Source organism: Chelonoidis abingdonii, chromosome 18, assembly GCF_003597395.2.
Source record: "Chelonoidis abingdonii isolate Lonesome George chromosome 18, CheloAbing_2.0, whole genome shotgun sequence".
Classification (NCBI taxonomy): domain Eukaryota; kingdom Metazoa; phylum Chordata; order Testudines; family Testudinidae; genus Chelonoidis; species Chelonoidis abingdonii.
In genome coordinates, this window is record NC_133786.1 from 14,497,187 (window position 1) to 14,626,381 (window position 129,195).

Sequence of the window (129,195 nt, forward strand, 5' to 3'; positions counted from 1 at the left end):
CTTCATAATATAGTATATGACTGTGAAAACTCCGGTATAGTTCAATATTGTATCATCATTCTGGAGGGTCTCTGACAAAAGAGAACTTGTAGATTTGGGAAACTGAATCACAATAATTACCCCCTTTTTACCCATAGGCAGTTTCCAGGCATTCTACGCATTGGAGACAAGAATTCAAAGGACATTAAATGTTTCTTTAAAAACACACACACACACACACAAATAAATAAGATTAAAAGAAGCCCCTGTGTTTTCACAACATCTAGGATCATAACAAGAAAAACAGAACTCCAGGCAAATGAAATAACATCTCATTAAAACAGATAACTAACAAAAATCAGAGTTTGTTTCAAAGTGCATGTTTCTCCTTGGAAAGTATCTCCCGGACAGGGTGATCCCAGGGATTTTTCTCTATAGTGTGGACTGTCTTGTTTGCTGATATTCTCAGCATTTCAGAGAGTCATTGTCTCTGCTGTACTGCTGGTTTTTTGGGTTTCTTTCAAATGCTGTTATCTGCAAAGTTTCCTAGGAGTAGGCAAGCAGCTATTTAGCAGATGAGGAATACTGAGAGAGAGGCTTTGAATTTTCCTGGTGCCAGGCAGTATCCTGGCACACAGTCTAACATAGTCATTTCTTGTTATTTAGTTTTGCTCTTCTCTAGTCTAATAAATAATAATGCAGGGAGCAACGGGGATAATATATTCGTAGGAGGCTGCTGAATTTTCAAACTGTTTCTTACCAATACGTTCTGGAAATGAGCTGCACAGGCAGAGCAGAGACTAACAGAACTGAGAGCAGATGATATACTCTTTACAGCTGGAGGCTTGCAGAGTGAAATCACTGGGTGGGAAACTTTTATTAGTGAATCTTACAACCATTTTTTTTTTTCTAGTAAGGTTTAAGCAGCTGGCCGACAACATTGGTTGATCCTTTTTGGTCCGCAGGTGTGTTGCTAACCTCCTGTGTTTTTCCTGGCTTGCTTTGACTTCCGGGGTTTAAGGATGGTGTAGTTTGCATATGACGTATGCCGCTCGGACAGGAAAGGGACATAGAAAGCACGCAGCAGCTTTGAAGACCTGAAACCAAAAGGGAAAACAGACTGGTTTTAAAGTGATCATTTAGATGACTTGTTTTGAAGTGCCACAAAAGAACAGCTGATGCCTAGCACAAGGCCTGGGACTAGGGCCTCGTGTCAGTAAGGTAGGGGAACAGAAATGACACAGACACACCAGGCTCCATTCTGCCTTTTCTTCATCAGTCAAACCAAAGCTGTTTTGTATCAGGATTACCGGCTTTAGAGCAAATCAGCCCTACTAGTTCAGAACTCTTTCTCCACTGTATTGGCAGTGATTATGAAAAGACCGTTACTCCTAGATGTTATGGGACAAAAGGCAGATAGTTCAACCATGAGGAGGTTGCATAGGGCAGTTATTCCAAAACTCCCCGCCCTGGAAGAGCAGCAAGGGAGATGCTAAGAGGCAATAAGTTAGCTCCTCCACACTTGGCTTTTCCATTTTCCTAATGTCTACTCATTTTAGGAAGCATGCTGTTCCCCACCCTCTCTCCCAAAAGAATCCCTACAACAGAGACGGAAAGAACCCCATTTTGGCTCTAGGGTTTCAGCATATCACTCTTCTGCTGCAGCGCCTCAAATCAGAGACGCTAAACCATCATGTGTCCTGCCAGGTGACTTGCTGCAGGCTGTCCATCTTCAGAGGGATGTTTACCCCGATCCTTTTAGGTTGGGAACTAGCTTAGCAGCAGCACTTTGCTACAACTGGACCAATAGAGCATTTGTGTGAGACAGGCTTGATGGGGCTATCAAATTAGTATCCTTTTGTTTGGCTGCGAATTGTTGTAGCACTGCTAAGTTGGTACATTTTAAGTGCATGTATTCTTCCGCTGAGCAGATAACTTAACTTAAATCCTTGTTTAAATAAGGAGTGCAAAAATAAGATAATTTCCTTCATCATCAGCACTGAAAATTCCACTGAAAAGCCATGCAATCTTTAGCAATTTCTAGAAATTGGTGCTGGGGCAAGGGTGTTTCATTCTAAATACCAAAGCTAATTTTAAGACTTATCTCTTTCAGATTACATTGCTGGGAAACCATCAGCCTTGAAAGATGTATCACTAATGCCATCAATGCAAATGCCTGCCAAGTAGCAAAAGGCTGGATAAGCAGCAGTAATGGTCAAATCTATGATTTATAACATGCTGAGAGGCCAGGGACAGTACATAGATCCAGCATGTGTTTCTGGACACTCCTGAGATGCTCTATAATTTGAGTAGCTTGCTGATAACACAGCAGAGATTGTGGAATCAAATGGAACTTACTAGTGCTGCCTGTGCAGTATTCAATTCACTCTACTTAAGGAAAAGGCGGCTGGTGGGTTTGCTTTTGTTTAGAAGCAGCATGAAACATATTTCTAAATCAGAGATGCAGCTGAAAAACAATGACAGGAACTGCCATTGTGAACATAGGCTCCACGTGGACTCCAAAGGCACTTGGAAAATTCAGTGCGTCACACTACTTGGGATCTAATGGAGACCACCAAACTCGTGATCTCTTGCAACTTGGAATACAGGCTTCCCACAAGGAAAGGCATCATTTATTATTTGTATTAAATAAATAAATAACAGGCCCCCATCAAGATCAGGCCTCATTTTGCTTGATACTGTACAAACACTGAGTAAGAGACAGTCCCTGCCTGAAAAGTTTACAATCTAAATAGATGAAGGGTAGGGGAAAGGGAAGTGTCATTATCTCCAGATGGGAAACTGAGGCACTAAGCGATCTGCCCAAACTCTCAGAGGCAGAGCAGCAGATTCAACCCAGTTTTGCCTTAACGAAAGGGCCACACATCCTCAACACCCACCATTCCTCTTGTCTGTTTTTAGCCAAGCACAAAGACTGCCCTTTGGGATGTAAAATGACATTTAGTTCATTTCAGAAGGGTGAGAACCAAAAGTTCCATTCATTTTCTGCAATAACATTTAGGGTCTTTGCAAATTATAAAGCACCCTGCATGTTCCCAAAATAAAAGAACCATTGGAAATCCTTGTTTCTCATGAGATCCTGAGCTGCTGGAATGGGAATGTGTTCCAAGCACAATCGCTTAGTAGCAAATAAACTAGAAGGAAGATGGTAATTTTCACATGTTTTGAACAAGGAGCATTCTTTCCAGCTGTCATTTCTCTGTGCTTGGAAATTGAAGACACCTCCCTCCCTCCCACCCACCCCCCTTTAAACAAGAATGGCTGGAGGCAAAGGCAACTTCCTCACAAAGCAATTCTTGCATTTCCTTCTCTGCATCTTGGAGCTAACTAATGAACACCGTGTCCTTGCTGCGCTTTGCACTAGCATCTCCCCACCGCGGCTGGCAGCCTTCCGCCACCCGAGCCAACAGTAACACAAGGTTTGGCAGGCACAAGCACTGAGATCCCACTATCCTGAAGCTCGGAGCGCACTGTTGAACGGCTTTAGTTTCACTTCATTTCACTCAAGAAAAAAGCAATTTCAAGCTGTTTTGGATGCTTGTTAAAAAACAGGAGCATGAAAAATGAGAGTGAGGAAATTGGCCCGCTGAGCTAGGAAATAGCAGAGACCAGCGCAATCCCCCAAGCTCTGGGCTTGGTCACGGTAGGGGAGAGCAGCGTGTCTTAAAGTGAGGTTGTTTCTTTAATTTCCCATATAAAGCTGGGCTTGGGGATAGAAAGGCAGGGGACACCCCTGACTGCACTTCTTTGCACACAGTCTGCAGCACAGGAACAGCCTTAATTCACGCAGTCCCCTCCATACTCATGTCGTGTTGACAGCAGCTCAACATTAGAGTCTCTTCCTCTGACTCAGAGCCACGTCGATACAATGGGAGCCCATTTTGCCCAACAGCTGGTGACAGAGAGTCTGATTTTTGAAGCAGCAACACTCAATAGCTGAAATCCCCAAGTTAGCACCAGCATAAAATCATAAAAATGTAGGGTGGGAAGGGACCCCAAGAGGTCGCCAAGTCCAGCCTCCTGCGCTGGGACAGGACAAGTAAACCTAGACCAAATTTCACAAATGTTTTGTCCAACCTGTTCTTAGTAACCTCCAATGAGGAGGATTCAACAACCACCCCTGGAAGCCTATTCCAGAGCTTAACTGCACTTAGAGTTAGAAAGATTTTCCTAATATCTAACCTAAATCTCCCTTGCCCATTACTTCTCATCCTACCTTCAATGGCCATGGAGAACAATTCATCACCATCCCCTTTTTACAACAGCCCTTTAACATAGCTGAAAACTTAACAGCCTTAACCCCCCCTGCCACACACACACACCTTCTTTTCTCAACACTCAACAAGCCCACTTTGTTTAACCTTTCCTCATAGGTCAGGTTCTCTAAACCTTTTAACATTTCCGTTGCTCTCCTCTGGATTCTCTCCAATTTGTCCACATCTTTCCTCAACGGTGGCACTCACAACTGGACCCAACACTCCAGCTGAGGCCTCACCAGGGCCAAGTAGAGTGGGGATAATTACCTCTCATGTTTTATCTATGGCACTCCTGTTAATATGCTTTAGAATGTTCTCTGCAAATTTTATAAATGTACTCTCTACTCCATTATCCAAGACACTAGTGAAAATATTTAATAGGACTGGAGCCAGGACTGACCCCTGTAGATATGCCCTCTCAGTGTGCAGCGAATCATGCTTTGAGGACTGTCTTTCAACAAGTTGTGCACCAACCTTACGGTCATTTCATCTGGACCACATTTCCCTAGTTTGCATATGAGCATGTTATGTGAAATTGTGTCAAAAGCCTCACTAAAAGCAAGATCTATCCTGTTTACTGCTTCCCAGCATCTACAAGGCCAGTAAACCTGTCAAAGAAGAACAGGAGTACTTGTGGCACCTTAGGGACTAAACAATTTGAGCATAAGCTTTCGTGGGCTACAGCCCACTTCATCGGATGCATGTAGTGGAAAATACAGTAGGAAGATGTATATATACACAGAGAACATGAAACAACAGGTGTTACCATACACACTGCGAGAGTGATCAGTTAAGGTGAGTTATTATCAGTGGGAGAGAAAAAGAACCTTTTGTAGTAGAAATGAAAATGGCCCATTTCCAGCAATTGACAAGGAGATATAAGGAACTGTGGGGGTGGGGATAGGGGGAATAAGCATGGGGAAATAATTACACAAAGTAAAACTATTTCCTGATGCTTATTCCCCTGCCCCCCCTACAGTTCCTTACATCTCCTTGTCAATTGCTGGAAATGGGCCATTTTCATTATCACTACAAACAGTTTTTCTCTCCCGCTGATAATAGCTCATCTTAACTGATCACTCTCGTAGTGTGTATGGTAACACCCACTGTTTCATGTTCTCTGTGTGTATATACACATCTTCCATAATTTGTTCCAGTATCTTTCCAGGTATTGAAGTTAGGCTGACCAGTCTATAATTCCCTGAGTACTCTTTGTTCCCCTTTTTAAAGACAGGGACTTTATTTTCTCTTCACCTGTCCTCTGTGACCTTACCCATCCTCCACGAGTTCTCAAAAGATAACTGCTAACTGTTCCAAGATTCCTTCAGCTAGTTCCTTAAGTACCCTAGGGTGCACTTCATCAGGCCCTGCCAATTTTAATATATCTCATTTATCTAAACATTCTTTAACCTGTTTTTTCTCTGTTTTCCCTATTCTGTATGTCTCAGAGTCACACAGAAAGACCACTAGCATGTCCTTCATTCCTATCCCCTACAGCTGTTGACAAGAACTATTCTTCCTTCTACCCCTGCCATCATGTACCTGTCTACATTACAGAGATGTCAAACTCATGGCCCAGGGACCAAATACAACCCACAAAATGTGTTTAAATGACCCTCATGACAGAATATTCAGAAACTACACAATCCAGGGTTTTCATTTAAAAACAAAAGTACACTGCTTGGCCTCAAAAAGGGTGGAGAAAACCTTCCAAATGGGACCTAAGGGTAAACCACTGCAGTGCTGTCTTTCTGAGTCTGCTGACAGAAACACCAGCTTAGAGAGATGTGAACTTCCACACGTATTCAATTTCCTTGGGATCTCAGTGCCTAGAGCATTTCAAATGTGAGCAATAACTAGGAATTGTTGCAGGGAAGGAGATGAAGATGACAGAGAAGGAAGACAGAGAAAAACAGAGGATGGGAGAGGAAGAGAAACCATGGGCAGAAAGTCAAGCAGCTCTTTCCACAGGGTAATGCTGGATGCAACAAAAAAGTGCCAATCATAAAAAATGGTCAATTTAGTTCTAGAATAAAGGCCACATTCTACTCTTGATTTCCATGCAAAGCTCTGATTGTGTGTGTGGGGGGGGGGAATCTATGTCCCCATGACACTCTGTTCCTCAGGGGGACACCCAGCACCCCCCATGTTCGTCCTTGTAAAATGATTATGTGGTATCCAACGCAAAGTCTGTCATGTTCGGAAGGCTCATGATGCACTGAAAGCATTGTTGTTACAGTGATGTTATGGTAATATTATGGGTTATAATTTCATCAATATAGTTATGAGGCTGAAAATGTATCCTCATGGCTTAAAATAACCCCAGGCAAAAACTCTGCAAGAGGAGAGAGGCAGTTCACACCTCATCAGGGCAGATATGAGACAAACCCAGCCAAGCCTCACAGGAACAAAGGACGGTGGCATCGGCTGCAACAAAAGGATCTGTTCAAGTGAGTCACTTCCCTTCGTTTGGTCAGTATGGGACTGCGCTGAGGTAATGCTCACCTGACTCTGAAGGGGCGGGGAGAAGGGACAAAGCCAAGAGGAGAAAAAGGACATGATAAAAGGAAGAGAGTTTGCCATGGTTGCTCTCTCTCTTCCACTTACATCTACAGATGCCACACCAAGTGACTGGAGCGCTGATCAAAGGGGAGAGCCTGGCTGAAGGGCAACCAGCCAGCCTGTGGTGAGACGCATCTACGTTTGTAAGGTCACTGAAAGTGTTAAGATCAGCTTAAAATGCACTTTGATTTTATTTCATGTCACCAAATCTGACTTCTTGTGCTTTGACTTATAATCACTTAAAATCTATCTTTATAGTTAATAAATCTGTTTGTTTATTCTACCTGAAGCAGTGCGTTTGGTTTGAAGCATGTCAGAGACTCCCCTTGGAAGAACATGCCTGGTACATATCCATTTAATTGTTAAATTGACGAACTCATATAAGCTTGCAGCATCCAGCGGGCATAACTGGACACTGCAAGATGGAGCCTCCTAGGGTTATATCTGGGACTGGGGATATTGGCTAGTGTCATTCGGTTGCACAATCCAAGGAGCAACTTACATGCCAGAGGCTGTGCGTGAACAGCCCAAGAGTGGGGGTTCTCACAGCAGAGCTGGGTCCCAGAGTCAAGGATTGGAGTGACCTAGCAGATCACCAGTCCAGAAAACACCAGAGGGGAATGTCACACACCCAGCCCCCAACTGCATGGACCATAACTGAATGTGAAATTCAACCCTCTCTGCAAAGTGAATTAGACATCAGGCCTCTAGGATCTTTAGATCTAGGTGGTGTTTGTGCCCACCAGAAACGTGGGGGTTCTAACACATTTGCTAATGGAGACTGCTGGCTCTGCAGGGCCGTTGCAGGATCTTATGAACAGAATTAAGAAAGTGGAAAGGAGAGAATTCACACTGACTCCAGTAATCCAGCCAACAACTAAATGAAAAACCCTAGAAAAAAGAACAGCTTTGACACCAAGAAAGCATAGTTTGGCTCTTAAGAGGCTTTCTCCAACCAGGCCTGTCTCTTCAGACCACTTACTTTTGCACGGCAGGTGGCGGCACCAATGTATCTGGCCCTCAATTACAAGCTGAGCTTTCATGTTCACTAAGCCACAACCAGTTTCTAGCTGAAGGGCACTTTGTACATTACAACACTGAAGCACAAAGCTGCTCTGTGCTAAATACCCACACACACGAAGGCAAGTCTCAGAGGCTTTGTCTACTACAAAGAAAGCAGGAGTTGTAATTCACTGCTGCTGCAGTTCCATTAGAAACTTAATTTAGATAGGATTCAAGCTTCTTTACCATCTGTCGCTGAACCCAAAGCTTCTAAGACAACAGGTGACAAATGAAGGGTGAGGGGAAATGGATGCAACTGAATCTATACCATTTTCATATATATTTGCTTCTCTTTATTTGTCCACCTGGAGTTTGTGGGTGTGGCCTTGATCAGCACAGAGCTCCTATTCAGCAGGCCACTAGCTAGATAAACCCATGAATTGTTACTCTACAGTACAGGATAAAGGGTCTAATCCGATGCTCACGGAAGTCAACGAAAAGCTTCCACTGACTTCAGTGGCCATTGGATGTGGGCCCAAAGTGTGAATGGCTACGTGTGCGCTCCCCTCCCTCCTTCAGAGATTTGTCTTGTTTTGAGGGAGGAGATTAACTACTTTAGGAAAGAAAAGGCTTTTTTGCTAACACATCTGGCAGCCTGAATTTCTCAGCTCAACTGAAGGTCAAATTCCTGCCAAAGATGGAGTTTCTGAAGTTAGCCCTAGTAGGAAGAAGGGACAGGAGGCAGAGAGGGAGAAAGGAAGCAAAGTTGGAACTCTGCCACAGATACAGGGGTTGGGATATTCTGGAGATCCCTGCACACAGGGAGTCCAGGAGCAGATGCATAGTCATGACCGAAGCTGTCTGTGCCTTACTGCAAACTTATTAACATTTGCATTTCTTTGAGGTGTAGAAAATTCCACATTGACTTTGAACTCAAAAAATGAAATAACTTTTTTTTAAAAACCCAAAATACTTGATACTGAGAAAAGCAGCATTAAATGGTATAGGGGAGTCTCTTACCTATCAAACAAGGGATCTAATATTTTAATATCATATTTTAGTACAAGGTGACTGGATCACTCATCTTGCATTCAGACTAATTTACAATGGAAAACATAAGAGCAAGAGCAGGAGTGCCTGGGGCTAGCAAATGGCTCAGCCTAAAGAGCCAGAAAATATATGCTCCCCAATTGGGAGCTTTATTATATTTCCCCTTTTCTATGCCAGAAAGGCAGCACTCAGCCAATACAGAATTAAATGGACCTGGACAAAGCAGCTGCCTGAGTAGCGTAATTAGTTGGTGGCTCCGAGTGCTCTCTAATTCAATTAGCAACACCATTTATCAGAGGGAGCTGAGATTTACATTTGCACTTGCTGACGTCAATGTGAGAATCGCAGGGAGTCCCAGAAGCCTGCAGTTCAGCAGGCATGAATTGAGCTGCTGGGGTCATTTATTTTCAAAGAATAAGAGCCGGAGTTGGAAGGGTTTTTAATGTGCCTCGCTCCATGGCCCTGTGCTGCAAACCTGTAATCTGAGCTGACTGCTGCTTCCCTCACAACTCAGCTCAAGATGATACCTTTTTCTTTTTTTTTTAAAGCTGCATTTTAATCATGCCTTTTACACTGACTTCATGTTTAGCAAGGGCTGCTTCAGCATTGTTTGTGTGGAAGCAGATGCCGGATTTGATACACGCCTCATTGCACCGGGCTGAGGGCAGGGAAAATGCTCAGAAATGAGCCGTTTGGGTTTATAAAGGAGGCTCCTGAAACACCTTCCCTGACCCCATGCACAGGCATCTGTGCATATATGCACACATGGGCTTTTCTGCACAGACTTTCTTGTGCTGCACTCAGTTGTGCAAGATGTTACACATGGAGAGTTTGCAAGTGAAACGTAGGCAGCTCCTCTCTGGAAACAGCCCATAACTATCAATAGTCCTGCTTGAGGTTATCATTTTATAGCAAGATGTTTTTAAACCCATCCCAACAGGAGAACACCACCCTTTAGTGACCTGCTAGACAACATGACGCTAAGCACGGCACACACACATAGCTCATGTCACCAAAACAGATTCATCAGCCAGCTGCCTGTGCTGTTCCTACTCCGGGGAGCCTGTGCCTTCCAACAGTTCCAAGTGCCTTCAGGGCAGAGTGCCAGGAGGGAGGTTGCAATAGATTCTATTTAAGTTTTCTGCAGGGGCATTCACCTAATCTGCTGGAGCTCGTATAACCCGCACATCACTGCTCCTCCTGTGTGGCGACGTTCCCAGTCCTGATAACTACCCTCTCAACTGCAGCAGGGACAGCACGAGTTGGATTTGTCACTTCAAACAAATAAACAAAAAAAATCTGTGCCTTCAGGAGCAATTGCCACAGCTTCTCACCACCAGGGAGGATGCTGGCACCCAAGATAGCAGACCTGTGTGATTTCTTGCATCACTTCCATCAGCACTAATTCACAGGACTGGTTAGAAAACATGCACTGCATCCCTGGAATAGTCCTTTGTTGCACTGCTCTGGTGCCTACAGCGACATTCACAGCTGGCACAGAGAATGAGCGAGATGAGACACTCATTTCACTGGCCAGATCTGCTCCCCAGGAGGCTTGGTGTTCAGCAAGACTAGGCAAATTATGTCCAAGACCAGTGGGGGTGACCAAAGAAAAGACCTACTTAAACAGCAGGCAACGTAGCCACGGAGTCGCAGGGAGCAGGACCCACCAGGAGCGCCCTCTTTGCAAAGCGGCAAGTGTAAAGTGGATGCTCCAGTCTCCACTCTAGGCAGTGGAATGTAGAGGCCACACCTGGAATGGACTCCATCTCTTGGAGACATTCAACCCTCAACAAATAGATCTGCAGCCTATGTTAGCAATTAGCTCACCAGCCACCTGTAAGAACCCAGCTCCAGTCCTGAAATGAACAAGTATCCAATTGGAGAGCCAAGACCAAAAGCATGGTGCTTCCTAGCCACTCCAGTGATATTATAATGTTTGGCTCACACTATAGGCATTCAGTACTTCTATCTAAGGCACATGTCTGGTCCTCCTCACTGCAGTGTCTCAGCATATCACAGTCGGCAACATATTTATCCTCACCACACCCCTGTGACACAGGGCAGTGCTATTCTCTCCATTGTACTAATGGGAAACTGAAGCACGGGGCTAAGTGACTTGCCCCAAGTAACAAAAGAAGCTCTGACAGAGTAGGGATTTGAAACCAGCTCTCGCAAGCTCCAGCCAATGCTTAGCCACCTGGACCATTCTTCCTCTCTGACTGGCTTATGACTCGGAGGTTAAGATGTAAAAAGTTTACAAGCCAGCAGGACAAAACCAAGAGCTTTAGAAAAGGCATTTGCAAAGCCTTTTCCTGCCAGCACACTAGGATCTGGCCAGTGCAGCAGGGCCCTGATTTTGGCTGGGGCTACTAGGTGCTCAAGTGATACAAGTAAATAACGGGAATGGAGCAGATTTAGAGCTAATAAGCCTTATTCAACTCTCTGTGCTACAATCACTTGAGTCAGCTTTGCAGAATCCATACTTCAGTCTAACATTTCCCTGGTTAGGCAGGCCCTGGTTCTGGGCACAGTTTAGTCTGGTTCCATCAGATTAAGACTTTGCAGTTTTGCTCTAGGGTCTGGATCAGGAGTCTCTATGGTGCTCAGAACAGTGTGTGAAGTACTTCAAAACTCCTGGGAAAAGTATGCAATCAATAATGAACACCATGCTCGCTGTGGGGAGGGGTGCTGGAACTCCTGGCAACTCCGCTCACACCCTGCTGAACGAGACCCCCTCTGCTGCCCATTCCCTCCTTTATATGCACCACACACTCCAGTCACACAGACTCTGACACTCTAAAGTCCACTTAATTGGTGGGAGGACTGCCTGGCACAGCGCATCATGAACCATGTGAGCCATCAAGGTGCACAGCAGGCATGCAAATCGGACCTGCTGCTATGGCAACCTGGCCTTCTGCACACACAAAGGCACCGCACCTCCTTTCTGCTCAAGCTGTGAGACGCTGATAGGGAACAGCGCAGAGAATTTCAATGCAGCAGAAGCAAGAGAAGGGAGGCTGTCCAGAGACACACATGAAGCCAAGACTCCCACTGGCTGATTATTTCTGATCCCCTGTCAGTATGTGCTGCACGAATCCCTGGCACCACTGCAGTCCCCTCTCAGGTGAAAAGAGCTCAATAAAAAGCAGTGGGGTCCTTTCTTATGGAGTGAAGGATGCCATAGACAATCTGGCCTTTGTCCTAAATGCTCAGTAACTTCTCAACCAGAGAGCGCAGGGTCCAGGGTGAAGCAGGTGTCAAAGTGCCAAAGAAAAAAGAGACACTGTTGTTTTACCTGCCTCAAGAAGGGTCTGTCTATTCTTTATTATTCTGCAGTTTTATCTGATTGATTGCTAAAGAGACCGTGACACCATGGTTACCGTGCTCCACAGCTTTCATGAGTCTCCCCCTTTGTCTGGCTATGTCAAAAGAAGTCTCTGTCTGCTGCTGCAATGCTGCTGTTCCTGTACTATGCCACCTCTCCCAATGGAAACAGCATAGCATGGCCTCTCACTGCAAGCTGGACAAAAGCATCATTTGCCAATCAACAGCGACTGATGTTACAACTGTCCAAGTGAGCCTACTAGGGCAAGGTGAACTCTGTCATCTCCTCTTGTTTAAAACCCTGAACAGCTGACTGATGTGATACCTAGCTTCTGGGCTGCCATGCCGTACATCTGTTTGCTACTTGTTCCCTGGTGTCACATGGTGGCTGGCTCTCAGGATTAAAATAGGCCCAGATCCCCTATGCCAAAGCAGGTGCTCCCAGCCAAACCAGCTAAGGTGGTGAGGCTGCACCTGGGCTATACAGGGTACAGGGAAGTCCAATGAGGTCGGCACTAGAAGTGGCACTGCAGAGTGAAGCTGCAGGAAGAGAGGGTCTCCGGCAATGGTCCCAGAGGAAGGGACAGTACCTCAGGGAAGAGGGACTATGCCTAACCTAAGGTCGAGTGGAAGATTTTTTTTTTTTGTTACCTTGTTAATTTAATTTAAAAAAACTAGATCCATTGGGAAAAGCGCTTTATTGCAGCTTACCATCACCGAACTGCGTTAGTTTGGAAAACTTTAGCTGATCATTTGTCTTGTGCACCAAACCTGCCCTTAGTAGAGAACCATGGGCCAGCATGTGAAAATAAGGAGGCATTGGAGTCTGTGTTGCTGCTTTTGAATGAATCTTTCCAGCAAATCCCTCTTCCCATCGCATAACAGCTGCCTTACAGTACCTTTATAAATAAGCATTCAAGAATCATTTAGAACAGGGAGCTACTGCCCCACAGGGATAGCACGTTCACTTTCAACCTAATATAACCAAACACTTCCCACCCCAGAGTAGCCTGGAGGATGCTGATTTCACTCTCATTTCTTCTCCTCCCAACAGCTTTCTAACAGTTCTTGTTCAAATAAAAAAGAAAAATACATTTCAGCCAAAGGTGCACGCTGAGCTTTCATTTTTAAAATGATTTTAAACCATTGAGGTATTTCACCCTATAAAGCAATATTGGCCACGAGCACCAAAGCTGTATTAATACCACGCAGACATCCCCATGTAAATGCCTGTCCCCGTGCGTGGAAAGATACCTTGAAATGATCTTCTTGGGAAAGGTAAATCTTACCATTGCATTTCTCCTACCAGTACATGAATCGCTTCTTTCATAAGCAGAAATTCAAACAGAATTAGCTCAGGCACCTTTCTGCCCCTGTTCTTCCTTCCCAAACTTGTGAAAACACTTACCTGGAAGTATCCAGGAATGGTTTGTAGGCAATGCTGACCCATTCTTCTTTGTTGGCGGAGTATCTCGGCTCCCTTGACGTTTCAATCGCTCTATCTAAATCCACCAGGTAATGGCATTTGGAAATGTCAATCTGCAGGGAGAAAGGAAGTCTTGTTTTTTTATGTAGTGAGGTGCATTCTTCACTTCCTATCCTAAACCAGTGTGTACACATTCTCATGCACTGTTGAACCACTATCATGTTTCACCCCAGAGCTGGCTGCATTTCAGTGGTGGGGTAAATGCTTTTTCAAACACAGTTAGAAAACTTGGTGAAGTGTTTTGGATCTATTGAAATGAAAGGTTCTATAGCAGGGGTTGGCAGCCTTTCAGAAGTGGTGTGCTGAGTCTTGATTTATTCACTCTAATTTAAGGTTTCACGTGCCAGTAATATATTTTAATGTTTTTAGAAGGTCTCTTTTTGTAAGTCTTTAATATATAACTTAACTATTGTTGTATGTAAAGTAAATAAGGTTTTTTAAATGTTTAAGAAACTTCATTTAAAAACAAATTAAAATGCAGAGCCCTCCAGACCAGTGGCCAGGACCCAGGTAGTGTGAGTACCATTGAAAATCAGCTGTGTGCCGCCTTCGGGACGTGTGCCATAGGTTGCCTACTCCTGTTCTACAGAAATGTAAGATATTACTACTACTAGGCAACGAATACATACCCTGTGTGAGCAATTCAAGGAGGATGACCTCCCTCAGCTCACTTAGTACCATAACGCAGAGTGAAGCAAGCATTCAGCAACACAGCTCAAACAAGTGCACGGAGCAATCAGAAATACAGCTCACATGAGCGCACGGGGAGAGAAGTGTTTTTCAGGAGACCACAGAAACAATCAATGTGTGAAGAACTTACAAAGTCTTGATTCAACACCCAATGAAAATCCTTCCAATGGCTTCAATGGGCTTTGGATCAGTTTGCATGTGAGCACAACACCCACCACAGTGCCACATGTACGACAACTCATCTTCATCCAGAAAACATCACGTGTGGCTGCTCTCAAGAAACAAGATTCTCACCCTCAAACCCACTCTCAACCAGTGCACGCACACAAAAAACGAGCCAGAAGGGAACAAGGACTTCAACACAAAGGCAAGGTGTTAGGAAAGCCTTGCTGTCTCTGGGCACACATAGTGCTTGCCCTAGGTCAAGCGATGTGATTATTCAGGGTCTAAAACCCCACCTCAAACATACATCGCCTTTTCAGATTAGTAGTGGAGTCATAATGACACAAGGAAACGCGAGGGGAAAGGCAATGGGAGAGAGTGAGAAACTACAGGCAGCAACAGCTGTAGCCAAACTAAACACAGCCTGTTCTTGGGCTGACAGGAGAGGATTCCATCACAAAGTATCTGAACAAAGCCTCTTCCTTAACTGCTCTGGGGGCTGTTAAACACCACACCTCGCCATTCACTGGAGCCAGCTCCAAAGCCAGTGGAGCTGTGTAAATGTTAAAATAGGCAGGGACTGAACTCTGCACTGAGACTGCAAGGACCAGCCCTTTAGGCCTCTCCCCTCTGGCAAGGTCAGCATGACTAGTGAGCGAGGGAACTGGAAACACTCCATTGTGGGTGGCTAAGCAGGTGTTGCTGAACTGGCAAAGGTGAGTTACCTCAGAAATTACTGTGGACTCCATAGGCCGTGATGGGGCAAACCAGGCTGGTTCAGAAGGAGACAGAATGAGGCTCTTGGCAGCTCCACTGTTTGCAGAAAGGCCCAGGGAAGCTGAAGTGGTCATGGAACCGTCAAGGGAGACAGACATCTAGTGACTAAGGCTCAGAGACTCTGGGGACCCCGGTTCATTTCCTAGCTCAGTTATAGACTCCCCATGTGACCCTACACAAGTCACTGCCTCTCTCTATGCCTCCATTTCCCCTCTGTAAAATGGGGACAGCACCTCACTACCTCACACAAGGATACCATCTATTCGTGGCTGTGAGGTGCTCAGATCCTACCATGGCTAGCAGTTAGAGGAGGCTGAGGTTCATCAGCAGGTAATTGCCCGAGCAAGCCAGAGTCTGATCCCCATCTTTGGCAGATCAGGAGGATCTTTCACTGAGGCAGCTCTTCCAAAGCTATTTCACCATCATCGCACACTCCACCTCCCAGCTGTGACAGTCAGTGGGGATAGTCGCTGTGTCTCCTCGGGGTAATATAGTCCTCAAACAAGGTGAAACGCAACTGAGCAGCCACTCTTCCCTGCTTGCCTACAAACAGGGAGAGAGCCTCAAATCCATCTGTGCAAATGGGATGCTCCTCCTGCAGAAGGAAGTGCGTTGTGGGCTGGAATCGCAACCCAACTCCTCACTGCTTAGTGATTTAAAGGTGTATTGCCCCCTTCCGCAATGTATAAGAAATGGAATTCTAGAGTTCAAATGCTCGCACAACACTAACTCAGCTGTATTGCACAGTCAATATAATTCATTAATCACAAAAATTACTATGTTATTGTTCATTGTTTATCCTGCAATATGCAGGATGTGCTATGTAGCTTGGCTAGCACAGTGGGAGCAACCTCAACTCTGGGAATCTCCTAACTTCTGATTTCTCAACTTTAATATTTGTGCATTTTCTGGGCTCGATTTTGGGAGTTATTTGATATTCAGTTACACTCACTGTTCTAACTTGACACCAGCTCTCAGATTCTTGGGGTTTCCAGTCTCACTAATTCTCATGATTTTACCATGAGAATTGCTGTATTTGGTACAATATTCAAGTTCCAGATGCTGGAGTCAGATGATTGTGAGAATATCAGCCTTCATTTAAAAAAAAAATATTCTAGGTCTCACGGTTACGAAGAGAAGCTTGGAAATGACCTAGTGTACTCTAAAGGCTCAAAATGTGTCAAGTAAATAAAAAGAATCCAATATCTACTGTTTTTTGAAATCACATTTTTAAGAGAGAGACTCATGGGTTTTTTATGCTTCCGCTTGCTGTGGCTCTTTACTAGCACAAAATGTCAGGCTGACATTTCCATTTCATGCTCTCTCATCTGGCCTCCCGTAAGTATGTATGTTGCAGTTACTATCATATTTGCAACATATCTGATTTTATGCAAAAAGACCACGGCTGCCCAATCCATCCCACATGTACACAGTAATCCGTCAACTGTTTCAAACAGCCAGACATCGGTGCTAATCTACTGGTACATTTGGCTGGAGCTTAAGTGGATTCACAGGCAATAAGAAGTATCTCTGGCAAGATGCTCACAGCCTGGCATGACTGTGCTACAACCTGATGGGGTCAATGTATTATTAATAGCACCCTGCCTCGCTGCTGATCCTCTTCACCACATTGCTTGGAGTGGACATCACACTGCACTTCCAGGATCACATGGACACAGTAGTGTTGCATTCATGCCTTTATCAGCAGTCAATGATGCAAGCAGCTGCTTTGCCCTTACAGAAAAGTTTGGCAACACTCAGATGACTTATGAACTTGTATACAAGGAAGCAACACAACAAAACTGAATTACATTTGTGACCTCCCAGTAAATGAACTGCAAGCAGTGTCCTCAGGGGGCCTTGGTTATATAAAGATCCCCTTCCTGCTGGGAAGATCACTCTGATACAGACAGGTTGTGCTGTTCATTACGCCACTGAGTCTTTTCCATGCTGCTATTCCCTCTTGCGGCATCTCCTACGGGCACACTCTAGAGGCTGCAGGCAGAGAAAGGTTGGCTAACGCAAAGGTGAGCTATCAGCTATGAAAGTTCTTTAGCATTATTACAAACTTTATTTAATAAATAACCCTATCTCACAAGATATGTTCTATAGGAGGTAGTTCAAAGATTAGTTACGCTGTGTAAAAAACTAAGCAAAGGGACAGGGAGCAGTCAAGCATTTCGTGCGAGGGACCACTAATAAGGACCGATGGGTTCCATTTCCAACTCTGAGAGAGAAGCTGATCTAGGCTAGAATTTTCAGAAGTGCCAAAAGGATCAAAAACTTAAGTCACATTCTCAAAAGTGACTTAGGAGCCTGAATGTCACTGAAAGGTAATGAGACTCAAGTTTGCAATTGCTCAAGTCACTTTTGAAAATGGAACTTAGGCAAAATTCTGCTCCTAGTATTGAATACAGAGCACTGAAAATCAGGACTCCTGGGTTCTGTTCCTGGTTCTGTGACCTCTGGCATGTCATCCAACCTCCCTGTTTTCCCCTCTGTCAAATGGAGTTAGCAATACCCAACTATCTCTTGGAAGCGTTGTCACACTGTATTACTTAAAATGTATCACGTGCTTTGAGATTCTTGATAAAAGATGCTATAGACATAAAATCAATAGTAGTATTCTGCAATAGTTTGGCTGCTTTGATTGGAAAGGAGGCAGCAGGGGGCTTAAATATAGTTTATATCTAAATATGTAAATTACTAGAGACTTCCTCAAACTGAGCAGAAGCAGAAGCAGAATGTTGTTCTGCTCAATAAAAAATTTGCAGTGCATAGTACCCTTCTCACTAACAGCTGGGCATTTTTACTGTGGTGAAGCATGAGGGGAAGGGGAAAAAGACAAGAAAGGTACTCAGGTAAAAATCTGAACTTTCAAACAATGACAGTAACAGCTCCATTGTGATTTACTACCTTCATCCACGCACCTGATGGGATAAAAATATTAAAAGGCTGCTATGTCGCTCCATTTAATCTGGGCACGATTAGATCAGCACAGAACAATGAAATTGATGAGCAATTGAAAATGGCAGCTGATTCCTCCTGAACGCCTCGCTGATGTCTGAGCCTGTGCGCAAAATCCCACAGCTAGATGAACAGGAGAATAAAGCAGTCCCTCTTGCTCCCTGTCCCCACCACGAAAAATAAGGGCACCTACCACTGAAATGTGAAGAATGCACTATGGAGTACAAAGTGACTTCTTGGGGCATTTTGTGCTGGGTCAAAGTCCTACCGTGTTTATCTTTCTGTACAATTCGATAAAGACCTTTACAAAACACAGTATCCAAGCCACAACCGTTCTGATTTATTATCCAGTGCAGAAAGGCGCCAGGCACCTATTACTGGCAACTGAGGGAAAACACTGCCCAATTGGTGGCATAAGATCCAGCTTCCTGTTTAACTCCCAGCAGCTCTGCCTAGATTCTACCCTGTAACCTCATGTCTGTCCCACGGAACATGAAGAGGACTCCATGGCAGGATTCCCTCAGCATAGATACCCGTGGGATGATGTCCCCTTGGGGATCCAGAGACAGTGATCTGGGAGGGGCTTATTGCAGCAACCTGCCTGAGACACCACGGTGGGGTGGCCTGGAAGGGACAGATCAAGGAGTCAATCAGCAGAAGAAGGCATTTTTCTGAAGAAGGATGAGTCTATTTGAAAGAGTTGGGGAAGGAAAGAATGAGTTGGAGAAGAATATCCCTGAGAGACTCAGGAAGATAAATGTTTAAAGGACGTTCCTTGCTGAGCAGGGGCCTTAATAGGAGTCAGGGGGCAATAGCAGCAAAATTCTGGTAGATCTGGGCCCCTTTCAATCTCAGTTCCTGCCACCGTATAGATGGAGATCTGTATGTGGTACTAAAGGTGTTGCTGAGTGACATCTCTTTAGCAACAATTTCTCTTCCAATTAAAAGCAGCTGAACACAATCTGAACTATCACTGCTCAATAACCAACCAAACTAACAGAGTGCAGGAGTCTTGTCAGCTCAGGGAAACACAAAAAGGACGAAACTGAAATAAAAATCATCAGCTGTTCTAGGAAAGGAGCAAATACCACCAGTCACTATGGGACTTTGTCTTATTAAGGAGGTTAAGTGATGAATAGGGAAGTGTAAACAGATTTTTCATTAATCAAATCAAAGGCAAAAGGTGCTAGGCTGTGTTTTCAACAGCAGTTCCCCATAAATTAACCTTCCTGAATCAACTTCATTAGAGGCACCAGAGAACAGGTATACATTGCTTTGGAAGGCTGGGTTTCTTTTTCAGTTTTAGTCCCCGAACCTCTCTCTTTTTGGGCTTTCTGCAGTGTGCTGCATCACAAGTCTCTCTTGCAAACTTTCTTCAACGTTTTAGAGTCACTTTTCTGGAGAAACAATGGGGTCTGCAGTAAATTTATGCTGAAAACAATTTAATTAAGGGGAGACCAGATGGCTCAGTGGCATCACTCTTGCACACTAACAAATCACACTGCAAGAAACTCAGCTAAGAAGAATATTGAATCAACTTCTTGCATTGTCAGAGGGGAGAATTTTAGGCCCATAGAGATTTTTGCTTGTTAGATATTTTGTTTTTAAAGCTATACAGAGTCCCTTTGAGAGAAACAAATTGCCGCATAAAACAATCCGAAAACATCAAGATATAACATTTCCTTCTCTTCCTGGATGCTCCCTCAATAGGACTGATGCTTCTAGTTCAAAAGATTTCTCAGACACACACAACATATTTCCCCGCTACAATCTTGAGTGGCTTTTACTTTATTCTGATAGATTAAGCGAAAGCTAAGGGTAAAATTCACCTGTGGGCAGAGGGACAGCACAAGGCCTATGCACCCTATTTTGAGGGCTTAAATGGAATTTAAGTGGTGCACAGGCATTAAACAGGCCCTTTCCACAGAGAAGAATTTCACTCTCAGTGAAAAGAACGCAAGCAATTTTAACCATACGACCTTGCCCATTCCCCTGAGTCTTTTTTAACCTGGTGCAGCTGCTCTGTAAAGTGACACAAAAGAACTAGGTTTGACCATTTCCTGCTAAACAGGTGGAAGACACCAGACTTTTGTAATCATGCTCCAACTGCACAGTCCTCACTGGCTAACGGATGGAACAGAGCGAACGATGGTCTGACCACACAGCACAATACAAGAGCTCTCTTGCTCTACCATAGGCAGAGCTGAGTTAAAATGCGTCCTCCAGAACCCAGAGACACCCTATCCAAACAGCTCAAGTCAACAACTCTAACATGAGGCGAGCTTAGCCTTTGGGTCCTTGATCCTTTTCTAAAGATGGCCAGGCACTCAGTGGGGAAAGCAAAAACAAAATATAAAGAAGTCTTCTCCAAGGTCAGGAACTTCAAACAAAAGTTCAACTTTTAGGCCCTGTCTATGGTACCTGCCAACGCCTCCTTGTAAAAGCTGGTATCAATCAGCTTCACCTTAACACAGTTTCAGAAAGAAATGCATTTAGGATCCGACAGGACAACTTGCATGAGTAAGTGCTACACAACAAGACTAAAGAAAGGAGAATCAGATCCTTAATGCCTGGGTATTTCGAAAAACAAGATGGTTAAATCTCTCTTCTCCCAGTCACCTTAACAGAAACCTATGACATGCCTTGTGATTTCCAAGCAATTCAGCAACAGGAACTTCCACTGGAGAATGAATAATCTAATCACTCTAACTGCACGAAATTCTTTCTTGTCCATAGCTTGGATAAGCTCTTCATGAGACATGCGCTCTGTCCTATAATTTATCAATAGGCTCATAACTCTTAGATTTACTTGCCATGCACAATTCTGGCTGTTCTTTCCAATGCTTGCTTGCTGACTGTCTTGAGAATCTGGGCATGCCACAGCTACTGGCAGCTCATTTAGTTCTCCAGACATCCCAGTTCTCCTGGTATTATTAGCAGTTCAGAATCAAAGGTTAGTTTTAAAACTCCACTTAAAATTTACATCAAGTAGCTAATTTCTTTATTTCTCAAAGTGGCTGCATTGAATTAACATATCCCAATCCTTCTTCCTTGCATCAGAAATAACAAAATTGTAGGGTGACATTAAGAGACAACCACGAAACAAAAATGTGTTTTGTTTCATTAGTCACAGGCTGTGCACCAGCCAGCTGTATGTGCTAAAAATATGCCAGAGTTTAAGATTTTGTAAATTAAATGCATTGCAGTAGACAGCTCCTCTCAGGTGGGAATCCTCCTCCTTCCCATTTCCAGTAACCATGTAATAAATCTTAAAATAACAGAGCCTGAATCCTGCAGATTGATTCTTGCTTTGTTACCTAAACAATTTCCTCTAATGTTGTCGTATCAGATTCAACCTTACTCTCGAGATCCCATCTGCAGACTCTACCATGCTGCTATAGTGAGCCAAGATCTTCTGCTGCTGTAAATGAGCATGTGTGCATTGACTTAAACGGACGTATGTGGTTTATATCCGGTCTGCTAGTCTGAGTGCTTCCCACAGAGTCACAGACCGCACAGCAGGCGCTCTTCAAAGTGCTGAGAATGGCAGACGAAAGGCATCATCTGCTTCTTGGCAGTTCATCTTATTCACCCCTTTTGACAAGAGGAATGATGGTTAGAGCAGTCACCTGGGACCCAGGTTCAATTCTTGACTCTGTCACAAACTTTGAACAAGTCATTTAGCCTCTCTGTGCCTTAGTTCCTGGTTTCTAAAATAAGGCAAGTAGCATTTCCCTACCTCACAGAGGCGTTGTGAGGATAAATACATTAACAATCACAAGGCACTCAGATACTTCAGTAATGAGGGACGGATAGGAGGGATAGATGGATGGGCAAATATTCATAACGCAATACTCTAGGCATTCCCACTCATAATGGTCAGGTGACACAGAACTGTATTTATCTACACTCAGAATTCTTCTGATCTCAGAAAAGAATAAAAAACATATTTAACTTGGCACTCCTTTCTAGACAACATTTCAACTAAAAGGAGATAAAAAGGTCATCTGAGCAGCCTCCCAACTGCACCAATATATATGGTCACTACAGCCAGCTGCTTGCAAACACACAAACTAAAATCTCCAGCCCAAAGCAAAACATAACTGCAAATAAAACATGCAGATTATCATTCAGATACTATGAAACCCTACGACAGAGACAGCTAGTACCTGTATCTATGTCACTTAAACACTCTAAGCTGTGCCTCCAAAGAAGCCATGAAGGGAAAAAAATGGGGAAAAGGCTGGGTCCTCAGAAAATTGCTTCTGTACTTTGACTTAACCTGCTAAAGAATTCTACAACAAGCCAGCTGGCAAGTGGTATTTTTGGTTAAGTACATGAGACAACCTGGAAAAGGAACAAATACACCATACTGATGCAGGTTATCTTAACAAATTCCTTTTAAAATCAGCAGTGACAGGATCCCAATTGTTTCAGGTGACGCTCTGGACTAAACTCCTATTTCTTTTGTTACAAACCTCTTGGACGATTTTATTTACTTAGTTTTAACAGAAAGGTCCCAAAGTGCAAAGGAAAATGTCACCTAATCACTGCTCAATGACCAATACATTTCATTGGTGCGGGTGGGGAGGGGGAAGAAGAATTTGAAAGTACTGGATTAATCTGAACTGTTATCTGGGATCAGAGAGCGTAACGGTTCAATAGAAATTGTAACTACTGGGAATTTTCTGTTTGTTTTTTAAATAATCACTTCAAATGAAAACAAAATAGAGATGATTTACACGTAGAATTCAGAGATCTAAACAAACAGATTTTGTTTTGGGACACAGCCATGCAAACACGTTTTTGTTGTGGGTTTACACAGCCCCGGCACAATGGAGTCCTGGCCCATGATTAGGATTCCTGGGCGACTACAGCACTACTACTGCTACTAACAATGCTGGAAGAAAAAGACAACGTTTGTAGCCCTTACATATCTGGATGGCTCTTCCCTGTTTCGGTCATTCATGTCTGCAGGAATGCTCCATGTGGCCATTGGTCCCTTGGCAAATGGTTTCGGTAACTGGCCCCTGAACTCTGATGGGATGAACTGGAGCTGCCAACTGCAGAAAACAGAGAGAGGAAAATCTGAAATGAAACTCTAGGAAACATCAGAATTTTGTAACGAGAAAGCAAAAAGCGTAACTAGAGGCTTTCCAGTCTACAGCGCAAACAGTCCTGCTAGAAAAGCAGCAATGGGTTAGACGTATGCACAGAGCCAGCGCCCCACCCACCAAATTCAGTTGCACCTAAGCAAGATGACCCTGTTCGCAGAAAGACTTAAGCACATGGGTAAGAACTACTGAGGTCAATGGGAATACAAAGAGAATATACCCTCTCTCTCATAAATTTCACTTACAAGATGCACTCATAAACTTAAGCAAGTGAACCATAACTGAGCCATCCGTGGAAACACAAGCGGAACTCCCATAAATTAATGTGGCTCATGACAGATACACAACGCACAAAGGGGAACACAACCCCACCCATCTCCTATGTCCAGGCTTCTGTTCCCCATTAATCCTGGCAAGCTTCCTTAATGATAAAAACAGTTAAAAGACATGACGGGCATGGGCCAGAACACTGTCAGTGAAATGCATTTTGATTGCGGTGACCACTCAAGGAGTCCTGGAGGCATACTGTCCAGGAGCTAAACTACATTCAGAAACAATGGACTGAAACTGGCATCAGGCCTTTTCCATCCACATTTAACTTTTGAACTTCATTTAATATTTGCAAGTCAAATAACTTTGGCCACATCTGCTAGACGAGAACCCGTGCCAGCCAGGAGCAAGGCACTTCAGCTGGTGAAAGGAAAAGCTTTGTTCAGCACACTCTTGAATAAATTGAATAAACACTCCAGCAGTTTTAAGAAATGCAGGATTCTACAGCCACTTGTCCCCTAACAGCTTGTATTTCAGGCCTTCAAGGACTAATCCCAGTACTCATCCACGGCAACTGCTTCACTGGGAAATCATCAACTGCTGTCTGCAAGCCCAGCAAAGCAGTGGGACATTTGCCCATGAACACGATCTTTTCAAATAGAGCGTACTATCTTGCAGTTCTGCAGGATGGACAGAGGGAGGGCTGTTTTGTTTTTGTTTTTTACCCTTTCCACCTAAAATTAAAGGCCATCACCTAAAACTGTTTGGCAAGAGTAGTGGGGATTTTTGGGACACATTCCCAAAGCAGTACACAGGGTTCTGGTGGCTAACACCCTATGCCTGGCGTAGGCAACCTATGGCACGGGTGCCAAAGGCAGCACGCGAGTTGATTTTCAGTGGCACTCACACTGCCTGGGTCCAGGCCACTGGTCCGGAGGACTCTGCATTTTATTTAAATTTAAATGAAGCTTCTGAAACATTTTAAAAACCTAATTTACTTTACATACAACAATAGTTTAGTTATATATTATAGACTTATAGAAAGAGACCTTCCAAGAATGTTTAAATGTATTACTGGCACGCAAAACCTTAAATTAGAGTGAGTGAATGAAGACTTGGCACACCACTTCTGAAAGGTTGCCGACCCCTGCCCTATGCTGTTTTGAAGATATACCCCTAAGATGGATGCAGAAAGCCAACTGCCAGTATCAGGAAATGAGATCAGTTGGCTCTGCCTGACCTCCTTTTAAGTAGCATATATAATCCTGCCCATTTCTTAGTCAGAGGCTCATCATAATGGGAAAAAATCTCCTTCTACCTTTACAGATGTCCAATGATTTTTTCCAAAGCAAAAGCTTTGCTTCTTAAGGAAGCAACAGCTGCCCATTGCTCATGAGCAACCCTACAACAACAAACCAGTGTGCCTGGGGGCTGAAAGACCACTTTAAAAAGTAAAACATAATTCAGTTTCAAGCTCCCAAACAGAATGGCTGTGAACTAGAGTAACTGAAAGTACATCATTTCAGAATGAAGAAAACAACCTTGACAGGACCACTGTAAGAATCTGAATTGTCACCATCCATGCACATGGCTTAACAAATTAATTAATTTAAAATACTTTGAACATCTGAAAAGTAAACAGATGAGTCATTCTTTCCAAGATGGCAGGTACACGTGGCACAAGTTTGAGGGCTCGGCATTATGGACAGCTTGTGAGATGAATTCTTGTCAAAACTATCCTACAAACTGCATCCTGAGAAGCATATTCTTAAAACTAATGGTTTTATGATATTTCCATGCACCCCTGAACTTGTGCATCAACTACATCTGATGCTCTGGATAACAAATTGAGACTGTAGATGTACCCTGTGGACTTCTTATTTCACTATGATAATTGTTGCCGTTGGCTCTCCATAAAGTTTAAAGGAATGCCGTCTGCAGTCTAACCTGAGTTCCTATGTTTCTAGGGAACCTTGAACACAACAACAGGTGAGTCTCCAACAGCCTCGCCCCTAAACATAGCCAAGCAGACATGGACAAACAAGCCGAGATGGAGAATTTGCAGAGAATGGATTCAGTGGCTAAAAGACCTGGAGAGAGGAGCCATCAGTCGGACAAGGCTGATAAATCTGCCTGTCACGAAGCATCACTCGGAAGGGCAGGCTTTGTTTCTGAAATTATCATCATGTTATGCACATCTTGCTCTCACTTTGGTCCCAGTTCAGCAAGGGGACTAACTTCAGGCACACGAGTTGACATCAGTAGCACTAGCATCAAGCCGGGCAGCTGCTCAAGTATCTTGCTGAATCAGGTCCTTTATGATGAGCAACTTACTTATCTGGCAGGAGAAAGCTGCTCGGAAATCGGTACCACTCCTTCCCCACACAGACATTAACTGGCCTCCCCTCTGGCACTGTGTGAATAGTCGGATCAGTGGCAATCCTATGAAATTCTGGATACAGGTCCAGAGGCCCGTGGTAGCCTACAAAGGAGGAAGATTGCGAACAAAGAGTGAAAAGGCGGGTTGTATTCTCATGGCTTGACTTGTTTATATTTAAGCCTCTCATCAAAATGCTGGGAGGGTTTGGAGTACATACCCAGCTACCTAGCTCTGGTATCCAGAAAGTACCCATCCCAATGGCATCATATTCCATTAAGACTAATGCCAACCCACTTGCGATATTACAGCAAGGCCAGCTTCAACTTCTGCCATATTGTCCACAAAAAGCTGTCAAAATCATGAACATTCCTGCCTTTGTTGTTTAATAACACGTTGATTTTATTTTAGGCCTCTCCCCATGCCATACGTTTCCACTGTTCACGGAGTTTAGCTTAACTGAGAACAACAAAAGGGGAGATTCTACAAGGGCTTTGCTAAAGTATAAAACTTCATAATCACAAGCCAAGGTTTGCTAACCTTGGCTTAATGAACATAAAGCGATTGCTGGATGACTAACTGAAATATTGCATGTGCACCCAGAGCAAAGGATGGGCATGTAGTAAAATAAAGAAATATAAAAACAACACTATAAATAAATATTCATACAAAGCCTCAAATGCTTTCAGGGCCTTCTTAATGGATAGCTTCATAACTAAATAATCTAATCTACACTAAAATGTAGTTAGGATCCAAATCCATTTAAGTACCTTGCTATAACATGCCACTTTTATCACCACTCTTCTGTCACTACCGTATATGGCTTCAATCCTGCAAATACATATGCCCAGGCTTTACTTTATTTACGTGAGAAGCTCCAGTGAAATTAATAGGACCACTCCTGGCCCCAATTCCAGAAAGCAGATACACGGATACTTAACATTAAGCACATGCTTAAATCCATTTCCATGCATGAAAGCACTTAATCACATACCTAAGTACAAGCTTTACATGCTGAAGTGCTCTCCAGAGTATGGCCCCAGATGTGTAAGCACTGGTCTACACACAGACAGGATACTGGTATAACTATGTTGGTTAGGGTGTGATTCTTTTTTTCTGATATAATTATACCCGTACAAGCCCTAGTGAGGAAATCGTTACACTGGAATAACAGTGCTTCATACTGGTACAGCTTATCCCCAGAGGTGAAGCGTTATTGCATCTCTATTATTATACTGTATCGTTAAAGTAGAACAACTTTTATGTGCAGAACAAGCCCTAATTGTTTGTGAAGTCCCCTCTGGACTGTCTTGAAACTGTCTGGGTTCAAGAACAGGACCATCCTAAAACACCAACCTTTGAATAAAGCCATGGAGCGCGAGAGTGACAAGAGTCCAAAGAGAAAAACCGTCCCCAGAGCCAGCCAGTTGGAGGAGACTGTGTAGTGCTCCAAGCGGTAACGCTGGAATGCGAAGTGGTAACATTTCTGAGGGGACAAAAAAGTATTAACATCATTAAACCTATGACGCAGCTGAACAGAGATCCAGCCCAATGCCCATGGGGAGAGAGCCACATGCAATGGGGAGAACAGAATGCAAGATGTGATTAATTTAAAGGGACACTAACAACTTCAATTCTTTAGAAACTAAATTTAAAAAAAAACATTTTCTAATAAATCCTCTGTAACAGATGTAGCTTCCAGAGTCAGTGAATGTGTCTGCCATCTCAGTTTCTCAGACTTGGCTCCTCAAAAAAATGCCTAGAGATTCACTTGCTTCAACCACATCCCCTTCTTGGGAATTTGATTTATTTAAAGAACTGTTCAACTGAACTCATCACAAACACTTTTCAACTCTCTTTCCCAGGAGTTCTTCCTTACTGGGCATCACAGCCCTCTCCAAACCAGGCCTCCTGCCTGGCAATTCCCCAAAACCAGTACCAGCTGATAGTTCTACTACTGTTCTCTGTGGGTGCCTGTCGCCAGGCCTTCTCCCAGACCCTGGGTCTCTCTCCTTTCTCCATCTGGACTGACTCCCTCTTTAAAGAAGTTCCATTTCCAAGTTTCTGTCACACAATACTTGGGCACCTGCCTGAACAGCAAGCTGCTTGTCTGGGATTGCATCAAATGATGGATCTTTCCAAATATTTGGGCCACTGACTATTACAGATAGAGCCAGGGTTGTTCTCACAGCATGTGAGAGAATTGCTAATTAAGGGCAGTTGAGACGTTTCAGTGCTAACGCAGAACACCCAGGAAATGTCATGCATATTAATATTTGGTGGTAGCACGTGACATCCTTAGCCTACTGTTCAGGCTAATCCAAGATTTTTACATCATTAGCACATTCTATTCAAATATTTATGCCATTTGGGGAGGGAAATCTCCCCAATTTTGCTCCTGCATCACTGCTTTATGGGGACTGAATGATTCTGCACATGTTCTCAACCAACTACAACTGGAGGATTATGTTTAGCGAGCTACTTTGTAAAAGCAGCAAACACATACGCATTTTAACTTTACAACAGTTGTGTTTTTTCAATCCCAGGGCTTTATGATCAATCTATGTGCCACATTCTGAAAACTCAAACCCCACTAGCTAACAATCAGAAACAGTTGACTGCACATCATGCTCTTGGAGTTACACAACAGGCACTGCAGAACTATGCAGATTACTGCAGATTATGTTGCAGCAGCAGATGCTCTACAGATGTTCCCAAGACTTCGGGAGCAATGATATAGAAGTCAACTGGTAATTAAACCCCCTTTAGGTACCAGGTTATAAAACGCAGCACTTCCCACTGAAACCCACCTGTAGGGCAGAGAGAGCCACAGCTCCACAGAGACAGATAAGAGGATATATGGGAAACAGAAACCTCTCCTCTTTGTGGGGTTGGCTGAAGAAAATCAGGATCCAGATGTACATAGGAGCTAGCGTAAGCCAATATGGGCGACCCAGATTCTGGACTGAAAGAAGCATAAACCAGTCAATCAAGGCTCATGAGACTAGTGAAATAAAGACAAGGGCTTTCCCTCAGTTTTCATTCTCTCTCTCTCTCAAATGGAATGTTTCACTATTCAATCCCAAGCAGCACTTCCACTCTCCATACCACAGACAAAATAGCAAGGAATCAGTCAGGAGTAAAGCTTGCTTAGTGGATTTCTGTAGGCTCCAGATGCCCTAAAGGTCCCAGAATGCAGGGAAGCCAGAGCCCAAAAGAAGGAGAAGCAGGATCTGGATAACAAGCCTATAACTAATCCCAGGAAAAAAAGACAAATCCATCATGACCTGAAGCTTTTGAGCAGGAAATCAAAAATTCCTGATATTTGCTTTGTTGTACTATACTAGCACATCCAGGAATCAGAGAGAGAGTCCAATGAAGCTTATATTCCTAATTGAAGTGATTGTTTATGTACTGGTATTTCCAAAACCCTTGTTGCTTCATTACAAAAATAACAGTGCATGTAAGATCTCTCAAGTAACTTCTGTGTGTGTAAAGCGGGAAGAAATTCAAAAACAACAATATACCCTGAATTTTAGTCTGATGAAGGTGCTCAATGCAACTTGAAATCCTCTCATCCCACCCCTCCAAAAGCTGTAGTGTTAAACAAATAAGCATAGAGGCATTTCACAGACAATAAGAACAAAGCACTCAGAAGAATGGCTTCTGCTGTTAGGTACACAAGTGTTAGGTGAGCAGCAGCAAACCTGTATTTATAGAATCTCCAACTGAGCTTTTACTGGTTTCCGACAATCTGTCGGCCACATTCAAGGAACAGACACAAGCAGCACGCTCTAGTGTACGCTTTCAGGAAGATATACTACAATGCCATTTCTTAACACAATTCCATACATAATCAGAATCCTAACAGGAGATGCTGATTACGATGCTGCTATCTGCCCCTAAAATTTACCATGTGTCCATCTTTGGGAAAAATGTGTTAGCAGCAGCCAGGGGAAGACACAACCACTGGGTTTTATCTTCTTCCACTCCCCCACAGCCCTGGTATTTAAGAAGAGCATCTTGCCAAACTGCATGAGTTAAACTGACATCCTTTGATTTAAGAGAAACCCAGTATGAACTGGACAATGTTTTGTTTTTTCACAGTGTAATTTATGAAGGACTAAGTGATCACTTTGAAAGTCAGATGTCAGACTAAACTACCAGAATGGTCCCTTCTGGCCTTAACATCTATGAATCTAAAATCTACCAAAATGATATTTAATTGTATAATTTTCTAGCAGCAGCAGCAGCACTTGACATGCCATATTTTGGGCTACAATAAAATTTATGGCCACCCCTACTAGCCCTTAGAGCAGAGATATGTAATAGGACTGAGAATTTGAGCCTCATTTGTTCCCTTATGAAAGTAAATATTCAAGTATTTCAAGAAAAAACTATCATTTCAACGGCACAGCTGTGAAATGGTACATTAAAGTGCAAGAGACTTCCTAATTCAGGAAGCAGCTTTTCAGAAATCTGCCCAACGTGGGCTCAATCCTGCAAGGTGCCAAGTGTCTTCAAACAGTTCATACAAGTGCTCACTACTCAACTTCTTGAAAGATCACACTCCATGTGGGAAGCATCAAGGGAAAGGGATGATTAGAATGGTTTATGAAGAAATAATAACCCGAAAAATCCAAACTAGATCCAAAAAAACCCCAATCCTGTTGTCTTAAAGCTCTCTTCTGAAATGTCCTGGAAGTTGCATTTAAAATAACAGTAAAATAAAGTGTAGAGAACTGAGGGCTGACACTTTCAATCGAAGATAAGATGGAGATAACGACGAGTATTGCTTTTCCCCTAACATTTCTGTCAGGGTTATTTCTATAGCATCTGTGGCTGAAGAGCGTGCGGTTGTACAATTTGTCATACTTGCTCGGCGTACTTCAGCCTTGACAGCACAATGCTCTTCAGAGGAGAGGGAGGGGCGGGGAATGAAAGAATCATCCCTCTCAGGTGTAATCTGCTACCTCTGTCTCCAGCCTGCACCCATTGTAGGGTAAATAGTGCAGTGCAAATAATGAGCTCCTGGAACAGGCTGTGTTTTTGTAAAAAGTTCCCTGACCCTGATTTTGCTTCCACGAAAGACAAGCTGCATAGACAGCAAATAAGCTCTCTCCTAATTTTCAAGGATCTGGGAGACACGGGCTGTTGGAGCTCAGCTCTCAAAGACCGCAGCACTCACCATGAAATTTCTGTAGCAGACATTCCATGAGGAAGGTCAGCGGCAGGGCAAGCAGGGCCAAGGCAAACGCCACATTGAAGTTCAGGAAACCATTAATAAAATAGAAGGACCAGGGCTCAGTACCTGTGGGGGAGGAGGGGAGAGAAACAAAAGATAATTAGCATGAGTGATTAAAAGGACTAGATGTACGGCAGCCCTAGTCTTTCTCTGCCCGACCATGATTGGGATCAGCAGCTTCAGACATCGATTCTCTCTATACCCCATGGAGCTAAAACCAAAGAATGGGGTGAAGAGCATCTTAAAGTAAGAGAAGCAGTGTGGCCTAGAGGAATGAGCATGAATCCGATCTGAGCAGCTCCTGGGTTCTAATCCTGGCTTTGCCACTGATTTACTGTGTGACTTTCTAAGTCACTTCCACCTTTTTTTCCACAGCTATACATTGGGTTAACGATGCCAGGGGATTAGTCAATAGTGATTTGAAGGTGCTTGAGTGCCAAGTATTACATCGCTGTCTCCATGCAAGTAACTTCATTGCTTTTACCTTTAGGGATTAACCAAAAACACATACACCACATACTGTCTCTTCCTTTCCCCTTATTAATGGTTAAGCCTCAATGTTATACCTACTGCCTGCTGTTCATCAATCTATGGGACATTCTAACGATCAGCCCTGAAAGAATGGGCGCCTCTCAAAATGCAAATGAACGGCAGTGCTGCCATGATGCAGGACAGCCCACCATCCCATTCTGAAAACCTATGTGATAATGGCAACTAAAAGTGAGGTCAAGAGATTCTGCTTCTCCAAACCAGCACCCACTGCAGCAGAAAAGCTTCTCAAGTGAGAAGCAGCCACAGATACCCTGGATGTTAAGAGACTGTTACTGTTTGGAGCAATACTGTCTCACAGGCTGACAGAGCTATAAAACTTATTTCAAACAAACAAGAGAAAAGAGCTTGCATTCACACTTTATTCACCTGGGACACCTGCTGTAAAGGTCATCTATCTGCTAGTTACATACATCTTCAGTCTCTAAAGTTTCCCAGTGTGTTTTTCCTAGTTTAGCTTTAAGAATAGGACACAAAAACATTTGTTCAGTAAACACTTCAACCCCTCCTACTGGTTGTTGCAAGCTTCGAAGGATGCAAACTGACAGATATTCCAGTCCTACTGTCATTCGTTTGAACTCTTAATTCAAGATGCTAAAAATCCTGAACAGTGGGGAATGCCAGTTCCTCTCTGCACGTTTGCCACCTTCTTGGTATGATTAGCGCAATCAGTCAGTAAATGACATGCGGGGGCTTTAATCAATGCACTGTTGTGACATATGTCATATGCAGTAGCAATTTCCTGCAATCAGAGCCACTTAAAAAGGGTCTGTGTTGAAATTAATCAGACAACTGAAATACAGCAAGGAAAACCTGACACCTCCGCAGCTTGTACAACTAAATAAGATTAGAAGCTGAACTCATAATGTCAGAAACAAGGAGCAGGAGTTACCCAGGCAAAGACCAAGCAACTCATGTTTATTTGGGAATCCTACATCCATTAGCACGGCAGCACTGGAAGCAAAATGAAATTAACGTTCTGTTCTGTTGTTCTTTTTTTTAAATGGGAAAGTTTATAAGAAGTTCACCTTCAGTTCCCACCCAGTCACATCACCACCTTCAAAGTCTGGTGAGTATAATTCTCAGCCTGCTGCCGAAGCCCAAACATGGGACACAGAATGTGACCAAGACCCAAAAGGATGAACACACAATAATTATCCATGCAGCAAATTTGGAATGGCTGTAGGATTTCTTCCTCCAGTGTAAATAACCCTTTCCATAACCTCTATTTTATGATTCATTTCTGATGTCTATAATTTTGAATAACCAAAGTGAAAGAGAAACCAAATGTGTGCAGAATGTAGGTAACTTTGAGACTAAAATGAGTGCCCCTCTCCCCTTGGAAATCAGGGACATTTGAGAGGTATGTACGTAAGAGAAAAGCCTATAACATGGAGGAGAAATCAATTTAAACAGTATTATTTGTATTACTGTAGCGTCTAGGAGACCCAGTCATAGGGCCAGGATCTCATTGTGCTAGGAGCTTTACAGACACAGAACAAAAAGACAATCCCTGCTACAAAGAGCTTCCAATCTCAGTATAAGAACACAACTTAAGCTGTGTTGCTTATGTTCTACTGCTCTGAACTGTGATTATAGCTGAAACATGTTAGTTAACATTCAGGTAACACATTGCAATGTGCCTCAGTTTCCCCAGAGGTAAAATGGGGATAACAACTTACTTTCTTTGCAAAGCTCTACTGATGAAGAGAGATATATAGGAGCTAGGTATTAACTGAAATGATTACACCTTGTGAGAGGGAATCTTAAAAGGAAACTCTCAGATTTCAGGGGAAATTTAGAAAACGTGGGAAGAAGAAATATTCAGTATACTCAGAGTGGTGAATGGACTCCCTGTGGGAGAACTCCGTATGTAAACAAGGGTTCGGTTTCTTCCCAGTCCATCGGCTACTGAACTCTGTACTGCAGTAGCAATGCTGATGTGGAAGGAGTTGTGACAGGCTGCTACTTCAGCGTTGGCTGGAGCACCAGGGACGTGGGCAAGCAGGGTCAGAGGAAAGTCCCTCTCAAAACACACCTCTTCTCTGCAAGGGAATTGTGTGCCTCTCCAGTGTCCTAGCATATCATTGGCCAACATTGCAGCAGTCTCCCCTCCTGAGATCTGCTTTAATAACCCTCTTTAGCACACATGCTATCTCTGAGGAAACCCAGTCCACCTGTCCATGCCTTCCCCTCTAGCTTAATTTATCCATCTGTACCAGAACCTATGAACCATCTTTTAGGTGTCCACAGCCCACCAGCCAGGGCTAGGGCAATGTCAGACCTCAGACTCAGGGTTCACAATTTCTTCCTCTAGGTCACAGGGGTTCAGGCAGTTGTTAGCCTTCCCTGGGCCACTGCCTGAAAAAACTTAACAGCCACCTGTAGCTATTTCCAAAGGAGAGATGCCCTGTTTACTCAGGTCTCTCCCCGTACATGGGGAGGACAGGACCTGCCTACTACATCCTGTTTTTCCATTCCCACCAGGCCTTGCTTTAGCCCACAGTCACACAATCTGGGGGAAAACCAGGGTCAGATGAGAGCTGGGCCTAGACTCCTCTCAGAAAGGCAGAGCCACCTCATGACAGACTCCAATGACAACACAGAAGACAAATGGCCTGAAGCAGTGCTTTGATGCAGAGGCCCTTTCCCTAAGTTTGCTGCAGCGTGACTGAACTGCTTCTTAAAGACTAAGAGCTGGAGCCTTTTCTCCTTGTCCAAGGGCACATTTACTCCTATGGCTCAGGAAAAAAAATCAGGCAGAAATAATGCATCACACGGGCTAGTTAAGTGACCCGCTGACGCAAGATTTTATGTAGAAAATACAAGCTTGAGGCATGGTCACTGTGTTGACTCATGCATTCAGAGACATTCAGTCTCTCTGCCTCCCAGTGCAAAATGCCTTTATTTTTGTCATTCACTAAGGCACAAGGTGACTTGAGACATGACAGCAATGAAAAGAACACCACACACAAGGAGAAATCCTCCCTCTGTTGCTGTTCTTCAGGGATGGGGGAACTATCCTTCCACAGAACACTGGGAATAAGCTTCCCCCGTGTGACATTTGTAAGACAAAGGACTGGAAGGGATCTCCCAAGTCATTCAAGCAAAACAAAAGAATAAACCATGCAAATCATATGAACTCGTGCCACGTCCAGTTTATCAGTGGTGGATTAAGAGAGAAAAGCAACTGCAAGGAGTGGAAAGAGAACAATGCAGTATTTACAGTAGGGCCCACTGATGTAGCAGGCTGCATATAAAGAGAACCCCACAAGTGATTACTAAGCATCCCAGAGCCAGAAAATATTCAGCCTTCTGTTCTACTTCAGGGGCCATTACAAACTTTAAACTCAACAAGTCAGATAAAATACGTGGTTCTTATTATTATTTATTTGTACTCCAGTAGCACCAAGGAGTCCTAGCCAAGGACCACAATCCCATTGTGCTAGGTGCTGTACAAACAGATGCAACTCCAGTGAAGTCCCCAAATGCTTCCAAAGGTAACCGTATTACAAGTTACAATCAACGCTCCGCAAATAAATGGGATGGGCTCAGCAGACAAATCCACAGGGCCAGGTTCACGAAGGAATAATTCTCATTGTTCTCATTATTGCTCAGCTAATAGTTCTAATGATTTTCTCCAACTGCTCATCTTTTTAGAGACTTAAAAATACGGATCAGTGATATCTGCATATGAGCCACTGTCCCCACGGACACAGGAATCTGATAACTGACAGTGGAACATTCACTACAGTGAGTGCCTACATCAGGGGGAAAGTAATATCTAGAAAAAGGAAAGAAAATGCTCTTCTTGCCTGCAGGATCCCAGCTTGTAAGCAAGAAAGATATACCACCATGTCCAGATACCACATTTATGGATGTGGCATGAGAATTCAAGTAGAACAGAAGTCAGGTTAAGGGGAAGAGAATGTTCCTTGTCATCTGTCCCCACCCAGACAGTAACAGCCCCTCCCTCGGGTACTATGTACTAAAGGGATGTAGCCTGTACTCACACAATCTGGGAAGAAACCAGAGTCTGAGAAAACAGAAACTAGACCCCTCATAGGGTATGTCTCCACTGCAATTAAACACCGGTGGCTGGCCCGGGTCAACTGACTCAGGCTATAGGGGGTACACAATTGCAGCATAGACACTAGGCTCCAGCTAGAGGCCAAGCTCTGGCACCCTGCAAGGAGGAAGATTCCCAGAACCCAGGCTCCAGGCCAAGCCCAAACATCTAGACTGTAATTTTACAGCCCAAGCCCTGTGAGCCCAAATCAGCTGATACAGGCCAGCCATGGGTGTTTAATTGCAGTGTAGAGATGCCTTTAAAGGCTCAGCCACCTCAGGACAGACTCCAATGACATCAGCAAAGGGAATGCAGGGGATGATAGGCCAAGAACAGTGCTTTAATCCCAGCACTAAAGATGGTGCAACCTGGTGCTTCATCAGCTCCCAGTATATTTTTATCCCGTTTCCATGAAAGCTAGGACAGCGTTCCAAAGCCAACAGAACTTGCCTGCCTTTTTATCTACCGGTGTGGTGTGACTTTTCCTTACAAATAACATTATAAAGCTCTCTAAACACACAGCATTAAGCAGACGTTTCACTGAGGTTCTTTTATTCATATGAAGATGTTATATGAGTGTCACTGAGCACAAATACTTTAGAATGGATTGGTTACCAGAGGACACCAGAAATAGCTCACACACCAGCACAGAAAGATCGGGGATGAGCCCAGGCCAAACCAAACCCCATTAGAAAAAGTGTCTGAAGTTTCCATTACATAGGAGCCACTGCAATACATTTCAGATTGTTATTGCAGAGACCAAGGTCCCTGGCAAGGGCAACACTCGCCCTGTTGTACCACAAGAAACCAATCACCGTGCTGCCCCACCCAGAAATGCCCTTCTATCTGAGTGATACTCCCGGGAACCATCAGAAGTTGCCAGAGGCAAATATGGCATTAGAAACAATTCATTGCCACAGTCTGGCCTGAGCAATATCAGATGTGGAGTGGGATCTGTATGACAAGAGCAACAAAGAGACCTCGCTGCTTCCTCAGACACCCCACAGTCTCCTCTAGTCAGGTTATTTAACTGCAGCCCTATAAGCAGTCTCTTTAATGATCCCTCATTTGAACTGATCTTAACTTCACCACAAAAAGCTCTCCCTTCATTTCTAATAGCACGAGGTCAGCTGGGAGCCAGACTGGATCAAATCCCACATCCATCTCGCCCTGTATCCTGTCTCTGAGGATGCTTCAGAGGAAGGTGTAAGAACCCCCTGGTAGTGTGGGGTACTCTGCCCCAGGCCCCAGTCAGGTCTCAAATAGAGATGGGCCTAAAACCTGAAGCAGAAAGTTTTATTACTCTTCCAATTTTTTTTCAATTTTTTTGTAATCATTAATTATGACAACTCGGGATGTTCTTGATGTCCAATACCTTCTTGAATTGTGCTAAGATATAGGCCTCAAGAACACCCTGGGTCATTCAGTTCCACAGACTAATCGCACCTGGTGTGAAAAAATTTGCTTTGACCCCTTGTGAATTTTCATTACTTGAACGAAATTCTAATCCTCTCTCTGCCACTGACTTCCTTTGCGATCTTGGGCAAATTGCTTTCCCTATTCTGTGCCTCAGCTTTCTGGTCTGGATTCTTAAAGTACCAATGAGTAACTATCATAAAGCCAAAGCCCATCCTAACTCCAGAAAGACTGTCATAACGAACAGCAGCATGCAGAATTAATTAACTTTTGTCCTTCTCCAGATTCCTGCAAATGCCCTCTGGTAACCTCTCTTCTGCTGCATGCCAGCAAAGCTCAGACCATACATTGTCATAGAAGCAAGGAGATCCCCAAGACACAATGTGGAAGCAGAGTCTGTGAAGAACTGATGAGAAGTGAAAGGACTCAGGGGCTGTGCTCTCAGTTACATGCCTGACTCCGCACCCTGTCTGGGTGAGACCGGAACAGCCTCAAACAGGAGTGAAGCTGACAAACAGACTCTCTTGCTTTGGTTTAAGAGTGTAACCAACATTACTCAGACAGATGATGAGTCACACAGCTGTTTGGTAGAAAACAACCACTTTCAATAACGCTCATAAAACATAACTGTACCTTGGGGAGAATCTGAAATTTACATAATTGGGCACAAATGAAATGCAATGTAGTCACACTGGATCTCAAACAGGTTCGTTGCTAAGAGTTCTCTGCTGTGAAGCGTAGGCTGCTGAGACATCCCGTGATGTATTTGTGGTGCACCAGAACTTCAAAGCTAGAAACTCATTCAAAGCAACTTAGCTTAGAATTCAGCAAAACAAACAGGAAATATAAAAATGCAGGTGGTATTCCTGACTAAAGAGAGACATCCAGTGGCAACAGACAGGAACTGCCTCACTGGGGAGCTTGCTTAACTGCATCAAATGAGCCCTCACAGCACACCCCGATATTTTGGTATAACGCACTCACCGTAAAGATCGGGTCCGTGAGGTGTGAAGACATTGTATAAAACAATGTTGAGAGGAGTGATTACCAGCTTCCCATAGTAATAGCTGTCAACAATCACAAGAGGAACCTGGAACAAAGCATTTAAAATTCATGTAGCACTGGCAGCTTTGGCCAGAAATTCCAAATCAGTGAGGGAATGTCCAGTGTGTAGTGTCACTGCCAAATTTCCATATTTGTGCCAGGGTATAAACAGACTTCCAGCCCCCATGCTGCATAAATGATAGGTACACGATGCCTGGCTCTAACTGACAGGGCCCCTGCAAGACAGGCGCAGCTATTCAGCGATGCAGCTTCTTCCAGGAGTATAAAGGGTTTAGATTCCACAGCACAATTCATTCAACATGCAGCAATGAACTGGAGATGCTGAGTGCAAAAGGGGAGTTTGGTTCCTATGCCCCTGCTAGTCTCTTGCCCCTCTGAGACTGGACAGTGAACCGCAAACGCTTTGAGCAGTCTCTCATTAACCAAATCAGCCTTTGGGGCAGAGCACTCAGCAGCAGCAGCCAGCACTGGCATGTGCTGCTTTGGGCAGTGGGATACGTGTTTTGTCCATCCCTCTGGGAATCAGGTAACAAGTACCATACCTGGCAGGATGCCCCTGCTCTGCACCCTCTTTACAGGTACTAGAGACTGACTTTCAAGTTCTGATTAAGACTGATTCAGCTAGAGCCTAGAGGAACAACAAGCAGAGACTAAAAGCCCTCTGGGAGCAGAAAATGGAAGTCAGTCCTTTGCAGGAGAGGCAGGATGAGGGGATCATTGCATGGAAGCTACACAACTTCTCAGCCTTTGAAATCACCTGTAAGAACGAGGGGAGTAAGCCAGGAACAGAGATGTTCTTAGGAGCAGAGGGTGAGGCTATTGAGCACAGGGAGATTCTTGTTAATAAGAATCTCAGCAGACAATGGGCAAGTCCTCTGAAAGGACTCTCCCTGAAAATGAGCCCTGACTCTGTTACAAGCCCAGCCTAGCTCTTCCATTGGGTTTTATTACAGGAACTTACCAAAAACAGGATCAGGGCCACCAGACACCAGTTCACGAAGCTCTTCCACCTCCGTTTTATTATCAGCAAGTCAACAGCAATAGGTAGCCTGCAAAAGACATCTGCATCAAGGATCTTTTTCAATCTATGAATCACCCACCTGCCTCACCTTGAGAATCCTTGTCGCCTTCTCCCCCCAGGTTCAGGAAGACAGTTAAGCAGGGGGAGGGAGGGAACGACGGACTCTCTCCCATTAGTCTCAAGCCAGGAACCGACTCCCTGACAGTCCTCATCAAACTGTTCCTTTTTCCTAGGGGAATATTTCAGCAAATCTAACAAGACACCTTGGAATGGATTGTCAGCAGCAGGGATCAAATCTGCGATCTCTGGATATTAAAGCACAATACTTGATTGCCTAAGCTAAAAACCCCAGCTGCATAAGCCTAGTCCATAGCAAGCACATTAACCTCTGTATTTGCCCAGTTACCACCCAGCACTGTACTGAGAGAGTGTGGGTTATACAAACAACATCTAGACTCTGGGTAATATGTACCACACAGAGGCAGGGTTTTTCTAATGGTGCCACAGCCTCCCAGCCAGACAGCTGAGCACTCGGCCTTGAAAAGCACAGAACCTCTGTCAGGCTTCTGAGCTTTCCTCTCCTTACCCAAGAGCTGCACTGAAAGGCCAACCCACGATGGCTCCAGCTGCCACGCCCAGCACGGCTATTGAGGTCTTATCCATATACCAGCCAGTCATGGCAACCACTGTGGTGTACATACAGAAACTGCTGGGGAGGAAGGCTACAAAGCAAAGAAAGGAAGAGGTCAGCTAAACTTTCACATAGGTAAAATTCTGCTTACGGTCAATTTAAGGCTCCATAACAGGCAGAGTACAGTCTGCTATAAACACTGGGAATGAAATCCTGGCCACAATGAAGCCAATGGCAAAATTCCCACTGATTTCAACAAAGCCAGGATTTCACACCGTTACCTCCAGTTAAGAGCCTTCTCACTCTATTCTGCCAAGATTAAGACCAGAAATATCCAAGTACTAAACGTCCATTTGCTCATAACCTGCCACATTCCACAGCGGCAGCTCAGCCAGACCGCCAGTATTTGTAGATATATGATTACCCATAACACTTGCTCTATTATCTGTGTCCTTTTTTAATCGGAAAGATGACATGAACTTGCTCACAGGGCAAACGGAGATTGGGATGGACTGGCCACAGTCCTCGAGAAACCACGTGGGATTACGGGGAAATAAACAGGGAACAAAACATGAATAGTGCTGGAAAGAGCTATCTAGCTGTCATTGTAAACAAAGGCAGTGCAGAACAGATCTCAGACATCATCTGGCTGTGACACCTCCCCTCCTTCTTTGGCCATGTCAGCACCAAGTGCAAGAAGCCATGGCTCGAAATTACTTCCAATTGCCACCTTTGCAGAAAATGTCCTTTCACCTGCACACAATACCGAGTCCAAGTGTTTTACAAACCTGGGTTGCAATGGCTGGCTTGGCAGGGGTACATTAAGGCACACTATAATGCCAGCCTACTACAAGATAACACCTTTTCTCCCCCTGGTTAAAACTGGGCCGCAGGCCTGTGTGGAAATGTCAAAAACACTTAAAGAAAATGGTCCCAGAATAACTAAGACTCAGTTTGAGAGCAAAGAGGTTTGAACGGTATGGCTCCCTGAGACTGGGGACTGCAGCAGAAACAAATACAGCCAGGCAGAAGGAAGATAAAGGAAAGAAGTGAGACACATCTGGGACAACAGTTGGTCTCTGGCCAGATTTTCCTTTAGAAATGTCTGCAGCAGGAGAGGAATGGATTATCCATGTCAAGCACTGGGCACTGAGTAGTTATGGGAACATTTTAAGGTAATGCTTTAAAAAAACCTGCACTTGAGCTTTTCCCCTCCGAACCCACCAAGGCATTCCTGAGAGTGGGTCACTCCAGCAACTGCTGCTGAGCAAGCCTACCTGCAGCTGAGCAAAACATCCCAGTGCTGAGAACTAAGAAGGCCAACATCAGCCGGCTCACATGCAGCCCAAATTTCTTACACACGGCCCTAGGGAAGCAGAGAGAAAATCAGACATAGCGCCATGGAAACATCTTCTGTGCACAAAAGAAAAAACCCTGCACAAATCAATAGCTACTGCGTGCAGAGCTGAAAGCAGCTCTCACGGCTCTTGGGAACCCCAAGCTGGAGGGCTCTCACTCCTCAGCCCCTAGAGACAAATGGACGGAAGAAGAATGGATACTCTGAACCCATCTACACTTGGATTTCAGTCCCCTGCATAGCTACGCCAGTACAATCCCCTACTGTAGAGATGGCTTGCACCAGGGTAAGTTGCACTTGGGGGAATCATAGAAAGACAGGAATTGCCAGACTTGGTCAGACCTGTGGCCCATTGAGTTCAGTATTCTGTCTCCACGTGTGCTTTAACAGCATACATAGTGTCTGCACTAAGAGTTTGCATTGGAGCAGATACGCCAGTAATTGCTATTCCATAGTACAGCAGACCTCTGTTTTACCCGTCACAGTAGCTGGTCACCAGTGGCACCACACCAAACGCTGCAGATTGCTTCCCAGAATCAGGATCAATGCCATCTCATGGCTGCTGCTATTGAAGATGCAAAGTGGGACAACGATGGCTCGAAAAGAAGTGGCAGCCTAAGACTTCCCACTTGGACCAGCTAATTGCATGATCAGGCTACTGCTTTATGGAGCTGTAAACTCCACTGGAGTTACCCCTCAGCTGGGATAAACAGAGCCAGACAACTTGGGGGTGATACTGAATTTTGAAGCTTTCCAGTGCATCCCAGCTGAAATCACCTACATAAAATGAAGTCTGCTGTTTCCCCTCTTCGACACACCCAGTACAACTCAGCTCTGACAACTCTGCTGATGTCAGTAGGAAAGCTGTGCAAAACGCCAGAGTTAAGACTTATTCCGTGGACCTCAGAGCAGAATTTGGCCACAGTGGCAGGATTCTAACCAATGTTTCCCTAGGAATCTTTGCTGGATACATATTTTGACAGATTTCAATGTGAAGCACTATATCCACGTAAGACATTTTTCCATGGGTTTGTGGGTATATTTTCAGCCCTCATTGTCAGTGGCAATAACCATCCTTGTTGTTCACATTAGGCTATTCACTGAGCAAATAGCTTTGTCTACTCACTTATAAAAGTAAAGCTCACAAATGCAACTCAAGAAGGCCAAGAGACATCGCAGGAAATAAAAGACGAGAACCTAGGAGAAACATTCAGAGTCAGAAACGGAATTTATAAATGGAATTGAAGTGCCTGCTGGTAAACTGTGGAGCAAAAATGTGAAAGGCTAATACAAGATGAAATAACTACTGCCATGGTGAAAACATCATAAGATCTACTTGTTAAATGATGGAGCCAAAAGTCCACTCAATGTGGTGCCCGATCCCATAACCACTGATATCAATGGCAAAGTTCCCATTGATTTGAAAGGCACAGGATCTGGCCCTTTGACACTAAGTCCTCTATGGCAAAACAGTGAGAAAGAAATGACTCCATGAAACAGGACCCTGGGCTAGCCTGCCCTTTCCTCTTTCAAGTCTTGAGGACCAAAGCCTTAACTGCAACATTACAAAGGGAAATTATCCCAAATATCCATCTGCTCTATCTAGCCAGCAAACACGCACACACACAAGAGCATCTCAGTACAAAGGGGTGGCGCTATACATAGTGTGGCAGATATGTACCCAAGCAACGTGTTTTTTTTTAAATGCTTCTTTTTCACTCTCTCGTCTCTGCAGGTTATGATGTGTTATGCAAGAACTGCAGCATACTGACATTTACATTTTGATTTAAAAAATGAAACCATTAAAAAAACATTGCAAAAGCATTACCGGATGAAATTTCCAGAGCATACAAGTGAAATCAGCTATATATCTTCCAGGAAGCTTAACAGCAGGTTTGAGACCATTGTTCTCTTAGACCAGTGGTTCTCAAAATTTTGTACTGGTGACCCCTTTCACATAGCAAGTCTCTGAGCACGACCCCTTCCCCCATAAATTAAAAACACTTTTTTATATATTTAACACCATTATAAATGCTGGAGGCAAAGCGGGGTTGGGGGGGGGGGGCTGACACCTCACAACCCGTTCAGGGGTCTCAACCCCCAGTTTGAGAACCCCTGCTTTCGACTGCTTTGAAAAGCTCAGTCATTATGTCAAAGTCTGTGTCCTGGCCTGAATACATGGCTACTTTCAAGAGACACATTTCAAACAGTTTCTAGCCTGCCTTTGGTTCACAAACCCTACTAACCATGTTCCTTCTGCACTCACTCAGACACCCATGTGCATGCACAAGCACGTTAAATAAGAATCCCAATGCCCTTTGTGTCAAACAGTTGCTTTCTTTGATACAGACAAAAGGCCAGATGGTTTCTCATAAGCAAAGCTTCCACACAAATGATTTACCTTATTTGTCTGCAGAACTCTAACATGGAATAAGGCTGGCAAGGCATGCAGCCACAGGTAAGCATAGGAGCGAATGGCATAGACTGGAGAATATTCCCATGTCTGGAACCCTTTCCCATAGACGAGGTAGTGCATCTACAAATCCCATTAAAAAAAAATACAGGTTAAAAAGAGGACACATTTTGTGCTTTAGCCATTAGCAAACAAAAGCATAAGAAGATTGATATGTTGAGGGCACAGATAAGCATGAAACAGCTCTAGGCAAATTCGTATCAAGAATCTGAGCAGACCAATTAGAAAGCCTCAAATTCCTCTACTAAGGAGGAGAAGCCACTCACCGGTTCCCAGTAGTTAAAAGTCTCATCACAATCTGAGATGTTACTCAAGAGGGCAGCACAGAACCGAGCTGAGATTAGACACTTGAAAGCTGTGGATCCTTCAGGTGCCCAGACCTGACTTGCCTTGTTCCCAGATGGCCTAATCAAGAGCAAAGAACTAGTGTCACAAGGACTTATTGGAGTGGATGATATAAGGTAACAGAATAAAGAGCAGCAAGATGACACAGGGCAAAGAACTCAAGAGACTGGGAAATCCAAACAAAAAGAGTTAAGACACTCAAGGAAGCAATGAATATGTCTGTACTCCCTCTTCAGTATCCTTAAAACACACACTGAGTCAAAAAAGTCTACAGCTCTTTGCATCTTCCATTCAGATCCTTCTGCTCAGGGCATGATAGGCATCCTGTTCATTACATTTTAATTCAAGTTGGTTTATCCATTTACACATCTAACCAATGTCACTTCTTAGGCAGTTACTTGATTTAACTGACCCTCATACAACCAATGACCCTTAAAATAGAGTGAGGAAAATGTCTTTAATGTATTTACGTGGTCCCACCACTGTTATATCTGAACAACTCACAGTCTTTAATACATTTATCCTCACAACAGGAGAGTGGTCTTACCACCATTTTACAGACATGGAGGTGAGGCACAGAGGAACAAAGCAACTTACCCAAGGAAGTCTGTGGCAGAGCAGGGACTTGCACCCAGGTCTCCAAAGTCCCCGGCTAGTGCCCTAATCACTGGACCGTCCTTCCATCCCTTGAATCCCCATCCCAGCACTTACCAGACCCAGCTCTGCTTAGGCTGTGAGGCTGGATGGCACCCCGGCACCAAGTGATACAGCTACATTTCTAACTATACTGAGGAAATATACATGGCCCAAAGGCTCTGCTGTTTTTTGTTAGTTTGTTTTTGTTATTAATGTTATATTTACTACAGATCAAACCTAGTTTTGACATCAGCAAATCTCTTCTATGGGGTCCTTGTACCGCACCCAGCACTGTGGCATCTCAGCACCTTTATGAAAAAGATAGTCCAAACAAATGCATGCCAGATCAACTTCTACCCACTGGGTCCCTCTGGTATAAGAGGTGGCTAGAGTTAGATTCCGGTGAAACCATCCTGCAACGTTCAACAAGTCTAGCTCGATGCCAGGCTCTGCTCGCAGAAACTGAGCCCTGGTGCATTCATTGAGCAAAGCTCTTGCTAATGTCTAACAGTCCCAGGCTACTCAGGGCCACCCCACAAGGCTTTGGAAACGGACAGGTCCATTCATAGGGAGACAAGGCGGGTGTGGTAATATTTGGGTCCAACAGAATTTATTACCTCACCCAACCTGTTGCTCTCGTATCCTGCGACCAGCATGGCTACCCCACCATTGCAGGGGTCCCTTCATGATTTCTTTATCAGGCTAGCGCGTGCCGTCTGTATGCAGCTCGCTCGCCAGGTGGTAGGGTGTCCACTCTGCATCTGCCCCACGCCAGCCTCAGGCGCTGCGTTGGCGGGCCGGGGCCGCTGCCCAGGGCGGGCTCCGGGGACGGGTGCCCCTCCTCAAAGAGAGGGGCTGGGCTGGGCTCCCGGCCCGGTGTCTGCCCCCCTGCACCCCGCGGGGACAACCCACCAGCGCGCCCCCTACCCGCGCAGCCCGCCCGGCACCTACTCCGCCTTGGCCTCCTCCGGCCCCGGCCCCGGCCCCGGAGCCCCTACTCTCGCTAAGCCGGCCCGGGTCCCCGCCGCCTCCCTCCGCCGCTGCCGGGCCCTTTGGCCGCCATGCCGAGCTCCGGCAGCAGCGCGCCAGGCTCCTCCTGCTGCTCGCGGGAGGCGCGCGGGCTGAGGCCGGCGGCCGCCATACTTAGTGCGGGCAGCGGCCGCCGCTCCCAGCCGGGCCGCGAGGCGCTCTGTGCTCACCTGGGCCGGGCTCCGGTCCGCTCCCTGCAGCGGGCGAGGGAGGCAGAGGAGAGCGCCCCGCTGTACGCGGAAAGTGCAATTCTCACCGTGCAAGGGGGGTGCATAGGAGAGCGCCCCCCTGGGCACCGAGCATGCAAGTCTCATTGTGCAAGCAGGAGTGCAGGGGAGAGTGCACAGCTGTGTGCAATGTGCATCATTCTCTCCGTGCAGGGGGGGTGTACAGAAGAGCACGCAGCTGTGTGCAATGTGCATCATTGGCTCCGTGCAAGGGGCTACAGCGGAGAACACCCCACTGTGCACTGAGCATGCAAGTCTCAGCCTTCAAGGAAGTACATAGGAAAGCAAGCTGTTGTGCAATTCTCTCCTTGCAACAGGAGAGGAGGATTGCATAGGAGAGCACCCCACTGTGCAATTGTCATCATGCAAGTAGGGTATAAAAGATGCCGCACTATGCAATGAGTGGGTGCAGATCTAACACTGCCAAGCGTGTAAAAAGACCACTTGTCTGCAATGAGTCTAACCGTGAAAAGGGGTGCACAGGAGCACATGCCCCTGTGCTCTAAGTGAACACCACTCTGCCACGGGTTGGGTACAAAGAAGTACACCCTATTAAGCATGGAACTAAGTCTCCCAGGGCCAGGGGTGGGGGTAGAATACTTCTTAAGTGAGCCACCCCCCCTCTTATGAAATTGAAAAATTCTAGGACAATCCAAAACCAGTTACTGTTGTTTAGTGAGAACACTGTCCTTTATTATGATATGCACCATAGTATGATGCTGAGCACTATATACACACACCATCCCTACACAGCATGGTTTGTTATTCATGAGTTATGCCCCTGAGCACCCGTAGTCTTGCCTTGCACCTATTATCAGTTCCTAAACTGTAAACAAAACTATCAAAAAAACTAGGATCAAACAGGGTTTCATAGTTCCAGCTCTTCCCTGCAGGAGGTGCATGTATTAGAGACTCAAAAGAGCCAATTTCAAACCCTTAATGTACCTTCCACTGCCATAGATTATGCAACTTCTGCTCTATTCCTTCTAGAGAAAGGGATGCCACAACTCTAAAGAATTCTTGGGTTCAGACATGTTGACTTCTTGTAGTAAGACCACTTAAGCCTCCATGGCTGGACCCAAAAATGCTCAGACATTTTGAACAAGTAATGGGCAACTGTTGAAGTTTTCCTATTTCAAGTGTACCTAATCAGAGTGGCCAGCAATAAGTGCTTCCAGCTGAATATAGTCAAGCAACATTTGGTAGACGTGTCCAGAACATTAACTTAAACCCACCTTTGGCACAAATGAGCAGAATCACTTGTAACTCCACCTTTTTCTAGAAACCTGATAAAGAAAACACCCATGGAGAACTGGCATTTCAACAGTCACATACAGTCAGACAAGGGGAAGGTAGTTGGAATTTATTTTTGAGAGCAAAATTAAAGACAGATATGTAACATTTAAAATTAATCTGCACAGCCTTTATAAGGAGCAGAATTTAGCTAAACATAATAGTAACACACAGTGTTAAGGGACCATACAACATGAAGTCCAGGCTTCTCACAGCAAAGTGGTGCTATTGATGAAGGTCCAAAAATAGCATACAATGATTTACCTAAGAGTTACCTGCAAACATTGCTGTATCTCCTTTCTAAACTGCATCTGCATCTCTGCCACCTGCTGGTGAGTAAGAGCCTTGTCACAGGACTGGAAGGTTAGTCTGTAGCAGAGGCTGATTTGTCCAGTTTGTGGATGCTGAAATCTGTCAAGGAGTTGAATGGACACAACAGTTTCCTGTGACACACACCTGGCAATAGTGTGAAATGCCACTTCGTCAAACTGTTCACACTCAGGAACCCAGAAGCTGACATCGTGCACATAGGAAGGTGGATAGAGTGAAAAGCTCTTGAAAGGTCCTAACTCTCCTCCAATAAACTGATTCAGAAAACGCTCATCTACAGTCCATAGCATTCGCCAGTCAGAAATTCCACAAATTTGCATGGCTACCAGGTCAAGATTCACTGATGCACACACAATGCCCAGTTCACAGCTTATTGGCCCACAGGGAGCTGCTGATATGGCTCCTATGCAAGAGACACTGGCTTTGGAGTCTGAAGTGTTAGTTTTCACACAGATGAAATATTGAGTTTTATCAAGGTGAGGGTCAGGCCTGACTGAATCATTTAGCTCAATTGTTTCAGAGCTTTTTGGTTCTTCCACTGTGGAGTTCAATGTAAAACATGAAAGAGATGGGAGCAGAGAACTTAAAGTGTTCTTAATATTATCCATAAGCATCTGGATACAGCTGCCCTCTGTACCCTTATCAACTGCACACATAAAAAGAGTCTCATGAAAAACAGGCAGTGTGCGTGGAGAGATCAGACACTTCCTAAAGACAGGCCCACTGAGAACATGCAGAGTCCCAGGGAGAAAGCTCAGCCTTCGTATCACATCCTGAACATGAACCAGAAGGGAAGATCTAAGATAATGTTCTGAGAGCGGGTCTCCTTCCTGAGTCTTCATTCTGTCATCTTGGTCTATGTCCCTGCAGAAACGAACGCCAGGAAATAAGATACCTCTTGCTGTTCCCTTACCTATAGGATCAGAGTTTGGATTTTCCTCTGTGTTGGGAATGATCCAAAAGCCGTTTGACTGAGGAACAGCACTGAGGCAGCCTTGGTGCAGGAGAGACAGGGAGTGGTCAACCCTTTGTAATGGGAAGGTTTGACTGAGTTGAGCAATGAGCTTTTCATTTATAGTTCTTACAGGATGATCTGAATTGGTATCTAGGAAACGCCTATTAAAAACAGAAACAGTAGATTATAAAAATCATTGTACTTAAGACTTTTAAGTACCTCTGTTTATAATTAAAGACAAGTATAATGACTTCTCCAAAGTGATCTTAGTGTTAAGTTGGTTTTCAATAGCCACTTGGGCAGGGAAAATCTTTAGTCATGGTGGCATACTTATTACCAAGACATCTGCAGGACATAAAGGATGTGTGTTAAGAGTTGCAATTGAGGATTAGTTGCACTTCAGCTGGTGGAAAGGGGAGGACTTTCCTAGCAAGTATCAGCTGACTTCCACTCACTATTAGAATTACAAGCTTATTTAAGGAAGCCAATCAAAAGTATGTTAGCTCTGGATATTTTCCAGAATATGAACCAGTTTAGAGACAGATTAAAAACTAAGTTTTTATTCCTAACTAGTCTTAGCAATATTAGTACAGACTAAGCCACCTACAGGACGGCTCCCAAATCACTGCACAATGTGTAATTACAACTTCCCTCTTCTACTGCTGTAAACAGGAACAGTAACATCTTCTCTCTTCTGAAGCCGTATGCTAAGTGGACCATAAATATGGTCATTTTTATGTTGGTTTCAAATTTAATCTTTCCTTCTAAGAGGAAATGGAATTTGGAACATTTAATGATTACCTGTCTCAGAAACGCAAACTGATCATTCATGCAAGATTGTGAATTAAGTTAGCAATAGACTCAAGCACTGTCTGGTTTTGTTCAGAATGGCCCAAATGCAGCCTGGTGAATAAATCTACAATCAAACCAGATATTGGACTTGAACACTTACCTGTTAATTTTATCCACAAATATTTCTGGAACCTGGAAGGAAACCCTCTTGCCCTCCAGTTCAGTTTGGCAGATCACAGGCCTGGGATGTGGAAATGGCAAGCCCCAAGTGAAGATGTGGTTTAATGCACCTTCTACAGGGAAGGATTTATCCTGACTCCTGGCAATGCACACACACACAAATGCACCATCTGGTAAAGTAACTGATATTTGACCAAATATTAAACACACAAATTAAAGTGACATTGAATAACTAGTAAACTGATAAGACTGAGTCAGCATAATGTTGTCTAAATTGCAGAAGATCTAGCGTGCAACCTTTGTCTAAGCAAATAGACCAATCATAGGATTTGGGTCTCCCCAACCCCTTAATATTACTGGGTTCATTTGGAAACAGAAATGCTATGGAAGAGAAGTATACTGTATTTTTATAGAATGAAAAGAATTAGAGGTGTGTCTTGTGGAGAAAACCATGCTCTGGACTATGGTGTTGGGCACTACGGAAATACCTAAGGAGCAACATGAATATCAATGACTTATTTTTGCAGCATCTATAGGTTACCTGTAGCCAGTGCACTTATATCCATGAACATCCTCTAAGTTGAAGGGATGAACATCACTCAAGATAAATCCTGCTTCCGCTGCCATAGCCACAACTTGCCAGCTGTTGTGCCACTCTCTCATTGGCTGGTCAGCAGGCGTCCCTCCCTGCCCTTTGCAAAGAGCCACATGGACCTCTCCCTTCTCTGTGAGCATGTCTGCACAGCTAGAACAAGAACCAGCTGGTAATACTCTTGCAGGACACTCAGAAACAGAACAGTGATGGTAAAGTACATGGGGGGAAAGGGCCCTTTCTAAACCATCTTTTTAAAGTCCCAGAAAATTGCTTTCAGTTTAAGGCACTAGTTTCAGGAACCAAAATGCAGCTTCTAGAGAGTGGCTCAGCAGACCACATGGTAAGAGATAAGTCTGTGCTACTTAGTTTCACATTACTCACCTACAGAAAAACTTCATAAGAAGCTCTCTATTCTTTGTCACCCCAGCTTTCCTCCCACAGTGAGGGAAATTGAAATAAATGCAATCAAAATTTCTCTTTGCTGGCAAAAAGTAATCCTTCAGTTTGGTACAGTCCACACAAAAGCAAACTTCAACCCCTGCAAAAGTAAAGGAAAGCACGAGAGCAGGGGATTTAACATGATAGCATCTTCATTGAAAAGCCCAGAATATATACATAAGTAGGTAAAAAGGAGAGAACAGAGCTGGGTTATTTTAATGGAGCTTTCAATCTGTCAAACAGCTTCTACTATTGGTCAAAAAGATGGCAAGTGAAAAGGAAAAGCAAGTTCTCGTTTCAAAATCATAGACATTATATAGATATATAGTCCCATCTAGTTCATCCCATAGAGGCCAATGCAGGATTGTTCCCCCATCATATTTTCTAGTGCTTTGCACAATCCAGTTTTAAATATCACATGGCATTTCCTTTCTTCTTTCCTTACCCCCACTGGAGGTGATGTTAGGAAGTTAAGCCCCCCTTTTACTTCTGCTGGTTTTTGTTTTCTTTAGTGTGATTCTGATTAGATTTGAAGGTATGAGTATTTGGAGGGTTCTTCACACCTTTGAGGGACTCTCTCTATAATTCCCCTCATTTCTTCTGCTCAGTGGTCTGTGAGGGGATGTTGGATGGGATGGGAACTGAGTTACTGCAGAGAATTCTTTCTTGGGTGCTGGCTGGTGAGTCTTGCCCACATGCTCAGGGTTTAGCTGATCGCCATATTTGGGGTCGGGAAGGAATTTTCCTCCAGGGCGGATTGGCAGAGGCCCTGGAGGTTTTTCGCCTTCCTCTGCAGCGTGGGGCATGGGTCGCTTGCTGGTGGATTCTCTGCAGCTTGAGGTCTTCAAATCACAATTTTGAGGATTTCAATAACTCAGTCATGGGTTAGGGGTTGTTATAAATGTGTATGGGTAGGGTTTTGGGGCCTGCCTTGTGCAGGAGGTCAGACCAGATGATCATATTGGTCCCTTCTGACCTATGAGTCTATGAAATGTTCTCTGGTCTGAAATTGATATTTGGAGGAATATTTGAAATGCCTTAATTGCTCCTACAAAACCATCTCCTGTTTTAGTTAACTTTGTTCTTTCCCCAAAGGCCCTTTATCATTGTTATGACCAATAATATTGTTCAATACAGGGATCTTGTTTCAATAGCTGTTAAAATGCATTTCCTGTGAAACAATTCCACAGCCTGATAAATCTCACTGTCTGGAAGAATTTCACTATATTTTTTCCCTTATAATTTTAATCCACTCCCTCAGTTACTCACCCAGACAGCTGTGGGGGATACTTAGCATTCAGCACAATATGGCAAAGTGATTTATTTTGGGGATTTTTTTTACCTTTCCCTCTCAGATACTGTATGTTCGTTTTAGCAAGTGCCTGTCTGGAAACTCTCTCTTCGCTCTCAAAGCAAGTGGCAATGATACAAGCCTCACGATTGCTTGCATCACACAAGGAGGCAGAGAAGGAGAAGTTTCCTTCCCCAACTAGAAGGAGTCGGCGGGTGGGTCTCATGGTATCAAAATCCTAAGAAGTAGAAAGATGGATCAGGGCCCCCTTGTGCTGTCACAGTTTCAGCCTCTAACAAGAGATCTGGCAGCCTCACGCATTACAAGCGGCTGCCAAAGTGTGGGGGTTGAGGACCCATGTAAACAATTCACTTGCCTCCCTCTTTGGGGGAAAAGGGCCTCCCCACTTCATCCCCCCCTCCCGCTAGAAAACAGACCTCACACCTCCCCGCCACCTGCACCACCACCCGCCCCCCGCTGGGAGGGGGACGACCCCCGGCCTACCAGAGCCCAGATCCTCCTAAACTGGGGACTCCCAGTGACCCATCCCGGGGCCTCTCAAAGGGACCGTACCCTCCTACCCACCAATGCCGAGGCCGTCGCTCCCCTGCGCTGTGATTTGCCTCACTTCCGGCGCGCAGCTCGTGACGTCAGACGCGTTAGCCGGCTGCCATGGGAACAGGCTCTGTTCCCCCTCGCCAAGCGGCGCGGGGTTGTCGCGTCAGGACCAGCCGGCGAGTCCGCGCAGCGAACCGGAGCCTCCTCTTCCCGGGCGGCGCGTAACGTCCCGCCAGTGACTTCATCGCCCCCGGCCCGGGCCAGGCCAAGGGGCGTGGTCTGACTTACGGGCGAGTCAGGGTGAGCTCAGGGGAGGGGCCTGGAGTGCGAGTGGCCGGGGTTGGGCGTAGGAGGCGGGGCCTGGCTGCGCGTGGGCGGGGCCTGTAGCCCAAGGTCGGGGGGGTTGGGCATAGGCGGTGGGGCCTGGGTGCAGAGCGGGGAGACTGAGCTCAGTGGCCTAGGGTGCAAATGGGAGAGGCCCCTCTAATGCCAGGGGGGACTGGTCCGAGGTGTGGGAGGGGCTTTAGCACAAGTGCAAGGATCTTACTTGGGTGCAATGGGCAGGCTGGGGCCTTGTTCATGGTAGGGACCCAGTAGCTAATGCAGGCAGCATTGAAGTTCGGTGCTCAAGTCAACATGCCTGATGCCTGGAGAGCTTCTGAGCTTGTTGGGTAGGAGCTCTGTGCCAGGAGAGCAGTCATTCCTGCCCAGGCAGAGCTCACCCTGCAGTTTGCAGGGACTCAGGTGAATGGGGCTACTTAGTGGGCAGTGGTGGAAAGAAAACACTCTGTTTTGTTTCATTCATTTTCTTGACAAAAACAAGGAAATTCAGCACAAAAATCTCTCCCTTAAAGTAATGTTGTTAAGATTACAGCTCTAAACAAATCCAGTTGTGCTATAGTTCCCCTCCCATTTTAATGCTAATTTGGCTATGTTACACATAGAAAATGTTTCCTGGCCCTGTTTCCCAGGTTTGTTGTGTAGCTCTGTGTTACTGTTTGTGGTGGGGTTTGTACCCCATCAACCCCCTGTATCAGAGGGGTAGGCGGTAACCCCACCTATCTATGCTTTGGTCCATTTTCTGCACCCTCTCCAGTAGGCCACACAGTGTGGCCCAATGACCCAGGCTCATCCACTGCTTCTTCATAGGTGAGGTCACAGCCTAGCAGCCAGAGTTAATGCAGTGTGGCCCAATGGCCAGATACCCCCAAGTCTCTTCCCTAGTGAGACACCATGGCCTACCAGCCAGAAGCACTTCAGTGGGCCCCCAGGACAGTAGGGTAGGGTGGCCTGGAAGTCATCCCACAAAGGTGGCAGCCCAGGCTTACCCAACTCCATCAGGTCCCAACCCAGGGCCCTAACAGCAGGCAGCATGGCTCACTACAGGTCAGCAGGGAATCTCACCAAAACACACAGCCCTCACTGGGGTGGGAGGTACCACTTTCTCACCCACCCCCAGGTCACTTCCTGCCAGCTCTTCTGCTGCAGCAGTCCAGGATCTCCAGGCTCCTCAGCACCACATACTTCTGGGGTTCTGGTAGCAGCTGGTCTCTGGTCCTGGTTTTGGGCTCTTGAGTTCTTGAAGGTAAAAGCTGCAATGGCTTCTGAGATGGAGCCTCTGCCAAGCATCCTTCCTCATCCACAATCAGCCCTGGGTGAACAACTCTATCAGCTTTTATACCTGAGCATGCCCAGCAGTGCCTCAGGTATGGGGCTTTCTCTGCAAGGAGAGAAGGATTAGCCTCTCATTCCCAATGCAGGGCCGGTCCGCCTAATCACAGTATCCCATAAAACATGGCAATTTATGGTTTGCATTTCCAGAATGATCAGCATTTCAAGTTGTAACCTGAACGTTACACTGACTTGTGTTTTGGATTTGGTTAAACAATAGTTCTTAGCCCTGAGGTAGCACATTTCAGCCTCAAAGCACTGTATAGACACTAACTTTTCAATGTGATAATCATTCTGTAATACAGTATCAGAGGGGTAGCCATGTTAGTCTGGTTCTGTAAAAGCAGCAGAGCGTCCTATGGCACCTTATAAGTCTATAAGGTGCCACAGGACTCTTTGCTGCTTCTGTAATACAGAAATCACAGGCCCATTTGGCCTCAGGTTAATAGAGTTTTTCTTCATATAGGGCCTAATCCAATGCCTGCTGAAATCAGTGGCAGTCTTTTAACTGATTTCATTGTGCTTTGGATCAGGTCCATGCTGAGGGAGAGTTAGTTATCTAACTCAAGTGATACATTTTTGAGGATAATCACCATACATGAGGCCTTATAATGAGTTTTGGGTGGTATTCCGGAACTTGGAGGTAGCTACTGGGCTAAGCAATAATAGCTGATCTGGCTGCCCATGTGGGTAGCTTTTATGCACCTGTTTAATTTTTAGTCATTGCTAAGTGTCCAGATGCATTGCTCTGGGAACATGTGCTCACAAAAGTTTTCAGAAAACAAAAAGTGTTAAAAGTGTCTCACTTCACAGATTCACAGTAACTGGTGACATCAGCGCTAGTTGATGATAAGGACATGAGCTCATAAACAAGATCAGATCAGTTTTTCTGTCTGCCTGCTGCAGCTCCTGGTCCCTGCTCCTGCTCCACTGGCACAGCCTTTGGAGTGTTTAACATCAGCTACACCAGCCCAGTAAGGTTGCTGCACTCATGTCCACACTAGTGTGCTGAGATTTTGTCTGAGACCCTTGGAGGAGCTGCACAGTTAAGAGTGGAACACGGGGTTTGTGGTTCCAGAACAGTTGTATGCCATGGAGCAGAGTCTTATGTCACTGGGCCCATCAGAGTCCACGGAGTCTGAGGTATTTTTTGTACAGGGCTAGTATCCATGTCTCCCTTGGATCCTGATCCTTTATATTCTTTTTTTGAAAACATTAGGCTACTTGATTCAGTTCATAGACTTTTCTAGATTCATTTCCGTTTTCCATTCACTATCCACACATTCTTCGAATTCCTTCTCAAAGCCTTCTTCTTCCAAAAACCTCAAATACTAACCCATCTCTGAAAAGTCCAGCCCCCAATCTGTGTGTGTCTGTGGTGAGGGGGCAGGGGGATCTTAAGCACACAGGTGAAGATCACTGCAGAATCAGGGCCAAGGGTAGCACCACCCTTTGGGTCTCCTGTTGTGTTCATGAACTGTCCAGCTATTGGACTGTGTCTTCCTTTGTATCTTGTGTGGAGCTGAGTCCATTGTCAACACTACAAATAAATTGTAATAATAATGATTTATTTTGTTTCCAAAACCTCTTTTCTCTACAAAAGGGCTCAAACCAAAACTCCAGATCCAAACATTGGGATGTTTGAAATCATCAGCCATGTCCCAACATTCCTGCTCAGAACAATGTGGATACCATCTGTGTATTTTGCAGTTCTGAGGACACTGTTACTCAGTAATTACAAAGACTAGAATTCTCCAGTATTGGAATTCAGCTTCCTGAGTTAGGATCCACTCTCAATCCCCACTCATATTCACTATCATAATAAAATATGTGGAGACCTCTTCCTGAACTGTAGGGGCGGAGCCCTGGCAGATTCCAGCAGACTGTACCTATAATAATTAGAACTATAACTATAATTCCATCCAGGGGGAGAAGGGTCTAGCCATATATGATAGTACTTAAAGCTTTCTGTGTGGATTACACAGTATAACAATAATTGATTTTATGACAGCAACACAGTTACTGTCTGCCATTCTGTTTTGTGTAGCCTTCCAGCTACTATTCATAAGTACGGTCATACTAGGTCACACCAAAGATCCATCTAGTCCAGTATCCTGTCTTCTGACAGTGGCCAATGCCAGGTGCCCCAGAGGGAATGAACAGAACAGGTAGTCATCAAGTGATCCATCTCCTATTGCCCATTCCCAGCTTCTGGCAAACAGAGGCTAGGGACACCATCCCTGCCCATCCTGGCTAATAGCCATTGATGGACCTATCCTTCATTAATTTACCTAGTTATTTTTTGAATCCTGCTATAGATTTGGCTTCAAAATATCCTCTGGCAAGGAGTTCCACAAGTTGACTGTGTGTTGTGTAGAGAAATACTTCCTTTTGTTTGTTTTAAACCTGCTGCCTATGAATTTCATTTGGTGGCCCCTATTTCTTGTGTTATGAGAAGGAGTAAATAATACTTCCTTATTTATTTTCTCCACACCAGTCATGATTTTATAGACCTTTATCATATCCCCCTCTTAATCGTCTCTTTTCCAAACTGAAAACTCCAAGTCTTATTAATCTCTCCTCATACAGCACCAATTCCATACCCCTAATAATTTTTGTTGCCCTTTTCTGAACCTTTTCCAATTCCAATATATCTTTGTTGAGATGAGGCGACCACATCTGCACGCAGTATTCAAAATGTGAGCATACCATGGATTTATATAGAGGGAAAATGATATTTTCTGTCTTATTATTTATCTCTTTCTTAGTGATTCCCAACATTCTGTTAGCTTTTTGACTGGCGCTGCACATTGAATGGATGTTTTCAGAGAACTAACCACAATGACTCCAAGTTCTCTTTCTTGAGTGGTAACAGCAAATTTAGACCACATCATTTTATATGTATAGTTGGGATTATGTTTTCCAATGTGCATTACTTTGCATTTATCAGCATTGAATTTCATCTGCCATTTTCTTGCCCAGTCACCCAGTTTTATGAGTCCTTTTGTAGCTCTTCGCAGTCTGCTTGAGACTTAACTATCTTGAGTAGTTTCGGATCATCTGCAAATTTTGCCACCTCACTGTTTACCCCTTTTTCCAGATCATTTATGAATATGTTAAATAGGACTGGGCCCCCTACAGACCCGTAGGGGACACCATTATTTACCTCTCTCCATTCTGAAAACTAATCATTTATTCCTACCCTTTGTTTCCTATCTTTTAACCAGCTACCAATCCATGAGAGAACCTTCCCTCTTATCCCATGACAGCTTACTTTGCTTAAGAGCCTTTGGTGAGGGACCTTGTCAAAGGCGTTCTGAAAATCTAAATACACTATATCCCCTGGATTCCCCTTGTTCACATGCTTGTTGACCCCCTCAAAGAATTCTAGTAGATTGGTGAGGCATGATTTCCTTTTACAAAAACCATGTTGACTATTCCCCAACAAATTATGTTCATCCATGTATCTGACAATTTTGTTCTTTACCATAGTTCAACCAGTTTGCCCAGTACTGAAGTCAGGCTTACCTGCCTGTAATTGCCAGGGTCACTCTGGAACCCTTTTTAAAAATTGGCATCACATTAGCTATCCTCCAGTCATTAGCTATCCTTCCAGCCAGTGGAAGGAAACTCTGTTAAGAATCATTCAAATAATAACAGTAAAAGACTTCAAATAGGAGGTATGGTCTGAGCAGATGACATGGAGTTTGCAATTCACAAATTCTAATCCCAGCTCAGGCAGCTCCCTGTGGCCTTGGGAAAAATGAGGATAATAATATTCTGAAGGGTCTAGTGTAGTTTCTGAAGCTTGATGAAGTTGAAAAAAAACTAAGTGTTGTTATCTAAGTAAGGAAAGATAAATTACACACACACAAATTCAAACTAAACTTTTTGCATTGATAAAATTAAATGGTACTTTGCTAAATGAAGGGTTGGGAGCTGCATGCCCAGCTGCCGGGGTGATGGGGAACATCTTTCCAGAGCACTATTTTGTCTTTTCAGAGATCAAGGACATCTCCAATGTGTTTTTGGTTTCTGTTCCTAGGTCATGTCCCTATCTTGTTTCTATGACCCTCACCATGGTTCCTTGATACATGCCACCGGACATGCGGAAGTGTGGACAGACTGGAATAGCACTTCCAAGTTTAGCCAGTATGGCTGGAGATGCACCACCAATGAGGATGCTTACTCCAACAAAACCCTTATGGGGAATTGGAACCAGGAGCGGTATGATATCCGGAAAGTCGCACAGCCCAAACCGCTTCCTTCCCAGGTACAAACTTTCTGTTCCTCCAGTACTTTCTATTGGCTTCTAAAAGTGAAATAGCAGATATGGTCAAAAGCCCCAGCCCTACAGCCTCTTTCATTCACTGTGTGCCCCGCCTTTATCCTATTAGCAGGAGCAAGGACTTGAGAAATTTCCTTTTGCTTTCCAACACCCAACCTCTAATCCTTCACTGAAAAGGACCAGTCTCACTGAGCCCTCAATCCTTTGGCCATTCTCAGCTCCATTCACTTAACTTTCACCTAGTTCCTGGTGTTTTTTCCTTTGCTGATAATATTCTGCCCCCAGCTAATGACTCAAGGACAGACTCTGTAAGCCACAAGTTATTGTGCAAATTCTGACCCTCAGTTACTCCCCAGTGAAGCCATTGAAGTCAGTTTGTTCTATGGTACAAGCCACTCATAACTCAGCAGTGTTTCTCAAACCAGAGCTGTTTCTCCTTTGGACTCATGGTTCTTTCCCTCACCGTATCACTGGGCTCCTTGCCATTAATGTTATCAGGTTTCACATGACACAGACTATAGGCATATCAGTTCTGCAGTGGCCTTACCCAGAGTGTAAAGAGGGATTATGATTTCAGATGCTTTGGCGAGCGGGCTATTCCTTTAACAGGTACGCAGTATTTTTTTTATTAGATGTTTATTTACTTATATTTTGCTGCACTAAACGTGGGCTTTTCCTTTCAGTATGCTCACTACTTTGAATCCGTTTATTCGTCAGATTACAACAAGGAAAGGCATCACGGCTCAAGAAGTAGGTGCATGGAACTGAAGTGTAGTCAGTTTGATCTGTGCGGTAGCTAAAAAGAAGTTTTAACATGACAATCATATGCTCAGAGAAGAAAAAAGAGTTCCAGCGTGTCCGTTCCCTACTGAGTAATGCCCCTAGATCTAAATAGGAGCTCGTCTGTGGTGTTTGGATTTCAGGTGTTCTCTTTATATTTTTCAGACTGAGAGGCTAACAAAATCCGTATTTGTTGCTCCTGGCTCTCTGCCTCATCAGTTTTAGACCCTTCAAACATCTACTTTGCAGAAAACAGCTCATCCCTCTATCTAATCAATCTCATTTTCTGGTTGTGTTTGATGGCTACGAAGACATTTCACTCCAGCTAGGTTCATTTTGCTAATCTCTCACCTTACACGTGACATTGTAGAAGGGACATGAATATTCATATGGGTATAACATTTTAAAGCAGAACATGCTTACAGTATCATCAGATTAAAGCATAATGGATAAAAACACTGACATTATGGGCCAAACTACTACTCCATCTAGTCTGGAATCCCTGACTCCTATCTGTCTCAAAGCACACCTGGCCTTTCCATTTCAGTACCCAACCTCCTGCCCCACCAAACCAGACCATAGCTCTGTCTAGTCTTGTATCTCATCTTTGTCCATAGCCAATACCTGGGCTGGTCTACACTAAGGGGGGAAATCGATCTAAGATACGCAACTTCAGCTACGTGAATAACGTAGCTGAAGTCGAAGTATCTTAGATCGAGTTACCTACTGTCCTCACAGCGGGGGATCGATGTCTGCGGCTCCCCATGTCGACTCCGCTACCGCCGTTCGGGTTGGTGGAGTTCCGGGATCGATAGGAGCTCATTCGGGGATCGATATATCGCGTCTAGATGAGACGCGATATATCGATCCCCGAGAAATTGATTGCTACCCGCCGATGCGGCAGGTAGTGAAGGCGTGGCCCCTGATTCTTCAGAGTAAGATGTAAAAGCTCCATAATGCACCTGTAAATCTGGCAATGTTTCTAGAACTGTTGAGTGGATTGTTTGGCTTTCCTGACCTAGGATGGGATAGCAATTAGGTGCTTTCAAAATCCTATGCTATGGGACCCTAGCACCTTACACAGTATCTTTCCAATGTGTTCTGCTAATAAGGTAACATGTCCAGGATTGAGGATAAAACCCTGGACAATGCCAACTGGCTGAGAGTGCATAGTATCTCTTCAACTCGTGTTCAACTTCCCTGTGGGCTGGTAGAGGTTGGGTCTGCCCCTGGGTTTGTTCTTCCCGTTGTCTCATCTGTTCTCCTGACAATAGCTTTCTCATTGCTTTGCCGTTAGCTCATCAGTTTTCTCTTTGCTGCTCTCAGGATTTAAACGAGAACCTCATTGGTTTCCTGGACACCAGCCTGAGCTGGAACCCCCTCCATTCAAACCGACTGCACGGTCCTGCTACATGATAGATTACGGACCTCCTCAAGGCAGAACTCCCCTCATTTGTGAAATGTTGGGGAAAGAACAGGAGGGGACACAGCAGAAGCAATAGGAGCAGAGAGAGGCTGTTAACCTGAGATCAGCCATGTGGTTAGAATGACTCCAACCTGTCTGCTGCTAAGGGGCCATCCTTCAAGTCATAAAACATTTCTGATATTAAAACACAGGGCATCAGAGTGACAAGTAAATGCTTCCTGAGGCTTATGCCCTATTGTTTGTTGTTCCATATGTTATTTCTGCCTTCTGACATTTTAACTTTTACCTTGTACAGAGGACTCTGACATTTCCTTTTGCTGAATGAGTGTGGCTTCACGTGGCATGTACCAAGACAAATAGACCCAAGAGTGTTTTAAAGATGTAACCAAGTTTCATCAGCAAGTGGCTGCTTAAGTGTGACCAGTTATTTTTCCATAAAATCTGATTAATTTAATTTTAATTTTATTTCTGTCATTTTAAGGCCCATGGGAATGGTACATTTGGCATAAAAATCTGTCACTTCTGAAATATTTTGTGTGTCTAGTGAGGTAAAGATAATGAACTATCTGAGAAAATTAAGTTTAGGCTGTAATAGAAATGTCACCACTCATACATCACATGACAGATCTGCACATGGCAATTCTCTCCACTCCTTTCTGTGCTAGAGTTAGACTAAACCGGATCAATGCTACCACTGTTTTCCCTTTGTCAGCATCCCTCAGGGTTGAGCTGCTGGTGACAATTGAGTAAAACTCTGTAGCATTTTGTATCACTCTACAATCAGCTGAGCATTTCATACATCAGCTGCTATTTATTGTCTGAAGGGCACTGGCTGCATAGTTTCAGCATGATGTCATTTGTACTGTGAGAGCTCTTGCTGTAACTGAGTTTACAGCAGCTTTGCAATCATAACCTGTGTCTGCTCTGAATTAGTTGCAGCATTTGGACATTTCCTCACAACATGGGCTATTCTAGAGATTTCAGATACAATTTTCCTCCCTTAAGTGTCAAGTATCAGGGGTAGCCGTGTTAGTCTGGGTCTGTAAATGCAGCAAAGAATCCTGTGGCACCTTATAGACTAACAGACATTTGGGAGCATGAGCTTTTGTGGGTGAATACCCACTTCGTCGGATGCATCTGATGAAGTGGGTATTCACCCACAAAAGCTCATGCTCCAAAACCTCCCTTAAGTGTCATCTAATGCCCGTAACTAGAGTGGGTTTAGGCCGTCCTGGAGTTTTCTAACCAATTAAATTAATTTCCCCCAGAGGAACTTTTCTGATGCTTGTGAGACACATTCAGCAGTAATCTGGTCTTGAGTCTTGAGCCAGACAGAAATATTGAGGAAAAATGGATCATGCGGCCAGGTGGTAGCAGAAAATGTCTGCATATAAAGCGAACTTTTCTGATGCTTGTGAGACACATTCAGCAGTAATCTGGTCTTGAGTCTTGAGCCAGACAGAAATATTGAGGAAAAATGGATCATGCGGCCAGGTGGTAGCAGAAAATGTCTGCATATAAAGCGAACTTTTCTGATGCTTGTGAGACACATTCAGCAGTAATCTGGTCTTGAGTCTTGAGCCAGACAGAAATATTGAGGAAAAATGGATCATGCGGCCAGGTGGTAGCAGAAAATGTCTGCATATAAAGCGAAACCAGCGTTGCAAAGTGTTCCTTAGTGCCTCAGGCTGGGGGAGACTTTGGTGTCATGAAGCCTGATGTCCTCTGAGCCCCCAAATACTCCACCAGCTCCTTGAGCCTCCCATTCCTCCATTGTCAGCCTGCAGGAAAGGGGCAATGCTAATGGGGTATATTTAACGTCAAACTAAACTCCTGCCCTCTCTAAAACTTGCAGCATGCCGAGTCCTCTGGAGTCAACTCTCTTCTCAGCATCTCACTACCCATGTGCCTCAGAGAGAGAGAGAATGGGAGCCTGGGGCTAACTCCTAGCTTGTGACCAACACAAACTAAAGAAGCTACTGAGTAGCCCGAAGAGAGACTTTGCTTTTGCTGCTGGTTCCTGGTCTCCATGCTCAATAGAAGGAGGATTCACTCTCATCCCAGTAGGTACAGCAATCCTTGGGCCTGGCCTAGAGCAGGGAACTGATGCAGTTGTGTATAATGCAGATCTGTGTCCAGTGCCCCGACCAATACCACTGTGCCAGTCATATTTTGGAGCATCTAAAACAACATCTTGCTGTTTTCAGCTCTCCTGGTTTATTACGCAGGGATCAAATCCTGCAGTCCTTACTCAGTCAAAACTCCCACTCAAGTCAAGAGTGCGGCGAACATCAAGTAAGGGCTGAGCAAACATCAAATAAAATCTTCAGGATTTGGCACCAGAGGTATATGAAGACATTTAGTGCTGGCTTGGTTATGGGGGACACCATGGGCTAAATCAGGCTATGTATGCTTCTTCCTACAGACTGGACACAAATAGTATCTTAGATTGTAAGCTGTTTGGGGCAGGGACCATCTTTTTGGTTCTATGACTGTACAACATCTAGAACAGTGGGATTCTAGTGCATGACTGCGGGTTCTGGACATTACCACAGTACAAATAATAAGTAATTGCAGGCATATATCCCAGAGGCACAGTCTTACCAAGCTTTTCTATACTAGCAGTGACACCACGTCTGAGACCCTAACATTCAAAGACAAAACCACAAGATGCTTATGTATGTTTTATTTGTTAGCAAATGAGCTTGTTCTCTTTCCTTAGCATAAATAAATAAGTATGGCCAGTCAGTACAGCATACGCTGCTTGCATCCAATGGAAAGGTTTTCCTGGATGGAAAAGTCGGTTTCAGACACCTTCCTACTTCCTCTGGGCCCCTGCGATGGCAGATTTCTCCTCGCGGGTGATGGGAATGGTGCGCTCAGGAACATCGGTTTGTTTTCTTGGTCCATTCACTGTCAGGACTCCATCCGAAGACAGGGATGAGGTGATGGACAGAGGATCCACATCTGCTGGGATCCTGTATTTCCTGTTGAACTCCCTGGCAATGAAGCCATGCTCATCCTTATAGAAAGGGAAGGGAAAGAACAGCCCTGGTTTGATGTGCCAGCTTGATTCCAACTCACAACGTTCCCCCTGAGCTGAGGTCAAGTTTGAGAAGCTCCCGCTCAAAAGGAAAATGTTTCAGAAAGTTTGGAGCATCCCTGTCTGGAGAGACCTTGGCAAAGTGGCAGAGTTAAACTGAATTCAGACACAGCACTGTGCTGTCCAGGCTTAAGATGGTAGCAGGCTGGAAAACCCTACAAGCTTTATTTCATGGTGGGGCTTGTGCTTCCTATTCTCATTTAATCAGATTGCCCTTATTAGTCGGAGTTCTACTGTAGTCTCCTAAAACATTCCAGGCAGAGCAATGGTCAGTACCACCCCTCAGCCATTCCCCAGGATCTCAGTGTACACTACAGTGCAGGTTCCTAGCTGTCTGATTTCCACTACAGGACTCTATTGCTCCTTTGTTCTTGGGAAGTTTCGACTTCACCCTCCTCCCAGCTGTCACATGGGTATTAAGGGCCAGGAGCTGCACTCGAGTAACCAAGAGCAAAATTCAGCTCTTTCAGTTGAGTGTACAAGCTGCTGTTATGGGGCTTTGCCAGAGTAACATATTGTGAATATTAACAGTACAGTTAGAGTCTGATACATCGTTTGGTTTAATTATTAAAGTTCTATTAATTGTTAACTGATTCAACGTTAATTAGTTCAATAATCTCCAGACTTGGGCTTTCCCATCGCTGTGCTCCTGGCCCCTTCCCAACAAGAGAGAGGCTCAGAAATGCTCATTTTATTAATGTTTTTCCACAGCAATAACCTCTGCCCCACTACTCCCCAGGGTCAAATGATTAATGAAAATGAACAGAAATTATTTCAGGGTAGAAGGCAACAAGATGGTTTTGCCATCTCGTTAGATCCTTGCTTAACAGGCGCAGGGGCAGTTCACACTTTACCACAGAGTAGCTATACCTGGCGCTCCTCGTGTTTTCCATGGACCTCGATCACATCCCCCAACACCTTGACTTTTAGTTCCTCGGGAGAGAAATGCTTCACATCAACATTTACGGAAAACTTGTCCTTCTCCAGTCGCATCTGCAAACCAAGGGGTTGGTTAGAGAAGAACAGCTCCAGTGTTGGCTGTGGGTGTCACCCTGCACCCAAGCAGGTCAACAGAAAAGCGCTTATGAATTTTAATGACGTGGGACCAAGCCCTAGATTGGTATGCCAACATGCCCTGCCCTTCAAGGGCTGACTAAGGCCGCAGCAGTCTGTCTAACTTGCTCCTTTGTTTCAGTTTTGGATCCTACTCATGCCAAGTTGTCTCTCTCTACCTAGTTTTTTTGATTGCATGTGACCAGTTCTTATTATTATTTGCGTGTAATTTCTTTTATTTGGGGCTTTCTTTCCCCTTATTGATATTCACAGGGGTCTTGTCAGCACTGGAGAAAATGACTGGGCACTTGACTCCACCTTGTGTGTACTCAGTTCACATTTCTCCCTATATAGTCAGAGTCTTGACTAATTATAAGTTTTGCATTCTATTGGATGCTCTAGGGTTGATGTCCCATTTCTGAAGTGTACCTGTTTGACTTGAATAACCTCTTGGACCATGCCATTTAGCCAAACTGTTTTCCTTCTTGCCTTCCTGCTTAATTCATTTTTCTTTTGCTGAGGGATGTACCTGCCTTCTGAGACTGTTATGAGATGCTTAAATAGCCTCCATGATGACTCTAAGCAGTTCAGTTTCCTCACTTTTGACCTGGGGGTCTCTTTGCTTCCTCAATTGTTTGGATTTCCCTTCCTAACATTTAGTTCCATCCAGAGTGCTGAACCTAATTACACTGAGCTCTCTACACGTTGGTGCCAAGCAACACAGAGAAATTGGTTCAACAGGTAACTAGGTCTGAGCCACTAAGTCAAGAAAATGAAGAGAAAAAAAACTATTTCCCCTAATATCTTTCAGTTAGAGTAATCCTAGATGTTAGTTGTACCCCTGGGTCTGATGCAAAGTCCAATTAAGTCGGAAGATGACGTAGTCTTCAATGGGCTTTGGATGAGCCCTAAAATAGGCACAAACTTTCCAGACAGCAATGGGACTTTCAAGAGGGCAGTGTCCCTTTAAGACTCCGTTAGTCACTAGCTCTTCAGACTGTCCCTGCATTTTTCTTCCCTCACAACCTACTGCTCTCAATGCCCTTGAAAACTTCAGACACCCAGGACCTGTTCTGCCACTCACAGCCATGTAACTTCAGCAGTGTGAGTCCTGCTTTACACCAGGCTGAGAGAAGAACCAGGCCTGTTGTTTACTAACTCTCCAGTGTGTTACAACTAGGGCATTGCTACCAAAGCAGCTGGTTTTTTGCCTCCCACTCCTAACTGTAAGGCCTGGAGGGATGAATGGGCACTTGTCATGCAGCAATTCAGAGCTGGAGCTGAAGGACGTCTACAGAGGAATTGCTGTGTGGAGGCGGGATGTTTGTGCGGGCCCCAGGCAATGTGAACTTGGGGCTCTGCCAGCTTCTTTAGTGATTTGTCTGTGAAATTCCCTGGGAGGAAGGAGACTTGGACAAAGGCTTGAGAACTAAGGGAACTAGTGCTTAACAAATGACAGGGGGAACCCATGGAAGATGGAATGGGGGGAAAGGTAGAGGGGATATTGAGGGTCAGGGAATAGGCAGTTTTGTGGGAAGAATTTCCCTGGCTCTTCTCCTACAAATTAACTACTGAGATTCTATGCATAGTTCTCCTCCGTGTTCTGCTGGAGGAACTCCGAGCACTTCTCTGAGCTAAGACAATCAGAGAGGAAGATGCCAAGTGCTGGTGGGAACTAAGGGTCTGGTAGTTCATCATTCTTCGTGGTTCCTTTGCATCAGCTAAGCTGCCGCAAAGGGGTTGTAATGTAAGATAGGCAGAAGCTGCCTCTACTACACAATACCCGGCAAAAGGAGCTGTTATGCCCAGGCTCTGCAGCAGCCCTCAGTGCAAGGGGGTTCTGGAGGTGGAGAGGTGTAGGTCGGCATGTTCTGACCACCCAGGGATTTTGAGCCTCCCCATATGGGGCTTTTAAGCAGGGGCCCAACTTGGACCGCCCCAGCCTGCACCGGTGGTCAGCAGCGCCTGAGTAAGGAAGGCACGCACTGTCTCCCCTGGTGTGTATCCGTGCAGGGATTAATCTGACCTCAAGGGCAGGAAGCAAATGGTCAGAGAGGGGAAATCAGCAGTAGATATGCCCACTGTGCTGCTGGAGCTAGCCAGACCCCATTCTCAATAGACTTCCCAGGAGTCTCTCCAGGTCCTAGTCAGACAACGGCAGGGATTGTGCCACCATCGTTTGCAATGAAGGCAAAGCCGGTTCATCCCATTGGTTTGATTCCTCCGAGAACTTTCCCTCTAATTATTGGCCTGTGTAAGATACCAGGTGCCAAGTAAGGGGGCATTTGCCCCAGGGGAATATGATGCCTGAACTCTGTACAAATGGGACAAACTTGTTTCTAAAGTCTCACTGGGATCTCTGCATTCACTACTGTCTGAGTGGTGCTAGGTGCAACCAGCCATCCACTGACACTGTTCTTGGAGCAGATTGGGCCAACATTGACATATTCTGGGGTGCTGGAGTCACACTCATCTCCTGAGAGGCTACGGAGAGTTGGTCTTTAGTAAGGTTTTCCCTACAGCACCTGTTCCTGGATGAAGGCATTCTTCACATTCGGGCTCATTAGAAACACGCAAGCCGAAGATGCAGTGGAGCAGGGAAGCGTGGGAGGACTGTTTTCTAGCTCAACCTTGAGACTGAGAGAAAGATGATCTTCCAGGCACAGGGGAATTATTTAGAAGGTGGAGATACGGGGGGTTCCTTTTGCACCTTTCTTAAAATGTGGTTCTACTCTGCAAAGTGTGCAACTTGGCCCTTGTTATCCAGCACATCTGCCCCACATGCATCTGCATCTGAGCTGATTGTCTTAGGAACAGTTTTTAGGACTATCCTGCTTTTAACACCTGTTAGCCCTACAAGGTCAGCACACCCCTGGAAAAGGGAGCCAGAGAGTCTGTTACTATTTATTTCTAGTGCCCTAGCATGTAGCAGTCTCAGTCGTGAACTAGGATCTTAGTGTGCTAGGTGCTGTACAAACACAGGGTTCCTGCAGTATCACTGGAATTATCTGAGCTAAGTCTCAGTTGCAAGGCCCTCCGTTTCACCAGGCAGAGTTTGGCCCACAGAATCTTTATGACTGAGGATTATGCATGAGCCCAGCATGACTCTCAGATCTCAGACTTTGCTGGCCCAGCAGTTACAATGAACACATTTTTCCTTATACGCTGGGCAATTTTTCTCCATAGATATCGAAAGATGAAGGACATGGAGCCAGCCCATCATGCCAGCTTACAGTCACTTTGCAGAGCAGAAGACTCTCTGGCATGGCCAATGTCATTCCCAGTCTGATTGTTCACAATTTAGATGCTTCTCAGATGCCTGCCAACCCACAGATCTCCTAGCCTGTGTGAGGAAAGTAAAATCACAGGCACTGCTATACAGTATCATGTCACTCCTAAGCCTGAGAGTCAGGCACCAAACTCTCAGGGGAGAGGGATACAGGTATGGAAGTGAGCTCAGCACCTGCACCCCCTGTGCCAGTGAAACTCAGGTGCTGCATTCAGGCTTAAAAAAGGAGTATTCACGCATTAGCACCTCCTGCTGGACACTTCACAGAGCAGCATTAGTCTGGTTACAGAGGGGGGTGCAGATTTCACCTTCCTAGCCAGCGTCAGGGCCGCCCAGATGATTAAGAGGGCCTGGGGCAAAGCAATTTTGGGGGCCCCTTCTATAAAAAATACCATAGAATACTATATTCTCATGGGGGCCCCTGTGGGGCCTGGGGCAAATTGCCCCCCCCCCCCCCCCCCCCGGGGCAGCCCTGGCCAGCGTTAAAACACAAGAGTGAAACAGGGCCCAAGAATGAGGCAGTGGGGTAGGCAGGCACATCTAGTCCAGGTTGGCAATCAGGGCAGGGAGATTCATAAGTCAAGAGGATGCCTGGAGACCCTCAATATCTGTAAGAGAGAAATCTCTACTTCTCCTTTTGATTCAACAAAAGTGAAACCCAAGCAGAGAAATAGGAGCTGCACCTAAGGAATTGTGCCGTGTAGCAATGGCTGAAAACTGTGAAAGGAAAGAGGAAGTGTGATCAAGATGAACAGCAGGGGATGGGGAGTCACAACTCCGGGGTTCTATTCCTTTCTCCGAGAGGGAGTGTGGTGTAACAGTTAGGTCAGTGAATTGGGAGTTCAGGGCTCCTATGTTCTGTTCTCTGTACCGCTGCTGACTGCTGTGAAATTTCACGCTAATCACTTTGCCCTTTGTCTCATGACTATCATAACACTTATCTACCTCACAAGGGGAATGTGATGCTTAATTAATTGACATTAGTGAAGCATTTTGAGGTGCTTGATTCACAGATGCAACTGCACCATGATAAGTGTTATTATCTCACAAAGGGTTTTGCACTGCTATAAGGCCAGACGGCACCTGCAGGGCTGAATCCTGCCTGACATAGGGAGCAGCGAGCAGGGACACAAGGATGGCACCTTCAGGTGCTCCTCCCCCAAGTTTTTTTCTAATACCAATCTATGAGCAGCTTCCCAGGGGTTCCCTGGGGAGTCAGGCTGGGCTCTCGGCTCCAGACCCAGCCAGAGGCATGCACAGCAGACAACAAAGCATGTGAAGAGAGAAAAGTTACCTCTGAGAATCCCGTCTCTAGCCAGCTGGGTGTCCTTAGGAAGGGGAATCTCATCAGGAAAGGGCTGAGAGCGCCCGAGGTAGGGAACAGCTCAGACTCTGAGAGATGCTCTCCGAAGCTCTGGTCAAAGATTCGTGTTGGTGTCAAGAAGGAAAACAGGGGTCTGCGGATCAAGGGGTGGTGAATGGCGATATCCATCTGTGTTTATCTGGGAGAAGAGTAAGAATTTATGTGCAGCAGAGTTCTTCAAGGACTGGTGTGCCACGGCTTTTTATACCCACTGCCGTCCAGGCCTCGCCCCCCACCGCTGAACTCTCTGGAAGGGTGATGTCAGGAGTTTTATTATCCCAGCTCTCTGTCTGCTCCATTCAGCAGTGGCCAGTCAATTATCTAGAGGATTTGAAAGCTCTACTAAGGAGGAGGGGAAAAAAAAGTCTAGTGGGTCAGCAAGAATTAGAGCTGCCCAGCCCCGCACCCCCACGTACTGTTTATCTGTAGAGTCCCCAGGCTTGGCTGATGTTCCCAGCTGCTTCAGATGCCAGGAGGATCAATGCAGCTCCTATCTTTGGCTCACACAGAAAGTGACAAGGGCCCATTGTCTTCATCGTGTTTGGAAGCTGGTTTCTGAAGCTACACATGACCCTAGAGATGGCTCTGCCGATCCTTACAGAAGAGCAGCTGCAGGCCTGCTTTAGTCACAGGACTTACAGCCAGAAAAATGCTGCTAGATCACTCTGTCTGTCCCAACCTCCCGCACAGCTGATGTGGATCTGTCTGTCCTGACTCCTCCAGACTGTACAGCTCTTCCCATCCTGACCCCCTCACACGCCACCTAGTGCATGCCTGTCTGTCCTGAACCCCCCTCCCTCCCAGCTGGTGAGGGTCTGTCCATCTTGACCTCCCTTCCTCCCAGCTGGGGTGGGTCTGTCCATCTTGACCCCCCCTCCGTCCCAGCTGGTGTGGGTCTGTTCATCTTGACCCCCCTCACTCCCAAGTGGTGCGAGTCTGTCTGCCCCAACCTGACCCTCCCACCAGCCAGCACAAATCTGTTACCTCTCGTGTATTAATGGCTATCCAATTTTTAGTTCTGTGTCTATTTTGCAAACCAGGAATAAAAGTAAGGTTTGAATCTAAAATGTTGATCATCCTCTCAGCCTCTTCCTTTCTCTCTCTCACCCCACAGGGTAGGGGGTACCTATGAGACACAGGCAAGACACCCACGGGGTGGAGAGGCAGCGTGTGTGCCCCAAAGTGTATGTGTGAAACTTCAACAGCTGCTGTTCTGTGCCTGTTCTAAGGCGAACAGGGGATCTCAGCCCTCTCCATGTATGTCAGTCCAGCACCTTTGTCTTTTCCCCAGTGGTAAAGCCACTTGAATGGATTTAGAGAAAGGTGAGAGCTCAGCACAGTCTGGGTGTGAGTTCAGACTCACATAGATAAATGGAACCACCTATATTGTGAGAGCCTTTAAAATGCTATTAATGCACCACCATGCTCCCCAGACACACAAGCTATGCTTCTATCTATCTATCTATCTATCTACTATCTATCTATCTATCTATCTACTATCTATCTATCGGCTCCAAAGAGCTGACAATCTGCCACTTATTGGATGAAAGGTGCTGTAGGGGAGCACGTTATTATTCCTAATAGTGACAAGCCATCTTCACAAACAGGCTCCAGCAATCTCTCTCCTTCCCCAGGGCAGATGGAATCTCATGAGTTTTACCCAGCAACAGCTGTCAAGAACACAATGGAGGGAAGACCAATGCCACATCCAAGGGCCCTGCTGTTCCCTCGCTTCCTTCTTGTGTTAGTGACTCCATGGTGTGCATGCAGCTCCTCGGGATGGATATTGGGAATTAATGTGCAGCACCTAAAGAAACTCCCACAGTGAGACCCAGCTATGGCACAGCTGTGTGCCATCCAGCCAGCAGAGCCACTGTGCCCAGAAGCACTGAGTCCCAAAGGAACAAGGAGAAATGCTGCCTGGGCTCTGGGCTGACGCAGGAGCCTTTCTCCTGTGCAGAGGTGTGCTCTGATCCTGCTTAGTTCACAAGTGAAGAGAAGGTGGAAGGGGACTTTCCAGAGCGGGAACATCACAGCGAGTGACAAGAGTGAGAATTGAGCCCTGCCACTGCCTCCCTATGGATCTGCTACTGCCCCTCAATCCTGACCAGCAGAAGCCCTTGATGCGCCAGTCCTGAGCAAATCACCAGTTACCTTGTCCTAAGCACGTGTTTCTGCTGGTATCTCACCCAGGTTTGCACCCAAGTTTCCTGATGCATTACCCCTGCCCACCCCAGAGCTGAGCCCTATTTGTATTCCTAGCACTGCCAGGAATAAAAAGTGACTCATATAAGCCACTGGGTTAAATTTAACACTGAGTGAGTCTGATCGTTAAGACTAATCGAGGAACATGCAGTGATGGGACAAGTGCAGCCACCTTCATCTCACCAGCTGCTGCCGAGCATGACATCAATGCTGTATTTCTGTTGTCTATCGTTTCTGTTTGGGTGCCACACTTGTTCCTTCCTCTTCCCCTTCTTTCAATGGACATGATTAATGTATGCATTCTGGCACTTCCCCCAAGGCACTACTGGGAACTTCCTCCTGACAGTGCCCTGCCTCTGGTCTGCACACTTGTGCTCTGATGGGTTGGCCACCAGATGTCTCCACAGAGACATTTGGCTCTCCCTCAGTAAATCCCAAGGGAAGAGCGTCCCTCCCTTACAACTGAAAGGGTTCTGCTGGGTGAGCCAGGGGTTCTCTAACACATCTCATGCAGGAATGGACAGGTCGAGCCCTAGGTATCTTGTCAACTCTTTGGGGTGGGGACTGTGGTTTTGTTCTGTGTTTGTACAGTGTCTGACACAGTGGGGTCTTGGCCAATGACTGGGGCTCCTAGATAATCATATTAATAGGGAGCAGGCAGCCCTGCCTATGAACTCCGATTCAGCACTTACATATAGAAACTGACATAAATTCCATTGACTTTAGGTAATAGCAAGACCACACCTCTCTTTTATAAGTGAGTGGAGACCATGCCCCCATCCAGTGCTATTTCCTGTGCTCACTGCTGAACCACAGGGGGGAGAAGTTTCCCTCACAGCTCCAGGGTCTAGCTACAACTGTGCGGGGTTGCAGTCAATCCTACAGCTCTTGGCAAGAGGGACAGCAGGTAAAGGGGGCAGCAACAAACCAGGCTGGAGGTGTCTCCTTGGATTGCATATCATGTAAACAAGAAAGACTTGACACTGGTGCACCTGCTGCTCTGCGCTTTGGAGACCTGGAGCCTTCAAGGCAGCTCTGGTTTCAGAGCACAAGGATCTTATGTGGAGACCCACCCATTCAGGACTTTAAAAAACTGATCTTGGACAAATCCAGCCCCTAAATAACTAAGGCCTATCTGTCGTAGACATTTCCACTGCATCCATCGTGGTGCTCCTGAAACCCTGACACTCAAGGAAGGCCAGGGATCATTTTAGCCCATTCGTTTTTAGAGGCTTATTTTCAAGTGAGCGGGAGGGGGGGAGTTGGGGGAAGTGTTCAGACTATTTAGCACATGCACACAGGACTTTACACTTGCTGAGTGATGAAGAATCAGTCCTGTTTGGTGGCTGCTCAGCACCTCTGGAAATCTGGCTCCCTTAGATTTTGTTAAACAGAGAATGGTTCACGAGGAAGTGAATTGCAGAATGGCCTTGGCACTTCCCACAAAATGCCCTGTGTCCCAGCACAGTTCTGAACTCCAGGCTAATCAATCCCAGGTGGAGGCTAGAACATTCGTTGCAACAAAGTATCATTTTTTATTTAACCTTCTAGCCAGTAAGAACACAGCAGCTTGTTTGGATTCCAGTCTAGAGGTGTGTGGTATGTGAGGGTACTGAACAAAAATGTACACTATGTAAAGCATCTCCGAGCATTAGCTAATTAATCCTTAAAGAGTGGAGGGGTAGGCAGGTGGGTGTAATTAACCCCATTTTGCAGATCGGAAGGGTACAGTGCAATGAGGGGAAAGGCCACAGAACACATAATTGGTCAGAGATGGGATCAGAGCTCAGGAGCTGGTAGCACCCAGCCCTGCATTCAGCACCTGGTACATGCCCTCCCCTTAGTGAAAACCCCGTGTAACTCTCCCTAGGCTGTGCCTCCATGCTTTCACCTTCCCTTGAGCCCCCTTCAGCCTCTCCCATTCCACTTCACTGCCCCAGCACACCCAGTACCCTGGAGCAGGGAAACCTAGCCCTCTGGCTTTCCCTCCATCATGACAGCACGTTTTGTTTTCGGGAGCCTTAAACTTAGTCACCCAATAGCTGCAGCCCCTCCCTGTCTGCAAACTGTTTCTAGATCCCCAGCAGGAATGCAGTGAGGCGCTTTCCCTCATCTTCCTGGCTAAACGTCCCTGGGCCTGTGTGTCTATTTTGGTCTGTATCTTCATCACACACACCTCCCTATGGAATTCACCCGATTAAAACTTTGCGATCTGCAGCCTTCTCACTCTGAGAGGCAGTGAGCACGCTGAAAGTCCCTTCCCCGACAGACCATGGCTGAGCGGACGGTCCCCCATGCCTATCCCATGAGCACGGAATACGAGTTCGCCAACCCCAGCAAGATCTATGACCAGAACTTTGGGGAAGGTAAGAAAGAGGCCGGGCTCCCGTCTGGCTTCACTTTTGCTCTCTCCTAGTGCAGGAGACTGTCTGGAGTGCATCCCCTGGGACATCACCTCCTGCAGACACATAGATGCTGGAACTATGGGTGCTGGGGGTGTTGCTGCACCCCTTGGCTTGAAGTGGTTTCCATTATATCCAGCAGGGGTAGGCAACCTATGGCATATATGCCGAAGGCAGCACGTGAGCTGATTTTCAGTGGCACTCACACTGCCTGGGTCCTGGCCACCGGTCCGGGGGGCTCTGCGTTTTGATTTAATTTTAAATGAAGCTTCTTAAACATTTTAAAAGCTTTATTTACTTTACATACAACAACAATAGTTTAGTTCTATATTATAGACTTATAGAAAGAGACCTTCTAAGAACGTTGAAATGTATGACCGGCACACGGAACCTTAAATTAGAGTGAATGAATGAAGACTCGGCACAGCACTTTGGAAAGTTTGCCGACCCCGATATACAGGATTTACAGTTTGGTTCAGTGGCTCTCAGCACCCCTACTATACAATTTGTTCCGGCACCCCTGCACAGACACATAAGCAACTGCAGTGGGGGGATTGGAATCATCAAGAAAGCTGATGGGGGGCCCAGGATGGGTCCGGGGACATCAGGAGAAGCCTCCAGAATGATTGGGAGCCATCATGCTCTTGATCTTTCTCCTTCTACTTCCTTCCCTCCCTGGCTGCATGTTTCATTCCTGCTTTCCTTGCCCCTCCCTCTCTTTCTATTATTCATGCACACACAGCGCCTGGGGAGCAAAATACTGCCCTTTGATCCAGACTGCAAGTGGGGCCCCTGCTGCCATCAACAGCCGATCCACGTGGCACAGCCCATGCCAAAGAGGTCATGAAGGCACTGTGTAGATACCAGAGAAGGGTCCTGCTCTTTTATTGCAAAGTGTCGCCTGAAAATTGTTAGGAAAAACTGGTTCTCTCGTTGATTAGCTGAAAGACTGTTTAGCCAGCAAGCTCTCTGCCCCTCACCTGGTGCAGCGGGTGCTGCAGACCTTAGCAGCAGGGGAAGCTCTCCTAGCCCACTGCCCGGGACAGGCTGTGGTGGAATCTGACTGGCAGGAGTTGGATTAAGGAGCTTTTGAAAAGAGCTGCTGGTGGTGGGAGATTTTGCATCCCCAGTCAGCACAGGGAAAAGCTGAGCTGGTGGATTCTGGACAAAGCCAGAGCAGCAGCAGCCAGAGGGGAAAGAATGCAGGAGGCAGCAGAACCATTCACCAAGCTCAAAGTGCTAGCACAACAGTGTGAAAAGGCAAAAGCCTCAAGAAAAGCCTGATGTCAATGTCACACAAAAGACTTTAGTTCTTCATGCCAGATTCTCCACATTCAGTGTTTTCCACATCCAGCTCTGGCTGTGGGCTCCTCTCCTCACAGCCACCCATCACCTATTCTCCCTCACTCCTAGCTTAGACCCCCAGATGGATGTCAGCCTCTGGCAGAGCTGATGGGTGCAGCTGGTGTGTGACATGGGGTGGCACTTAGTGGGCTGCATGCAGCATTTCAGTGACACATGGGTGGGCCAAGCTAGTGACTCAGTTCCTATTGTACAACAGAAGTGGTGGATTTTCACAGAGCCCACACAGCTGCCTGCCAAGTCCCAGACTAACATTTCCCTTTGCCTCTCTTGGTCTCATTGTTGCTCTCCTCCATCCCAGGATGCAAAGCAACCCTATGCTCCTCATTCTGTCTGTTTCAGGTGTGTCCCCTGCAGAGATTTTAGCCCCCACCTTGTATCATGGGTACTACATCAGACCCCGGATCAACAAGCAGCTGGACCGGGGGATCTCCGAGATCAACCTCAATGAGCACAAATTTCAGGTATTTCTGGATGTCTGCCACTTCCTGCCTGACGAGATCTCCGTCCGCACAGTGGACAACCTGCTGGAGGTGACAGCTCAGCACTCCCAGAAAGCTGACCGCCATGGCTTCATCTCCCGGGAATTCACCAGGACATACATCCTTCCACTGGATGTTGACCCCCTGCGAGTTAAAGCCACGCTGTCCCATGATGGCATCTTGAGTGTTGAGGCTCCCCGAACTGGAGGGGAAGTGAAGGCTAGAATCAAGGATGTGAAAATAACTCACCAAGATCAGCCAGTGGGGATGGGAGAAAACCTGGATAAGGGGAAGAGACAAACTGAGCCCTAAAGCACCCTGGGGCTCTGCTTCAATTGAGGGGATATGTGATTGTGTCAGAACCTTATTTCTCACCGCCAGTGCTTGGCTTTGCGGGAAGACCACTGGCTGGAAAAGAGGTGGTGGAGTTAAAGAAAGAGAGTGCGGGGGGACCATAACTGAAGCCTTTTCCCAGTTCAAGCACTACGCAGAGGAAGGCAATACATGCTGCCATCCCTACTGTTATCCAAAAATAACAGGGGTCACCTCCTGCCATAAATTGCTGTGCTGTGTTGCTGTGGGCTGTTAACCAGCTGCTGTGTTCTACCCCGGAGGGGGCTGCGTTTCAGTGGTGGGTGGAGTAATCCATTGCATCGCTAACATTTGTGGAGAGCTTTGGGAGTGGAAGGGGCTGTAAGTATGTAAAAACAACAATAGTTCTTAAGAGGAATGAGGAATAAATCTATCTCTAATCTCCTCGCATTTGCTTTGAATTTCAATTGCTCACATCGTAGTTATTCCGCATTGAAGAATCTGGACAATGCCTTAGCCTCTCTTGATGCAGTGAACCAGGAAATTGTTCTGGGCAGCATATTTTATGGCACCAGATTATTTAGAGTTCATTCGGAGTTCATCTGTGAAACCAACATCAGTGGCAACCCTGAGAGTGACTAACCACAGGGGATCACTCTTATGGCAGATGGGTGCACTTTGCAACCATTGTCCCAGTCCCCTTTGGATTCCCAGAATAGTTCTGATGCCATAGCCCAGGAGTGGCCCCCCGAGCCACATATGACAGTCTTCAGAAGTTTGAGAGCTGGGGCACAACTGCTGGGAGCCTGGGCATGGGGCTTCAGCCCCACTCCGGCTGAAGCCCCCGACAGTTGCATCCCACAGGGCTGAAGCCCTGACAACCCTCCTTCCTGCTGGACAGAAGCCCCTGCCCCCACCACCCCATTGCAAGGCAAAGGTCCCGAGGCTTCTCCCCCCATTATGGTAGGCGGTGAATGGGATGGAGGGGCTTGTGGCTCACGAGCCTACAGTTTGGCCACCCCTGCTATAGCCCTTGCAGGAAGTTTCAGGGATGTAATGGCTTCTGGTATGTAGGAACAGAATGAAAGATGCCAGGGGATCATTGTCAAAAATACACACTTATCTCCAGGGCTGGCTTTAGGGGTTCTGCTGACCTAGGAAACTTGGCCAATGCACTCCTCTGCCCTACCTACTTCAGTCCATGGGAAGTTGTGCCCACCCAGGTAGAGATCCATCCTGCGTCCTTTGGGAGAAGTGAGCCGTGAATGTTGCAGGATCCTGTACAATGTTGAAGACACACAGCTCAGTTCAACTGGCTTCAGTGAAATTACATCAGGGATGAATCTGGCCCTAGGTCCCCCTTCCGTAACCAAGCGTTTCATCAACTTGAAGCTACAGGGCACCAAGAGAAAGTCCCCTTACTCTGATGATGTCAGAAGGGGGATTGTGTGTGTTACAAAGTCTGCTGCAGCTGCTTATTGGGCTGGCTGTGAGGAGTCAGCAGATGACAAACTCATTCCTTCTCTGAGCCGATTTAAGGCAGTGAGGTGCTGTGTCATTGAGGAATATGGGGTTTCTGGCACATCCTGATGTGGGGATACGGGTCCTCCCCTGGCGTGGCAGAGAGTGAAGGTTCCAAGACACCCACTGAGGAAACTGGAGGATTCGTAAGTCCCTCCTTTGCATTCCTTCTTAGGGCCTGATTCTCATTTACACTAAGGCCTCAGTGCACTGATCTGGAAAAATAAAAGGGGCCGGGAATGGCATCCTATGAATTCCTATGTGCAGAGGGACTGCAAGCACGGCATAAGGACTGCTCCTGGCTGCCTGGCAAGTCCGGAGTCTGACTGGAATGCACCACTTCCTAGAGTCATAGTGAGCTATGGGAATGAAATTCGGAGCGGCCTTGAGGCTGCTGTAACTTACAATGGGCCCTCACCAGCCTCAGAATACAGGGAGTGCAAAGGTGGTAGCTTGCTACTCTATACCTGCCCCAAGTTCAGGGAGAAGGCCACTGAGAATCAGTTTTGGTCTTTATCGTTTAGGAACAACCATTCTCAGTCCAGGGGGGCTGGATGGTTGCTCACTGGTTCTGATATGCCGCTCTGGTTGTCAGTGGCTGAGTGTTGCTACCGTCTGCCGAATGGCCTACATGGTTTGGCTTGGGAGGGTCTCAGTCCAGTTCCTGGTAGGCTGTCCTCCCATTCCAAAAAACAACCAGCACCACTGGCACTAACTGTCCACCTGGCTGTCACTCCCAGCAGACAGGCCATGGAATCAATAATGAACCATGGACCTTGCCTTTAGAGGTGCTCTCTCCAGAGCAGGGATGATGTGCGTTGACAGGGAAGTGTATGGGAAACTCACCCTGCTACTTCTTGTGCGGTAGTACCTGCTCTCTATATGGAGAACTTTGATCCCTCCCCTTTCACTTCTCTCCAGGGAGAGGTGTGTAAAAGGATTCATGCTTGCATAGGCAGGATGCTCTAGTGAAACTGCATGGGTGGAAAGCCTGCTGGAACAGCTCACAGGATCATAGCTGTTTGATGGCCCCCCCTGTGTTGACTGGGAACTTCAGGGGACTCAGATTAACTCTGGACAATCTGTGTCTAATTTCTTTTTCTTTCATTTCTTTTCTGCTGAGATGGCAGAGCCTTCTGGTGAATCTGACCTGAGCCCTTCAGCCATAATGGGGCTTTTCCTTGGCTTAGATCAAGCATTTTCAATACTAATGGCAAAAAGTAAAGGTCCCCTGCATTTAATGGAGATACCCACATCAGGGCATTTGGGTATGGCAAAGACATGTATTTGGGTGGGTATAGAATGAAATGCTCATATACCATGGTGATGGGCACTGTATAAAACTCAAGACTGATAGCCAGATGTACAAGAGCTTGTTAAAAACCATGATCAGCGCAGAAGGAATTTACTGTATAGTTTCACGCCCATCAGTTTAAAAGAGAAATATCATGAAGCCCTATTAATGAAGTCTTTGCTAGCTGCTGGCTAGCCCCCAAGATTTGACGGCTCCTCCATTAAAGAAATAATTGTATCTTCTGCATTTTTAGTTTAAACTCACTTTCTACAACCCTAGAAAAAGAAACCTCACAACTCCCCATTCTTGTGTGTGTGAAGAAAGCAAGGCCGGTAAGCAACAAGATTTAACAATACCATTCCGCCAGAATGGTAGGGGGAAGCCACTGTAGTGACCTGAGAATCTAGTGACCTCCATTGACAGGGAAGCAGAATGAAAGCCCCAAATTGTTTCTGATGCAGCATGAAGTCCAGGTTGCACAGAGTGAGGCAGTTCTGTGATAAAAGGGGTTTTGCTCTAACAGGGCTGGGCTGCATTTTCACTGGAGGTGGAACCAATTCTCCTTCCAAAGGAGAAGTTACTGAACCAGTTCTGAGCTAGTTTTTTGTACACGCAATGCTAGATCGTTCTGTGTCTGCAGAAAGACTGGGGCACCAACGTTTTACTGCAGTACAGATAATAAAATACAACAACAATAATAATAGATAATTCTGTTCCTTCGCTTTCTTTTAATCTCTCCTAGCTTTAACAGGCAGGATTTAGTTCTCTGTTGCTGGGCGCCAGCAGCCCTCGCCAATGCCCATTTGAGTCCTGATTACAAAGCCAGATTCCATTCAAAGTGTCTCAGACTACACTAAAACAACTGCCCTGAGCGCTGACACTGGGAGACCAGGCTGACACTGACTGGTGTGAAGCAGCTGATCATTATCTGTGCACTCTTGCTACCTAAGCACAAAATGGCACAATCGCATTGCTAAGCTTGAGTGCCGGAACCCTGGCTCCCTTTTATTCCTGCAGACAGAGGATAAAAAGGGAACGCGGGGTGGCAGCCAAATGCTTCCCGGAGCTCCCAATGTTTTCAATGGCTTTCTGTTTCTCTGGTGGAACTCAAACCAAAAGTCCCAGTGTTTGTCCAGAGAGGCTGATGGAAGCAGATTCTCAACCATTTTTTTTTGTTTTTCCATAAGGCAACAAAGCCTGAGTTAACGATGAAATAAAAACAGATTCACTGACTAAATAAACAGAAGGATCAGTCTGTGGCATGTCCAGAGACACACAAAGTCTGTGACTGCTGAGTGCTACCCAGCCACTGGGACATTGGTCTCCGCAGAATACAGCCATGCTGGGCTTCAGAATTCAGTCTGGTTTTCCTGCTTTCACCAGGCAGATACCAGATTGGATCAGATTATAAGTGTAACTTGCTGGTTCTTTAGCTCAGTATGTGGAGATTCCTGCTTTAAGTTTTGGAGGACCCTCGTCAGTCCTTGGGGAGTCAGCCAAGGTAGTGGGTGTTACACAAGTTCTACAGGGCAGGGGCCTTCTCCTCTCCTGTAAGGCATTAAACTCCCCTGTGCATGTCATCAGATAATAAACCCCGTAAATGGCAGTGTACACTTTAGGAAGAGGGACAGAGCTGTTTCCTGATAAAGCCCACAAACTGTGTGGTTTGGGCAGTGGCTGAACCAAACTGGAGAATTCTGTTCTGGATAGGTTATTTTACCATGCTCATTACTGTAATATCTACAATAACAACAAGGAGTTCGGTGGCACCTCAAAGACTAACAGATTTATTGGGGCATAAGCATTCGTGGGTAAAAAACCTCACATCTTCAGATACGTAGAGTGAAAATTACAGGTATAAATAAACTGATCTTATGCCCAAATACATTCATTAGTCTTTAAGGTGCCACCGGACTCTTTGTTGTTTCTGTGGATACAGACTAACACGGCTACCCCCGATACTGTAGTATTTGAGTGCCTTTGTGTAGTGCCTTAGGAGTGAACCTGCAAAGACTGCATATGTTACAATAGTTAAATGCAATTATTAATTCAAACATATTCAGTTGTCAGCTACAACCCACAAGGTGAATTCAGAAGCAACTTGAAGAGCTCACACTCAGGGCTGGGCCTTTGAGTGCAGATAATTCCCACAACAGAGTTATGTTAAGATAAAAGCATTTATTATTAGTTGTCATTTCTGTTGCAGAAGAACCTAGTGAGCAGGGCCCTGCTATGCTAACTGCTGTCACATACATAGCATGAGACAGCCCCTGCCCTGAAGAGCTTTATAATCTAAGTAGACAAGACAGGTGAAGGACGTAGTTTTATCTGCATTTGATAGATGGGTAACTGAGGCCCAGATCCGTAAAGGTATTTAGGCTCCTAACTTCCACAGCAATCAATAGGAGTTAGGAGCCTAAATACCTTTGTGGATCTGGGCCAAAGAGACTAAAGGCCCCGTTTTTAAAGGTACTTAGGAGGTTAATGAAGCAAAGAGATGCATAGCAGGATTCTAAAGTTCCTAGATGCTTAATTCCCATGGGAGGTCCTTTGAAGATCCCACTAGGCACTTATCTGCATCTTTAGGCACCTAGATACCTTCAAAAATCTGGCCCTAACTGACTTGTCCAAAGTTACACAAGGAGCCTGTGATAGAGGCAGAAAACTGAGACCCAGTCCACTGCCTTAGCCAGAAGACCAATCTTCCCAAATGTTTAGCATCCCCCCTGGACAAAACCTCTCTAGCTGACTCCCCAGGTAACACCAGTCTTTCTTTTAATGCTACACATTTTTGTGACGTTCTGTCTGAGATGAGGATGATCAGAGCATGAAAAGCTCTGACAGCTCCCTTCCCTCTGGGGAAAAGCTAGCTTGGAATTGCTTATCACATTCAGGGAGATTTAAAATCCTCTGTCTCTGATCTTTTCTCCCTGTCTGTCCCCCACCTCCCTAACTGCTCAGCATGGACATTTCTGGGGTGTGCCGATTCGATTCCATGATATCAGTGGGGCTCGGCGCACTCTGGGGGAGCGCAGAATATCAGAGATGAGATTTGTCCTGTTGGCTCAAACAGGAGAATTTCCCCTCAAGGGTTCAGGCTGGAGACCTGATCCTAGCTCCCCATGTGCCAGGGAGAGCTGAGTATGTGGCTGGCAGGAGCAGCCGCCTCTGGAAATCCCTCCAGCAGATGGCACACACAGGCCTAGTGAAGTTTCGCTTCACTGATAGAGAGAAACCTGACACTGCCAGACACTCCCTTGGAGCTGCCAGGGGCTGAACAGGGAACAAGGAAATACAAGCTCTGCTCTCCCTGTGACTTCAGAAAAACATTTTCCGCTTCATGGAAGCAGGAGCGACATGGGCACCTCCTGCAGCTGTGCGGGACGCTGGTGAGTACAGGTTTTGTAGGCGGTGGAGGGATCATGCAGGGGAAAGGAGGTGAGGCTGGAGCGGCTGAGGGCTAAAGTTTTGGCTGACTTTGCCAACTGCTGGGAAAGCGAGTGCGCTTTCCTGCTCTGAGTTCCCAGGGCTCCCATCTGCCTGGGCAGCGGGCAGGCCTGTACCACAGGCAGAGTGCTAGCTGGTGCAGCCAGCGGAGGGTTTGGAGTGAGCAGTGATTGACACCCACCGGGCAGGGGGGTGAATGCCACAGCAGGTCAACAGAGAGCCAAGGTGGGCGAGGTAATATCGTTTATTGCACCAACTTCTGCTGGCGAGAGGGACACGCTTGCACAGAGGAGGGGAGACTTGTGCTCCCTGGGGAGCGGGGAGGATCTGTGCCTGCTCTGGTGCCGAACCTGGCATAGGGTGCTGGGGTGGGGAGGTACTTGGGTCACTTTCACCTCTCTCCTGTGCTGAGGTTGATTTCTCTCCAGATACAGTTTGCAGCAGCCTCAGGGGCAGGCCTAACCAGGGCCGGCTTTAGGAAGTGTGGGGCCCAATTCGAATAGTTTTGGCGAGGCACCGGCAGGGATGACTTAAAAAAAAAAAAAAACCTATGTAAAAAAACACATGGGGCTTGTACTCACGGGTGGTGCTCCGAGTCTTCTGCACGACTTTGGTGGCAGGTCCTATACTTGCTCCAGGTCTTCGGCAGCACTGAAGGACCCATTGTCGAAGTGCTGCTGAAGACCCGGAGTGCCACCGGGTGAGGAAAAATTAAAAAGGCGCCTCTAGCCAGGGAAGAGATTCTCACTGGGCGCAGGGTCCTTTTAGGCGCGGGGCCCGATTCGGGGGAATTGGTGGAATAGGCCTAAAGCCAGCCCTGGGCCTAACTCATGCCTGGCTGCTGCCATTACCCCTGCAGGTCATTCCAGCAGCTGGGAATAGGGTGTAGGAAGGTTCTGGCCACACTCCCTCCAGCTGGACCTGCATAGCCAATGCTGCACCTCCCCGAGTCTCCCTGCACTCAGGGGCCATTCTGCGTGAGGGGGTCCTCAGGGTGGATTGGTGGTGCCTTTACTCTGGCAGGGTACTGCTGTTTAGCCCCTCTGACTCCAGGTTTCACCATCTCTTACCCCTAACTGCAGCCCGCTGCTCTGTCTCCATCCTCCAATCCGCCTGGGCTCTATTTCCAGTCAGGAAATCCAGAAAGTGGCCCTGGGCACATTTGTAGATGCTGTTTCTGCTTGATCCCTCCAAGCTCATGTGGGGCCCAGCCCCATCCTGCCTACTGAAAAGGTGTACAATAAACCACAGTTTGATGCCATGTGACAATATTTGCTGGCCTGGGTGTGAGTTCATGACAGGGAAAATCTGACCAAGGTGAAAGGGAATTATGTGAAGTCAAGCCCCTGGGTGGGTGGGGTGTGGGAGTGGGGGTGTTATAATATATAAATATAAATAGTTTTGTTTTCATTTTGTAATATTACATTTGCTAAAATATTTGAATATTTAAAAGAGACACAGCATCGCTTAGTGACTGGAACTGGGAATCAGGACTCCTGGGTTCATTCCCCTTGCCAAGGGCTCATTACAACCCCTCATCTCCATTACAATCTGTCCATCTCCTGCCCTGTGGTTTTCCCATCCTTTGCTATCTGTTAATATTTGGGAATTGCCTGAAGAATTAAGGGTCTGCTCTGCTGTAGTCCCTCCCAGGTGAACTGGCAGTCTGCAGGGAGGCCAGGGACTCCTGAGGATAAAGAAGATTATCATCCTTGTAATTTCTGGTAGGAAGCATCACAGGCCGCAGTCGGGGTCAGGCCCCTGTTGTGCCAAGCGTTGTACAAACAGAGAAGTAGACACAATCTCTGCCGTCAAAGAGAAACAGAAACCAGAATCTGGAGGCCATGCACCTCTGAAATAGGGGTGAATCTCTGTGCAGGGCTGAGCTAATTGGGAGCTCACCTTTCTAGCCTTCCCCTTCGCAGGAGGGCCTGGGGCAGCCTATCTCCTGAGGGCCCCTCTGCGTAGTGATTGTGCTGGGATAGATGCTGCCAGTTCCCCCTTGGCTTTGTATCAAAGATTGCCTGGAAAGTAGGGGGCCAATCTGATATGTCTGCCAGCTGGATAGCACTAAGAGCCTGATCCTCCAAACGCCAGGGATATTAGGGTCTAATCCTGAAGAGTACTGAGTATCAAAAGACTCAGCACTCTGCAGTATTAGTATGTATTTGTGTTATGGTAGCACCTAGAGCCCCCAGCTGAGATCAAGGCTCCATGTCATAGGCGCTGTACATGGTGGTGAGAGATCACTAGCCAGAGCTTTGTGAAAAGGCATTTAAGTTTCCTGAGAATGGACAGCAAGATAGGCATGATCCAGGGAACAAAGAGTCCCAAGCTTTCTTCCTGCTTCACTTTTATATTGGTGCCTTTTGGTCTGTCCTAAGCTGATGCCATCCTCTCATTGCTGCCCCCTGGTAAGGTCTTTGTGTGGTGGAGAGGGCTTTGGCTTAAAGACTCCTGGAAGCTGTGACCTGCCTTTTGCCCTCTGCTGCCATGCGTGCATGGCTGTGAATTCAGAGCAAGCATATATCTTAAAGGCTGCATCAGGGAGCAAGAAGCAGAGAAGTGCTCTTCTCCTGAGAGTCTACAAAGAATGGGGGGAAAGACACAGCAAAGGGGAGACCTCCACTTCCAGATTCCGACTGGCCACACCCTGCAGAGAAGTACACGAGGTAACGGGGGCTCTGGAGGGTTCGGCAGGGGAAAGAGCAGGAAAAGAATGGGCTCCATATAATCTCTGCAGCAGTGGGTCAGATGCGGCTTTGACTTAACTGCCAAATAATAATACCTAGCTCTTCTATAGCACTTTTCATCAGTGGCTCTCAAAGTCCTGCACAGTCTTTAATGTAGTTATCCTCACTGCACTTCTGGAAGCATTATTGTACTTGTCTTTATTTTTATAGATAGGGAAAGTGACTTTGGGAAGGCTCACCCAGGAAGTCTGTAGCAGAGCAGGGAATTGAACACAGGTTCTCCCAAGTCCTAGGTTAGTGCTCTAATTACTGTGGACAATCCTTCCTGTCATCCAAGAAGAGATGTGTTTTTATTGCAAGTTATCTAGCTATAAAAAAACTCCACATACTTGTCTTGCCCTGCTAACCATCAGTATCACTTTCTTTGACATTTAAGTATCTTACGTTAGTTTTTCTATTTCAGAGTGTGTAAATTGCTGTTATTCCTACATATTACCTGCCTGGGCAGCCCGCTAGGTGCCTCAGCAGAGAGCAAGGCTTTTTAAATAAAGGCTGAGGTTTGCAAAGGGACCTAAGAGAGTTAGGCACCCAATGCCATTGAAAATCCTAGCCTAAATCATGATTATTAACACAGACGACCTTGGGAATGGAGAGTAGGTGGCAAGAAATTCAAATGGTTTCTGGAATCTAAGAAATCATTTTTAAAAAGAACCATTAGGGCAAAAATAGTAATAGAAAAAAAAAAGTTTTACCTAACATCTGGACACATCTGGACAGTGTTTCCACTGAGACTGTGTCCCCTGGGCCAGGGACTCTCAATCTTTTCAGTCTACTGTACTCCTTTCAGGAGTCTGATTTGTCTTGCATATCCCCATGTTTTATCTCACTTAGAAACTAACTTGCTTACAGAATCAGACAGAAAAAAACAAAAGTGTCAACCCCCTATTACTGACAAATTGCTGACTTTCTTTTTACCATATTATTGTAAACTAAATCAATTGGAATATAAATATTATACTCACATTTCACTGTATCATATATAAAGTAGAATAAACAAGTCATTGTATGGAATTTGTTTGTACTGACTTCACTAGTGCTTTTTCTGTAGCCTGTTATAAAATAGGGAATTATCTAGTGGAGTTGATGTACCCCCTATGTACCCCCAGGGGTATGTGTACCCCTGATTGAACCACTGCCCTAGGCCACATAGTCCTTAATTTCTCATTGAAGGAAGGAAACATTCAGCATCAGACTATTCTCTGCAAACAAGGATGTACAAAGCCTCTCAGAGTTTGCTGTTTTCTCAAGCTCTATTAAATGCAACAAATAAAAAAAAAGGGAATATTGCCATCATAAGGTGTTTGAGCCTGTGATGGGGCAATGGGGTGTCACACAACAGAGAGAGAGTTGATCGGTGGGGTGTGTGATGGGCAGTAAGTGGAGATATGTGATGAGTTTTAGGATGGGGGCGCTGTATAAACAGATTTGTGTGTGAGTGAGATGGGGTGCAGTGCAGAAATCTGTGTGAGGTACTGAAGCAGGTCTGTGCCTGTGTGATCAGGTGTAGGATCCTGGGTGTTGACAAGGTGGGGTGTAGAAGCAGGTGTGTATCAGTGGTGTACGCGGGGTGTAGGTGTGTGTGCATGCAGGGGGTGCAGGCCCAGATGGGCATGTGATGGAGTGTGATTTGGGCTGAACGTTTATGGTCTCTTTGAATGGAAATGGGGAGAGCTGTGTCCTGTTCTTGCTTCCCTTCCCTTGTCCATTCTGATTACAGCAGATCTGAGACGGGGAGATTGTTAACCTGCAGACAGCCTCTGAATAACTCCTGCCTGCAGACTGGCTGCTAAACTGTGTCCACAAAGGAGGGCAAGCAAAACAGGTGAAAGCAGCTTGGAAAGCTGATACTGAACACTGCATCTCAGGGAACTGGCCAGAGACTCTCCTGATTATATTTAAAGCTGAGCTATTTTAATTACACTGCCGACCTTCCTGCATGCTGCAAAGGATCAACCAACTCCAGAGCCCAGAAGCTGGGCAAGGCAACTCATAAGAGTCAGTGCAGGAGCTGCTCCCCTGTTGGGGCTGGTGCCATACATGGGAGGGCATAGGGAGCTGACAGGGCAGTGCAGGAACCCTTTCAAAATAGAACAGTGTTGCGCAGAGCAACAGCCCTTTTCCGCAGGATAAGCTCCAGCCTTGTCTTGGAAGGAGTTCGGTCTCTTCTTGCTTGTGTTAACAGCGTCTTCAGTGATCTCAGCATAGCTCTTGCAACAAGGTACAGCTCCTGCTGTGCTGGTCACATACACAGGGCATGGCCGGAGGAGGGTGGTGAACTGAAGTGCAACAGTGACAGTAGCAGGGCTGGGTATTAATAATCCATCTCATTTCCATATAGTGTTTCAGCTCACATGGCGCCTGAGCTGTTTGCAGACGGTGGGCCAAACTCAGCAGCGTCACTGGTTGCAAGCCCACCCATTTCAGTGGGAGCTGCCCTTCATCCACCTAGGCTGATTTTGCCTCCCTGCGCTGCAGCAGGACAATGGTTAATCACTACTCCCCATTATTAAAACCTCTCAGTGCATAATTCGCTTCCTTCCTTCACATGGTTGGTACAGAACCAAAGGCTATTAACACCCTTCCATCCCCGGGTCTTTAAAGCTAGAAAGCACAGAGCTCTTTCAGGTACTGCACTGCCCCTGGGCATGGCTGGGGTGGGTAATGGAAATCCTGTGGGACACACAAAGCCACATGCTCCTTGCATACTCTCCAGTGATTCTCTTCCATTCTTTAAAAGTTGTAGCCCCATGTGTGCAGCCGCAGCCCCTGCGCTGCAGCAGAGACACAGCCCAGCTCTGGGAGCCTCCAAGGCCTAGCATGCTGGACAGAGTCCAGGGCTGGATGTACATGGTAGCATGTTACTAGCCATATAAGGATTGGCACCTGCTTTCCTCTGGTCCTTCTAGCTTTACGGAATGATAACATTTGCTTCATGCATCTGGCTCAGAACGTGACACATATCTGCACAGAGAGACAGCTTGTGCTCCTGGGGCCATATTCAGACCTGTGTAACTCTGCTAATGTCAGTGATGTTCCACTAGGGATGAATTTCACCCTTGTTCAGTGCAGTACTGGGATGTCTCTATGTTTGACCTGTCTCTCTCTCTGGTCCTAATGGGGGAGCTGAGAGCAGGATTTGGCTCAGCATCTGTGGAGCACACAGTTTTGTTTGCTCTGATTCTGTTTAGTCCAAAGACTTGCAGTAGGGGTGAAATTACCTGGGATCCTTCAGAAGCGTATGTTCCATATGCACCTGTTCCTTGAATCAGGGAGGAGCTGCAAGGTTTGGAGCTTTCGGGGCGGCAAACTGGCCCCTGGCCCCAGGAGAAAATGTTTTGTGACAATCCTAGACTATCCTCAGCACCCAGAGCCTTTGATCTCACAGCAGTCCAATCTAAATGGTTCTCGCTCGTTCTGGGGGTATGTGCATATTGGACTGTCCAAGTAGCTGCGGGAGGTGGGTACATGTTTGACGGCATCTGTAGGGTACAGATGATGTGGCACCAGGCTCCACCAAAGATCTCTCCCCCCGCAAAGGCAGAACACAGATTTGAGGTGCACAAATTTCCCCCTAGGACCAGTCTGGCCCACTGTGTCTGTACTCCAAGTTCTGCTTTGGGGTGGTGAGCAAGCCCCCTTGGCTAGACCCTGCTTCTTTCTCTGTGACTGCTGTGCCTCTCCCCGGCTGCCAGGGCTTCCTGGGGAAAGCAGGGTATATGCACAGCACATCAGGGAGCTGCTAACTCTGGAAGAGTACCCAGCAGGCCCTGGCATTTCCAATCCTTCCACAGAAATGGAGTTGTTAGACTCAGGTATCTTAGCAACAGGGACTCCTTGTCATTCTCCTCTCTCTGTTTCTCTGGCTGCAGCTCTCAACAGTGTTACTATGGTATCATAAAGGCATTACCACAGCACAGTGTCAATCCAGCTCATGGGGGCATCCCCACAGTATTGTCCCGTCTCTGGGCCATGTTGCCATGGCGTCAGGCCAGTTCTGGGCCATATCATTGTGGTATCTCCTGAGCTCTGGGCTGTGTGGCCATGGTGTTGTGGGGCTTTGGGCTGTGTTGCCACAGTGTCACTCCATCTCTGGGCTGTGTTGTTGTGGTGTCGCTAAGGTGTTACTGAAGTGTTTGGGCGCTTTTCCGTAGAATGTAGTTGTAATTTTTAAATAGCAGAACCTAATCAGTGTCTCCTGCTCCTATGGCCCATCAGGAACCAGCTTCTCGCCACAACTAGAGATGTTATGATCGCCGCAGAAGCTCCTTTCTGAGTGGCTGTCATTGAAATTGAGACTTCGCCTGCCATTCCATTTGGGCCACCCAGAGATGACACGTCTTTGCCCGTTAGCGGTGATAGTCCCATAAATCTGTTTGCGTTAGACCTATCCTAACAAGAGACAATTCCTGGCCCTGGGAAATGGGGAGAGAGTGTAGCAAAGGCAGAGATGGCTGGTCACACAGGCAAACTACAGAGCTAGGTGTTTGGCTTGACAAGTTAATCACCATCAGTGCTTTAGTTCAGTAGTTCCATGGATCTGTGTGGATTAGACAGTTGTGAGGCTCAAATCTTGCCTCCCTGTTCTGTGCGGGGACAGATAGTCAGGTGGCTAAGGGACAATACACAAGAGTGACTAGCACCTACCCTTGACACATGCACCCAAAAATCTCAGATCCACATCTGGTGTCCCCTTGAGGAGCCTCAGGGACAGTGGGAGTCTGTGTCATCACTTCGTGCAGGCATTTCCCATCCAGGGGAAGCTGCTTCTCCAAGGTCTTATTGGGGGGCACAGCCCAGTGAGTTCCTGCACCTCCTGGAGAACCTCAAGCCCATCAGCTAGTGGGAGATGTGTGCACAGAATCTGAGGGACCATTGTGTTCACACTGACCACTGCAGGCATCGCAGGATCTCCAGAGTATGATTCTCTGAGTCAGGAGAACTGGCAGAGATGCCTCATCAGAACCACTCTCAAGAGAGCTGGGGTCAAATCCTCATTGGATCACAATAGAGAAGGAAGTTAGTGGGTCTCAAACAACCTAAGGGAACACTAGGAAGCAGAATTAATTTAGCTTTACAGACTCAGCCCTTTTTGAAATCCTCCTGTCTTGCAGGGTGATTTCCACTGAGCACTGTTAAGTTTCTATGAAAAACAAAACAAAGCTTCTTCTGTACAGAGAAGTTAGAGTCAAGACTAAAACTCAAACTCCAGTCTGGGCTTCTCCCATGGCTGCCTCAGGTGAACAATTTTAAACAGAAGTCCTACAGTGAGAGGGCTGTCTCAGACCCTGCAGTCTTGTGGGTTAATTCAGTAACACTTTCCACAGGACAGCTCCTAGGTAATTGCAACTGGGAGAGTCTTGCTTGGGCTCAATGGCTGTTGGGGTGTGTCTACATAGCTACAGGGGTAGTTAGTGTACAACAAGCTGGGGTATCCTGCTGGATGCTTGCTGTACGCCAAGTGGCCATCTAGACCCTGCTGCTGAGCACTGAAAGTTCCCTAGTGTCCATTCACATACTTCCAGGGAGCTTTCAGGTTTCTTTCATGTTATTCCCAAATGCGGTGTCTGGGCGACATGTGTGTGTTTGTACATGTGCATGCAATGATAGGAGAAACTCAGGCCTTGCAGTGTTAACCCTCTTCTCTCTCTGATTTCAGGAGATGTCCTTCACCTTTTAAAAGAAAAAAAGAAAAGCAAGGTAAGGGTTTGTGAAACATCTGTGGAGAACAGTCCCACAGGCTTGTGGCTTTCACTCAGAACAGCTACAAATCTGGATTCTCATTCAGACTCCAGAGGCCCCATCCCCTCCAATGATCTGTATGCCAAGTTTCACTCCCTATGAAGCCATGCTGAGACTGGACACAAATCAACTCAGACTTGATGGAACTACCTGATCAATGGAATACAGGTTTCGTAGAATGTATTGGAAATTTTCTTGTCTGGTGCACCCTCCTAAAGCAGGGAAGTGTATGTGCTATGTGGTTTGCACATGGGGAGAATGGACATATGAGGAAGGAGAATGACATGGGGACAGACAGCAGTGCCAAACTCTGGCCTTGAAGCAGCAGAGTTCCCATGGCCCCTGAGAGATGCATTCTCTCCTGGGTTTTTTCTCTTCAGCAGGCCTCCGGAGTTGCTACCTGTTGTGGTGCCTAAACTGGTAACACGGCAAACACCAGGAAAGTCTGACAAACACCAGGAATAAAACATAATGCCCAATGCAGCTAAGAAGCCTTTGAAAGCCAGGCAGGGCATGATCCTGCCTCATTGAAATCAATGGGAGATTTACCATTGACTTCAGTGGGCGCAGGATTCAGTCCCCAATGCACTGTTATTCCTTATTATCATTGCTCCCTCCTAGACAGAATTAATGCACTTTCTAATAGGATGCATACCTGAACAAAGTTCTCAAGGGAGAGGGTGTGTCCATGCTGATGTAGATACCATACCAAAGGGGTGTGTGTATTATCAATATGATTCACAGACAGACACCGCTTTTGGGTTTGGGAATTTGTTATTGTGCCTTTTGGTAAAGAGCCACATTTGTGCTAAATTATCCACAAAACAATTCCAGCTGGACAATGACACCACAATGTTAGGGCTGTGTGAAACTGGTCGTAAGGGATTCGTGTGTCACTCCTAGTCTTTCACCTAAAGTGCCTTAGGAATGTTATAGGATTTTGTGAGAGAGCTTATGAAAATTCTAAACATGTTTAAAATGGCTAAATCTCATGCCAAAAAGGACTTAAATTGCCGTCTTGCTGCAAACCAAAGGGTGTGTGAGCACCCTCAGCTGGCTGTGCAGCATCCGCAGCTTAGTACTCTTCCTAGAGCTGCAAACATCAGCTGGGAACACAGAGAAATAAACCAACAGCCCGCGAACCAGACCTTGCAAAACACATTTGCCAAATAGCAAAGGACAAAATGGGTATAGACAAACCGTGGATCTGAGATGCTCAGAGGGGCTGACGCTGTCTGTGGTGTGTACCTCCTACTAGGCACTTTATGGTCCCCAGCATGTTGTCCTCTCTGGAAAGCTCATTTTCCAAAAAGAACAGGCCTGGGCTTTCTTGTGTGAGGCATGCTCCGAAGACATGATTCAGTGGGGACTTCAACTGGGCTGGAAATTTGAAAAGGGCCCAGTGGAGAGAGCCTGTGTACTGGACACCACTGCTGTGGTATGCATAAGAAGGAGCAATACCCACCAGTTAAATCACCCTGATTGTCTGGTGTTTCTTTTGCAGGCACTAGAGCAAAACAGATGAGCCAACTGCACCAGGATGACAGGAAGGTAAATGGCCCCTAAAGACATTTTACTAAACAGACAAGTTGAAAATACAGTATTCAGCCTCTCAGGGTACATCTGCATTGGAACTGGGACAGCAAGGGTAGACTCACACAAGCTAGTTTTGATTGAGCTAGCTTAGTAAAAATAACCATGTAGCGTCAATGGCACAAGCGAGCCGCTCAAGTGCATACATAGGATCCCGGGAAATATTGTACTTCAGTGGCTGAATTGCTTTTTAGTGAGCTAGCTCAATTGAAGCCAGCTTCGGTCTGCCTGCACATGCTGCAGTTATACTTCCTGATTGCTATATAGACATACCCTTACTTTCTGGGCTAGCGGGGCTGGGAAAGCTTTGGGAGCTGCATGCTCAACCCCTAGGGTAGTTCCCATTGCCAGGCTGGCAGGGACTGAGAATGGTTTGGAGGCAGCATGTTGCGGTCTATGGGGAGCTGGCATAGCCTTTTGGTTGACGCCAGGTGCAATAAGGGAGTGGTGTTGAGCCCTCCTGTGAGCCCACAGTGTGGGATGGGGGGAAAGAATGGGGAGCTGATTCTCTAGCACTCTTTTTCCAGAAGGGTCTGCAGGCTGCTCACACATACGATGACGTCTCGAAGTTTCCAGTCTATGCTACTGTGAACAAGCCCAGGAATGTGAAGCATGATGACAGCGTACACTATGCAGATATCCAGGTGTTCACCAGGGCCCGGGAGCGCTCGGCCCAAGAGGTGAAGAACTTGCAAATACAGAATGCAACGGAGTATGCCACCCTTAACTTCCCCTATCCCAGAGTGAAATACGATAGCAGAAATGGGACCCTGGTGTAAGAGGTGCAGCAGCTTCCTTCAGCAAAAGTGTTTCACAGACTGAGATGCCGTAGATTCAAGCCTGTATCCCCATGGACGCATGGGTCTCTCTGAGAATGTGCAGAGAACCTGGATCCTCCAGCTGTATTTGGTTTTGAAGGACTCTAATATTTCTCGTAACTGAATAAAACTTTTCATTGGGTTTTGCTCAGAAAATCCAACTTACCCCTTTAGAAACGTCAGGGATGTTTCTGAGGCTGGAAGGATGTCTGCTTTGGGCCCTTCTAGAAAGTAAAGGTGCTCCCTGTCTAATGAAATCATAGCCCAATGCCATGGGGAAGTGGTTCATGGCATGGCAGGAGGATTAGCTCAGCACCAATAAGGCAGATCTGGAAACCCAGAACAAAGGATTAGATAAGTTAGAACAAGTGAAATGTTTGCCACTGGATTTTGTTTCAACATCAAGAAAACCCTGCAGCTGTTACAGAAAATGACAGGTGGGTGATACTGTGAGGAAATTGCATGGACCATGTCACCCTATGCATGCTGCAAACACTAGCCCTTCCACTTGGCATGCTTCAGACACTAACCCCGTACCATTTCCCCAATGAAGCAGTGTGTTCCCACCATGCACAGTGCTCTGCAATGCTAAGAGCAGGAATGCAGGGTCTAGACATAGCTATAAAGCAGCCCTTTCAGCAGTGTGATGGTTATAGATGTGGATCCTTGCCCCTGAAAGGGAATGAGAAGCTCTTAGCTATGGTCTGAAATGAAAGTAACTAAAATTTACAAATTAACTTTTGAACAATAATTTTAAATCCTCTGCTAACACTTAAGGGCAGGTCATCCAATCCTCATACATGCTGGCAGTTTGCATGTCTGTGGGATTGGGGATGAATCATAGCCAACCTCAGATAGGGTTTAGGACCCTTTTTTCTTCCTTCCTGTGTTATGGCAGCAGATGGCGTCATAATCTCCCGTAGCACAGAGCTCATGCTAGACACCCCCTCACCAATACACATTTGAGATTTTGTTTATAGATTAATAATATTGATTCTTAATAATGTGGTTTAGCAATAATCCCATAGGTTCCTGCATCCCTCCATGGCAGGGGTTAAATTATGGGCTGAATTTCCAACGGTGTCACCTAAACAGGGTTTCCAAACTTAAACCAGAACTTTACACTGTTAAATGAAACTTTGTGCACCTATGTGCTTATCTGAGTGGTTCACTGCAGGATTTGGGACATCCTGGTCAAATACCAGTATTTGAAAATGGGGAGTTTTGTAAAGTTTATAATCAAATTCCATTTTGCCTACAACAACTTTATTAACTAAAGACCTGAGTGTGGTCAGTATGAGTTACTGTACACTAAAAAAAGAAAAGAGGTACTGATATCGGTATGTTACCATGAAGATATTTTGGGGACCAGTCTTGCAATCTTTTCGCCTGAATGGCTTTTGCTCACCTATAAAGTCCCAAAGACTTCAGTAGGAGTGCTATGCCTATAGTCAGGTTTGCAGGATAAAGCCCCATATTACTGTGAGGGTTAGTTCTTCTGACTCCCTCCTAAAGCTCCAAGGATTCTCCTTTTTCTCCCCCATATCCCCGCACTCTCCAGGCCCTGCATGATCACCCATCCTTCTGACCAAGGGGAAATGGATGGGCTTTGGCCAGTGCGACTGTGTGGCACCGGGCACTCCCTCATTACAAGAGGCAGGCTGAGTGCTTTGCCCTTGCTGGCCCAGTATTCAAGGATGGAAGTGGGGTCTCAAACCCAAATCCTGTGTATGCTAGACTGTGGGAGTAGCAAGCAACTACATCTTTTCATAAAATCACCAATATTAGAACTAGAAAGAGCCATTAGTTCACCATTATCTAATTCAACCGCCCTCAGCCAGTGCAGGATGAAATAATTTTATTATATAGGTTTTATATAAACCTTATTAAATATAGATTATCACTTAGTGAGGAGCCTTCCTTCGCAACCATAACCTCCTTGGTATAGGAACACAAGTCACAGGGCACTTCCCATCTGCTCGTCTACTAATGGCAGAAATGGGTGGTCTCTTTTGACACCATGCACCCTTGGTGCCAAGTCCACCTAAAGGCTAGTGGGTATCCATACAGAATGCTGGCAGCTCGGTAGTTTGTCATTTAGTGGTGAAACTGGGCATGTACCTGCATATCCATCCAAAAATGAATGGGGCTCATTTGAGAACAAATTATGCTCTAGTTCTGAATGAAGCAACCAGCTGTCGCAAAATGTGCTGGAAAGAATCTGTTTCTGATCTGAAGTTCTCCCCCCTGGAATGCAGAGCCGGGAATGGGAAAGCGATCCACACAAATAGAGCATAGGACAAACAGTAAGGGCCAGATTCTGATTTCAGTTACACTGGGGGAAATCCACAAGTCAATAGAGTTGGTCCAGATTGTAGTTGATGTAAATAAGAACAGAGTCTGGCCCTAAGGAACTTGTTTGCTGGGCATGTCAGTTGATTCTATTGATCTGTGGATTAATTGAACCTCTGGCTATTTTGTATTCTGTATTAGTTTCTGTTGCTGTTACCACTATCTTTTAATGAGCTCCTCAACATGTGGACTGGTATTTTAACTCAGATTTCCTGGGGAATTCTAGCTTTCATGCTTAGCTGGTACTCCATGTTGTTTCTTGAGGTACAGTGTATCTTAGAGATAATCAAATGCGCTCTATAGAAACAGAAATAATACAGTAATTTTGCCTGTTTAACAGGCCTCAAAATAGATAAAATGTGAATGTACATGTTTTGAAATGATTTCTCTGAAGGACTTGTTTTTGCACTGAATGTTAACATATTCTACAAACATCTTCTGTTTTCTGGGCTTGTTCAGTTTGAGTTAAATGAGTGTGAAATCAAATGTTCCTTTAATGTTTGAGGCTTAATTGTACTTTTAACTAATGAAATTGCACTTTTAAAATGGTCTTTATGGTGATATGCACCTCGTTCCTGTACTTATGCACAACACACGTATAAAGAAAGCTACTCACATGCATACATGGCAGATACAGGTTCATCAGTGCCACCAGTTATGAGAAGGAGATTTCTGACACTTTGTTATTAAAATAAATAGTGTGAAGAAAAATTATTCTTGTGTACTTTCAGAAAATGTGAAGCCAATACTCATTTACAGTGAAATCTGTTTGTATGCTGAATCACTCTTATTTAGAAATGCTGAACTATATAATAAACATACAATAACATGATTTACTAAAACACTAAAACAGTAAAACAACATTTCTAAAATGTTGTCTTTAGGCACATTAAACAGCATAGTTTAATGTAGCATAGGAAGAGAATTTCTGCCCAATATCTGACTGAATTAAGTGTGATGTTATTAATTGCTGAGTTTGGGTCAGAAATGGCTAATGAAGAATTTGTACAATCCCCCTCTGCCTTGCTGTCTGGCTCTGCTGCATGACTGCTGGGTATCAGAAGCAGGGACTGCTGATTTTACAATTGGAAAATAAATATTTTTATAGCTAAGCTGGAAGTTGTGTTGTTGCTGGATCCTCGCCATTTGGGATGAGACATTTCTGTCCCATCTACTATCATTTTTGCACCCATCACCCTGATACCCCAGCACCACCACCTGTATCCTCCCCAGATGACCACCCCAGCTGGACTGCTGGGTGCCCGGAGCAGTGGGCCCCCAAGTACTCAGTACACCCATCCTCTCTTTTTGGGGAACCATGATCCCCCCTTCCCTCCATCCTTCCCCCAGGAGACCTGCCCCACCCCAGGACCCTGGCCCCCAAGGGACCCTTCCCCATCTCTTAGGAGATCCCGCCCCCCAGAGTTGGGGGCTCTGCCCTGCGCTTCCGCTCAGCACCGCCCGGGGGCGGTCGCGCCCTCCCTGTTCCGCCCCCCCGGTCTCCATGGCAGCGGGGACGCGCTCGCCTGCCGCCGCGCGGAGCTGCAGGCCTGGGCCGGGCCCGCGCTGCAGGTACGAGCCGGGCGGGGAAAACGAGCCCGCGGTCCGGCCGTCCGCTGCCCAGGCTGGCTACCGCTTGCGGCCCCAAAGGGCAGAGACGCCATGACCCCGCACCCAGTGTACGCCCCTCGCCGCCCCCTGACCCCAGCGACCCCCCCGCGACTTCCTGGAGCCTGCCCTCACTCACCCCAGCCCCCACCCACATACACCCCCAGTGACCCCCCAATAGCCCCCAGCCCTCACATACACCCCCAGTGACCTTCCACACCCCATGAGACCCTTTGACCGCACCAGACCCCCAATGATCCCCCTAGCCCCACCCGCTGTGACTCCTAACCTTGTACCAGACAGCCAGTGACACCCCAACCCCCAATACACTCAAGTAACCTCCCCAGCCCTTCACCATACTCCCAGTGATCTCCCCACCCCCTGCACCTCCTGCTATGCACCCAGTGACCTCCCCACCACACACTATGTACATACCTAGTGACCCTCCAGCCCTTTTGCACTGCCCAATACACACCCAATGACACCTCAACTACCCCCCGTACACCTACTGCTCCCCCATCTCCATCTCCCCCATACACACACAGTGACACTTCAATTTCCTGCCATACACCCAGTGATCTCCCATCCCCATGCCTCCCACTATACACAGTGACACCCCTATCACACAACCAGGAACACCCCTTTCCTCCCACCTCAAATTGTTACACCACTTTACCACATACACAGACACACACACACCCTTGCACATCCAGTGACATACCCATACCACCACCTACAGTGGGATATGCCTATCCTCCCATCACTCACCCAGTGTCACCCCTTAACACACACTCCACACACACAGTGACAGCTGACCACATATCCAGGGACACCTTCCAGCATGCATACTGCCAGTGACACCGTCCCATCCTCCACCACACATCCATATGACACACCCAGTGATACCCTCATTCCCCACCACACACCCAGTGTCATCCCCATCCCCTCACCACGCACCGAAGGATGTTCCCCTGTGTCCCCGGTTGCTAGGGAGATGATACCCCGGGGACAACAATATCTGCAACCCTCAGGGACATTCTCCTCCATTCCTCTGAATCATACTTCCCCAGTGACACCCCCTATACCTCCATTGTGGTCTAATTATGGATGGGGTATTCCCCACCCCTCCTCCTTTCTGCTATGCAGGCTAAGCCTGAACCTCTGCAGCCACTTCTCATACCTACAACCCCCTCCAACCTCTCACCAACCTCATTTTCTGTCTCAGTTCTGTCTGCCTCAAAGGAGGCAACTCATACTGAACACCGATCCAGACCTGGGCATAGCACATCTGCACATAGCATTGTGATGTTATAGCCATCAAATTGGCTGTCATTAATCAGGCCCCTGGAGTGGCAAGTGCGTTTGGAATGTTATTCCCTTAGAAGCCTGGGAGAAACCAAAGGGAAGGAAAGCAGGTTTTAAAAAAGTACCATAGGCATGCCAGCACATAGATACTCTATGGTGGTGGGTGCTAGAGATGGGTGGGACTGGTAGGTTTCCTTGACCCAAAAGCCATGGACAATGTGTATTTTGAACTGTGTTTTAAGAAGTAAAGGGGACAGCATTAGAATTAATGGAAGGAAACTATGGGCTGGTCTGCACTTAAAGTTTAAGTTTCACACCCCTCAGTGTGTGTTTAGCTATCAACACACACTGAGGGGTGTGAAAAATCCCCACCCCTGAGCGCCGTAGCTATACCAACCTAACCCCCGTATAGATGCAGCTAGGTCAACAGAAGAATGCGGCCTAGCTATTGTCACTTGGGGAGATGGCGTGGGTCACATCTACACTACAGAGTTATCCTGGCATAGCTACAGTGTCATAATGATGCTGGTATAGTCCCTGCAGTGTATACGTACCCTAAGCAAATGAAAATGTACGCTGAATATCAGGAAACATTCTTTAACAGGTAGTGGAATAGCTTCCTAATAGAAGTGGTGGAAACCCCATTGCTTGGGTCATTTATAACTAGATCAGACAGTGCCCTGGAGAATAGAGTATATGGAGTGGTCCTGCTTTGGCTCCCACAGTCAGACTTCCTACTGCTTGGCATATATAGCTCCCACTGAAGTTGGATGGCATTTCCTGCATGAACATGAAGGCTAATTGATTCTTTGTGAAATCTATATAGTATGAGCCGTGTGACCAGTAGTCTCTATGTTACACATGTTTCGGAAGCATTCAATTCACTATATATACTTTACAAATAGTGGACAGAATACAAGCCCAATATGTTCCAAACTCAAGCAGCCCCCAACCTATGAGGGCAATTTCCTTCACTCTGGTCCCACAAAACCTTGCTGTCAACTCACTGTTCATTTCTGTAAATCACTGTCACTAGAAATACTAAATACTGAAGCTGAAGTATTGAAGCCTGTATATTTGGAAGTATTGAGGCATCAGAGTCTAAAGGGCTTATAGCAGTCACAAAGCACCAGTGCTTTGATTACTCTAATCTAGACAATTCTGGAAGGACCCACCACTTGCAGGATACATATTCATAAATGCTTTGGTTTTGCCTGTGAGGCGTACAGTTTGTTAGTTTTCCATTACCTGAATCCCTAGCCCCTCACAGGTGCCTGCTGCAGGGGATGAGAGAAGAGGGTTGCTTTCCCCTAAAGCATTAGAGGTAGAATTGTTTTTCCTAAAGAGTTTGCTTGCCATGTGTTTAATACATTTCCTTCTTCACCTCAGGTTTCCAAGGGGAAGATCTTCTGGTCCATTCCAATGTGTTCTGATCCAGCTTCGTGGAGGCTGACATGGGAACTCCTATGGACATGGTGCCTAGCAGTGCATCTCAGCATGCTGAGCCGTCGGTAAATTTCCAATACTCTTAATTTTGCCCAGGGAGAAAATCTCTCTGTTGGATGCCAGGACGGCTAATCAATGTAATGATGGGGCACTACAGGGCTGTATGTACTATGGTAGGGGCTGTGATGGCCTCAGATACTTTCAGCATCAGATTCACTTGCATTCATTTCCCCCTTTTATGAAAGTTCCAAGAGTACCTCTGACTTTGTTTTGTTTAATTTTATTAAATATGGAGGGAATGTGATCTAGCAGTTACAGCAAGGGCACTAGAAGTCAGGAGGTTTGGGTTCTCTTTCTGTTTCAGCCACTGACTCATTGTGTACAGTTCTGGTCACCCGTAGCAGAGAAAGATTAATTTAAACTGGAACAGGTGAAGAGAAGGGCTACTACTATGATCAAGGGAATGGAGGACCTGTCTTACGACAGGAAACTGAAAGAACTTGACTTGTTTAGCTTAGCAAAAATAAGGCTGAGAGGGGATATAATTGCTCTCTATAAAGGCATTATGGGGGTAAATACCAGGGGAGGGTGAGGAGCTATTTATGCTAAGGGACAATGTTGGCAAACAAAAAATGGCTATAAATTGGCCAAATTCAGGATGGAAATTGGAAGAAGGTTTCTAACCCTCAGAGGGGTGAAGTTCTGAATGGTCTCCCAATAGGAGTTGTGTGGGCAAGCAACTAAATTATTTTTAAGAGATAGCTGGACAAATTTAAGAGTACGATTGTATGATGGAGTTGCTTATGATGGTAAGAGGTGGGGCTCAGTAGCCCTGGGGCTCATTCCTGGTTTATGTCTTATGTTCCTAAAAGCTCATGCTTCAGGGTTTCAGCCAGCCACCTGCAGGGGTCAGGAAATAATTTTTTTGATCAGTGTAGTCTGTGTTTTTTTTAATTTCCTTTTTCTGAAACGTCAAGGATGGCCATTGCTGGAGATGGCATATTGGGTAGGGAGGGCCAGGGATCTGAGGTGGCATCAAGTATTATCTCATTGGTGCACCTTGGTCCTTCCAGTGATACTTTTCAACCTCCCAAGGGTAGACATGAGGCATAATTAATTAATGTTTGTTAAGTGCTTTGAAATCTTTGGAATATAGTTGTAGCCGTATTGTTCCCAGGATATTAGAGAGAGGAGGTAGGTGAGGTAATATGTTTTATTGGACCAGCTTGGTGAAAGAGACAAGCTTGTGAGTTACACAGAGCTGAAGAAGAGCTCTGTGCAGTTCGAAAACTTGTTGCTTTCATCATCATCAGTTGGTCCAATAAAGCACTGGTTCTCAAAGCCGATCGCCCGCTTGTTCAGGGAAAGCCCCTGGCGGGCCAGGCTGGTTTGTTTACCTGCCGCGTCTATAGGTTCGGCTGATCATGGCTTCCACTGACTGCAGTTCACTGCTCCAGGCCAATGGGGGCTGTGGGAAGGGCGGCCAGCACGTCCCTTGGCCAGCGCCACCTCCCGCAGCCCTCATTGGCCTGGAACGGCAAACTGCAGACAGTGGGAGCCACGATTCTCCGAACCTGCAGACACGACAGGTAAACAAACCAGCCCGGCCCGCCAGGGGCTTTCCCTGAACAAGCAGTGGACTGCGGACTGGCTTTGAGAACCACTGCAATAAAGGATATTACCTCACCTACCTTGTCTCTCTTTGAAATTTTTGGATAGGCAAGGCAAGGGAAGGGCAAAGTGTTTGCAATTATTATTATTATTATTATTATTACATTTTAATTGTTAAATTATCATAATCACATCTCAAATAGAGGAAATACAGAAGCAAGACAATGGGATTTAACAATTGTGTTTTTCATGCTTGTGACAATGGGTATGGGAGCACAAGGGTTATATTGGAACTGGCCACCAGAGGTCACTGTAACCAACAAATCGCTAACGTTCTACATGTCTGCCCTGAAGGTTGTTGGAGAGACAAAGTGGGTGAGGTAATATCTTTAATTGGACCAACTTCTGTTAGTGAAAGAGACAAGCTTTCCAGCTACACAGATCTCTTCTTCAGGTCTGGGAAAGGTACTCACAGTGTCATAGCTAAATACGAAGTGGCACAGGTTGTTTACCATAAGTAATAGGCATGTATTCTAAGGGATCATTCAAGGTGAAGTGATCTGTTAACACTCCTGCAGTCATATGACAAAAAAGGGGGCTAGGTGTGTTACGTATTGTTTTTATAGGTTTGTACTGCACCCAGACCATTGTGCTAGGTGCAGTGCAAACCTGTATGAAGATGCAGTTCTTACCCCCAAGAGGTTTTACAGTCTGAAAGGACAGTGACCCACGAGGTGTGGGATCAGGGAGATACAATCACAGATATGGTATTTTTAATATGCACTTATATGCCCTGTTTAAATTATCACTGTAAACAGATGAAGGGCCAACTATCCTCTACTGCGTCTCAATTCAGCCATCATAATCTGGTTCATTTTTTCTTTCTGGCATTCAGATTGTCACAACTGGGTCGTTTCGAGGCCAAAGTCCCAGTGAAGAAGCAAGTGTTTGACAGCAAAACCAATTGACAGAATGGAAGCCACAGAGGTTCCATCTCTGATTCCCGATAACCATAATGCGAACAGCCTGCACTTTGGTCTATCAGTTTTCTAGACTGGAGAGGGCTGTCTTATTGCTCTTCTAGACGCTCCCTCCTCCCTGCACATCTAGTAACAGGCGGAAGATCTATAATCTTTATGATCTTTTCAAGCCAATATACCATTTTCCAGGTTGATCCAACAAGGTAGACAGATAAGAGCTCATCGCCCAGATGGTCTGTAGTATCTGGAAGCGTATTGAATGAGCTCAGAGCCAGCCGAGTCTCTCCACGCTTCTCCCAAAGTGCATCTGAACAGGATCTTCTGTCTTGTTCAGGGATGGCCACATAATCAGAGGACTAAAAGGGACCTTTTCAATATTATGGGTGATACCTCTGGGTTCAGGTTCCCTGGATCATGCCAGGAAAATGCCCAATTTAGGCTTACACATTCCTAGTAGGCGTGGAGAGGTGTGTGTGTGTGTGCGGGGGGAGAGTAGGAGAGATGCTTCTCAGGCTTAATAGTTACTTGGTTTAGTAACATGCAGTGTTTTGCTGGTTTAACAAAATGCCATTTCCCCAGACTGCACTGGACTCTGCTTTTCCTGCAAGACACAGCCACCCCATGAATATCAAGGCTTGTCCCTCCCATTCAGTGATTCTGCCACAAGACTTTCCAAAGGAAGCACAGGGACTCTGCTGTTGGTCATTATGTGAAAACAACTGCTCAGTTCATGAGGCTCTCAACTGTGGGTAACATCCAATCTGTTAACCGTGTCAGCAGTCACCATTTGCAGTGAACTGGATGTGCCTTGTGTAGTGCAGTGTGCTGTGGATGGTGTTCCATGAATGGCGTGATGTGCCCCGTCAGTGTTGGTACTCACTCCAGGGTACCCTGGAAGGTGTACCATGTACAGTATGCTGTATGTATTGTGCCAGGCCAGTGCTTACCCCTTATTTCAGGCCCCGATTGTTACATTTTTCCAGGTGATGGCGCCATATAGAGCCCACACGAAAACCTAGGATTGTTGTTTATACTCTAGATTTTTGTATAATCACGCCTACTTCTGGAGAAAGTGAATCTGCATCCCAGACAAGCTGGAATAGTCTCTCCAGTGATCTCATTTATGGCTTCTGTAGCCAAATGAAAGGTTACAAACTGTCTGCAATAACTTAACAGCAGAGTTAACTCCCTAAAGCAGCTGGCAGCATCTCAATTTGTTGCCCAAATGTTTTCCAGTCTCTGGACTCTGAGGTGAAAGCGCTAATAAAGGTGCTTCATCATTACCTAATATTAATAGAGCAAGCCACCCATTAAATTCTCCTTGGGACCAAGAAAAATGGAAAATTCTTCTCAGTGAATTTGGTTTTGCGTTAGTTGAACACTATATTTTACAGATTAAATACTGTTGGATGCCCCACATTTCCAAGCTGTTCAAGAAGATCATCTCTCTCTGTTTTCTCATTTAAAAAAAAAAAATCCGGAGTTGGGGGCTGCCTGCCTTCCCTGTGGCTGAAAAATATCTCTTGACTGTAGGGATTATGAGCAGATCATATTTAATCTGCTATAATACTCGTAAACCAAATTGTCAAAAAATCAAAGACCACTTGAGACATCTTTTACCTTTCTATGCAGATGAGTGTTTTGCACTTGCATGCATTTGATTTTGCTTAACTACATTTCTGTCTCATTTTTTATGCCTTAAACTCAATTGATGCAGAGAGATGACCATAATATCCTCACTTGTTAATGCTCAGATATCTGCTACAAATATGTTTTTACTATATAGCACTTTCTGCATTAAAAAGTAGATCATAAATGTGGCCTGGTTTTGTGATTAATAGCTGAGGGTTTGATTATAATGTCTTTTGCAAAAGCTAAGAACATTTCTGTCCCAGGAGGACCTTTTATCTAGCTTTTGCTTGAAAACCTAAAGGTACAATCTATTTTATTTATTAAAAATTGTGATTGAATCTTAACTGCATTCACTCTGCTGGCCATTTTGTGTTCCGAAAGCAGGACAAGACCAAGGATTCATGAGGGACGGGCTTGAGTGCAGATAAGCAATGTTGCCAGCCCTCATGATTTTATTGTGAGTCACACAATAGTTGTCATTTACCTTTAAGCCCCAGCCCTTGCAATCATGTGGTTACACAAGAATCTCAGCTTTTATTAAATAGTTAAAAATAATGTAAGTTTTGAGCCATTGTGGTTGGAAAAAGCTTGAAAACATTGATAACCAGAAGGCAAATAAAAAGAACCTAACATATATTATTATTATTATTATTTTAAATCATATGATTGTTAAGCCACTCTCATGATTTTTGGGGCCCAACTCATTTTTTAAAGCTTGGGGTTGGCAATGTTGGTGGATGACCTGCAGCCTGAGTTTCTGAATTTTTGCAGGCAGTAATGCATACTCTTTGGTCCCATGATTTTGTTCCACCCAGTTGTATTAGAGAGAACACTAGGAAAACATAATACTGTATATCTGTATATCTGTGCATTGATAACCACTCCAAAGCCTTCTGCTTTTTTATATTTGGGCAGGAAACAATACTGTGTTTTAAATATATAATCTTGCTCAGAAATGCATGACCAAAACCACATGATGAAATCCTAAGGAGCAGCTTGAGTTTCACTGGTGATTTCTGGGATTGCTGCATATCTTTGCAGAAAGAGCCTGTATCTGCTAATCTTCTGGCCACACTGCAAGACTCCTCATTTTTTTTCCTGGGCATTTGACAAGGAGGTGGGCTGAAGTTTGATAAGTTGCTCACTAATCACCCGCCAAGCCTGCAATGCCTGTCAGACATTAGGTGAAAGTAGAAAGGCCAGACTTTGCTGGAGCAACCCATTGTTTTATGGACCTAGCTAGAGCTACATCTAGGTGGCATTCGCTCAGGAGGCTACATCCTTTTTGGGATGTGCCCCTTGACAATGGTGATGGGTTGAAGTCTGATGGATCAGCTAGAGTTGCGCTGTAATTTTTCTCTGCAGAGTTCTTTGTGTTAAATTGTTTGTTGGAAGTTGCTTCCCTTTTACCTCTTTATTTTATCCGACAGCACACAGAGCCGTGCTTCGGTGCTGTATAAATATAACTAATTATCGAAGGGCCTTGTTGCAGCTTCCTGTCGCGGTACTGGAGCTGGGTTTGCTAAGCGCTCTGCTTTTTCTCTATGGCTTCACAGCAACAATGAAAGTTACAGCTAGCAGCGGTTCCAGCCTTTCCTCTAACTTTTCTTTCTTAAGTAAGCCAGGAATCTGCTATCTGCTAACCTCTACCCTGCACGCTCTCCCCACCCCCACACAGCACAGGGCGTGCTGTGTTTGGTAGGTTTGAAAGTCTCTTGTACCAGTAGGCGCTGTGTGAGACCCAGGGCTGCTGGCTGGAAATAGGTTTCAGATGTTCACCCCCTGGTTCCTGGGCCTGCATCCTGTGAGCTGAGTTGTTTCTATAGGAACCGTGTGACATCTCGCCTGCTACTCCCTAAGTGGCTCCCTCACGAGCATGCTCAGTACGAGGCTTGACTTTGGCTCAAGTATCCTGTTTGCAGTAACGGGCTGCACATATGAGACTATGAATAAGGTCCCCGATGAGCTCCAACTCTTTGTCTTTGGAAGGAGAAGGAGAAGGAGAAGGAGAAGGAGGTCGTGCCCTGAGCTGGAGGATCTGCACTGTGTGCTCTGAGAACGTGGCTCGTGAAGAATGCTTGCCTGTTTGGCCAGGGGGAATTTACTGGATATTCTGCAAGAGGGCTTCTCAGAGGTAAATGCATGTCCCAGGTCTCATACAGACCCTTACAGTGCGATGCAGCTTTCTGTTACATAGCATCTCTCATAAAGCTGTGTCCCTTCCAGTGCTTTGCAGAACTAAATGAGAAACTGGGAGAGAGAAATTATCTTGGAAAGGGAGAAAGAGATTCTTGGTGATAGAAGGGCATACTGGGCAGCCCAGCTGGCATTCTGCAAATGTGCAGTCGTTTAGAAGAGTTTGTGGGTCATTAACTGCTAGTAGTTTCTATGCAAAATGCTGCAGAAGCATTTTGGGATCAAAACGTAATATAAAGTGCAGCGAGGTCAAGAGGCTGCTCCTCTTGTGCTCTGTGGGTCTCTGTATTTTAATTGCTGTTGGAAAAGGCTGTAAGTCTGTTTTAAGGGCTTGCAGAGTTATTGAGAGTGGGTGGCATGTTGTGGTCTGGGTGGTTCGTTTTTCATCCTGATTTGTAGGTTAAATAGCCAGGGATTGAAACTCAGCTTGGACGGGAGGAAACTATCATTTTAAAGTGCGTCTAAGTTCCTTGTTTTGATCGCAGGGAGCCAGGTGAGTTTTGAATCACTGGGTGAGACCTGCCAAGAAGTCACTGAGATACAACTCCTGAGACTACATCGGGAAGTGGATAGTTTCATACCTCCCCTCTTTAGGATCCACAGAAAGTTAGTTTAAATGAACTTTGTCTAGTTGCCATTTGCCTCTGTGTGGCCCCAGTAAAAAATACCAGGGCAGCCCCTGCTGGCCTGGTTCTGTGGGCAAAGTGTTCTGCACCCTATACACTACAGTAAGGAGGTGTTTCCTGTCTGTAAGATGAGAAGGAATGAGAATAAGGGGTTGTGCTGGAATTAAGGATTTCCTGCTGTTTTCTTCTTCACACGGAAGTGATGGAATCTTGTTACATTTTATTCCTTCCTAGATAGCATGGCTTGTTTTGTTTGTAGTTAGTGCTTCTTCATCCACTCCAAGCCCCATCATCACATGACTTTTCTTTGTCACTGTCCTTAGCCACAAACACAGGTCCCTTCTAGGCTTGGTAGGCCAGACAGAAAACGGGGGGACAAGAGGGGTCTGAGACTTCAGCTTCGTGGCAGGTCACATTTATCTCTTTTAATACTCTACTGATTTTGAAATCCCTCCTGCTTAACAGTATAAATATTCTTCCCCCTCCTCAATACAGCATCCTTGTACCAGACCCTCCTGCCTGACCTGTACCAAAAAGTCCATCCCTATATCAAACACATGCAGTTTTAGGATGATCCACTGGTGAGTGTGTGTTATCTCTTCTGTGCCCATTACAAAGGTATCAGTCTGTTATAGCTCTAAGCTAGAGAGCCGGGTTCTTTAGCTTAAGCTGTAGAGACTCCTGCTTTGAGCCCTGTTCAGTTTCTGGTGTCAGCCAAAATGGTGGCCATGAAACAAGGGTTCTCCATGTGGGAGCAGAAATCAGACTTTGCAACATCTGCTCCCACATTCCGCCCAAACTGTCTGGTATCATCCAAGGGCTGTCCTGGTAGCCATGAGGGAAAAAAACAGAAACCCTTTCCTCTCCCAGTTTAATAGTAGCAACTCGAATATTCCCACTTTGGTCTAGCCGTGGGGCAGAGAAACAAGACTGGGATTCCCCCTTAAATCTCCTGCATGGCAGCTGAGTGCACGAGGTTAGCCTGTGCACTCCAAGTTAAAACTAAAGGCAAGTTAGTAAAGTGGGACAGTATCATTATCCCCATTTTACAGTATGTCAGTTGCATAGCTGGGAATGGAACTAAAAGTCCCCATTCCTTATCCTTTGCTCTGACACACTCCCTCCACAGTACTTCCTTATGCCTTAAAAGTGTTATTTATAGACCTCCTACAGCTTTGAAACAGTGTACCCCAATGTCTGTGCAGCCCTTATGTATAGGCAAAAGCCATGGTGACGGATGCCAACCCAGCATTCTGATGTCAGCAGCGCGGAGAGTGAGAAACTTCTCAGCATTGGCGTGGAGTATAAAACCAGGTCCAAGCTAAAAAGTCTTGGACCTGATTTCACACAATGGGCCAATTGTGGTACTGAAGGAGCCACCATACCAGCTTAACTGCTGTTGTGCCCCTTGTAGCGGATCTCTCCCGGGAACCAGTGGCTGTTCCTGGAATTATGAACCTTGCAGAATGTGGGCTCCATTTCCAAACCTGTGCATGGAAGATAAACACGCACATACAGTATGCACAAACACACAGCTCATTAGTATGCATACAGATGCACGCACAGGGCTCAGATGCACCCCCTGTAGAGGCAGTCCTCCAGAGCAGGTGTGGTTCCAGCTTAAGCAGGAGTCAATTTGCACATGGGAATTTGCATGTATCCTGTAAACTGAGTTGGGTAGGTTCCTTTGTTTCCTTCCCTCCCTATCCATCCTGCTGGCTAAGGATCAGTCTCATTAACCCAGGAGAAGGGATTGAAATGTGCCATTATTGTCCCTTCTGCAGCTGGTGCCTGTTCTGCTTCACAGATCACCTGTCAGAAGGTGCTGTCTCAGTGACTAACATAATCCCTGATTGCTGAGGGGCCCTTCAAACTGCAATTCAGGGCTGTTTTCCTTCCCTTTCAAAGTCCCTAGGCCAAAAGAGGCTGCAAGTATGTCATCTGGACACATCTGAAGCAGAGTGAGTTTTGTTTAATGTTGAAATGCAGAAAGCTCTCCCATGGGCATCATACAACTCCTGTTCCTTTTTCATTAATGGAATATTCTGCTGTGAAGGTGCTTCCCTGCTGTTTGTAAAGGCAGCTTTTGCTGCTTTGAGGCTGTTAAATAATTCAGACTCGCAGCTGGATGGCAGCACGGGAATGCATGGTGGCTGTAAGTGGCAGGTTATAACAGAGTACCCTAGAGGACAGGATCTAGTTTGTGATGGTACAATCTATGTGGTCTCAACTCAGCACCTCTCTCACTGAAGAAATGCAGCTTATTTAGGACATGAGCACAGACTTCTTTCAGTTGTTTCAGACTGATGGGAATTCAGAACTTCAGTAAACATGTCAGAAAAGGCCCTGACAGCTCCAGACAGTTAACGCTCCTGAAGTTCAACAATTATTCCCCCATCCATACTTTCCTTTGGAAGTAGGAGGATCATTTCCTTTGACAGACTCATGGTTGAGCAATGTGTTGCCTAAAGTGGCTGTTTGCTCCTTCCAGGCTTATGTTTGAGGAACAAGCATGATCTTTGGATAGGGCTGGCTCCTCCTTGGAGGATGAAACGTTGAGGACTCTTCCAGGACCCCTATGTGAATCTTGTCTGAATCAGAGTGCCACTACCTCACAGCAGCAAAGAATCTCAGAATTGCCACTTAGTTGTGGTAAATAATAATAGTCCCTACGCTGCAGGGTTTTAGCTGAGTGATTGCTGTGATGGGAACTTTTATGCATGTACAGTCTGTCTTATTGCATTAACAGGGTTTGTTATATCTATTTTTATACATAGGTTCTTAAATAGTACCCATCTCCGTGAGATCCAAGTGCCAGTGAAGGAGCCTGTTTTTTTTAAGTTAGAGTAATTCTCTGGCATTGAAGAGTCTCTCTCCAATGTGGTTCTCTCAGCTTTTCTGTTCCTCTTGGTCCATGATAGATCTCTCTCTCTCAGCTGTTGAGATCTTAGCAGAAAAAATTCTGCCCTAGGTATCCCTTTGTAATGAATACTGTTTATGGCTAATAAGATTCACCATGGAGAGCTGTTTTTTACTTTTTCCTGTCTCCCTGCCTGTAGTAGCTCAGATTATTAGGGTCACTCCTATCCCTGTATTCTTGCTATGGGACCATGACACTTGATATGCAGTGGCTCAGCTGAGGCTGGATTTCAATGATTAGGCTATATGTGACTCCTTAGAGGCTTTGATATTTTCCACATAACGGGATTGGGCTTGATTGTGGTCTCACTCCAGTTTTACTCTAGTGTAACTCCATGGACTTTGGAATTCCTGTTTTACACTGTTGTAAGTAAGTGGAGAATCAGGTTCAAGATGCTTAAGGCTTGTTCAGATCAAGAAAGGGAGGGAGATGAAAGAACTGCTAATGCCACATGGCCCTACCAGGTTGCCCATCTGCTCTGTGAGATGCCAGGCAGCTGCTGCTTGGTAATTCTGCTGTACCATAAGTACCAAGCATCAGAAAACACAGCTGGGGTTTACCAGACGTTGATTTACACTGAGAGATGCTTTTGTTCCTACAAGGTACTGTGATCCCTCAGTGCTTGGCCAAGTAGGGTTTCTTATCACTTTGACAGAAGAAGCCCCTGTGCCTGGCCAGCAGCAAGGCTATTAGCAGAGGAAAGATGCCTTGTGGTTAAGGTACAGGATTAGGAGTCAAGCAGTTAGGGTTCTATTCCCAGCTCTGACAGACTTACTCAATGACCTTGGGCTAGATTATGCATTGATTCCTCGGCAACAGCTTTGCCATCCTTTTGCAGGATTTATTAATAATAATAATCAACAGTTAAGTAGTTATTGTTATTTCCATAGACCTTAAAGTGCTTTACGGAGAAAGGTAAAAATTGTTATCCCCACTTTACAAACGGGAAACTGCGGCAGAAAGAGGAGAAGTCACTTGCCCAAGCTGACAGTGAGTCACTGGCTAGGAATACAGTCCAGGTCTTCTGACTCCCAGTCCAGTGTCCTGTATACTAGATCATGCTGCCTCCCTAGCTATTTCCTCTCCTTGGAGGGTACATGTTTTTGTCTTGACATAGCATCACCAACAGCACTCTTCAGCCACATTTTGCCCAGCCTTTTCCCCAGGACACAAGGTTCCTGACTCCCTTCTCCTACATTGTATGCAGAGCTGGCCACTGTCTAACCCTGAATATAAAGGGCCAATATTCCTTTTCTTCCTTGAAGTGTTGGATAATATTTCATCCAGATTTGATCTGACAGATGTTAAACTAAGTCTTTGATATATTTGAATTGGTGCAGTGGAACCACTTGAGATTCTGGGTGAAAGAAGCATCTACATATTCCAAGATACTAGCAACAACTGTTCAATGATCTCTGACTGTTAAGGGCAAAGCCTGTTACATGCGGGCTTGAATAGAAACATTATGTTTATTTAAAGAAAAAAGGCTTTGAGAAACCAGCCTGGAGAGGAGGCGGTGGCACAAAAACACCCTCTGGAAGGTGCCAGAAACTATTCTTGAGGCAACAGCTTGGGAAGAGAATGACATGTTGTGTGGGGAGTTCAGCAGTCAATTTAAAATGAAAAAACGCTGGCATCTTGCCTTTTAGTGACTTTCCTTCTTGTTGGACTTGAGAGGTAATTATATCCTGCAGAAGTGCTGAGATGTATTTAACCAGATGGATGCCCACTGTAGATTTCAGGCATAGCATCAATGCACAGAGTTGCCTGTCTAGGATGTAATCAGCACTTGCAGGGCCTTTAGAAACAGTTTGAGGGGCTAAAGGTACGTGCACAGGAAAATTGCATAATTACGGGGTCTGCCCATCGTGTTATGGAAGTGACATGCAAAGTTCCCAGTTGGAGAAAACAGGATCAGGTGCCACTTACAAAAACACCCCTCCGCAGGCAGGAACAGAGTGAGAATTCTGGTATCACAGTTACCATATGTGTCGGTACGATCTTTTACCAGATGTTCGGGAGGCAACCATTTGGGCAGAGCCAAAGGAAGATAGAGGTTAGTTACATTGAAGGAAACAAAGGAATTCACAGGGACATTTCTCCCACGTGTGTCCTGCAAAAGTTTAAATACCCTGTTAGTCTATAGTGATAACAATAATTGATACTCAGATGTTTATTACAGATCATTCTTCTCTGCGGTCTCCTCACTTAAGCGTGGTGTCATTGGAGGAGATTTAAGGAGAGTTGTTATTACATTGCACCAAACTAACTGAAATGAAGTTGTGGTCAGTAGAGTGTGAGTGGTGGTGCTGGCTTCTGTGTCAAGTGTGATTTAAAAAAACTGTAGTAAAAGTGGTCAAGGAGTTAAATGGGTTACAGTGAGTATTATGGATGGGAGCCATGCTCCACTCCTCCCTTACTTCTTAGTTACTTAGCGCCTGTTTCCCCCACACTCTGTTATGTCGTTGAATAAAACAGCTTGTTCCCAGCCAGCAGTACTGTAAGTAGAGTTTGTTTCTTGTGCACTTAGCAGTCCCTTTACAAATAATAAATAGAAATATGTTTTTATTTATCTATAGCACCTTCTGCAAATGGATCCCAAAGTGCATCACTGATTGTACAAAATATCTGTATACATATGCACATGCAAGAATCACTTCACCCAGCACTGAAATGTCGTCATCTCTAGGGTGGAACAGGACAGCTATTTAGAACATGGCTGTGCAAGAGTTTAGGATAGGAAGTAAAGAATTAAAATGACGGGGAGGTAAAGGGAGGCAGAATATGAATACTTGAGGTAGAAATTGTTCAGGACACGGCATTAAAACCCAATTCTTGCAAAAAATGGGTTGTAATAAATGATGACAAATGTTCAAGATCTCAGTTTTGTATCTCAGGGGAAAGATGGCACATCCAGGAGCATATCTAATGACAGTTTTAAGTATTAGCTCCCAGTCTCCTAAAGAATCAGAACTGAGGTAGGTAAGTGGGGTTTTGGGCGAGGCCCAATTTCATTTGATGCACAGTGGTGCCAAAATGGTTGAACTGTGAATTTGACAGCCCCCTCTCCTGGCTGTGAGCCACTTTATCTCTGCTTGGAAACAGACTAAAATATAAGGGAAAAGTTCCAGCTATTTTTAAACGTACAGAACCCGTTGCTAAGCACTAGCGTTGTGTACTCTCAGCTCAAGGTGTCATTATCCCTATAGCAGCAACAGCCCAGAGTGCAGGAAACACGTTGAGGAGAGGGCCTGAAATGGATTCGTTCTCAGATTTATTGGCTTCATCACACTGCTCCTGATTCTCTCTTTCTCATCTCCTGCCGTAAATGTACAAGAGTGTGTGTGTGTTTGTGTGTGTGTAAGTAATAGGTTGTGGTGTGGCCTGCCTAGCCATTGTGTATGTTACAGCAGCCTCAGGACTCTAACTTACTCTTGAGTGCCCATTGCCCCAGAGGGTACTGGATTTCACTCACCCTGCACCTCCTTTCTCTGGGAGGCCCCTGCCCGGAGGTTTGTGAGGGGAAGGTTGATGTAGAGCTTTTCTACAGGCTCTGTGCCAAGTGGGGCCCCTTACACATATAAGGGGGGTAATTCCCTGGAGGTCAGTTCCACAGCTGTACAGCCCTTTATGCTTCTAGAGTGGTGTAAAGGGGCCACACAGCTAAGCCAAGAATTGAGCCCACAGTGTTTGGGGTTTCGCACTCTACTCAGGTCCAGAGTAAAGAATTTTGGCACCCTGTGCACTATGGAAATTGGGGGCTTCCCCTCCTTTCTTAAAGCACCCCTCCCTTACGTATCCCATCCCAGAATGCCACTCTTTCACCACCCCATACACAGACCCTCAAATGCCTTGCCCCTCCCATTGCACACACAGACCCCCAATGCCCATCCCAGCTATATTCCAACAACCCTCTCCAAGCCCTCAACTATCCTGATATTCTGGTAGCCCTGATGTGCATCCCACTCATTGCAGCCCCACTGTCCACAGACCTCAACAACCTGGACCCCAACAACCCCCATTCATCCACAGCCCTTCTACTCTCCACCCTCACTCACGTAGCTCACCAGCAGTTCACTTCCAGCTCCTTACCCACTGCCTCTGGGATTTTCCTGGGCACTCACCAGCATTCCACTGGCTCAGCGCTCTGCTTCTGTCCTGGTTTAGGGTAGCTCCTCCTGTTGCTGGCCACCCTGCTCTACTCACTTCCCCTGCATGACTTGTACTCATATAGCCCCATCAAGATGGAAAGGCAGCTGGGCCAAATTTGTGTGAGTAGCTGCGCCACTCAGTTTTGTTTTTGTTTTTGTTTCTGGGTGGTCAGGGGGCCCCCTGAGATAGAGGTCCTGTGCATGTGCACTGAGTGCTCATTGATTAATCTGGGCCTGACTTTATCATAACAAAAATAGAGTCTGTAATTCCCAATTACTCTTCTTTGGCTCTAGAAATGGTATTTCTGAAAATAACATATTTGAAAATTTACCAACAGTCTCAGACTCACTGGCTGCCTGGGCTGTACCCAGCACTGCTAAGTCCTGAGTCTGCCTGGACAGAAGAGAGAGTGTGGAGTTTGCAGCATCACTAATAAGTCAATGTGGACATAAACAGCTCTTGAGTGACAGAAGTTGTTAAAATTACATTTCAGGCATGATTTTCTGATCAAAACTCGAGAGACTCCAAAAGGTTAATTCTCAGAGCTCTAGGGGTTGAATGAAGAGGATTATTACTCGGTGCCTTTGGGTATTATATGCTGCCACATGGGGGTTGGACCTGGAATGGGCAACAACTCTGTGGTTATCACATTGGCCCTGCCCCTTCTATTGACTGGAGTCTGATTTTTCTTGTGGGAAATACGGGGATACCCCCCTTGGAAAACCAAGATTCCCATTATTAAGAGAGACCTTGGTTGTGGCTGAAAGAAAGGGGGAAATGGAGAAATCTCTGAGAGAAATTGTCATAGACAAATGCTATGCTGGGTGGTTGGGAGCTCTGGAAATTCTTGCCCTTGTCCTCTTTTGGCTAATGTGTGAAATGCACTTTTAGCCAATCACCTCGTCCTTCACATACCTCTTGGAGCTTGAGTTGGCATTTGAAGCTCTGCCAACAAGCTGCTCCCTCGTAGACCAAACAGTTTTCACAGGCCAGTAACTTAGTCCCCTCCCTGTAGCAAATGGCAGCCTAGCTGGGATTCCGATGGTGGCTGTCATTGCCACCCAACCATTACCGCCAGCACTTGAGCAAGTGATTTCAGAAGTAAAGATTTCAGCTCCTCTGTTCTTGGAGCCAGACATAGTGTTCTGCCAATCTAGGGGTTTTTAATGGAGGGTTAGAGATGTTACTGTGTGAGATCTGCATTTAGAAAGGTAAGTTTAGACAGCTGGGTTTAGAACTCTGCTTAGTCAATTACACACATCCTGACCATACAGAGCTGACAGGAATATCCCTTCAACATTTTCAGAGACCTTGTCAGTGGCTTTCTACAGCACTGAGCACAGCCAGTCTAAAGTCTCTAGGCTGAATTCTGCTGTTGGTCATGGCCACACACCCCCAATAATTTCAGAGGGGCTACATGGTATAAAGGAGAGCAGAAGTGGACCCAGTGCTTCAATTTTTTTTAAAATCCAGCTAATTAAACTAGGGACCATTGTTTGCGATTAATTTACTGATCTGAAGCAACAATTTAGCTGAAGACTGTAAAAACTAGAAGGCAGGCATGAAAATCCTGTTGAGTATGCCCAGTGTTCGGCGTTCAAGCATAAAAAGGGAACGAGCCAAGGCTCGGTCAACATTCAGGCTTTATTCCTTCCTCCACATGTATTGTTTTCTCTCATCAAGTCATTCCTGAAAGTAGAGTTCTGTAAGTTCCTAGATATACTCATTCTATAGCATTCCCTATTGGGAAGCTATTATCATCACACTCTGGAAATAGTGTGGTATATGGGGTTGGCCAAGTTGCTTCTTCCAGTGGTTTGAACCTTTTGGGTCTCCAAAACTGGGCTAGAAATCACATGGAGAACAGTTTTTCCAGTCCTGGCTAGAATTCCAGCAGAACCGCCGCATGATATTTCTCTCCATATCTCAGCAGGTCAGTGAAAAGCACTTCTCCAAACACTCCAGAATTTTAAAATGCTCATGTTCAATTCCAAATATGGGTGAAGGTTCAGGTAGTTCTTTTTTATTCTGATCTGATTCACTACCTCCCTGGATGCTATGTCAAGAATTTTGATACACCTTTGTCTTTTACGGTTCATGTACTATCTCTGCCTCCTTGTCTATGCAAAATTACACTGCTGCCTCCTTTCCAGACAGTGCAGCTATGACTGAGGAATTCTGAGTGCTTGGGACAGGCCTCAGACTGAATAAGGAAGAATTTACACTGGCCCAAATGTTGTTTAGAAAGAAATTGAATATCAGGCTTTGAAATGAAGGTTTTATGAATGAGCAGCCTTGGCTGTAACGTAACCCGACATAGACATTCTGAACTCACTCAGGCCCACAGTCCTGAGTTTCATTACATGGAGGCCAGATCCAGGCTGCTCCTGTATATTTGGCAGCCTGAATCAGACCCAGGCATCTCTTTCCTGGATGAATCATTTTATGCTGGTCTGGAGAGTAACATCGTTCTATTTGTTTATGGGGTTCTATTCTCTGCTTCTACTAAGACCTAGTCAAAACAAAACCAGCAGAAACTCAAAGTGGAAGAACATGGGAGATTACAGAGATCATCTAATTAAGATAATGTCAGAGAGTTTAGAAACCATGCGAGGCCTTAAACATATTACGTCCTGATGCAATTAGGCTGGTCTTTGAGCTTCATTGCTGCAGACACTTGGCTCAGTGCTCTGAACATCCAGGATACTGAATGCCTTTAATACTGAAACCAGCCCCACAGCATGAGGGCAGTGGGCACAGAAAGTTTCTTACTGATCTCGCTAGACTTGTTCTGTGAGCAGTGTTCAAAAGATATAATGGAAAAGCAGAGGAAAGACTGCGAGACCTGTTACCATCCTAGATTGAACCCCCAAGCCCAGCGATGGGGAGATATTCAGACTCTTGAGATCTTTTCTCTCACCAGATAAATTTGGAAATAAGGGAGAAGCGCCTCTTCCCTGAAGCAGTTGAAGATGGCAGTGAGAGTCCATGGAGAAGAGGTAGCAAGAAGTTCAGAACCCAAGAAAAGTCAGATCTGTTATTTCAACTATGCTGCCTACTGAAAGCAGAAGAAGCTGGATGAACTTCAAAACAAGCAGCCCCCAAACCTCTGAGAGGGTTTTGAAAGTTTCAGGGCAGTTATCCCCACACCATCCCATGCAAGTGAGACTCTAAAAAGGGGTAAAATAAAGGGCAGACTAGTACATGAAGGCACAGTAATCTGCCTTTAAAATATGATGTTTTGTTTACTGCCAGGCAGACATGACTGACTCCCCACTGATAACTGTGGTAGAAAGGAGAATGAATCAAGCCCTAAGTGGCAGATGGTTAAGTTACACTGGGCTGATGAGAATGCCTAGAGTTTATTCTGGTTTTCTAAGCAGGAAGTTTTGAAGGTCGTAACATCATGTCTGATTGCAGCAAAGGTGGTAAGAGTTTGGGAAAGGGGGGTGCTAAGCACCATTGCATGGTGCTCCGTGATAACATTCAAAGTATCACAACGCCGGCTATTCATCGTTTGGCAAACTATGCTGGTGTAAAGCGTATTTCCGGATTGATTTATGAAGAAACCCGAGGAGTGCTGAAAGTGTTTTTAGAGAACGTCATCCGTGATGCTGTCACTTACACTGAACATGCCAAGTGAAAGACTGTGACTGTCATGGACATAGTCTATACTCTGAAGCGCCAGGATCACACTCTCGACAGATTCGGGGGCTAAGTTTCCATCCCGTTTTAAAGTTGAAACATCCTCAAAAACGCAACTAAGGCTCATGTGAGATGTCACACTAGAAGTGCTAGTTATTTCTCTTCTCTCTCATCTGGGGAAAGGGGGAAACCAGCCAGTTAAGTGCCAGGTACAATCCTAATTCACTACAAGCCCTATATAACTTATGTACTTCATTTTGACACAGAGATGGCAGAAGCAGAAGGGGAATATTAATGCTGCTGATGTTGTTATGCTTTCCTTCTTTCCACCTGCAGGCTGACTATGGTGACATTGGGAAGAGATGGTGGTGGGTGGACTGCAGGCCAAGAGATCCTGGCTTCTCTTGCCCTCACTGTCTCTCTGGTCCTTGTGTAGAGGGAAAGCTGTGAGCTGCTGCTCTAACACTGATCTCCATATTATCTGCAGTCTTTTAGTACAGAATTACATATTAACTTTTACTATAACAACTATAGTACTTTCTCCTTCTATGACACCCTCCTTTCCAGGATGTCGACACATTTTAGCGTGGTGGGGATTAATATCCCTCTTTTACAGACAGGGAAAACAAAATGGACAGAGAGTAAGTGACATGCGCAAAGTCACACATCATTTCCGTAACAAGGAATAGAATCCAGGAGTCTTGACTCCACAAGCTGACACACTCATATGTATCTAAACTGTGTTATGTAAATATTAACAAATGATGGGGCATGTGGTTTTTGAGAGAGCCACTTGCCTTTGGCATGTAATGAGGCATAAGTTTGAAGTCCAGAAAGGAAGTAAACAACACATCTGTTGTGAGTTCTCCCTCACATGCCTTAGCTATTCCCACCAATCTCTTGTATCTTATCTATTCTTTACCTTCCTCTCCTTATTTGTCACTGGTGACAAACAGTATCATCTGGATATCATCTCTGACTTCTTGCACTCTCTTCCCCTGCACATCTAGCCCATATCCAAATCTTGCTGCTTCTTCCTTGATAATATGTCCATGATCCAGCTCTTTCTCTTTATCTAGATAGCTGAAACGCTTGTCCAACTCTTCATCTCCAACCTTGATTACTGCTACCTTCTGTCTCCTGCTTCCTTAGCACACACACTATCCTCCATCCCCACAGTCTACTGAGAGTGAAGATACAAATATCATTTTCCTTGCTTGTCTCTCTGATCCTGTCACTCCTCTCTTTGAATCCTTCTTGGAGCTCCTCCTGCTTCACTGAATCAAGTTCACATTTCTGGTCCTCACTTTCAAGATCCTTCCCAGCTCTACTCCTTCCTGCTTGTTTGCCCATAAGTTCTACCATGTCAACCCTGCCATCTCTGCTTTGCCAGCAGTGCTAGCCTCATCTACTTCTTTATCAGCTTCTCATAAAACAGTCTCTGCAACTTCATCCACACTGCTACTTACACACAGAAGACCCTCCCTGAACCAGTCTGTAAGGCTGCTGTACTGTCAGCTCTCTCCTCAAGACATACTTCTGCTGTGACTTTCCCAAAATATATCAGCCAGTTAATGACAGCTTGAGGGGCTGATGGGGATAGTTGACCCTTACTTCATCTATTTATAATGAAAAAAGCAAATATGCATAGAATTATATATATCCTATTGCATTCCTCTCCTCTCACCCTTTGTATGTCACTTATCTCCTTAAATTATAAATTATATTGTCTTCCTGTGTGTTTGTACAGTGCCTAGCATAATGGGGCCCCAATCTTGACTGCACTCTCCAGACTCTACTGCAACATAAGTATTAGGTAATACTAATTAACCGTAAGTGCCTCCAGTGCCTGAGAATGCATGCATCTGACAATGTGGGTATTCACCCATGAAAACTCATGCTCCAAAATGTCTGTTAGTCTATAAGGTGCCATAGGATTCTCTGCTGCTTTTACAGTGCCTGAGAAGAGGCGCTCACCCTGAAGGGGTGTTTTTTGCACTGAAAAATTGTTATAGCTCCCTATTACTGGAAGCAAAATAGTTCCTGGGGTGAGTAGTCCTGAGCCCTGCAAAAGCTGTCCCATCATCAGTTGGGTGTGAGCCACCTCCTTAGTCTTGGGTACTTTGTAATTAAAATAGCAAAAATGCACACCTAGAAATATTGTACGTTATGATCCTGCCCCTATCAGTGCTGTGCTTAGTGGAGAACTTTGAGAGTTCCAAGCTGTGATTCACCCGCAGAAGGAGCTACATGTGTCCAGGACCGGCGCTAGGGTTTCTCGCGCCCTAGGCGCACGGACATTTTGCCGCCCTGTGCGCCGCTCCCATGGCTCCAGTGGAGCTGCCGCAGCCATTTCTGCAGAAGGTCCGTTGGTCCGTGGCTCCGGTGGAGCTGCCGCAGCCATGCCTGCGGCAGCTCCACTGGATCCGCGGACCAACGGACCCTCCGCAGATATGACTGCGGCAGGTCCACCGGAGCCACCTGCCACCCCCTCCGGCAAAATGCCGCCCCCTAATAATGCTGGCGCCCTAGGCGATTGCCTGAGCCACCTAAATGCAAGCGCCAGCCCTGCATGTGTCCACAACAGCAGATGGCCCCAGGGTCCGTTCCTTCAAACTCTGGCCCTGCCCTGAAAGATCTTTTAGGGACATCCATAGTGATCTGAATATAAGAGAAAAAAGCTGCCTGGGAGCTTTAGCAATCTTGGCCCCAGGCAGCTCCAGGTAAGGCAGTTACTTTCCCATTCACAGAGCTCAGGTAAAGCAGGCCCCCTTTTGGAACATAAAGCTGTGTTAATTTAAATAGGATTAATCTTAATCCCTCTCCAATCCTAATAATCTGTGCTCTGTATAGTAAATCTTTGGGCTGAGGAGGATATGTTATTCTTAAAAGAAATTCTCACTTCTGAGAGAAATTCAGATTGAGGAGTCGGACCAGAACCTATTCCTGCCCCACAGAACCCAGGGTATGGCTGGACCAAAACTCAGATTAAACAGCCTGTTAGTGACAGAGGTTGGGCAAGCTATTGATTAGTACACCTCTACCCCGATATAACGCGACCTGATATAACACGAATTCGGATATAACGCGTAAAGCAGTGCTCGGGGCGGGGTGGGGGGGAGGTTTGCACACTCCGGTGGATCAAAGCAAATTCGATATAACACGGTTTCACCTATAATGCGGTAAGGTTTTTTGGCTCCTGAGTACAGGGTTATATCAGGCTAGCAGTGTAACTAGTTCAACGGTGAGTTCTTCAGGAAAAGAAGGAGGCTAGGGTGGCTAGATCAATAGCTGTTACCTCTCAGAACAGCGTGGGATGCAGCCATGAGCCAGACCTGATTATAAGACAGCAAGGGGAAGCTCCAGGGATTTGTTAAATCCTGTGCTGTTTGGAAGCATCTGTAGTTGGCAGGAGCCAGCAAGGTAATGGTGTCACAGGAGCCAGTGTAATAGACCCTCTGGGAGCTTCCTCTTCCACTCAAAGAGCAAAGGTTCAACATTAGAATAGGTTAGGGTCTGAGCAGCTGTCAGGGCTGTGGACCTGATCGGGCAGGGAAGCATATGGGCTTCCCCAGTCCAGGCCTGGGCTCCTCTTTCTGCCTCCTCTACCAGACCTGGAGCTTCTTTCCGTGTCCCTGGCCTGGGCTCTTCTCTCTGTCTGTTCTGCTCCCATGCTTAGGACACTTTGTTATTATTTACTAATATTGAAGTAGCACATACAGGGCCTGGTCAGGATCAGGCCTGCATTGTGATAGGTGCTGCACAAATGCAGAGTAAAAGATGATCCTTGTCCCAGAATTCTTACTGTCTAATAAAGACAAGACACCACAAGTGGATGTAACAAACAATCACAAGGTATGGGGAAAGCGGGATGAGGGAAAAGATAATGACTGCTCTGTTTTTTTCATCTTCTCTTTCTCTCCCCCACCAGGCATGGCTGTCTTTTGCTGCATCAATCACTCCTCTTTCAGGCTCATCAATTCTTCTCACTCAGATTTGTGATCTGTCAGAAAGTGAAGTCTAGGAGGAGTGGGGTGGAAAGATGGTTTAATACTACCTTGTGCCGCCTGGATTCTGAGCTGCTTTGGGGGCCAGTGGGGCCCCACTGTAAATTCGAGCAGCCCTAGAGGCAGCACAGAATGCTTTGGCCACCTCCCATCCCATGCCCAACATGGCCCCATACTGGGACTGCAGGAGGACACTGTGGAGTAGAATGTACCTTGGTCCTACACTGCTCCTGCACTTTGAGAATTCCTCTCAGGTACTGTGGCTCCTTCATGCCACCAGAACAATTTAAAGAAGTTGTATTTAGGTTCAAAATCTTGTCCAGTGTCAGCAGCATAAGTGCCTGAGAAATGCTGGTCAAGGACTGACAACCAGTGTTGCAGAGACAGCAGCTCTTGAGTAATGGAAGAAGGGAGGGTAAGAGAGGGGAGCCCTGGATGCTGTTCAGCAAGCAAAAGATTGAAGCAGAAGAGAGAACACCCTGACTGGGTTGGTATTAATTTAAAGAAACTAAATGTAACACGGGTAATTTTGACAGCTTTGGCTTAATGAGGCTGCTAGACCCTGATGCCCACTATGCTAATGAGGTCTATTGGGTGATTGTGATTCTCCAGAGTAAAAGAATAGTGGGTAATTTTTAGACCTTAAGTATCCTTTGCACAGAGGAGAACTCATAATTAGCACTATGGAAAAATATTCCCTAGGGAGAGAGAGAGGCTGGGAAAAGGGACAGACTACAGATTCCAGCTTCCCTTTTTTATTGCCCACGGCTGGATCCAGACTTCAGATATTGTTACTAATCTTGGCTAATTATCCAAAGATGAAACTTTTCAGTGTCTTTTGCAGGAATTTCCATACAGACCGAAAACAAGTAGGGGAAAATGTGGACTGGAAGAAGGAACAAGGAAATATGACTAGTTACATTCCCAGATAGGTTGAGTTCTATAAATAATCAGAAGGAGGAAGAATTACATCTGTGGGAAGAATTATAAAGCACACATTGTCTTTCCAATAAGTACAGACATTTTTTATACTGAGTATCATTTCGTACCTAATACATACCTGTATCACATTGTGAGAAATCTGCCTGTCATCACTTTACAAACTGGACACTAATATTTTCAAAAGTAGCCACTGATTTGGGATAACTTATTTTTATGGTGCCTAACATGCTTGGGTCTGATTTTGAAAAGTGCTAAGCACCCACCATTCCATTAGAATTTAATGGAATCTGTTGGTTATTTTCAGCACCACTGAAAATCAGGCCCAATATCTCTAAAGCTGGGTCTGTTAGAACTGAGGTGCACAATCAGAGTCCTTGTTTGAAAAATTTGGCCAGTTGTTATATATAATATGTGATTTATCTAAAATTAATAAAATAATTATCAGATTGAAAATGTTTTTTCTGCTAATTAAAATTAGTAGTGTAGCGTTATGGATAGAATTATTCTCCAGAGAAAATTCTTTTTGTGTGATCGTCAGTTGATGCATGATGCTAACAGAAGCTTACCAAACAAATTCCTGAGCAATTAGCTCCTGGAAGAACCTTAGACAGACAAAGAGACTCCAAATTATCCCCAACCCGTTTTTCAGATTTTTGGGTACAGAAGAATGCAGAGAGAATATCAAAGTTGTGCAGTGAATTTCATGACCTGTTTCTGATTTTGGAACAAGTGTAACTCTTTGTACCTTCAAGAATTGAATGGAGACAAATACAGAAGTGGGATCTGATCTCATTGATAGACACTGTGCAGGAAGTGTTTCTTTTGTCCTAAAGGATGAAATCTGCCGTGTAGAAATGCTTGTTTCCATTTGCAGAATACATCCTCACAAAATTTGCTCTCCTTTTTTCATTTACTGGAATAGGGACACGCGGAGTTCTCTGTCTGGAATAAAGGGCTGGTGGTTTTGTCCCTTAGTGCATTTAACACCTCTCTAAAATATTTAGGTCACTAAACTTTCATGTCTATTCTTTTCTTGGAAAATTCAGTCACTTGTTCATCTCAACTGCCAGAAATAAAGAGGCTGCCGCTTGGGATTTTGGCTTTGCAGAAATCAGAGTATCTCTGGAGTCCTGCACTAAACTAATTAGCTAGTAGAGTTTTCTGGATACATAATAAGCTATTGATGAACAAACCAATAGTTGAACTGCTCCAGGAAAATCTTATGCTCTGAATGAAAAAAAAATTACTAAACATGCTAATTAAATGGAAGTCTGCAGTGTTGTAGCAGTAACTACTGTGAAATCCTTCTCTTTGTAATAGCGACATCACTATTGCACAGCCACAGAAAGTTGTCTTTTTGGAGAGGATCATTTAAAATGTAAATTTACAGGGTTTTAGAAGTGATTTTCTAATAACGATACTAATTACTGCATACCGGTAAAAATTCCTACCCAGAAATAATGATTTTTATTTTGTGTGCAAAGAATTGGAGAAAACAAAGGGGAAAGTATTAAATTGTCAGTTATAAGGCTGTATTTTTATATAACTTATTTCCTTTGTGTGAAAAAGGAGTTGCTTATAGGGGAAAGACCCACAGAATCTAATAGAATATGGCTTTCTATAGTATTTTGGACCATCCTATAGAATATAGTAGAGAATTATACTCCTAATGTAGATTCCTATAGGATGGTTAGTAAAAAAAGTGTAAAAAGGAGATCATTCTTTTTCATTATATAGGTTTTTGAAATAGTTTCTTTGTAACCCTGTTCAATCTCTGTGGAACCTTATTGAATTGTATAGGACTTTTCCATAAGGGTAAAAGCTGTTTTAGTGGGTAACCGTTGGCTCTGTAAGTAAACATCTCTCTTTTCCACTGATAGTTACTTGAATAAACTAAAGTTTCACTGAATCTTTGTGTAATAGAAGGTTTGAGTTCTGGTCTGTCCTTGAAATTAAATTGTGTTGAGTGGCTGGATTCTGGTGTAAAGTCCCAGGCCTCTCCTTTCTTGGGCCCAGGTGCTTCTGTCCAGCTTAGGTCACATAGGAACTCAACTCCTCCTTGCACTTTATCATGGGCAGTTATTACTATTGACCTGAAAACCAAAGCGAGATCATCCTTTTGTACCTGTTGTATGAGTGGGAGAGAAGCCAGGACTATGCTTGTTGTATTTATGCTTCATGGTTTGTGTTCCCATTCAGTGGAAGCAAAACTGGCAAAATTGACACCTCCTGACACCTTCAGAACTAATTTACACTAAATGAGTTAGAGTCGTGACTATACTGGACTCAAAGCAGGGGAGGCAAAATCCACTCCAGCAAGCCTGCATTAGTCTCATCTGTCTCCCAAAGTCTAGACTTCCCACTCGGCACTATCACTTTTGTTTTTTACAACAAATTGAGCAACCGCCCAAGTGTGCCTCTTGTACCATGCTCCACACTTATCCACTGAGTGAGCAGAACCAATTGAACGCAAGTGTCCAGGCACCTTTCTGAGCAGACAGACAGAGCTGTGTTGTGTTTAAAGTTGGATTTCCCTTGTCAGGACAATTAGAAGTAGTGGTGTGAACAGAATGTGACTTTGTGGCAGGCTATAGAAGCATAAACAATGACTGATATTGCTGAGATAATGTGGAATGGAAACTTAAAACCCGCCATAGCTGCAGAATAATGGGAAGCTTAGTGAAAGGGAGGTAATCCCATAAAGGGATAAATCTGATTGCACTCCACATGCTGCACAAGCCCTTGTCCCAAAGGCATTCCAGTTTCACCAGGACTTCTACTAGCCACTGAAGTCTCGTGTAAGCTATAGGAATGAAAAGGTGAACCCCTTACACATGCACATGGAACTGCTTTTGCCTGTCAGCCCCTGACACCAGATGACTACATAGGGAGATCGAGAACCAGGTTCTTTATTATCTGTCGCCTCCTGCTGTCGCTTACACCTGTGCAAAGAGAGTGTAAAAGACTACCCAGTTAGAGTGGTAGTTTTCTTCACAGTTTGCACTCTCTTGCACTGATGTAAATGATGACACAAGGTGCAGGGCTGTTGAAAGTTGGGCCCAAGAGTGTCAGGACCATATACCAAAGTGAAATTGGCCCATTATAAAATCCGGTCATTTCCTTAACAGTTAGTGTAATTAACTGAAAATTACACTGGTTATTTTAACTGTTAACTAAGCTATATATATATATTTTAAATATCTGAAAGTAAGTAATTTTGGGTTTTTAACATTTTATGAATGAATTAATGCTGGGAATAAAAGTGAGGGACTGGCAATGGTTGCTTTGAACCGGATATACTGCAGGCAGGTTCAGTGCAAGTTTCCTTCTCAGCTGCGCTGATGCCTCTCAATCCTGACCTGCAATTCTTCCTGCTATTCCAGTTCTGACTTGTACCGAGTTACTCCAGACAGAACATTGGTTTTGTTTTGTGAACCAGTATTATGTAGGTGGTGGGATGAAACCCATTTGTACTTGTGATCTAAGTGAACATATGGTTGAGTGAAAGGTGAGAATTGTGCAACTATTTCCTAAAACAACAGTGACTTGCAAAATTTTGTTTTCTTTTCTGTTTACAGCAGCAACTACAGGCGTACATCGCCTGGGTGAATTCCCAGCTGAAGAAGAAGGCAGCAATAAAACCAGTGCAGGACCTGAGACAGGATCTCCGAGATGGGGTCATCCTGGCCACTCTCATTGAACTTGTAGGTCAGTAACACCAAGTGGCACTATTGCTCCTGTAGGGGCTGTGGGGCACTGCATGGAGGAAGCTCGTCTTGGTGAGGCCCTGCTAGCAGAATGTTTGGACATGTGTGAGGCTGGCCAGCAGGTACTGCAGTATCGGAGCAGGGTGGTCATTTTAAGAGAGAGGAAAATTGTGGGTCATAAAAGCCAGTCTTCCACTGAAGTCCTTATCTGTCACCTCAGTATCACTTGCTAACCTTTGGCTATTGGCCAAGTTCCAGGCCCTTTGAGAACTGCATTGGCTACGATAACTGCCACAAGAGGAGCTGAGCTGTTTTAAGGGAGCCATGAAAGGATTTCCCATATTGATGAATGGCGTTAGGGACCCAGAGGGGTGTATGGGCTAAGGTGGGACTAGTACGTGACTTCTTAACGTCATTTGTGTATGACCCGAGTCCTGTAGTTCTATATCTCTGCCTAACCCTGACAGCCCTGCCTGGAGTTTACTTGTATGTGTTAATAGATGGGATTCCTGTCTGTCGGTGTTAATCTCTTTGCGAAGACACAGATATTTACACACAGCAGGGACATATGCTGACTCAAGAAAATACAAGGAATAATGAATTACCCACAAAAAGCTCCTTCACAGATAGTGCTATGGGTTTATTTTGCCATTAGACACCTCATGAGCAGGGAGAAGTCACACATATGTCTCCCTTACTCTTCCCAACATAACAGCTGCTGAATCCTACACCTGTAACTGTTCCAGTGCCAGTCAACACGAAGCAGGTCCATTACTCTCTGTAATTAGGCCATTTGATTTTCCCAGCCGGTGAGAAGCTGAATGGCATTCAAGTCAGTCCCACCAGCCAGCAGGAAATGAGAGAAAATGTAGAGAAAGTCCTGCAGTTCGTGGCATCGAGAAAGATCCGTATGCACCAAACTTCAGCGAAAGGTAAGTGCTCCCTGATGACAGTGTCACCATGATCCTTAGCTATCTATGTGAGAACTGGATCCTTTGTTGTTTTGTGCCCTACAGATAATTTATTTCCAGGCCGGAAATTTCACTTGTTGCTACAATCCAGTAATATGTTTAGTTTTTGGTTGAATGGCACTAAATTCTTGGTTGCTTTGGTAACAGTAGCAAACAGGAGAAGCGAGCAGTCCAGGGTGGGAAATAAATAATAGTATTAAGATGAAGAAGAAATGCCCCCTCTTCTCTGAGTGGTCAGAGGACCAAACAAATGGTATAATTGAGAACACAATCTTGGAAACCTTAAGTGAATGGACGTAAATAAATTGTTATTGGGCTGTTGCCTTCTGTGGTGGGAACAAGACCATTCCAGACCACTGGAAATCAGTGGTATTGTTTCCCATGCTTTGCAAACTCTGTTTGCCAGCATTTCCTGTCATAAGAAGAACAGAACATGTGGTGGGAAAGAGACACAAGGAGCAAAACCATGCGCTTTCTTCCTCTTACTGTGGCATCATTTAGTCACAGACAGCACATGGATGGAGGAAAACAGTCCCCTATTCTTGCTGGTTGCCGAGTATATTGTTTGCTCCTCCTGGGGCACTGGGTGACGTGCAGTGCCCAATGACTCAAACTGGAATCATGGAGCACATGACCTTTCATGTTGTTATCAGGAAGAGAGGAACACAGCCCTGGGGTTACAAGCCTCAGCTGGGTAGCCTTTGTGTATTCAGAGTACACAGTAAGTGCTCCATGCGAGCAGCATGGTAACCAGCAGCCTGGAGGCTGTGCTATTTTTTCCCATTCAGTGAGGCATTACATGCCAGTGCGCACCATTTCACTGACTCTATAAGCTGTAATACTGATAAAACTTGTCTATACTGTAAACAAATATAACATTAGGCCCAGCCCAGGCAGCTCTCTCCAGGCCATTTAACTCAGTAATCTGAATTTGCTTTTTTAGTTTCTTGTATCTAGGTTGGTAGCAGGGAAGTAAAACATGAGCATCTAGAGTTTCGTAGAGCACAAATGAGAGCAGACTAAGCTCTAAAGATTGAAACCCAGGGCTGCTGCTCTGCACCCCGTCTGGTTTTCCTAGAAAAAATGTCACATACCATGTCTGGCCTGTTCCAGTCTCCTTTCGCCATTCCCAGTGACAGGACTTTGTTGAGCTTTGTGTCATGGCTCTGAGGTTGGACATGTTATGAAGTGATCAGAGAAATGTAGGGCTGGAAGGGACCTCAAGAGGTCATTTAGTCCATCCCCCTAGATTGAGGCAGGATTAATGTATCAAAGTTACTGCACAGAGTGAGGTGTGGGCACAGGACTCTGGACACAGAAACCCCTGAGTTCTAATCATAGCTCTGACACTGACTTGCTCTGTGACTTTGGGCAAGTCATTTCCCTTCTCTGTCTCAGAGTCTCTGTGAGTGACATGGATTAATTATCTGTACGATCTATTTTAACAGTGTTTATTTTGGCCCCATCCCACACTACAAAAGTAAAAATTAACCAGAGACTTCAGGCATCCAGTCCTTCCCCAAAAGTCTGGGGCTGGGTTTTCAGAGCTGCTTATGGGATTTGGATGCCCAGCTCCCATTAGATTTAATGGCCACTGCATGGTTAAAGCCCTTGGGTGGCTTTGAAAAACACCCCCCCTCCAAAAAAAAAAAAAAAAAA

General features: G+C 45.5%; 8 protein-coding genes across 16 annotated transcripts in view; 5 read left to right on the forward strand and 3 right to left on the reverse strand.

Moving 5' to 3' along the window:
- Positions 1–837: 837 nt before the first annotated feature.
- On the reverse strand, positions 838–47,409 carry ALG9 (ALG9 alpha-1,2-mannosyltransferase). 3 transcript variants are annotated; one of them, XM_032788041.2, is made up of 16 exons: positions 47,339–47,409; positions 44,133–44,271; positions 43,795–43,929; positions 42,520–42,590; positions 41,314–41,402; positions 39,992–40,127; positions 39,346–39,433; positions 38,304–38,409; positions 31,229–31,351; positions 29,191–29,292; positions 28,851–29,005; positions 27,397–27,526; positions 25,998–26,145; positions 23,213–23,342; positions 13,606–13,736; positions 838–1,076 (listed from the first exon to the last, which is right to left on the reverse strand). In XM_032788041.2, the coding sequence occupies exons 1-16, from the start codon at positions 47,407–47,409 to the stop codon at positions 953–955; spliced, it is 1,878 nt and encodes a 625-aa protein (XP_032643932.1). In that variant the 3' UTR covers positions 838–952. The 3 variants fall into 3 exon arrangements, with proteins under 3 accessions (XP_032643932.1, XP_032643933.1, XP_074929699.1); XM_032788042.2 differs by lacking the exon at positions 29,191–29,292; XM_075073598.1 differs by lacking the exons at positions 43,795–43,929; positions 47,339–47,409.
- A 34-nt stretch (positions 47,410–47,443) lies between these two features.
- On the reverse strand, positions 47,444–52,665 carry FDXACB1 (ferredoxin-fold anticodon binding domain containing 1). Of its 5 annotated transcripts, none has more exons than XM_032788032.2 (6): positions 52,563–52,665; positions 52,029–52,215; positions 50,630–50,786; positions 50,195–50,398; positions 49,634–49,792; positions 47,444–48,842 (listed from the first exon to the last, which is right to left on the reverse strand). In XM_032788032.2, exons 2-6 carry the CDS (start codon positions 52,201–52,203, stop codon positions 47,657–47,659), a joined length of 1,881 nt encoding a protein of 626 aa, XP_032643923.1. In that variant the 5' UTR covers positions 52,204–52,215; positions 52,563–52,665; the 3' UTR covers positions 47,444–47,656. The 5 variants fall into 5 exon arrangements, with proteins under 5 accessions (XP_032643923.1, XP_032643922.1, XP_032643926.1 ...); XM_032788031.2 differs by lacking the exon at positions 52,563–52,665 and adding an exon at positions 52,354–52,389; XM_032788035.2 differs by lacking the exons at positions 50,195–50,398; positions 52,563–52,665 and adding an exon at positions 52,354–52,389.
- Positions 50,392–61,154, forward strand: CFAP68 (cilia and flagella associated protein 68). The gene is made up of 4 exons (XM_075073603.1): positions 50,392–50,457; positions 58,252–58,479; positions 59,178–59,244; positions 60,601–61,154. The coding sequence occupies exons 1-4, from the start codon at positions 50,455–50,457 to the stop codon at positions 60,774–60,776; spliced, it is 474 nt and encodes a 157-aa protein (XP_074929704.1). The 5' UTR covers positions 50,392–50,454; the 3' UTR covers positions 60,777–61,154.
- A 2,217-nt stretch (positions 61,155–63,371) lies between these two features.
- Positions 63,372–69,889, reverse strand: CRYAB (crystallin alpha B). Its single transcript, XM_032788030.2, has 3 exons — positions 69,440–69,889; positions 64,674–64,796; positions 63,372–63,722 (listed from the first exon to the last, which is right to left on the reverse strand). Exons 1-3 carry the CDS (start codon positions 69,635–69,637, stop codon positions 63,519–63,521), a joined length of 525 nt encoding a protein of 174 aa, XP_032643921.1. The 5' UTR covers positions 69,638–69,889; the 3' UTR covers positions 63,372–63,518.
- Positions 69,890–73,911: 4,022 nt separating this feature from the next.
- On the forward strand, positions 73,912–76,715 carry HSPB2 (heat shock protein family B (small) member 2). The gene is made up of 2 exons (XM_032788010.2): positions 73,912–74,079; positions 75,820–76,715. The coding sequence occupies exons 1-2, from the start codon at positions 73,986–73,988 to the stop codon at positions 76,269–76,271; spliced, it is 546 nt and encodes a 181-aa protein (XP_032643901.1). The 5' UTR covers positions 73,912–73,985; the 3' UTR covers positions 76,272–76,715.
- A 5,642-nt stretch (positions 76,716–82,357) lies between these two features.
- On the forward strand, positions 82,358–94,136 carry C18H11orf52 (chromosome 18 C11orf52 homolog). Of its 2 annotated transcripts, none has more exons than XM_032788028.2 (4): positions 82,358–82,475; positions 90,943–90,983; positions 92,530–92,576; positions 93,146–94,136. In XM_032788028.2, exons 1-4 carry the CDS (start codon positions 82,444–82,446, stop codon positions 93,395–93,397), a joined length of 372 nt encoding a protein of 123 aa, XP_032643919.1. In that variant the 5' UTR covers positions 82,358–82,443; the 3' UTR covers positions 93,398–94,136. The 2 variants fall into 2 exon arrangements, with proteins under 2 accessions (XP_032643919.1, XP_032643920.1); XM_032788029.2 differs by having other exon boundaries at positions 82,361–82,475; positions 93,149–94,136.
- Positions 94,137–100,093: 5,957 nt separating this feature from the next.
- DIXDC1 (DIX domain containing 1) overlaps positions 100,094–129,195 on the forward strand; it is a 63,271-nt gene continuing 34,169 nt past the window's right edge. Inside the window, exons 1-3 of one of the 2 annotated variants that reach the window (XM_032788012.2) lie at positions 100,094–100,212; positions 126,437–126,566; positions 127,372–127,497. In XM_032788012.2, coding sequence (XP_032643903.1) covers positions 100,156–100,212; positions 126,437–126,566; positions 127,372–127,497 — 313 coding nt within the window. In that variant the 5' untranslated portion in view covers positions 100,094–100,155. Of the gene's footprint in view, positions 100,213–106,264; positions 106,505–126,436; positions 126,567–127,371; positions 127,498–129,195 lie in introns of those variants that run through there. The other variant, XM_075073606.1, reaches the window with a different exon arrangement.
- On the forward strand, positions 117,671–117,982 carry LOC116829292 (histone H4 type VIII-like). Its single transcript, XM_075073522.1, is given in 1 exon segment — positions 117,671–117,982. A coding segment is annotated over 1 exon segment (312 nt).

Excerpts from the sequence above, each read along its gene's own strand:
- ALG9 (XM_032788041.2), bottom strand. The coding sequence starts at position 47,409 with ATGGGTGTTTTCTTTATCAGGTTTCTAGAAAAAGGTGGAGTTACAAGT. Across the intron at positions 23,343-25,997 it reads AGCTTTCTCCTGCCAGATAA|TTGGCAGCTCCAGTTCATCC; the intron begins GTAAGTTGCTCA and ends TGTTTTCTGCAG. Across the intron at positions 13,737-23,212 it reads GGGAAGAGCCATCCAGATAT|ATTGACATTTCCAAATGCCA; the intron begins GTAAGGGCTACA and ends TTCTCCCTGCAG.
- CFAP68 (XM_075073603.1), top strand. Across the intron at positions 58,480-59,177 it reads CCAAACCGCTTCCTTCCCAG|TATGCTCACTACTTTGAATC; the intron begins GTACAAACTTTC and ends TTTTCCTTTCAG. Across the intron at positions 59,245-60,600 it reads AAGGCATCACGGCTCAAGAA|GATTTAAACGAGAACCTCAT; the intron begins GTAGGTGCATGG and ends TGCTGCTCTCAG.
- FDXACB1 (XM_032788031.2), bottom strand. The coding sequence starts at position 52,389 with ATGAAGTGGGGAGGCCCTTTTCCCCCAAAGAGGGAG. Across the intron at positions 50,787-52,028 it reads ACAGTATCTGAGAGGGAAAG|GGGTTGAAGTTTGCTTTTGT; the intron begins GTAAAAAAAATC and ends TTACTTTTGCAG. Across the intron at positions 48,843-49,633 it reads TTTGTGGATAAAATTAACAG|GCGTTTCCTAGATACCAATT; the intron begins GTAAGTGTTCAA and ends TGTTTTTAATAG.
- CRYAB (XM_032788030.2), bottom strand. The coding sequence starts at position 69,637 with ATGGATATCGCCATTCACCACCCCTTGATCCGCAGACCCCTGTTTTCC. Across the intron at positions 64,797-69,439 it reads TAGAGACGGGATTCTCAGAG|ATGCGACTGGAGAAGGACAA; the intron begins GTAACTTTTCTC and ends CTTGGTTTGCAG. Across the intron at positions 63,723-64,673 it reads GAAAACACGAGGAGCGCCAG|GATGAGCATGGCTTCATTGC; the intron begins GTATAGCTACTC and ends CCTTTCTATAAG.
- HSPB2 (XM_032788010.2), top strand. The coding sequence starts at position 73,986 with ATGGCTGAGCGGACGGTCCCCCATGCCTATCCCATGAGCACGGAATAC. Across the intron at positions 74,080-75,819 it reads TGACCAGAACTTTGGGGAAG|GTGTGTCCCCTGCAGAGATT; the intron begins GTAAGAAAGAGG and ends TGTCTGTTTCAG.
- C18H11orf52 (XM_032788028.2), top strand. The coding sequence starts at position 82,444 with ATGGGCACCTCCTGCAGCTGTGCGGGACGCTG. Across the intron at positions 82,476-90,942 it reads TGCAGCTGTGCGGGACGCTG|GAGATGTCCTTCACCTTTTA; the intron begins GTGAGTACAGGT and ends CTCTGATTTCAG. Across the intron at positions 90,984-92,529 it reads AAGAAAAAAAGAAAAGCAAG|GCACTAGAGCAAAACAGATG; the intron begins GTAAGGGTTTGT and ends TTTCTTTTGCAG.